This window comes from Centropristis striata, chromosome 21 (genome assembly GCF_030273125.1).
Source record: "Centropristis striata isolate RG_2023a ecotype Rhode Island chromosome 21, C.striata_1.0, whole genome shotgun sequence".
NCBI lineage: Eukaryota > Metazoa > Chordata > Actinopteri > Perciformes > Serranidae > Centropristis > Centropristis striata.
The window spans coordinates 17,968,820-18,112,998 of NC_081537.1; the positions used below are offsets into that span (position 1 = coordinate 17,968,820).

Genomic DNA, 144,179 nt, shown 5'->3' on the forward strand with positions numbered 1-144,179 from the left:
CCCATGCACATTAAGCATCCCTTCATGCCACTTAATCCCCTAAAAGATGTATTTTTAGAATTACTTTTTTTTACTGACATTATTGTCTGTGGAGCTGGCATTTAATTATGAAAAGAATAATTAAAGTGACGCCTACATAAAGCTTCTCTTGTGCCGGAGATCAACTGGTCGCTCTGTGCTGATAAGGCCTCTGAACTGACAGGAGAGAGCTGCACAAGCAGTTGCATGACAGCACTCAAAGTGTGCCTTTCTCCGAAGGCTGATTGCACCATCACATGTGCAAATATAATGCTGGAATTGCATCCATCATAGCCAAAGGCTTACTCTGGGCCAAGATGGAGCTGCATTTCAGCTTAATAACACCCCACAGCTGGAGGGGCTGTCTGTGTTAACCCTGTAGCTGCTTCCTCTCCCCCTGGTCTTTACCTGCAAAATGTCATTCAAAGAGAAATGAATGTCCACAAATATAGGCAAAAAGACTAGAATGAAACTAAAATCAACTACAAAGAGACACAAAATGATCAAAAGAAAACCAAAACCAAAAATCTCACAAGAAGAAACAAAATGACCAAAATGACTTAAATAAGACATATAAAGACTACAAAGACACAACACATCCACACACAAAAACCCAACCAAAAAGGGACACAAAACAATTATGAAAACAACCAAAAAAACAAAAAAGAGACATAAAATCACAAAAAACACACAAAATTACAATAGATTGACCCAAAAACGACCAAATGGACATAAAATTACTACAAAGAGACACAAAATGACTGGGAAAAAAACACCTAAAAAAAGACACAAAATTGCTTTGCAAAGTAACAAAATTAGCAAAAAGTCAAAAAATGACATCGACTGACATCAAAGACACAAAACATCCAAAAACAACCAAAAAAAGACACAAAATGACTACAAATTAACACAAAGTGTCCAAAAAGACTACAAATACATCTAAAATGTCCTAAAAAACAACAACCACATTGACATAAAATGATTAGAAAAGACACAAATTGACTACATGAAGAAACAATTTAAATTACAAAAACATATGCCTACAAAGAGACACAAAACAAAACAAAAAACAATCAACAAATACACAAAGCGACTAAAAAGAAGTCATCAAAAGACACAAAATGACTACAAAGACAAAAAAACATGAAATGATGCATAAAGAGAAACAAAACAACAAGAAAAATGAGGCATTATAAACTCTATTCTTGCTCCTGTGTAGGAGGGATGCTGGGGCCCGTACCAAGGGGCCCCATTGTCTCATTATCTGCCCATGTTTGCATGAGGAGCAAACATCAGGCGTTATACTCCACATTTTAATGAGCCTCCCTTTCAAGGAAAACCTCTGCTGTTCACCTTTTACCCTGCAGAGACTGAAGGGAACACCGCGGCCTGAAAACTATCACATCTCCACGGTGAAACACAATGTGCATGCGTGTTGCAGTAACAATAAGTCTTTCCGCCCACACACCCTCACTCTGACAGCACCCTTCCCCTTTGTGCAACCACAACCAGCACCACCTCACCACCTCACCCTGCTCCTGCTCCAGCGCCTTCAGTGGCTCACGTGCTGCAGCACACTCTGACGAGTCCCACGCTTCAGAGGAAACATTCTCCACACTCCACAAGTCCAGAGGGGCAGCAGAGTGCGGGGGCGTCATCCGGCTTCCAGGGGAACCGAGGATGTTGCTCATTATCAATTTGATGGAGCAGACCTAATTAGTAAAGATATTTGAGTCAATCATTGCTGGAATGCAACAAAAACATCAGTTATCAGTTAGTTTGATTTCAAAATAAGGTCATGTGAAAAATATCCACTTGAGAACTACTTTTGCACAAAACCTTTTTTTTTATTATGATTTTTTTTATTTTTTTAAGCAAATGTCTTTCTTACTATAATATTGTGTGACAGTTTTATCTGAATATGTTGCCTGCAATTGTATCTCCTGTCAGCACTGGTGCCTTTCAGGCTTCCTTTCAAAATAAAACTAAAGAAGACCTTGATAAAAAAGGGAAAATGCATCAGACAGTGGCATCATTTAATCTTTATGAAATGTATTTCAAAGCAAAAAGGATTAAACACAAATCAGATTTTTCATTTTCTGTTAAATCAGTTTTGTTGTTTTTTCCCCTGCAAGTTTGGATTATGTGACTGGAAGGAAAGTCTCTGGGGAATCACTGCAATTATTTTTTTCTAGTAGGAATCTCCCACTTATTCACGTTCTTTGTGTTTGACTGCACCTCAGAGGAGATGGGGGAGAGATCAAGTAGCCCACACACTATGGGTGGTATGGGTGATGCCTCGAGATCGCATCACAGCCAGGACGACAAAACCCCACTGCAAGACGCAGTGCCAGAATAGAGCAGCTTTGGCACGGGAGCTGCTTTACTGTAGTAGGTTGGAGATCCTTTTTACGAATCCCAAAACATACTTTCTTATCATGCCGGGATAATGCTGATCATCTTTACTGGCTCGACGTAGTGGAGAGAGGAGGGAAAGGGGAACTCCACCGGTGGAGAGATCTGGGGATGCATGGACACGGCTATGGGTGATTAGCTGCAAAACAAGCCTGGATATGCGCACAAAAAGTGTGGATAAGTGAGTTTCCACAGGATGGACACTGCGGAGGTGATTCTCTCTGTGTTGGTGGTTGTGATTATCATAGTGTCGTTGCTGTCCAACGTCCTGGTGCTGATCTGCTTTCTGTACAACCCGGAGATCCGCAAGCAGGTCCCCGGTCTGTTCAACCTCAACCTCACCTTCTGCAACTTGTTGCTGACGGTGTCCAACATGCCGCTTACTTTGGTGGGACTTGTCAGCAAGGCTCAGCCGGGAGGAGACAGCTTCTGCCAGATCGTGGGCTTCCTGGAGACCTTCCTGTCCACCAACTCGATGCTGAGCATGGCAGCTCTGAGCATCGACAGGTGGATCGCGGTGGTGTTCCCCCTGAGGTACCACTCCAAAATGCGCCATAAAGACGCGGCTTTAGTGCTCGGGTACACGTGGGCGCACTCCATGTCCTTCTCCACGGTGGCCACATGCCTCTCCTGGGTGGGATACCACCGGCTTTACGCGTCCTGCACCCTGTCCAACCCGAGGGCGAGCAGCCGGACCCAGTTTGTTATCTTCACCGTGTTTTTCCACTCCTTCACCTTTCTCCTGTCTTTTATAGTGCTGTGTGTCACATACCTTAAAGTGCTTAAAGTGGCAAGGTTTCACTGTAAGAGGATCGACGTTATTACAATGCAAACTTTGGTACTGCTGGTGGACATTCACCCCAGGTGAGCTCCTTTAACTTATTATTCCTGTCTGTATATGCTGCTCTCTAAATCAGCCACCTCTTACTGCCATATTTGCACTGTACAGTCATACTGTTAAAGCAAATGAGGACATTTCAAGATGAGAAAAAAAAGAACAAACTGTACAAATCAGACCCTGTCTCTGGGAGCAGTTAGTGCAGCTGGAGCCATAATTCTTTTTCATATTGATTTTAAAACCTCAAATATGCAGTTAGTGGTGCTTTACCATCACTGCTCTGACTGTCCTTAGTATTCAGATGGGATGCAAAATCTTATTCTATTGAAATGCCATCCAGAGTGATTGCTTTACCCTTTAAATATATATATATATATATATATATATATATATATATATATATATATATATATATATATATATATATATATATATATATATATATATTTATATATGTATGTATGTGTGTGTGTGTGTGTGTGTTTGTGTCTCTGTCTGTGTGTGAGATCCATCTCTCTAAGTTAGATTATACATCACAGCTACAGCCTATAAGGAGCATGCGTGTCTTCTCACTCCCACCTGTCTACACTCAAACTGATGTCCTCCATTTCATTAAATATGACTTGAAGCAGTGTGTCACCATGACATCACAGACCTGGTGCACCCAGGTTCACACACAAAGTGTTAAAATTGTAATTTTTGAAAGTGGAGATCCTCACATATGTCTTTTGGTCAAATACATTATTTTACATCAGCTCAGGTTCCTATATTTAAGCTCTGTGCATCAGATATAAAACAGAAGTGCACCCACGCCTAGCTGTCTTTTGGGAGATTCTTTAGAGTCACTTTGTGGTCTTCCCTCACTGATATAAACTCTTTTTGTTCCAGTGTTCGGCAGCGTTGCCTGGAGGAGCAGAAGAGGAGACGACAGAGAGCGACGAGGAAGATCAGCACCTTCATCGGCACCTTCATGCTCTGCTTCGCTCCTTATGTGATCACAAGGTGAGAGAGACCTGTGCAGCAGACGGGAGAGGGAAACCATGCTCGGTACACTGCGGCGTACGCAGCCGCTTTTGTTCTGCTGGTATCCCCCCAAAACCTCCCTCCTCTGCTGTCAACTCCCCCTACCACCACCACCACCACCACCTCCTCCTCCTCCTCCTCTCTGCTTACTCTCCACACCGGCCAGAGTTGGAAGATGAGATTGGCTGACCTTGTGATAAGTAATATGCCTCTGCTGTGGTGTTGCTGCTGCATTAGCACTTTTTTCTTCTCGAGTTCGTCGGGTGCATCAGTTAGTTAGGTGGAATCCACTCGCCATCAATCACTGGACAAAGAGAGGACGTATCACGACATGTGAGAAGAAATTCAAAAGAAGCAACTTAAAAATCACATATAATGTGCAGAGAGAGGAAAAAACCTAAATAATATGTATTCATACCCTGTCTATAAACTATTCAAAATATCCAAGAAACGTGTAGATTACATATAGAAGTTAAAAAAAAAAAAAAAAAAAAAAAATATATATATATATATATAGAAAAGACTCCAGATGTTCATGGATGACTTTATTCCAAAATAAATCAGGTTGTATAGAAGTCTACTTCTTCTACTTCTGGTTTTGGCTTTCTTCTTCTCAGCTCTACCTTCTCATACAAATATGGTCACTTCTGGTTCCAAAAAAACAAGATGGTGGCGACCAAAATGGCAAAATCAGACTTCAAAACTGTAACCCACAAACCAAAGGGTGATGTTATAGTGACTAAATCCACTTCTTTTATATTTTTGTGTCTACTAACTCCAAAATATCGAATACTAATTATCATAGTATACTGCTTTAGCAGTTAGTATTCAAAATATTCAAAAACTTAACTGCTTTATAGTATAGGAAATGAGCCAATAGGTGCAAATTCAGACATCAAACTTAAACTTTCAGAGATCACTGCAAGTTAAACATCCTCAATTAATTTGAATTATTTTACAGCTGTGATAAGCTTTAGGTGTTACATCGTGGGAGAATAGTAATCATCAACAGGAAACTGTTTTTTCTGTATACTGAATTGAATATTCTTCATTTTTCCAGCAAGTACACACTATATACAAACAATCTGTTTTTCAAATTAGTGTGTAGTATGGATTTTTTCTTTGGTCATTTGGGTAATTCCAAATCCAAAAAAATGTATTTATCCCCGGGGGGAAATTGCTTTTGTTACAGTTGCTGCTGTGTAAGAAATAGAAAGTAAAAAAGTAATTAAATAAAAGAAGATAAAAAAGCATACAACTCTAAATATTCAACAATAATATAAAATATAAATGCAACAAGTCTAAAGTAAAAAGAAAAAAATATGAAGAAATATGATAAACTGACCCTTTAATATATTATTTTAATGAGAAAAGGGTACCATAATTAGTCATAAGTTGCATTAATTATTACCCCTATATCTTACATTAAATGAACCGCTGCTAATAAGATGTTGTGGTGATGAAGATGGAGATTAGATGACTGTAGTAAAATCTAAAATGAACCAGTAGCTCTCTGAGATGTATCTGGTAAGTATTGCTCAATTTATATATTTAATTAAAGTCTTAAATTGGAAGAAGTTGGATGATTTTTCAAAATGAAACCATATTATTTTCATAAATAAAGTACATAAAGAGTTTTGTCATTGTTATCAGTAAAATGTCAGTAATGAATGACCACAGAAGCATTGTGCTTATACTCTCATTCTGCAAATGGCAGTTTACTAATTATAATCTGAATATATTACACTAAAAGCTCCTCCACTGCCTGTGTGATGCTCATTTGTTGTCAGGGTCACCGTGTGTAGAGTAAAAGCCCCTCTGTGGCAGCTGACTTAACCTCCTGTTCGCTCTGGTGCTGTGGAGTGTGTGGGCAAATGCCAGTGATGGCTACTGGCCCGTGTGATGCCCGTGTTAATGTGCTGACAGAGCTTGATTGTGGACAGAGTAATCATACAGAGTGCAAGCAGAGAGGATCAGCGTTATTTTTTATGCCTTTTATGGCACCACGTACACTAAAATGTTTTCATACTTGATAAAAAATTAGTGTGAAAGCACCAATTTTATGGGTTTATGAGCATAGCTGAGATCACTTTGAGATGCAGACAACAAGAAAAGCTCATTATGTGCCCCTTTAAATCAAATATACGGTGATTGAAGAACAGAAGAGTGTTTTTCTACTGACTACTGGGAGACCTTGCTGTCCTTTGTCCTTTCTGCTTAGCCCTCAGTCTGATACAGTATTAAATAACAATCAGAGTTAATTGGCTTGTTTCCAGACGCTCATTACTGCTTATACAGGTCTGTTGTATTCTTCCGGTGGCTCTGTGTTTCCCTTTTCTGACATTTACGCAGCTTGCTGCAAAGGAGAAATGAGATGAAAAGTAGCCTCAAGCTGGAAATCTTCATGCATGAGAGAAAAAGAGGGAAACTCTACATCTAGTCTCACTTGACAGCTGCCTACATTTGTACTTTAACCATAACTAACCATCAAAAAACAGTGTTTTTATTTATGCACTTGTCAAATCTGGGGGATTTTGGGCTGTTTTGCTTTCATAACATATTCTTCTTTCAGACTAGTGGACTAAGAAAACATCCACATTTACATGTTTATTTTTACTTTTGCATTCGATAATGCCTCATTACATATTTTTACAGAACATTTCAGGAGAACTTATAATACAAAAAAATAATGATCTTAATGTAAGTGATCAACTGGGGAATCTTCATGGTGATATCTCTCAAGCTATTTTTTACCCTATTCCTAATGTATGGAAGTTTTACATATTTTTTCAGACTGTTTTCTGAAAATGAAGTTTTTCCTTGTTCTCTGAGCCAGATATCTCATAGACTCTCATAGTCTTCTTTCTATTCTGAAGATGTTTACGGTGAGGGTGGATGTTCATACGTCATTCATAACCTGATTTGTATGTTTTGTTCTCTAAAACATGGTTAGATAGATTTTTTTAATGGTTGTTGACAGTATTTTCAGATTTTTGGAATGAGAAATCCAAATCAGATTTATTGGCCAAGTCTTGTAGACAAACATGGAATTTGACTCACTTCAATGTACAGTGGTGTGATATAGTGCAAATTGTGGAGATATAAAGTAAATTATATAAAGTGTGCATAATTTATAACAAGTTTGTACAATGAAAAACAGGAGATTCCCTCTGTAAAGGCCTTCAACCTTCTCTAACATGTCAACAAAATGAAACATGAATATTGAACCTGGCTTTATTTAGTGTTCTGATTTCTGTTCTAGAAATGTATGCACATTAGCACATTTTTTATCATTGCATATTTAAACATGGAATTTCAGAAAACCTGCAAAATAAAAAATTGTGTCTATGTAAGTAATCAACTGGGGAAGTTTGATGGTGATATCTGCATTTTTACCATTTTACATGTGGCGTCTCCCCCTAAGACAGAATAAAATTGCTCTTTATAGAAATAAACACTAGTTCTTTACATAAGTGCAGTTGTGTAGAAGCACCCTGCTTCCAGTGATTTGAAAAAAAAAATGTGATGTGCATCAGTGTCTTGCAAATGTAGTTCTATTTCTGCATAATAAGCTTAGGGCATGCATGCCTTTTCCAGCATGTTGAGCTGCGTCTCCCCTGCTCTCCCTCTCTCACCACTCTCTTTATGCTTGCCTGCAGGATCGTGGAGTTATTTCCAGCGGTGCCTATCAACCCCCACTGGGGAATTGTCTCCAAGTGCTTAGCTTACAGCAAGGCAGCCTGCGACCCCTTCGTGTACTCCCTGCTCCGGCACCAGTACAAGAAGACGTGCACTGACATCATCAACAGGCTGCTGAAGCGTAGCTCCTTGAACGCATCCGGGCGCGTGCACGACCACCAAGTCAACAGCATACCTACTGCAGAGTGACAGGAAGCGGACTGACACGGTCAGGAGGAGGCTTGACCCGACACCCGTCAGGGAAATATGAGGCTGATTTATTGTCGATGAAGAGAAAGAACTAATATTGGTTGTTCCTGTCCACGTCTGCTCGAATTTGGTCTGACAAGCCAAAAAAGAAGGGACTACAGACAAGGGCAAATTCCTGCACAGGAATACCACTGTGCTTGCATACTGAGTCCCCAGAGCGGCAGATCTGTGCAGTGAACTTGCGAGGACAATAAGCAACGGCTGATTTCACATCCACCTGGAGAGACAGATGTGCTCACCCAAGAAGAACGGACAGTTCATAGACTCATTATTCTAACTAGGGTAGCTCTCAGTCTGATATAAGATATATTGTTGTTTTACATGACTGTAGTATATATTTATATTATCTTTAAAAAAAACAGAATAGGCAATGGCTGTTTTAGTCAAAGTGTTTGCAAGTTGATACACAGTATGTAGCACTGAAATTTAGCCAAACCAAAACTTGACAGTCCCAAAATTACAGATGACAACACACAGCAGACAGTTCTCACTCCCAACCCGTCAGATAATGAAGCATTGTCATTGTGGCCCTGCGCTTTAAAATCATAAGACTGTATAAAATATAGACGGTTTCTGAAAACCAAAAATGAAGCTCAATGTGGGTGGATGCGGTCGTCGCCATTTTGGCAATCCCGGACTCCTCCAAATCCAAAAAGAGGTGGAGAGTGGGTAGATGAGGCGGGCTGAAAGAAGTCTGATTGCTGAAACATGCCACCTGTGATGGCACATTCCTGTCACTCAAAACAGCCAGGGTCTCAATTATGCATAATTGAGCTTTAATATAATATAGATTGGTGATTTATATAAATGAGCTATAGAGATCAATACATGTGTTTGTACCAGGCTTTAAGCATATTTATTTCAGAGCATGTTTAACATGGGGATCTATGGGGATTAACTCCCTTCTGAGCCAGCATCATGTGGCCATTTGAGGAACTGCACTTTTTGGCTTTGTTTTTCAGCACAGGGGGTTGTCGCTTGTACAAAATATGTCCAGCTAGGTATCCCTCTAGCATCAGATTTTGGACGTGAGGTTAAAAAAAAACCTTAGGTTTCGGCATCAAAACTACTTTCTTAATGTTAGAAAAAGAGTGCTTCTCTATGAAGACGTAGAATGTGAAGTTACTTCACAGATTAATTTAAAATGAGAACTTTTGGTTTCACATGGTACACAAACACCAGCCTCCTGGGTCAAAGGTCTGTCTTTGTTTGACTCATTCAACACCGCTCCCACCCACCTAAAGTGAAGAGTATTCGGTTTGTTGCTCTAACCGTCTCATATTGATGGGGATGGGTTGCCACTAGATTTATTTGAAAGTCTTTTGCACCTCATGCACACACTAAAGGTGTCTCTACGCATCCGTATCCGATGCCAGGGGGCACTGACCAGTTTTTGGAGAGTTGAGAGTGAGAACAGGTTGGCTGCATAGCTTGGCTCAGGTTCTTTTGAGACTGGATGGGGTAAAACACTCCCAATTGAACAAATTTAAGGTACTTTTATTTTTGTAGGCTATTGTCTTGTTGTGTGAGGGCCATTGAAAGAAAAACGCAAGATTATGTGTTTTTCTGTGTTTCATGTGCGTAAACACATTGTGCTTTCAGCACCCATTTTGAAGGACTTACTGACCCGGCCAAGCAGATTTAACGAGAAAAATAGGCCTTCAAACTGGCTGCCTTTGCTGTCATGACTGACATGTGCCCCTCAGGTTGTTTAGTCAAGTGGAGCGTGATTGACTGTACTTGGCTGGGTTTATACTCACAGAGAGGAGTAACCTCCAGAGACTGCTTCATGCTTTCTCACACATTTGGGCAAGATGGACAGGAAAGGAAAATGTACATGATGTCTTTCTTTTCCTTCACTTAGCAGAGTAATCAGATGTAAACTAATGACATCATGTGATATTTCACAGCAATGACAGCTGTCCATGAAAAGTAAAAGAGATTCCCGTTTCATTAGGGTTGTGATTTTGGTTCAGTTGTTTGTTTGTCAGCGGGAAAAAACTACTGGCTCGATTATCATAAAGCTTGGTAGAAAGGTTTTTAAACAAATATACTTCGGAGCCAGTAATCCCTACACGTTTTTAGGTATAAGAATGGCAATATCATATTTTTACTCTTAAATTAATTAAATAAATATTCTGTATATTTATTTGTTCCCATTTATTGTGCTATATAGTCGTTTCCCGGCCTTTCTTAAAGCCCAAGAGCCCTCTTTACTGACAGTGTTATCTGACTCACTACATGTCGTACCTATTATATCTTTTTGTTCTGTATCAGAAGACAGGCAGCTCTGTATCAGAGGGCTTTCGACTGGGCTCCACTTGTTATAGAGTTGACATACTGTAGATAGAAGTGCTGTAATGCCTTATAGTTCAGAAAACAGAATACAGAACAAATGTTTTTGGTGGATTTAGATACACAATGTGTTACCGTATGTATCACACAGTGCCAAAATGATCAGTGAGACCCAGTGAGCCAATTGTTAGTAGCTGCAAAAAACATTTATGTAATTACTAATTGATAGACTTGTATTTTGTGTTCATGAGTTTAAGGATTTATGGAAGAGAAATGGTTGTCTCGGATATATGATGCATTGCAAAATACTGTATGACAATCCAAGACAACCCATGCCTTAAATTCTGTAATATAAGATGTTTTTTTTCCATTCATGATGGCATAAAAATATCTTGAACAATATAAATAGAGTCAATCATTGCCTTATTCACTTCTGTTCATTGGCACATAATCATCTAGAATCTGTATTTCTGCTTTACATGGTAATTTCTCGCTGATGTTTTGCACTGATGTTAGATTAGTTATTTTTCTCATACACGACGGTGGAAAACAAGCTAGACATGAGACAATATAATATGTCGAAAGATTTAGATAAATGACAACGTGAAAAGTATTTTTGTGTATTTTTTGATATTATGTAATTTATGACGACACTGTATTTGTTTGAGTGTTACAGAATGTGCTGCTTCACATGCAAATTCACTTTGAACTGTTGTTGATAGGTGACAATGAATTGAGTGTAATATACCTCATATATTGTGGCAACCGACTTGACTGCCTGAAGCGTTTTGTTATGTACTTCCTAATTTATTAAACCATTGGCTTGATGCTGCTGCTGCTGCTACAGATGGCTAAGCTGAAAAACAGTTGATGATGGCGGTGATGTGACGATGTATGAGTGGCCGTATAGACCATTATTCATATCTTCCCTCTCACATACACAAAAAATACCTCTTTTTTTGTGAATTTGAGAGGTAAAATTGTGTATGTGAGAGGTAAAATTGTGTGAGAGGTAAAATAGAGTATGTGAGGTAAAACTGTATGTAAGAGGTAAAATTGTGAATGTGAGAGGGAAGATATGAAATATGGCCTATACAGCCCCTCATAACAATGACTGCTGTTTCCATACGTCAATGATGAGGAAATCTGGTTTTTGATGATTGCTGTTGTAATTTTTGTGAAAATGAGGAGGATGACTGTTTCAGATGTTGACCATGATGATTAAAGTAAACTTTACCGAAGTGGTCTGCTAAGCAGGTTTAATTTTTTTGTTTTTCTTCTTAGGAGGCAAAGTAACTCCAAAACAACCACAAAGACACTTTTTCCCTTGGCATCTATTATTCAATTTTTCAGCTTATTTACAGCAACTATGTGAACAACATCACTATTATTTCTATGACCACCACTACCCCGTCTTGTAAAGATCTTGATCTGGCTAATGCGTGGATGAGTTTTGAAAGCGAGTGGAAGAAAGATGCAACTCCAACGTCCATAAAGGCTCAACACGGTAAATGCGAAAAAGAGATTCAGCAGTTTTTTGTTTAGGTGTTCAATGTAGGCAAGGGTCTTGATTTGAGAAGTGACTTGGGTGCCAAATTTTAAGATTTAAAATTACTTGGTAGACCTCTAAAATGAGTATCCAGAACTTACAACCCATTAAAAAATATTAAATAACAATTATTTTGTCCATATTAAGCAACTTCTTCTCCAATGAGGCTTTGAAAGTTTACCATTGGTGAAAAAAAACATGTTGTTGAATACTCACAAAATAATGGTTTTACTTTTGTTAAAATGATTCAGCACCCAAGTTTTATGATTAAAGTTACAATGAAAGCTGCCAGTTTCTTTTTTTTTTCTCCTCTCCATTTTCTGGTGTTTTACAATAAGGTTATCTGGGTATCAGTGGTGGAAATGTATTCAGATCCCTTACTTAAGTAAAATCACTAATGGCACACTGTGAAATTACTTAAAAGTACTGAAAGTATCAAAAGTAAAAGTTCTCGTAATGCAGATATATTAATATATATCTATATATTAATAGAATATATATATTAATATATATTATATATATATATATATATATATATATATTCTAAAGATATTATTGAATTATTATTATTGATGCATTTATGTTAATTTTCTCAAGATACTGCTCATGTAGTGGAGTAAAAAGTACAATGTTTGCCTCAAAATGTGGTGCAGAACTATAAAGGTACCACAAAATTGTACTCAAGTACAGCACTTGAGTAAATAGACTCAGTTACATTCCACCACTGCTGGTTATGTTCACTGTAATGATAGGATGTGTTACCCAAATACAACCTTGTGGCCTTTTGTTTTAAGTGTTTTTAATATATTTTGAGCAGTGGAGCTCGAAGGCATGACACATAACCTACTATGTATGAGTCTGTGGCTATGCAGCACTTTGTAGTGGGATATATTTATAATGCTGGTCGTTCAGGAGATTTAGAGATGAAAGAAAAATAAAATACACGACTGTAAAAGATTCTGCTCGCCTGCACTGCAACCACAGTCCAGTGATGAATCAGTGCCATAATCATGTCTTTAAGAAACAACGGGAGGGTTTGAGGAGCGATATGACTTCCAGCTTTTGAATCAAACGGGACTGTTTCCACCGGCAATCAGTCCGAGCCAGAGGGAAGCGATTTTTCTGTTCGCACCACGGCACAGGTGGTAATGAAACAACATCAGTGGCTGGATGAGTTGGCCTCGTCTGAGATTCTGTCCACTGATTCACACTCCAGGAGTCAGTGATTATCTTCAGGTGGGTGGCGATGACCGTAACACACGGCTTAATCATGGTTGGCCTCAACCCACTCGGTCAACTGACTCCCCCTGAGTGAGAAATAAACCACAACTCAAAGTGAAAAGTGGACACCTCACTCTGTAAAACAACAAAATGTTTCTTGTTTTTTTTCCCCTTTAACTTTGGATCCACAAATCAAAAGAGTTTAACTTCAAAGCTCGAGAAGTCTGAATCTTTAATCCATGATATGTCTTTGTCTGAAATATATACTCATGCTTTGAAGCAATTTAATACAGTGGTGCAGTGCAGATTCATTTTTAAATGTGTGAATGTAAAATGACACATTCATCCACTCACTGGTGGGAAAAAAAGCGTAGAATAACATCTCTTTTGACAGGTACTTGGAAAAGCACAAAAGGGAAAAAAAAATATGAAAAGGCCAGTGATAGCAACGCATAAATGTTATGTTTGTTGGATTGTTTTCTCTGTTACAAAACCGCAAAAATATTTTCTAAAAAGACTGTAACAACGACTATGAATGCTGCTTTGTTTCCTGAAAACCCCCAAAACCTTAACCTGGATTTGCCTCCACGTCTGAATGACATGTAGATGGATTTGTGAGAATTGTGTTAGGACCCAGCATGACTGTGTGCTTCATTTATCAATAAACAAAAAGCATGTGGTACTCGTTATCCCACTTGTTCTCTGGTTTCTGTCTCACATGCTTTTTGTTTGACTGTGTACAGGAATGACATATGTGTGTGTAACCTGGACGTGTGTCCCTCTCTTTTATAGAAGAGATCTATGCTGCTGATCTAAGTATAATATCTACAATATCTAAATCTAGGGTCTGTATCAAAAATCTTAGACCTAGGCCCATACAGCTCAGAATTATCACAGGTTTACTCAGATTCACGCTCAATGATCTTATAGGTTTGGGAAAGGAGATTGGTAGTAGCAGGCTCTGTAAGGGAGTAAATAAGACCTCCAACCCACACAACACACCGGACCACAGTTTTATGAAACAGAAAACTATCTTTATGTAGATATCCTGATCAGTTTCATTTACATTCTGTTAAAAGTAGAAATATCTTCATGTAAAAATAAATTACTCAAATATACCACAAACAATAATTTAAACAACCAAAATGGATGTAAAAAAAAAAATATTTCAATACCTCAAAAAAAAAATAGGAAAAGAATAAAAGAAAAAGGTGCACTTTGTTTTAGGAAAAAAATAAAATAAATATGGTACCACTTCACTGTTTCTCAGTTATACTCTTTTAAATTCAGTTAAAGTTGTTTGTCTTTCCAGTTTAATCCATTTTACTTTGAAAGTTTCTCTGTTGTCAACCTTCAATTATGATGTCAGTTTTATTCAGTTATCAGTTTATCTTGGTTGTCAACTGTCATTTATTGGTTAGTATTGGGCCCCAAGATCAAAAAACAACCTGAGTTCCAGGCGGAATAAAGTAGCAAAAAAAATGGATAAAGAGCTTCTCAAGTGGGTTTCCTTTTTGTTTTGGTTCCTACCGCCCTCCTGGTACGGCAAGCATCCTTGTGTCGATGTCATCCACGAACAGCAATGAAGTCCTGGACCACGGTGAAGCAGTTCCTCACATGGCACAGACAGCATCGTCCCTAAAAAAAAAAAAAAAAAGTCTGCACACAAGTATGCAGAACCGTTAGACTTTCACACTTTTTAAAATGTCTTTTTCCCTTAATGTCCTTGGTTTTAAAATAAAAATAACTTGCATTTTAACTAGTTAAACCATACATATGATTTAAATATTCCCCTTTTTTAAACACATGAAATAAATTGTTATCTATGCAGCTTGAATCATGACAAATATACCGTACTTTGTAACACACTGAATGTAAACACCATATTTCCCTGCATCACTCGCAGTTGGGTTTATAACAGCTGCGGAACTTGAGCTGCGCATAGCCTCATTAAATGGGTGATGGTTTTATAATCAATATAAAACCATCACATAGTCACAATATTATGAAAAACACACCTCCATTATGATTAAACATTTACCGACTATTCCGACTATTTTTTTTTTCAATGCATTGAACCGCAATGATGGCGCTAATTGAGCTAAGCTAACTCACCAGAATAGTTCTAAAAGTTGAGGAAAACACTGTGACTGAGCTTCTCCTACGACCAACTTCGGCGTCTTCGAGGTAGGTACTCGTTTGTGGTTCACTGCTAACAGCAGCTTTCACCAATGTTCATAGAAAACTCTTAATCGTGTGCTAACTGGAGAACAGCGTATTTCATAGCAGCATGGAGTTTTTCTGCCTTCTCAGTTTTTCTCCTGTTTTTCTGTCACGCCCTCACACACACCGAGAGCTGCAGGTGATGCGTTCAGGGCGCGCTCCGGAAATCTGACTACCGGCCAAAACTACCGAAAAACCACGGTGCATTTAAGGAACCCGGTATTTTCTAGTGCTCTAAATCAGGGTTACATGTGGCTGCTGCTCCAAAGTGTCATTACTGTATTTCCACCACAGTTCTCCTAAATATTACATTCCCATACAATTAAATATTATAATACATGGTTAATGTTGTGATCAGCAACAAAACCACATTATAAAGAGTGGTTAATGTTGTTAAAACAGTCGCAATTTGGCTAGAGATCATTTTTGGGGGGTTAAAATGAGTAAGTTTGCTATGTAAATAACTCACCTTTGACTTTGGTTTTACATGGTCACAAACTGTCTCCATATATTCTCAGGATTTGTACGATATCATACAAATCGCGTATGATATGTGACACCTGATGAGCAATGTTTTTTACACGTGACTGCAACACCTGACAACTCCAGGGCTACAGTGCAATCATTCTTTTAAACATCTGGTTTAGGCAATAAAAGTTGAGGCTAATACATACTCTGCAAGAACAGAGAAATTTGTTCGTTTTCTTGAGGTGGCAAGTACAAGAACAAAGTTCTTTCTGGCCAGGACATTTCATATAACGAGAAAACTCAAGTACAGAACTCTTGGGGAGTCATCATATGGCCCTCCCGCTGTAGCACACTTCACATTCCCACTTCAAATTTCTGACCAATCACACAATAGTTGTCGGACACCACATGAGAAAAAAGTTCTATCCCAGGACAAAATGACATAATTCTGTTCTTGCAGCCATGGAAGAGAGAATACATTTCTCTGTTCTTGCGGAGTATGTATAAAGCCTTGTGAACAACAAAAGTGAAAGCTAATACTCCAATCACTCATTAGTTGTCGGACACCACACGAGAAAAAAGTTCTGCCCAGAGAACAAGCGGACAGAACTCTAAAACTAGGGCTGTGAGAAAAAAATGATGTCATTCTTTTCACAAGGCCCTGGGAGTATGTATTAGCCTTTGAGCCCTTTACATACTCCACAAGAACAGAGAAATTTGTTCTTGTTTTCAATGTGGCAAGAACAAGAAAAAAGTTATTTCTGGCCAAGACATTTCATACTTAATGAGAAACTCCACTGCAGAACTCCTGGGAAGTTCTCACTGGCCCCTCCCACTGCAGCACACGTCTCATTTAAATTCAAATTTCTGAAAATCAAACAATAGATCTCAGACACCACACAAGAACAAAGTTCTGCCCAGATGATGTGTCAAGAACAGAGAAATGTGTTCTCTCTCCTGGGGCTGCAAGAACAAAATTACATCATTCTGTTCTTGCAGCTTTGGGATCGAGAACAAATTTCTCTGTTCTTGCGGAGTATGTATTAGCCTTTATACATACTCCAGAGAGAACAGAGAAATTAGTTTTTTTTTCTCAAGGTGGCAAGAACAAGAACAGAGTTAGTTCTGGCCAGGACATTTTTATACTTCAAGAGAAACTCAAGTGCAGAACCCCTGGGAAGTCCTCATAGGGCAAATCACATAATAGTTGTTGGACACCACATGAGAAAAAAGTTCTGCCCAGAGAACAAGCTGCGAGAACTCCCAAACCATGGCTGGAAGGAAAAAAATGACATCATTCTTTTCTCAAAGCCCTGGGAGTTTGTATTAGCCTTTAAGCTTAAAAAAACAGACATAACTTCCATCAAGGGGACAGGAATGTAGAAAGTCCAGGGTTTGGCCCATCTGCCATATGAAAGCCGATATAAATTACTTTTAACATTACATTGATGCTCGCTGAACAAAATTTCGTGGCATACCTACGAATTTCAATGTGTTATTTTTGTACCAAATCAGACGAACCATTAACATATAAGTTGACCCATTCATGCACAGCAGGCTCTTCTGTGCATGGACATTCACAGACTTTAATCTGAATTTTTTTTGTCAAAAACAGAGACAGTCTGAGGAGAAAATATGTTTCCCTAAAAACGTAATCGACAACGTTGTTTTACATTTACATTTAGTCATTTAGCAGACGCTTTTATCCAAAGCGACTTACAGAAAAGGGAAACAATCAAGATGTAGTGCAAAAAGAGGCGTTAGTGCAACAATAAGTGCAAGTGACGATTCTTTAAGGAGTGGAATTGTCAAAGAAGAGTAGAATTTATAAAATGGGAACATAATTTTTTAGTTACTAGTTAATCCACAAGGACACTTTTTTTGTTTGGTGTTGTTTTAGTTTTTCTGCTATGACATTTAAATCAACAACATATTTTAATGAAAGCATGGGTTTGTTTATGGTGCACATTAGGGTCCAGCAGTTTTTAGCGGGACTGGATGGTGGATTAATGAATTCACTGCACAGTGCACTGCATATTAAATAGAGCATGAATTTGGACATAGCTCTAGACTCCATGGCAGACATGTCACAGCAGCAGAGAAACACCTGGACTTAAATTCCTAAATGAAGGCTACTTTTCAGTAAGATGTGGCAGTTCCAGGATCCTCATACATACTTCAGTGATACGGCCTACTGGAACATCTAAGGCCCCGTTTACACGAAGGGAAAACGTAGATATTTCCATGCGGTTTGGCCTCTCATTTACACGAAAACCCAGTTTTTATCACAGGAAACGATTATTTCTAAAAACTCCAGGCAAAGTGTAGAATTTGGAATACTCCGGTTATGTGTTCATGTCAACTGGGAGAAACGGGGTTTTAGGTTCTCACGCTCATTCTATGCGCCAGAAAATGCTTCACGTCATGTGAGCGTTGTATGTTTACAGTTTGTTTGGCTTTCATGGATGCTGTTAAGGTGGTACTCATTTTTACGTTTGTGCAAACGCTTTTGGTCTGTTTGAAATTGAAAATACAACTGCTATACTATATCGAGGAGCAGAGGCGAAGGAGTGCACGGAGGTCAGCATTTTCACTGCATATTAGTTGTTTTGAAAGGAACAGGAAGTCGCTCGTGTTATTCGTTGTTGTTGATTCTGAAGATTCTGATTGGCTTGCATGGCTTTATCATTCTCCCTACACTGCCGTAAATGACACATTTTTTGAAAACGATGTTGTGTGCACAATGTTATTTTAGAAAACGGAGGGGGTGAAATATTTGTTTCTCTAAATACCCTGCTATGTATAAACGTGGCCTAAATGGATTATTAGTTGATAATCATTAAATTAATAGTTACACATGTGTCTTTTTTGTTGGTTTATTGACTGGCCATGCAGTGAAAAGGGTCAATGGGAACCAAAGTTGCTCCGTCCCTCTGAGCAGAAGTCTAATTAGAGTACCTCAAACACCTGTGTGAGCTAATGAGGAGCTACAAGGCAAAGAGCAAACACCTGTGCAAGTGTGCAAGGCCTTTAATATATTAAACATGTAAATACATTTGTTTAATGTCCTTTTTGTTTGCCACAACTTATCAAATATCATCTGTGTGGGATCCTATACAATTTGATGGTATTTTACCTGAAGTGTTGCATTTGTCGCTGCACATTAGACAGGGCTCCTCACTGTCTTTATGTGTATACATGTATTCTATTTTGTGCGGGCAAAGCATTTTATTTCTTTTATTTTATTCTATTTTTAATTTATCTTGTTGTATTTTATTATTTTATTGTCTACTTATCTTTTTTATTGTGCTTTTATTGTGTTATCTATGTATTGTGTTTATGTTTTTGTGCAGCCCTTTGGAAACCTTGTGTTTGCTACAGACATGCTCTATAAATAATAAAATAAATAAATAAATAAATAAAGTGGATTGGATTGCATTGGATTGTGGAGAATTATTTGTTATGAAAATGATAATTTTTCTCCCACTTAATATTACCTAATACCTAAAAAAAGCTCTTATGCAGCAGCATTATCACATTTAATTAATTCCAAAGCTGGAGCAGCTGTGTGATGACTCTGCTGCTGGTGGGCGGAGCTGGTTCGATCGTTACCTAAACCTGTAACACCTATGCTACAGTTTAAAAGGAGTCAGTGTGCAGTCACCTCTTCTTACTCATACATGTCTCTACTCTTCTTCCGTTTTATTTTTTGGCCCTGCAGTAGTAGCAGATAATCATGTTTTTTGTCATAGTTAAAGGTTGAGTCTGTGGTTCTAATCCAGCACAAGTTGTATCAGATTCAATGAATATCTACAATGGTTTGTTTCTGTTCTGTGTGCTGAGAGAAGTCTGGTGTTCATACACCGGCCTGGCTCTGTACATGGGAAACAAACAAAGAAAGCTCAGACCGACCCACACAACACTATTTTGGTTGTCTTTGTGTACAGGACAGGGGAAAGGCCAGAACAGCAGTGGGAGCGAGCGAGAGGGACGGTTATCTGGCACATTTTGAAGGATCATGATGATTGTATTTGTTTTGATGTTGAGTTCAAATTCACAAGTTATGTTTTCATCAACAAATATCTGTATGCATTTCAAAAAATGTTTTTACAATCGATTTGAGGTGATTTTTGTCTTTTTTGAATAATAGTTAATGCACTAAACGGGAGATGGAAATGCTTTTTCTGAATAAGTTCTGACATAGCGAACATTTACCTCACATGGCTGATCAGCAGTTTCCACTCTGGCATGAAAGAACAATTATAAGTTGTCCAATTGAATCCAGTTCCTGAAGACTTCGCTCCATTTTCTCTCGTGGGTGGACATTTTTTTTTCTCCTGCTACTGTTTACTGACAAATTAGCCTACAGCAACACATTACACTGCCATCTTCTGACCAAAGGTCGTTTATGCAGCTTTTTTTATTCACTCTAAACCAGTTGATGGAAATGTCCTTAATTTGCATTTTCTTTAATATGACATTTCAAAATTTCGCTTTGACTTTAATGGAAACAGACTCCACCTTTAATGAGGATTTGTGGTTGAGTTTTGCCAAACACTTGACGAATTCACAGATCAAGCAGATATTGATCTTACAACATTCAGCCTTAACAATATAATCAGCTGGTTAGAGAAACAAATGTCTTACTTACTGATCATCTCCTTCACTTAATTCACTCATAATAAAGGATTATTCTGGGTCTTAGCGTGAGCCACTAGCAGCTTGGCCCTTGGATGGCATTCTCTGTTGGTCTGCTGGTTGGATGGTCCACCAACTTGGTCCAGACAAGTAACTAAAAAATGATTAGATGTATCGCCATGAAATTATGTTCAGTTTCTCATGATCCCTGGAGGATAGAGTGAAGTGAATTTAATCACCCTACGACTTTGCCTATAGCGACACCATAGGGTCAACGTTTGTTGTGTTGAGTGAAATATTCCAACAACTACTGGGTGTAACGAAATGGTCGTACTTTGTGTTTGGTGCTACTAGCATTTAACACAGTAAGATGTGTCTAAGCTTGGTGAATGTATATAAAGAAAACAAAACTTTTCAATCTACGCTGATGTGGTTGTCGTCTTTGATGTCCATCGAGCCAGCGGAGAGTCTAATCTGTCTCAGAGGCTCCGGAGCAACGGAAGGGGGGAGAGGTTAAGAGCTGGTTTACCGACGCTGCATGGCGACTCGCTCCTGTGATATCCAGGCCCGGCACTCTAAACACTTCAAAGGCTGGACCGACTTCTGAAGAAGCGTTGGCCTTTCAACTGCTGGCAAGGTCAGCTGGTGCCTGTGTCTTCCCACACATCTGCGCAGTATCACAGCTGCAGGCCACAGCGACTACACTGCACGCCCTGCACACTGTGCAACCCCCTCCACCCATCACAACACCATCCACACCCACCTCATCCCACTGGGATCTTCTGCAGTCCATTTGGGACAAGTTTGGACCTCAATTTGTCTTACAAGGTCTTATTGCATAATGAAAGTGATCACTGATTAATGGGAAAAACCAGTAAATTATGGCTGGTTTTAGACATTAAAGATTAGTCATTAAAAGGTAAATCTCCTATTTTTATGTGGGTTTTAGAAATTACTGTCAAAAACTTTCTGAAATATTATAAAAAAACAATTACAGGGAGGTGACAGTAGAAGTTAAAACATACAGTTTTCAAGGTACAAAAGTGTTTTACAATCAAAAGTGCGGGAACTGTAACAAACAACAATTTAAAATGTAAAAACACAAGCACTGGTCAATGGTCTCACGCTGTCTCTTCCTCAGGATATAATGGAAGGCTCCAAGTGGGAGAAATTCAGACAGTTTCAGTTCAGTCTGTAAGGTATTCCATGTCGAGGGGCCAGCAAAGCTAAAAGCTCTTTTTCCATATTCAGTCCTTCCATGAGGAACAGATAAAAAAAGTAGTGCAGGAACATAAGGCATAGCAACTGTTTATTCTCTGCAATAAGGAGCACAGATAGGGAGGAATCCAGCCTTATAAATTAGAGCCAGCCAATGTGTGCATTGCACAAGCAACTTGTAAAAATTCAAAAGCCTGAATAAGTGAGGTTGGGTACCAATAAATAATGGTGTTGTCTGCATAAAAATGATACATTGCATTTGACAAGTTGTTACAGAGATTTTAATGTAGATTGAAAATAAAATGGGTCCTATGCGTGCATGATGCTGATGTCACCAGGTCCAATATTAAAATGATTTTAGTGGGAACTTACAGGTGTGCAGCTCATAAATGCAAGGTTTCGCCTCTTTTAGCCCTACAGCTTTCTAAACAAGGCTGACCTGGCTCTGTTTTTGTTATGAATGGTCAGTTCTCCCAGTCCCCCCTGGAAGTCAAGTCAACATTGGTGCAGCATTTGAAAGTCAGAGGCTCTGCAGCAAACACACAGAGACACTAGCTGCGTTTCCGTTAAAGTCGAAGCAAATTTGAGTGAAATTTTGAAATGTTGCGAGATCGTGAGATGTTTCCACCAGCTGGTTTAGAGCGAATAAACAAAGCTGTGTATACATCCTTTCATCAGAAGATGGCAGTGTAATGTATTGCTGTAATCTAATCCATCAGTAAACAGGAGAAGAAGTAAAGACTGGCAACTGCAGAAGAGGATTGGGGCCAGGTGGAAGAAAAAAACTGTGAGAGGATGATTTTATTTCATCATATAGTTCAAGAAAAAAGTAAAAATGACGAGAATTAAGTCAACTTTTTGTGTTCGGTAAAGTTGGTAAGATATTCACAGATTTGTTGTTCCCATGTCAATAAGTCATCAGAGGAACATTATTTTCTATCTGAACAGTCAGGTAGACAGCAAGCTACAACCTGATTTTCGTCAATGTCGGGTGTAGTAGTACTAAAATCCCCCTACACATAAATGAGCCAGTCTTGGTAGTAGGTAACTATGACTATTGTTTTGGGAAGATCTGCTTTTATATAATTTATACATTTTTTAGACATATATTAGACGTATTGAGGAAAATCAGGTTGTAGCTTGTTTACTTTACCGAACTCAAAAAGTTGACTTTATTCTCAACTTTACGACTTTTTTCCTCAACACTGTATTGCAACTTTTTTGACATCATTTCAACTTTTTCTCGTATTTTTTTCTCAGTCTTTTTTTTCCCTCCTTATTATTTTTTTCTCCTACCTGGCCCTAACCCTAAAGAAAATGGAGCAAAGAGTGAAAACAGATGAGAACTTATGTTGAAAAAGCGTTTTCATCTCTATTCTTCTAAAAACACAAAAATCACCTCAAACACTTTTATGCACATTTTTGAAAGTTTTATCAAATTTTGGTGTCTCCACTGAACTTTTTTCATACAAATCTTCAAAATAGATATAAATGAACTGATGAAAATGTGACTACTGATCCGTCATGCCCTAATTCCTAAGCCTGTTGTTAAGGTCAGGATAGAAAACTACTATCCCAAGATTTGGAAAAAACAACATGGTTAGGCTTAAAAACACTACTTTCAGGCAACAAAACCACTATCTGGACATACTGCAATGACTTAGCATTCTTATGGATCAAGACCTTTTCATATAACACTCCATCGATATTAATTTCCTCTGTTTCACATTCAAAGTGACTGATTGTGGTATAGAGCTGCAAAAAGCAGAGTAATATTAACAAGCTCTGCTGGGCCCTATACTCTCCAGTGCTCTGAGATGATGACAGGTGTGTGAGCCTCTGTTCAATAACCTTTAGAGGAGGAGATAAGAGGTTGAGGTCCTCCTATAATTGCATGTTGGCCAGAGAGGAGGAAGGCTGGTGTTGTTGTCAGAATAAGCCAGTGATCCGTAAAAGCCCCAGCAGAGCTCTGATAATTAGAGCCTTTCCACCTCGACACTCTCAAGATACGATCTCACTACTGCACAAATCAAATGAGGGGGTGCTCAGAATGAACCACAGTGATTACAACTAAGTTATGGGAATTAAATGAAGTTTATTTTCCATTAGGGATGTTCAATCAAGCAGGATTTCATTTTAATACTAATCATACAATATCCCAGTAAATCATGCTACTGTAAATAATTGTACTTATTAACAATGTATAACCTTTCTTCGATTCCTGGTCCTAGAACATGTAAATGATAGAACAGGAAAAAAATTTATGAAAGTATTTTATTTTTGGCTCCATATCTTCTGTAGATGTTCCTGCAATCCTTTTATTTTTTTAGAATTAATTTACAATTAAATCTCTTGGTGTGGTGGTGTGGTGTGGAAATAACACAACCACAAAATAGATTTCTATAACGAAATTAGGAATAAATTAAAATGTCATATCTTGTCATATCATATCTTTTGTGAAAAAGTGTAAAAATGAAATACTGCAATCTCTGCAATTAATATTAGATAAATAATAAGTAATATAATGAATTACTAATTATTAATGTTGTTTCCTGAAAACCTTTTAGAAATTATTAAAAAATGACACAACCACAAAATAAATTCCTATAATAAAATTAGGAAAAAAATTGAAAATGCACACTCATAAAACAAATCAACAATTTCAGTTTGTGCAAACATAGTCTTTATTTAATAATTTGCCAAAAGCAAAGTGTTTAAAAAACTAAATCAATGACACACAAAAGGTCACCGAGTCCACAAGTCACCGAGTCCACAAGTTTTTTGTAAAGTACTGAAAATTGTACAAGTGCAGATAATAAAGCTTTTGTAATGGTTTACATAACTGTGTTACATAAGTTAATAAGTATGTACATAATGACAGTCATGGCCATTCATCACAGTGGTTAAAATTAGACGCTAAGGCAGATTTCCTCATCTGTTACTTATATTTATTTTATTTAAAAAAATAATGTGATTGTATTCTGTCAGTTGATGTCACAAGGAATGATGGAAGGTGTCTTAATAATAATATAATATACATTGAAAAAGTGGGGGTCATAAACATAAACTTTGACGGAATGAAATAGTGTGAGATGATAACAGTGAACACAGAGAGAGCTTATGCCTGGGGAGGAAACAAAACCAAAAAGAGAAAAAACACACACAAATAAAACATCCCGTTTAAATTAATCCACATTTTCAATCTTCAAACATTAATTCCTCTGACAGCACTCTGCAAGAATCTGACTCAGGTCCAAACCTGGACATGGATCTGACCCCAGTCCGATCAGAGCAGATATTTGTTTTTAATTCTTCCTCGTATAGTCATTATGTTCCCAGGCGTCTCGCTCTGGACCTTCGAGCTTGGAGCTGCCTGACGGGCAATCTGATCGGCTGCTTGTTGAATTTTTCCATTATCTCTTTGATTCGTGACAGGTTGGTGCGACCGATGATGAAGTTGCAGGTGGTGGCGCCCATCTCGTAGCCGACCTCGCACTTCTTGCTGCTGAGGCTGTAGCCGTCGGCCCGGGCCGTTACTCTGTACTCCCCGGGGTTCAACAAGCGCCAGTAATCCCCATCAGCAGCTGAAAACACACAGAAAACAATTATTTGGGGTCCTTAAAAGTTAAATCACGAGCTACAGTAACAGTTACAGTGACACTTTATTTGTGCAGCAGCAGCAAAATGCAAATCTTGTCCTAGAAAGTTGAATTGCAAAAGCCTGCTAAGCAGTGCCAAGAAGTAAGGCTTCACATAAACCCCTAAAATAAAAGCTGGAGAGTTCTTTGTGTGCTAGTTTTGAGAAGGGAGGTGTTCCATATTTCTATTTAGATTTTTAAAAATAGCCTTGCTTTGTCATGTTGGATTTTGTTGCTCTCTCTCTGCTGCCTTTATGTGACCTGGGAACACCACTCAAAAAACAGTGTCACTTCCTTCCAGTCATCCAAACACCCACCTGACACGTCTCAACGGCCACCGAGACAAATAAAATATGACAGCAGGTTTGTCTCCGGCTGATCCAGAATGTTACACGTGGACATCTGCGCTCACATAACTCACATTCAGCTGGCAGAATCTAATTGTTTCCTGGAATGCTTCAATAAAAAATGCTAATGAGCTAATGAATACTCAGACATTCAGATATCTGTCTGCTTTATCGGCAAATACAGTTCGTCCAGATGGGAGAACAACTGCTTTGCAAATGTTTTTTGAGGGTTCATGCAGTTCCAAACTCGAAGCAGCTGAAAAGGTACAAAATATCTTCTGACTGCAACTGAGAATAGCCAGGTTTCTGAGAGGAAACAGTGGCTTATTCTTAGTTCCAGGAATAATAACGGTTAATGTCCTCTTGGACATTCGATTTCACGCTCTAAGTACAAAACTACTTTGGCTTTGAAGGCTGCATTTTTTAGGCATCAGCGGAGATTGCCTTGAGGACGCACAATCGATAGTCAAATTCAGAGCAGGAGGCCTGGACGACACTGGCTATGACTGCAAATTAAGTCAGACCCCGACCTGCGCCGGCTGCTTCTGATTATGCTGTTTATTCCATGTTGTGCTGGAATACCAACTTACTGTAAGAGTGACTCACTCCCGAGGAATAATGTGGAGACACTTGAGTCAGCGCCCTGAGGAAGCTTCTGCAGCTTTCATTGCAAAATCTAAGCTTACTCACATAAACTTGCAGAGATGAAGAGGAAAAAATATCCACATGCTGCACGACAAACAATCATTTTGAGCCATTAATAGCTTAAATCCTGCATAAATGTGATGTTGTACCTGTGCGGATGTCATGGCCGATGCCCTCCACGGAGATGACGGCGTTAGCTATTCCGCGACCCTGCAGGTCCCTCACCACACCTTTGATCCCACGATGCACCTGCACATGAAAAGTATGACTCACGATGCAACCATGTGTGAACGCGGCCTCAAGTTCACCCCCATCAAACTTCATAATTTAACACAATGTATATTACAGGATGGGATGGTGTGATGTATAATGTATGATCTTCAGTGCAACAGAAAAGTTAAACATGTTTTAGAAGCTTCCCTCCTCATCCAGCTTCAATATTTAAATGAAAGCTGTGTCCCAACATGTAGTCCTCATCACTAGAGAGAATAAAACGTAACAAGCTGACAAGTCTCCTCAAAGTACGGCTAAAATGAAGCCTTTTTTTGCCCAAATTTGGAGAACAAGGCATTTAGTATCCCTGTCTTTTTCATGCAAATGTAAAAAAGGAATTGAATCACCCATTTATCTCAGTGGATGGCAGTTAAAATCAGCATGTTTAAAATATCAGCTGGTACATAATTGATAAAGAACTTTTTAATAATTACTTAAAGGGGAACAAGTTGATAGTTTTCTTACAATCGTGATTCAAGAAAGTTGGAACGCCGTGTAAAACGTCAATAAAAACAGAATTCAGAGTGAATATTTACAGCAAAAGTGCATTCGTTTTATAATAAAATATACTATCTTTGTATATTTTTAATTGAATATATCTCACTTTTTTGGAATCTGGGTTGTAAAATAGTGATTCTCAAAAAGAGGTTTGGGGAATCCCACTGGTCCGTGCCAAAGGGTCGATAAAAGTTTTCAGATAAATTGCATTAAAAATTATATATTAATTACTTTTATTAATCGTTACTTATTCACACAAACTATCTGACAGATCTATCATATTCAAACCCCAGGCTAGGCCTATTATTAATCTCTTTTGTGTGTTTTTAGATGTTTAATTGGATATGTTTAATTTTTTTTATTGTATGTTGTACAACAATTCTTTGGCCTATGTATGCACTAAGAGTGTTCCACTCTCCTGATATACACTGTGAAATAGGCTATATCCAGTTATTCCACAGGGACATTCTCGAGGGGATCCCTATCTTGTAAGGGCTCATTGGCTGAAAAAAGATTGAGAACCTCTCACTCCAGAATAATAAAAAGCATGTGTTTATGTTTGTGCTTGTGTGCACACAGATTCTGTTGTGTGTATGTGTGAGTTGCGGGGGCAGCTTTGCCTCTGTACCTGCTCCATGAAGACAAGAAGAGACTCGCGATTGTTCTCCCACTCCTCAGGCAGCTCGCTCTCATGAGGGAATTTGTCACAACCCACATACATCGACAATTCGAAGCAGTTGGTGTGCAAATAGCTGAAATCATTCATACCTGCCAAGAGAGAGAAACATATATCTGTAGGGTAGCATCATAGGTCAGGATTTCAGGTATTGGATGGTGTGAGTCAAATGGGTTTATATCACTTTTGTCTTTCTTGTTTGTCTGCATTTTAATTCTTACATGATGCTTTAAGCTAAAACCTAGAAGGTTTAAACAGCCAGAGGGCTTCAGTACTAAATATGCAGATGTGGTCATGTGTGCTGCAGCTCAAAGGATCAGAGCCGAGCAGAGAAATCCTGCAAACACATTGTAAGGATCAGTGAGAAAAAAACCCCAGCAGCTATGGACACTAACTGCCAGCCGCGGTATGCCAGGATGCTCCGTTGATGGTGCCGTCCTCTTTGGCGAAATCTTCTGTGTGGCAGACCCTCCGGTTGGCGGCTGTCATCAGGCGGTGGGTGGAGGCGTAGGAGAAGGCCAGCCAGCGGAAGACGTGGTCATCCGGGGTCGGGGTCTGCTCCCTGGCCACCCCTTGGGACCGAGTTTTGTCATAAGGGAAGGTCACCACCAGCTCCCCTCCCTGGATGTTACCGCCCAGCACAAAGGGCATCTTCTCCATCCATGCTATGAGAGCCCGCGTCTCCACAGCAACCTACAGCGGGGACACAGGAGAGGGGAGGATAATGTAATTCGTGCAATCATCTCAGTGCCGTGATTGGTAAATTAACTCCCTCATGGTGAAAACAATTTCTCTGCGGCGAACCCTCTAGAGGGAGCGATAAAGCTATCAAAAATGCTGTTCACACTCCCATGCTCGAAACTAATTTCACTAATATTTATTCTGGAAAGTGAACATCAAGAAGCAGCAGGCCAGCTTGCATCTAACAATAAGGATATTGATTTATAAAGAAAATGCTGCTACTGTTTGGACTCATAATTAAACCAGCCTCCTATCTCTAAGAACTGGTGGGGCCGGTCAGTGAGGCAAGCAAGGTTAGTTTTCACAGCTTCCCGAGCACAGATGGGGATCCCAGCTCTGCAGCTGCAGCAGCTATTCTGGAGGCTCTGTGTGACTCACTCGTGGCTCTCGCTAACGTCAAAACACTCGTGAGGATGAGCTTTTAATAGAACACTGGGTGTATTTTAGCTCACAGTGTCTTCATCACAAATAGCAAATGTATCCGCTTCTCCCAAAATAGCTGTACTGGTGTGCCCATGAGGCTGTTTTACCCTTTTCATAAGGCAGATGGTCTTTACTGTGGAATTGTTTATTAAACTGCAGGGACAAGGACACCGAGACGTGTTTTGTCACCTGTAGGTGAAGTCATTGGAAACTGAACATTATTAAAGATGCTGCACATGGAAGATAAAAATACTGTGCATGCATTTGTAATTCAAATGACAAAATACCCAACTTAACCGTCTATTTTACTCCAAATGAGACCATAATTTAAAAAAAATAAACAACATGCTGTGTTTAAGAAGGCTTGAAACTAGCAATTGAGACCATAAACTCATAAGGAAAATGTTTACTGAGTTAATCATTTAAATGAGGGGAAGGGTCATTTTCTCCTCGATTTCTATACAATCAGACTTCTTTTTGCAGCCAGTGGAGCCGCCCCCTGCTGGCCATTAGGAAGAATGCATGTTTAAGGCACTTTGCATTGGCTTCACCTTCCAGCCCTGAAATTGCCGCTTGGTAGAACAATCAGACGCTGCAAACATTCATCCAGCATAACCATAAAATAACAATTTATTACAATTAAAAAATGGAATTATGGTCAAATTAATGTCGACACGACAGGCTGTTTGATTTCCATCTTTTTGCTTTTGCACCATGGGAAAAAGAATTCAAGTCTGTGCAAGTTTTAAACTCAGCGCTCAGCCAGAAGCATATTCCAGTGTTTGATGGCCCTAAATGAAAAAGCAGATTGTGCAAATGCAGAGCGCCGCAATGGGATTTTTAAATCTGAGTTTAGAGCAGATTGAGAGGTTCTGCTCACTTGCTCAGAGTCTTCAGTGGAGGAGAAGCAGCATTGTAAATTATCCTATTTCCTGTTGTAAACAATGAAAGCTGTGAGGATGACTTTGAAGTGACCCCTGTCATAAAATATTTAAATGCTTGTGCTTAAATCTCTAACAAGTTTTGGGGCATTTCTGTAAATTTGAAAATTGCATGCTTTTAGCTGTAGGGTCACTGCACATTGAATACGTTTACGAGTCTATCACACTCACTGAGGCGTTTTTGGACAGGTACCACTCTGGGACAGGCACATGGTGGTTGAACATTTTGCGAGGGATCCACTTCTTGGCCTCTGCCTCCCACAGGATGGAGTTGAGATCGGGGAAGTTATGATGAATGTCTATTCCATCGTTGCTCCATCGACCCAGAGACCAGCCGCTGAGCTCTGAACCCTGGGTGAATGAACGAGAAATAGGGAAAATGTGAGGGAAGTTCAGAAAAAAATGATAGTTATTAGCGGTAGCAGCAGCTCTATGATTGCATATGGGGCCCTGTAACAGGCTTCAGATGACTGTACGACGTGTGTGGTTTGTTTTTCATCAAACTTTGCCTCCCTGTCATCACAGCAAAAAAAAAAAATGCTCCTGCAGAATGTAGAGATGCAGAGGCTTTTATTCTAAAAGTGGGTGCAGCACAACTAGTGAGCCTTTTTCATTTACCCTCTGAACCCCACTATTGAAACTTTAAAAGAGCAACAAAAATACATTGTCTATCGTAGAAAGAAACTGCAAAAACATGCATTATGATTGAAAATTTGAACTTTCCAACAGTCCTTGAATGAATCATAGGTTCCAAAAACTTCTGTAGAAAAAGTAGTAAAGTAGAAAAACAAAGCTTAAAATTGTGATATTTCTGTCAAAATAACTTTATTCTACATGTCTAATTTAAAACTTCGCCAAAATAACATGGTTTGGACTAACTACATCCTGTCAAAAACTTTAAATTCTGCTCTTCTCAGCGACACTGTGAAGCCATGATTGATTCTGCTAAGACGAATGGTCACATGACAAAAAATTCACTGAAAACAGCAGGCTATTTACACAGAGCAGAGAGGAGAGGACAGAAGAGGCTGCAAGTAGAGGTTGTAAAAATGCAAATAGTTCATTCATCATGTACAGCATGTGAAGATCCAATTTGTTTTTTCCAATATGCATGACACTTGTGGGCACTTATATATAAATTCAATTTATTACATTTAAAAAATATATGCATTTATTATTCATTATGATTTCTGTCACTTCAAAGTCATTATTGTGCTATTTCCACTTATATACCACAGTGAGCAAAAACACCCTGAAATGGCTTGGGGTTCAGAGGGTTAAACAAATCACTTGATTCAATGTAAATTTTGACAATATAGCTTATTAGAGCCAATTAAACCAATATTCTGGCATGCATCACATGTTCTCTCATCAGGAAAATATTTTTTTCACCAGCATATGACATGAGGTCACTAATGGCAATCTTGCAGACCTACCACTTCAAAGGCTTTCTCGTACCCATCGGGGTTGACAGATGGCAGTAGATGGATCCTGGTCTCCTCCACCAGGTGACGTATCCGCTGGTTGCCGGACAGATACTCCAGACACATGAACTGCATCAGCAGGAGGAGCAGCTCTCGTCCCAGCACCTCGTTGCCATGGGAACCTGCTGTGTACCGAAACTCTGGTTCACCTGGTCAACAGGTTTATATGAGGGGTGAGGTGGAGAGAAAAGGAGGGGGGATTAAATATGCAATGAAAAACACTCCGAGGAACACAGTGTGATGTCTCTGGTGGTGTTATTATTGCACATTAAATCACGTCCTGTTGCATTAAAGCACACTCACCAACTTCGTGCTCTCCTGGGTTGTCAGAGATCTCTATGGCATACAGCTTAAGGCCACTGTGGCTCTTTCCTATGTTATAGATCCGGGTGATGTTGGGGCACATTTCATTAACCACCTTCATGAGCTGTGGAAGGAAAATAATAAAACATGTGATAAATAATAGAAAATTGGAGATTTTGTATTTAACTGTTGGACATCTAATAAGGAATATTTAAAGTTATACTATGCAAAATTTTCTAAATGTTTTACACGCATACAAACAGTGGTGGAAGAAGTACTAAGTACTACTACCATATTGAGAAATTACTCCACTACAAGTAAAAGTCCTGCATCGAAATGTATCAGCATTAAAAAATGTACTTAAAGTATCAAAAGTAAATACTCATTATGCAGAATGGCCCCACTCAGGTTGTTATATATATTCCAGGTAAATAATTTGAATATTATTATAATTGATGCATTTATTTAAGCATCATTTTAATGTTGGCAAGGCCTGGGTAATTTTAATTATCACATATACTATTATGTGCTAATCATTTTAAAGTTTTTCATCTTAAATCTTGTCCTGAAAGCTGGCAGTTAAATGTAGTGGAGTAAAAAGTACACAAATAAGTTACATACATTGAAATACAAGTACCACTAAATTGTAAGTACAGTACTTGATTAAATGTACTTAGTTACATTCCACCACTGCACACAAAGAGATTCTTCTTATCATTTATAACCCAAAAGCTATTTTTAAGCCTTCAAGAAAAAATGCTGCTCAAATATTTTTACTTACATAATTACATAAGTAATAACGTTTAACGTAATAATGTTTTTTCCTATGATGTATATTGGATATGGGCTTTTTGCATTTTTGCTTTACAATAAAAAAAGATGTGAAAATATCACTTTTTCATAATATGGGACCCTTAAAAAGATGGAGCCAACTTTTCAAGTAATTTTAACATTTTAGCATTGCTGCTCTAAGCACTGGACACTTGCACCCTCAAAATAGTGCAAAAATAATCTCCATGTTATTGGAAATTTCAAAAACAATATCACCAGTGCTGTGTCACAGCCCTTATTTAATAACACTCGAGCCAGCGAATGGGGAGCTGTGTGCAAAAGCAGTCAAGGTAATTAGGAAGACAGGCTTGTGGAGGAACTAATTAAAATCGCAACAACTATCATTTACCCATGTGGCAACGAGTGGAGACGCTAAGAGGAACTGCAGCAGGAAAAAGACTAACAAGCTGTTAAGAAATCAGTGTTCAGTCGCTCGTCCAGCTGCTGCACAAGTCATTAACCAGTCAGGAGTGTTGGGGCTTTAATTAAGTCTGGGTTCAATCTTGACTTTTCTAACAAAGTAAGTCATTAAACACACATCTGGCTTCATCCAGTGGGCAATGACATTCTTGCTCCCAATTTAATAAAGCCCACAATCCCCTTGATAAATATACCTGCATGGTATTTATGAGCATCAATGTTGAACATCCTGTCTTTACCTGCCACTTCATCACCACTTAGGAGTGTTTATTCTCATAGAAACATACTAAAACTGAATGATAGTGACATTAAATTAAAGACATAATATGCAGGTTTTCCTATAAAGCCGATATATGGTCTGAAATAAAAAATATTCTGTCTAAATCATCACTTATGACCAGCTAAAAGTGTGTCTGTATCTGCCCTCTCCCTGCATTTTATATTTTCTTTTTATATTGCTCTGTTTGGGACGTCCTCGGTCATCTGCAAAGAGACACACACACACACTCAGCACAACCCTGAAGCTCTGAAAAAACAACAAATTCCGGCAATACAGCACCTTTGAACATCCTTGTGTGGAGGTGTGGGTGTTTATTTGTGCTTTAGGACATAACAGCCGTGAAGCAATCTGAAAAATAACATTTTATTCTTCTGATTCACAGCTTTGGTCTCGCTATGGCTGCTCCCTCTCTTCATTCACTGTCTAGCTCGCTCGATCAATGCTGTCTTCTTTCTTTCTCTCTCTCTCTGGTTCATGGACAGTGTTACCAACTCTTTTCTAATGAAAGAAGCTGTAAACACTGCTTACTTTGTACTCAGGATACATTGCAGCACCGTCACTTTCTGTCTTATTTATATCACATTCTATTCTTGTGTGTAATGTAGTATTTTCTCACTCGTATTTTATAGCATTTTTACTTTGTACATAGTATTTCTAAATATTTTTTCATACACTTTATTGTAATATTTCTATTGCATCTATAAGTGAGCTCCCGTGGCATTTCATTGTTCATGTACGTTGACAATAAAGACATCTTATCTCATCTTATTATCTTGAATATTGCTTAAATTTAGCAGATTACGTCTCACACACACATTTGCATATTAACTAAGTGTGGGGAAAAAAATGTCTGCCTTTTCCTTGATTGTCTGACTAAGTTGCAAAATTAGTTGCTAGTCGCTTTTTAGAAATAAAGTCGCAAAGAGAGTCTGAAAAAATGATAAATTGAGCGAGAAACCTGACACTTTCTGCATATTATACCTTTAAACTAATATTATTGCTAAAGATGAGATTCTGGCATAAGTACTGGCAAGTTAATATACCGTCTTTCCCTTTGAAAAATGTGAAAAAAGTTCTTTCTTTCCACCTTTTTATTATGTCTTTCAACTCTCCTTGCTCTGACGATATCAGTATTCCCAAGGCTACATTACAATCTCAGTAAAGGACAGTCCTTAAGCAAGAGAGGAGATATCTTTTCACTTCTCTCATGGGGTATGTACTTTATTTGAGGAGCCACAATGGGCTATGTCCACTTTGAGGTTCTGGCTCAGAACTATTTAAACTGCCGGGGGATTAGGGGGGAGATACGGTACCAGGCACCCACATCGAGAAAAGAAATGTCAAGTGTGAAAAGGCTTTAAAAATAGTCCTTCCTTTCTTTGTGAAGGTCTATTGAGGCTGGACGCCCTGTGTGACACACTTTAGCCTCAAAGGCACAGAAAGATAGAAAAGAGAAATGTGTTTTAGGCTGTCACACCAAAAATAAAAGCCATACGTTCAGAGCATTAATTGGAGTATGTCTCATTCTGCGTCCTCACAGCTGTTTAGGACACCTGTAGTCGACCGTTTTGGCACATGGGAGTTGCTACATGACAGACGATTGCGGTTCGCAGCACTTGTACCTTCACAACCACTCAGTCGCAGTGACAAATACAGCTGTCCTCCTTCTCTGTACAAACAGGCTACTTTTCATGACAACTATATGAATAAGTGATGACTCAACCCAGGAGATGCTTAATGCATTTTCATGTGGCTGGCAGCGTTCGCTTCATTCCTTACTGTTGCACACTTTGTTCTTGCAGAGGACACACCTTGTCTGGCATTGGCTCGCAGTTACACAAGATGTTTTATTGCTCCTTGCTCTGGTTGTCTTTGAATAAGCAGACAGGAGGCTGATATCTGTTGTTTTCTGTTCGCTGTGACTCACCTGCCTCATTTCTTTGTAGCTGTGGTGTCTGAAGTCCAAGTCGTCTGTTGTTATGACTTCATTGCGTCTGTGGTAATAATTATTTGGATCTGCGGGGAGTCAGAAAACACATACAGGAAGTGGATGAGTTATTTTTATCTGCAATGATATTAAAGGAGAAGAAATGATCAGTCATGTTAGGTGTGACGAGACAATCGATGCTGAGCGCCGCCTTTCTTTCCTGCAGTTTAAAGCCAAATCACAAATGCACAAATGTTCCCTTACCTCCAGTCATATACAACAATGCTGAAGTTTTGGTATATTGTGCCAGTGTTTCAACATATCTGCCACCACCCCAATACAAAAAAAAGTGAAATTCTATTTAATTTTGTTGTGCTCCCACTTGACAATTAGCAGAAACTTTGCAGAAACAGCGTCCTAGTTGCTTTGGATAATCTCCACAGACCTTGCTGTGCAAAGTTTTTATTGGGGCTATTGTTTCAGTAGAAAATGTTCCTGTGAGAATCGTCTCAAAACCTCAGCACATAAAACTAAAACCATCTGCATGGCAAGATAACAATAGAAGTAAATGGGGCATGTTTGTGTTTAGGAGTGAACTGTCCCTTTAACCAAAGTTCAAATAGCTAAGTGGGTGTTCATGTTTAAAACAAAATATCAGACTTTACTGGCTTTTATTTTTTGGCACTCTTTTCCTAACCTCCCCTACCCTTATACAAGTGGTAAGTTAAACCTTAACCATGACCTTTCTCTAACCCTAACCAAGTGCTGTTTGTCATTATTCTAACCATTTTTTAAATACAGACCCTGTTTTAAAAAAAACCCACCAAGATGCATTGTGATCTGAAACCACTTGCTGCGGTGTTCTGGGACAATTTGATCACGGTACAGGAAATGATGTCATGGATGCAGGACTCGGTTGTTTTTGTGACAGCATGCAAACTTTCTTTAACCCTCTGGGCCCACTTTAATTTACTACCCTTTCAGGCCCTTAGGGCTGAAAATGTCCACTTCCAAAAAAACGCGATAAAAACTTTACAAATTAGTATTTTTTCTGCATAAACCTCTTAAACAACTTCCGCCCTGCTCAAAATTACCAAATATTCAAATATTTTGAGGATTTTAACCCTTTAAATGCCAGTTTGATTACATGATGTCACTGTTTTCCAAAGAAAAACATACAAAAGGGGTTTTGACACTACACAAAAACTAAAAATGCATCAAAATCAATTTTGTTGTGGTAAAAACAAGGCTGTGATAAAAACAAATGCCCCGGCCCAAAAATGTATATTATGTGGAAAATAACTCATTTTTTGTGTGTTTTTCCTTGAAAAATAGTGACATCATGTAATTAAACTAGTATTTAAAGTTGTTTAAGTTATTTTTTTTGGAAGTGGACATTTTCAGCCTTAAGGGCCTGAAAGGTTAGTAAATTTGTACAGTGTATTACAAACCCATTAGAAAAATATTTAAATTTCAAAATATATCAAGGAAAAGAAAACCTTCCAAAAATCATGCCATTTGCAATATCACAGCCAAAATTATAGCCAAAATAAGTCAAGTCCCAAGTCCCAAATCCTGCATCATTCTTATATTTCTACCCTCCAGTGGCAGGAAATATTCTCGTGTCTGCTTTGTCTATACAAACCCGTCACCTGGCATAGGACAGCCAAGGATCTCCACTCTCATGCAGATGTTGCCGCTGGGAAACCAAGAGCGAGGGTTGACCCGGATGTATCTGCCGACCACAGGCGTCGGGAAGATATTCCGGACCGGGATTTCCTTTTCTCTGTTGCCAAAGAAGATCTACTGAGGCAAACACATTAATTCAAACAGTGAATAAATAACAGGATCATTTTCACTTCATGCCTTTTGTTCAGCAGCTGTAAATGTGCTGAATGTCATCCATTGTTCCTGACGAGATGCTAAAATGCACCCTAAAAAATGACAGATACACCATGTACTTTTGTACTGTTTAAATTAAATAAGAACATGTATAAGGCAATAAAAAGGAGAGGAAAAATTGTTTCCATGCTTTGGTAACACATCTTCTAGAACATGAATAATCCTTGACACCACTGTGAGTTTATTGTAAATTTTAACACCCACAATTATAGGTCTTATCTTCACCTTTTGGCATTTTGCAAGACAAGCAGAGCAGGTTGGCATTTGGCATAAAAAGGTGGGTGAGTGGGAAGCTTGTGGACTAAATTACTGTAGGGGCATTATCTCCCACATCTATGACATCATCAGCGAAGGGAGTGTACGGTTACATCAAAATTTCATTAGCTGGGACGTGAACTGCAGTGGGGAGCTGTGAGGATATGATTTTCCTCCAAAAACAAAAATAATCTGATCTGCAAGTTCACTGATAACAGGATTATTAATACGATTTTGCAGGCGGAATGCATCAGTGATCAGCTTTAGTTTGTTGTCGGTAAACTCCTTTATTTATTTGGTTTTTGTGTATTCAATTACATCAAGTGGCGAGATGTAACTGTGACGCTGAGCCAGGATGAGGTTCCCATCTGCTTGAGGATCATCAGTATTTACTGCTGCCTCCCAGCTCATTAAGCTTGGAAACAAGCAGAGATCTAAATCTTCCGCTGTAATTGCTCTTAGGCAAGAATTCATTTTCCTATCATGTTCCAGTCAACAAGGGACACATAAAACACGACTCTTTATAGAGCTGGAGAAAGAGTAATAATGCTTGAGCTCAAGAACTTCACAGTGTGATAATAATTGCCAGCTTTGTAGATTTATGTCAAGAGATACTAGTTTTAAATGTCATGATTGTTACTCACCAAGTCTTTGGAGCCGTTCTTCAGTGTTATCCAGGTGTGACTGTCATTGCTCACCATGACCTTATACGAGGTCACCCAGTCGCTCCTGGAGAAAAAGAAATGTCCCGGATTCAATGCAAATGAGGCGACAGTGAGGAAGTCGCTCAGCACACATCCAGACACGTTTAATTCTCACAGGGTGGATGTCTGTTTAAAAATAGGACAATGTGGAGAGGAGGTCACAGGATTCATATTAGAAGTGTCACTCGCTGCCTGTTATTGCTTAAAGTTTTGGAATATGAGCAAAAGTGGATTTTGTCATACAGATGAGTTTCATTTAAGCCGTGTCGACTCCTGGCTCTGGAATCCAGAAAACCTTGGCCCTAGAAACAGAGTCTTTTGCCATTCTGTTTCGCTTCATCCATTCATTTGAATCACTGAACAAATGCTGACTGTGTGGTTTAATTTAATGGTCTAGACTACAACAATGCACTGTATTATTAATATGAGTGATACTGTGAATTCCAACTAGCATTAATGCATTTAAAAATGACACTAAATGTTTAACGAATAGCTTAAAAAATTCTGAGAAACGCACTCTTTTGCTCTCTTTCCAAGGATTAGATGAGAAAATGAATATCACTCTCGTATCTGTAAGGTAAATGTGAAACTACAAAGCAGTCGGTTAGTTTAGCTGAGTATAAAGAGTTTTCTTTATCCAAAATTCCAAACTACACCTCCAAGCATCTCTGTTATGATGCATTCTTTGTAATTCTGCACAGTATGTATTCATAAACTCAACGTAAACTTATACTTTTAAGAGAGAGTCTCCACTAATCACTTCACTAAGATGTTTCAGCTATGACAGGCTGGCCATAAGCTGACCACACACGACCACATATATTACATATATATTACTTGCACTTCTGCCTACATATTTGTGTTTAAACATGTGTACAACCTCAGCCAATATGGCCTAGAGTCCAAGAGTCAGAACTGAACTGGGCACCAAGGCTTTTAAATGTTCTGCCCCGTCTACCTGGAACAATGTGCAGAAGGACTTGAAATTGACAAATCATGTAACTCATTCAAGTCAATTTTAAAAGACAGAGAAATAAGCTCAATTGGATCTTGTGATTGCACTGTGTAACCATGTAATCCAAGTCTTGTTTTTCTTGTAGTGTGCAACTGTATTTTATTTGTGTCTTGTGTGTTTGGCGTAACCATTTTGCTTTTGTGCGGTTTTAAATCTCAATGAGGTTTTTTTTAACCTATTATACATATTGATCGATAGAAAGATTGATCGGTTGATTGATTGATTACATCTGTTGACAACTTTACCATGTAAGCACAATATTAAGCAACCTTCAATGTATCAAAATAACTGGCATTGTACCACAACAAGTATATAAGAAATTCCAGTCTCCTTTTCATTAATTCTGAAGCATGCCAGAACTGAATCCGACGTTTTGTGGATTAAACGGCATTGAACGACTACCTCTCCACTTGTTCTCATGATTCATCAAACCACAACAAAAATGCATAATAGAGACCATTTTGCCAAATCTGTGTAGTGAAATGAGTTTGGTGGAACAGGTAAACTGTGCCAGATTTATTCCATAGTCCTCATAGCCTCACTGGGTCAATTTTTTTTCCTGTTGCCATTACTGATATGTCTTCCGCCACTTAAAGAGACCTGTAAACAAGGTACTCAAAACTGTTTCTGTGTTAGTTCCCGCAAAAGTAAGTGACTCCAGAAGCACATTTTAGTGGAATTACCAGACACAGAGACCCACAACGTGAAAACAATACCAGCCACATTATCTCATTTTTTCAATATGTGTACAACATGTAGTTGCATTTTGGCACAGTGGCTTTTTGCTGTGTCTGCTTGTTGTCCAGAAACCTCACAGTGATGACAAGAGTCCAATCTCATCCAACTTTTGTAGAGAAAGTGGGATTATTGCTAAAAATATGTAACTATTCCTAACTTGCATCTTCAAATTTGGTTATCAATAATATGGTTAAAGTATATTAGACAAATTCAGATTGACTTCCTTACTAAACAGATAAAGAACCATGTTTTACCCCATTTACTACAAATAATATAGAGATGACCATTCTGTGCACCATATTGGTGTTTTAATCTGTTTTCCTGACCTTTTTGGCATCCAGTGGCTTCCATCAATTACCACAGTACAAAAAATCTCTTGGTAGACTCTTAAGTTGTGTGATCCATTACAGTGAACTTCAAATCTATATAATAATAATCATTATTGGAATGAGGTAACACAGTGCCAACTTTTATAATCAATCTTATACTTAGATTGTATCCTCAGTATCTTTCTGAATATTTAAGGGGTTGTTTCCACTTGGGGGGAGTTAATTTTACAATTGAAATCTAGCATGGTGAGTGTTTTATAGACTGATTTTCTTATAATTTGCAGAAAATGTATTTGATATTCAGCTGAATAAACCAAATACAAATACCCGGTGTAGCTAGGACAAATATAAATATATAGGTATTTGTCCAGAACAGATAAAACAAAAAAGAGTTTTTTTAAAGAGTTGTATATGAGGAGCTAAAACTTTAAAAGTGTCTTCGATCGAAACATCAAAATAATGCAATTATGCCTTTCTGCAAAACACTTCACTAATTTCATGTCCCATTTTGCCCAGCGTGAGCAGTATGTGGTCTGACAGTGACTCCCATGTTTCAGTATAAAGACATCAGTGCTGAGCTGGTCCAGCCTGGTAAGAATTCCCACTTCTGCTAATTAAAACGCTGCTATAGACAGAAGCCCCTGAGCTGGCACCGCAGACAGTTACATGCCCTGCAGAGATAATTGTGGGAGAAATTCTGTCTCAGGCATTGGTGTCTTCTTTGCCCTCAGATGGTGCTGGCCTTGAAAGAAAATTACACACACAGCCTGATAAACTATTTCCCCATGCTCTCTTCTATAACTACACAGCAGCTTCCTGAAGTCTCTTCCCACCCTCTCCAATTAAGAAGTGCAAAGAGCAAAAGTTGTCAAATATTATTACAAAGAAGAGTCAGAGTAGGTAGATGGGAGAGGGAAATGTGAATGGAAGCAGTTGTTGGTTTTCTTGATCAATATAGGACCCTGATTAAATGCAAAAGCAACTTTGTTTATCACTTTATTATTGTAAAAATCCTTTTATTTAAATGCAAATGCAATAAGGTGCAGGACCACTTTATAAAATGCATTTTTTAAATAATTTTCTATAGATCTCTTTTAGGGTTAGGGATAGAGGTTGGTCCCAAAAACCCCCAATTTCTGAGCCATGTGTGAACTAATGTAGTATTCGGTTGCCATAAAGAAACATTTTTGGAAACTAAATTATGTTACCTCTTAATTGAAGCCTTTTTTAACATCCACAAACAAACAAAAAATGTATTTGTTTATGTTCATACCCAAATGGAGAAGGTTAAAACAGTAAATTTGAGAGGCAAATGCATGTATGAGGCTTTATTTGAAAGGTAACATCTACTTTCTCAAAATGTGCTTATTTAGCATAGCTAGAACAATCTTTACTATATCAGTTTAAACACAGTCTAACCCTAACCTGCTGGCATGCATGTGGGTTTGTTAAGAGCTTAACAAAATACAATTTTGGTCACAAGCCTATTCAGAGGGGGACTAGTTATCTGTATTATTCCCTGCACAATGAGAGCTTAAAGGCAGGAATAGCATAATGGAGAATCCAGGCTTGTTGAAAAGTGTGGGTTGAATAATTCAAGGTGAATCAATATGACTACAGGTACTTTTCTCCGTATTGAAACACGCACATACACATAATCCTCCGTGAGCTCCGGGAGGATTTCTCAAGAGCTCACGGAATTAAGTATGTACTCAGAATGCGAGAATACAGGAATACAGTGACACCAAAAAAAATCACAGGGTCAAAATTGATCCAATTTCAATATAACATAGATGCAAAACTTCGTAACTTTACCCACTGCATGATGGGTAGAAAATCATTATATCACCAGTCAAATGCAAAACAATGACTTGTTAGTATTGGTGTTGATGTTATTAATTCAAAAGAGAAAAACATGCAAGAATGGGAAAAGTTATAAGGTCAATACTGCCCTACAAAGCCTAACTGCAGTAACTAAGCAAAGGGTAAAACTGAGAAAAGCTTTAAAGTTTTTTAACGTTTTTTAACTGACCAGCCAAATAGGTTATAGGTAGGTAAGTGATATGACACTTATTTCTACATGTAACCTTACCTTTTAATCTTACCTTACCCTACCTTTTAATCTTATATTTTCTACAGCCAATCAGACAGATTTTGTCAGTCACTGTAGGTAATAATACATTTGTTAAAACTTGATCTTGTTTTATCTAAAACAAGTATATTTTGGTTTGGGAAAATAACTAACTAACTGATTTAAACCCAGTTGGAGACCCAGTGGTTTCCCACACATACTGGGTAACACATAATGTTGTGTGGCAGGGTTAAAAGAAATAATAATGAAAAAATGGGTAAAGTGTGACCCAGTGAAAGTCTTTCAGAAAATAATGCTTATAAAAATGAGCCAGAAAGGTCAAATCTGGCACAATTACACAACTAGTAAAGTGCTCATGTTAATGATTGAGCAACATTAAAGGAGCTAGTCTTCAGTTAATACATAATCGTATGTGTTTTAACGTTACCTTAAAAACTGCCAAACATAACACAACATACACTCAGTAATTGAAGCGATGAGGATGCATTCAAAATTTAGAGTAATTTTTTTTTAAAACTGCTTGCATACTAAAAAAAAACTCTTATGTTGTGATGATGGGAGGCAGAGGAAGGTGAGCTTATACCATCCCTTTGTATTTGGAATTTAAATACATAGTACAAGTTGCCATAGAGACCCGATGGTATTATAACTCATATCTTAACGAGCTCCGCAGATACCAGGCAGACTCATCCCATGTTGCAGCCAGTAATAATAATAACAACTTAGATTTATATAGCGCCTTTCAAAAAACCAAAGGACGTAAACACTTACATTAAATATAGTTAAAGTGTTCAAATTTGAACAGTTTAAAATATAATCACTTCTTGTTACATTCCTTTTTCCCTCCGTCATCTGAGTGATGAACAAGCTTACAGTACAGAAACATATTTTTCCCCCCTGTGTTATTTTTATAATGTAGTGACCTTTTAAGAGAGATGAAAGTATGAGGCTGTACCGTACTCCAATCAATCAAACTCATAAATCCTTAATCCCACAGTGAAGGGATCAGAAAAGACTTGTGAAAAGGGCAGACACCGGTGGAGGTTCAGCGTCATGTGGACGAGATTGAAAAGCTTGTTTTGTTTGTATTTATGAAGTCAAATGTTCCAGTTGGGCTTTTTTTTTTAGGAAAATCCATGAGCGTTTAGAGTTCTGGAACAATTATTTCTGTCTGTCTACTTCCAGTATTCATTTCCCGTAGCTATTTTCAAACTCATGCCATAAGTAATTAGAACTTTGGCCGTTTACTTTGTTTGGATTTTTATTAGCCATGCTAGCAGCACAGCTCTATGGGTAAACCACTTTGGTCTACACTCACTTTCCCAACGACTGTTAGATGAATTACCATGAAATTTTATAGAGATATTCATGTTCCCCAGAGGATGAACCATGCTGACTTTGATGATCCCTTGATGTTTCTTTTGGCGTCACCGTGAGGTTGACATCTGTGGTTTTGAGTGAAATGTCTCAACAACCTTTGGATGGATTTCCATGACATTTGGTGAACACATTTATGTCCCATCAGTGTCAACTGTACTGTTTGGTGCCAATTATGATTAGTAAGCATGCAAACATGCTACACTTAGATGATCAATATGGTAAGCATCATACATGCTAAATATTGGCATGTTGGCATCATCATTGTGAGCATTTTAGCACACTGGCATTTACCTCCAAGTACCACAGTGCCTTCAGTAACTGCAGCCTCACAGAGCTGAAAAGTGAAGCCAACGAGCCTTAATCTTGCATTCTTTCTAAAGGCCAACAGGGGGCGACTCTGATGGTTGCAAAAGAAGTTTGATTGTATTTAAGTCTATGAGAAAATTAACCTTCTTACTTAATTTATGAGGCTTCTAGTCTTTAGCCCACAAATAAAAGTTCAATTGTGCAAAAAATCAGTTTGTCATAGCCGTGTTTTATTTGCTTGTGCACCTAAGATGATTTGATGATGATTTTAGGTCAGAAGTTGGAAATTCCAACCTCTAACTTTGACTGGAATGCAGCATAAGTAGATTACTAATAAAAAGAGTGATAGAGCAATGCAGGTTATTGAAGCAAAAAGCTTTTTCATGCATGCATGATATAAAAAAATTTTACCCTTATTTTCTCATATTGTTTCTTTTCTTCTTTTCATATATCAACTCAGTGAAAACATATTAAATGGGCTGTATAATCAAGCTATTTGAAAATGTGTCCTCTAATGGTTTAAAACAACCTTCAAACAGACATCACCACATATCACCATGATGTAATTTAACTTAAGAGAACTGGCACAAAACCCATCCCTGACATTATCTTTTAAAGTTATCTTGGAGGAAAATCTTCATCCTCGACCATCTGCAACTCTCCATGCATGTCTGCATGGTGCCTACTCACGACCAGAGGGAGCTTCTGCCTTGTGTGACGACCCCCGTGAACTTTGTCAGCCTCCTGGCGTCCACCTCGAACCACTGCAGCGGGTCGTCCCTCCCAGCACACCAGGCCCCGTCGTAGAGGTCATCTTCATAAAGGCCGGCCTGCAGGCCAGAAACAGCCGTGTGGAGCAGAATTTTATTCCAGATGTCCAAGTGAAAACACAACAGAGACACACTGACTGGTAATGCTGACCTCCTTTTCTTTGCTTGGTTTTGATACATATTTATTCAAGTTAACTGTATTGACACTGGAGAGGGTGAAGCATGCAAAAGTCAACAGGGCCGAGAAGTTGAGATTTAATCCTCTGAATCTAAAATATGCTGTCAGGACAAGAAACCAGCTAAGCTACATTAGATAAATGTGTCTTCTAGGACAGCATATGAACTGTAAATGTTATAAATGGGTACAGACTTCATCACTCAAACCAGACTAAATCATACATAAATGGAATGAACATGGATAAAACAAAGCCAGTGAGTTACTGGAATGAATGCAGGACACATCTGCGAGACAGGATTAAGTGATGAAAACACTGTCTGAACCCCCATTTCCCAGCATTCAACAGTTTCAGCGTACGTGATACTGATGGAACGTGAGGACACTTGCACACTTCAACAGCTGGAAATGTTAAACTAATTATAATGCATAAAACGCTGCTCTCTCCGTGAAGCCTGTGCTGTTGCAGTTGACACTGTTGGCTCATGTGTGAACAGTCACACACATGGTGTACGCTGACAGGGCACATTGTTCATCCTTTTAATCCAAATGTTAACATTATGATGACACACTGCTCTGTACATGCTGAGGGCACACTATCACTGTCTTTTTATCCTGACTGTCGGGTGTCTTTGAAGTACAGCACTCTTATTTCACATGGAGCAGCTAAATATTTAAGGATCTGAACATGGAAGAATTAAAAAACATTTACATTTTCCCACCTCAAAGATAATTTAAAGATGGGATATGAATTTTGGAATAGGCAAAAAAAGAAGAAGCCATAATTAGAAAATACAACCCCTCTACTGCAGCATTATGATATTATATTCCCAAAACTTCCCAAATCTTAACATGTCAAATGGCTCTGTGATCAGAATAAGGGCACTTTCCTTTTTTTGTTAGTCGGAATCAGAGTAAAATTGATACTTTTGGTTGATTTTATATTTAGTTTGCGTTCACAGTGCAGAAATATAAGCGGATCAAATAAAATAAAGATTTGCAGAGGGGCGTGTACGAAGGCGGAGGGCTGCAAAAATACTCAGTATTATTACTTATTGGTTGAAAGTTGGTGGTGGAAAATGTAAACATGGAAATAAATATAGCAACATTGAGCCAAACGGTTTTTTTTCTCGACTTGGCACTGATCCATCGTGTACATGAATCCCTTCTCTAGTTGAGCTCGAATGATTTTATAAACGTCATTGTTTTTGTGCACTTTATTCAGCTTCTCCTGGATGTGTTCTTTGGCCCAGACGCCAAGCCAACATTGGGCTTCAGCAGAAGTCCAAGTCAGTCCTCTCCCAGTCATGCTGTATCTGTCGCTCTGTGTACATCTCACAAAGTGCCAGTGCAGGTTGCCTACAATCGGTTGCGTTTCGGTTTCCTGTAATTGGGTCGGATTACCTCCAAAGTGCAATCGAACTGCACTAGCATTTGTTCGGAAACGGACCAAGACCCAATCTTGCAAGTGGTCTCGGACCGGTTGTTTTGGCCCGCACCAAAGTACGATTGGATTGTTCACAAGCGACCACACAAACCATAACAAGGATTTAAACGCACCAGAGTTAGATTGAAACAGACTAAACTTTTGGTTGTGAAAGCACCCTTAACTGATTTATTGATGTGATGCAGGTTCAAAAAGACTAAATAAGGCCTACATAGAAAACTAAACAATGTAAACAATATCTGTACTTTAAATTATGTGGCGCTATAGGAGAACCACGTTCCAGCCATAAGAAATCAGAGTTCTGCTGCCTTGAACTAAATTCCCCAAGCATGTATAGGTTTACCGTTGAATGATTTGTGAGATTTGTAAATAAATACTTCTTCCAAGAAGGGTCTGCTTTATGTCCCATATGTCTGTCAGTGTGCAGAACATGTCAAAACTTTATTAACAGATTCAATAAAATATGGAAGGTGATTACTTTTTGGTGCCAATCCAGATCCAGATGCAGACCCAGGATCGTTCATTACTTATCTGAAAAAATCTGGCACATGTATTGAATAATTGTCTTTAACTATATGCATTTTGCTGCAGGATGCTACTTTTTTTCCCCTACTTCCTACACATTTTAATTACAAATTTAAGGCTGTACTTTCTAGAATTTAATTTGTTCATGTTTCACTGCCAATATGCATCCAGTATAAAGAAAGTTAAATTCATCACAGAACTGTTGGTGTCTGGAAACTAAACAAACTGTCGCAGCTACAAAAGTGGAAATAAACCAAACTCACTGGCCACAGGCCCGATTCAACAGGCAACATCTGCTTTCTATGTTGTTCCTTCTGATTTACAGATAATTGTTCTCTAGATTGGACACTATCTCTGCCCCTCTATGATCCCTAACACACCATCACATACATAGAGCTGCACACAAACCAAACACTGATCCTTTGTTTTGTTGATTTCCTGAAACATAATGCCTTGTGTGGATTAAGAGCATGTGTGCGTGTTTCATTAATTGTGTGGATTCAGAGCAGTGCGGCCTGCAGGAGATGAGGCATGCTGCGGACCGTACACATGCTAATACCCTCAAAGCAAAACTTGCACTAACAGGAAATACCTCTTCTCCCAGATGCCAATCTTTTTTGTTAGGTTTGGGGACGTGCCTCTAGTTTCATGGCAACACTTTTACATTCTGTCGAGCTGAGTATTAAAATACGCTGCAAGCTGAAACAGAACTATACTGTCACCAACATCTAAATGAGAAAAAGCCAGTTATTGCAGCCGACATCTTTCCATGGGGCTTGAATATGAACTTAAAGTGATCCTGAAATTAAAAGATGCTATCTCTGGATCATATATTGCTGCTTTGTTGGAAAAAATGACGCTTCGATGGAGGCTTCCAAGAAGGGGCGAGATTGCCCAGGGTATAATGCAAGCCTCAACATTTCTGTTTAGCATGCCCAAGCTACCAACACTTTAAATGCCTGATGATACGTACCTGAATGTTAAGTCGACCTCTGTGTGCACCAAGGCCGTAGCGTTTCGTAGTTGAAGCATGAAGCTGGAAATCATCAATCTTCAATGTCTCCAGTCCCATGGGAGGGCAATCTGGGTGACGAGAATGAAAAATTGGCCTGTAATTGTAATGTTATGTATCAAGTGTGGCGTTGCCGCTTTCGGCGCAGTACAGCTCCTTCACTCAACAGTAACGAGCAGTTTAGACTTTGCAGAGTGAGCTCAAATGTGTGAAGCAAACAAGACAGCAGCTGCACCAAGGATAATAATAGGTCCTCTATACAGAAAACTTAATGTATTCAAGCCGGAGTGAACAATGAACTGTTTCATTTTAATAAGAGAGAAGTGAGAGTGAGAAGCCCAAATTAAAGCAGAATGTGATTATTATTATGATAGCGGCCATTATCAGTGTTGATGTTTCTTCATTCTGCCTCTGAACCAAACATAATAATAACTCACCTGTAGGAGAAAGATAAAGACAAGCTCATGTGCATTAACAACTAATTTTCTAAAAAACAGGAAAATAAAACTACAAAAAGGTGAGCCAATGTGAATGAGATGGATTTTAAAAGCGAGACGGAGACTTTGATGTCTTAACTGCTCTGAATTTTCAAAATGTGTCAATTTTTATGGATGATTAATGACCAGACACTCTCCGTGTTTCCTTTTTGTAATTCTGCAGTGCACGCCTATCACAGCCATCTCACTGCACCTGGAATGCATAATTAAATTGTTGAAATGACTAAAGCAATATCATGAAAGGGAAGAAAATGGGAAAGTGCAAACCTGTCAGGCATGTTGAAAGGTTTTGGTAAAGAGATATATAATTTAATCAAAGGAAGATATTTCACCGTCAGAAAGGTTTTGAATTGCTAAAAGGTCTATTTCCACATTGTTGATAACATACATTTACTTCAAGGTGCCACACACAAAGTTCAGAACATTAATATAGTAATTACTGTTCCCTTTGAACAGTTAGATAATCACCTCAGTGTCTTATACAACCATTAGCGATGTTAGCTAGTCACTCAGTATTAGGGTTGCCCTAATACCGAAACACCGAAAAATAAATAAGGGACACCTCATTGGCAGGGCCAGCCGACCCAATTGCCTTCACCCATCCTGGCATGGTGAAATTTTTAAGCCCCTTTTTTGTGAGTGAAAAGATTTTTTGACAATTTGACTCGAACATGAATTGAATTAGATGCATTGTGTGACATGAATACTTGGAAAACAAATTATTATCCAGCAATTCACTTGAATACAAAATAACAATTAGGCCCTGTTCTTCAAAGGTGTAGTGGAGTTTGCTGATAACAATTTGATTTATGTGTGCAGCATGCATGCAATTGAATGGCCATTTTGGAAGATTATGGCATTCAATAATTCTAAATTGGTTCAGTAAAAAGGCATGAAATTCATGTCATGAACACATGGGGACCTGGTCTTCAAGAATGCACTGGAGTTTGCTGATAACAATTTGATGTACTTATTTTATTGGAGCAGCATGAATACATGGCTGTTTTGGAGTCATGCAGCTGACAAACAGGTTACAGTAAAGAACAATCTAATCGCGCACTAAAATTTAAAGTGCAGATGGCGTGACCGCAGTACTGGAAGCATGTTGTTTCATATCAGTCAGTCCACATGGGCTACGGAAAAAGAGCGCCGGCATTTTTGCATCCTTTTCTGTTTTTTTCTTGGAGGAGTACTAGTGGCATTGCTGCTCGAAGGTGTATCGCCCCGTAAAGCAGTGTCGGGGTCTGTGTCAGTTGTAACCTACGTATGCTGCTTTGTTGTCTTCTGCTATGTTCTCCTCGACCAATGGGATGAGCGTATTCTGTATCGTCAGACTCGTGTGTGAATATGCTGTCAGCTCATTGGTCACAGAGCAGGACGGATCCTGGGAACAAGTTTACCGTAAGTTTACATATAAAGCACCCTGTTATTCATTTTTCATTGGCATTTACTGACTATTTTTTGACTGTCACAATAATACGGGATAAAGTGCGTCCCTTTTCACCTCAATACGGGACGGAGGCTTTTGTTTTTTAAATACGGGACGATTCCATTTTTCAAGGGACGGTTGGCAACCCTACTCAGTATAGCACCAACATTAGCCTGATTTTAGCTAGCTGGAGAGGAGTGGAAGCTCACAGGGGAGAAAACAGCTAAACTACGCAGAGTTAAACATACACTACTCATAAACCCATAAGTGCTTTTCTTGGTTTTAGTAGCCAGCTAGTCAGAGAGGTTTTAAGACAAAGAGGTGACTATAAAAAATGCTAAAACGCATTATATTACACAAAAAGTAAATGCTTTATTTGAAAAGCTAACTGTGAAAAGCAAAGTAGCTAATTTAAGGATAAAAAGCACTGTAATGTGATCACTGGAGGCTAAGATAACGTTACTGTATACCGGACAGGAAGTAAAGTGACGTGCAGTTCGTAAAACTGATATACGTCACAATACATAGTGCAATTGGTCCATGGGAGCACTATTGCCATAGATAGCTTGCAACTAGCAGAGCAACTGCCACCATGACGGCTCAGTCACCTCCATGTTTGCTTGTGTGCAGCTATTCCTGGTCCAGACTCTGGATGTCAATCAAACTTCATTGAAAGCTCTGCAGAGGCAATCTCAGCCCAGAATTTTTCTCTCAATATCGTAGGTTCAGCATCTTTAATGCATGCCCCCTTATATGCTGAAACACGAGTATGCATTCTAGACTGAGAGAGTTTTTGGTGCCAGTTCTATTAGCAGATATTGGATAAGCTGACAAATGGGTCAAAATCATAAAAAAGTTGTGTGATCCTTCAAGACCTTTTGCACAACGCAGTTTGTTTTTTATACTGCTCTTCCATAAAGTTGTAGGACGGATAGATTAAAAAAAGAAATCAAAGCAGCAAAGTTTGACGTATCCTGACTCTGGGTTCACTGTGGGTCAACTTCCGCAAACACTGGATGCTAATTGCCTACAAAGCAACCCTTATAATGTCTTTTTGTTTTACCCTCACTGCATGATAAACAACAAGCTCTGGTTTAATGCAGGCATCCTGTTTTTTGATCTCTCCGAGCCAAAGCTGAATAACCCTGATAACATCTATGACCTCATCAGGGTTATTTTGGTTCTTTTCTCAGACCTGACCCTCAGACAAGTTCACAATGACATGCACATTAGTGTAGCTGATCGTACTACTGATAATATGCAGGTATCCTGCCATCTACGATGCAAAGTCCCATAGTTCATATCTTTACTGGCAATGCAGAGGACGGCAATTAGCAGTCATCGATATGACTAATCATCTTGTAATTAACTCCTTGAGTTGCAATTATCCAGAAACACCCCCTCATGCCACAGCAACAGTTTGGCAGGCATGCAGCTGTCTTCAAGGCACTTTATTTCAGAAAAACACAGTCTTTAAAAGAGAAAGCTGCACATCACTTAAGAATGTTTTCATTTGCTGCTGGAGGGAGTTTGCAGTTCATTTGAACAAATGCCTGTCTTTAAGTGATTGCAGAAACCGACTTGGTTTTCACTAAATGGAGCTCTTTGTGTGAGATTGGCTCATCCTTTACACGACAATGAATATCAATCAGTTGGTGCCAAGTGGGCAAATCAAGGTTGAAAACCCTGCTGCCCAGCAACTCTGTGGGTCAGATCATGCTGTTTGCAGACGTCGATTGAATTTCAGAGCAAGAATTTCCAACTGGGCACCGGTCTGTTTGTACATATAGCATGTGCCGCACATGTTGCTGTCATACAGCCAGGACTGCCTTCACAAATGAACACCCAGTAGTGAAGCAGCTAAAAAAGACATTTTCTTTAAAAGTACTGCAGATCTGTTCTTTTGTTTTTACGGGATATGTGCGTGTGAACGTCGACCTATTCTTCATAAGCTGGCTTTGCAATGTATAACTGCTCCAGTAGCATGTCGGAGATATTAAAGGCCGTCAATCAAATGAACCACGATTTTGTAGAGAAGCCAGAGACAAAGATGATCAGCATCCAAAATCCACACATGCATGAGACAATTTATGTTTGGGGCATAAAGCAAACATGGCTTGAGAGCAAATTAATTCCTGCTGTAAAACTGAAACGTAAAAGTTTATTAACAAGTCAGAGGCGAAGCAGTATGTGTAGCATTCACAGTAACTCTATATAGCAATAAAACACACACGTTGATCTACTTGTGACCCTCAATTCCTAGACTTAAATCTTCTAGGAATCAGACACAAACTGAATACAGTGAACATATTAGGAGTTCTTAAAGCAGCCCAAAGGATCAAAGCAAGCAAGATAAAAAAAATAAATGGGTTCCTGCCATGTTGCAAAGCCGTAAATCATTATCGCCATCTGAATGCAATCCTTTACCAGAGGACCCACACAGGAACACAGCATCTGGAACTTAACAATAATGCCTAATAGAAAAGACAGTCAAGGTCTTGTAATTTTCTATCTAGGCTATTAGCCATGTTGCTGAGGCCCAAAACCAATTCTGGGATTGAAGTTCAGTCAGGCTTTGTATGTCACAAGTTCTCATCTCACATCTGGTGGGACAGTATTGAAACACTTAAGGTTCATTCATATCATCCTGTTTATGTACTGTTAAAAATTGCTTTTAAACAAAGTTCCTACCAACTAGAGTAAACATTAAATCAAGACCAGACAACTTTTGCTAAATAGTGGCCACAAATAGCAATTGCAGGATAGCAGCACATTGAATTTCCATGTCGATCAAATTAATGGTCTGAAGTCTGACAACTTTTTTTGGCATATGCACCAAACGAACATTGATTTTGAAATTTTAACTTAGTCCCAAAAAATGGACTGCTTAATTTCTTCTTCTTTTTTAATGCTTCAACATGATGTGTTGCTTCAAATTCGTTGCCAATGTGGCTGACGATCAGACTTGTTTTTTCAGACCCGGAAAGAAGTGGGGTTTTTTCTGATTCGGTTATGAAAAACCCTTAACCCCCTATTCTGGCTTTGGTAATAACAGAACAGGTGTTTCCCTGTCCAAATGTCCACAGAGGCTAGGTTAGGTTTCGACAGGGGAACAGATTTTGACACAACACCAGCGTACCATAAATGGATTTAAAGCATGCCATAAATCACAAAACACAGCACTCACATTAACATTCATTAGTTGCAAACTGACACATTCAGTTCATTGTTCACCAAGAACATGAGCATGCTCAGTGAAAACTCACTTTGAATTGCATTCATGCACAAACAGTGATGATAGCTTACTGCTTATACCACACCAAGAAAATGTATTTAACTAAGCATCAGTATGATTTTATTGTGTGCTCAGTTTCTTATTTGTAAGAAGAACATTGTGTTATTTCTTGCTTTAAAAGTAAATTCCTTTGACAACTCTTTGTGACAGACTTTTGAATCAGACCGTGAATCATCATTGCACATCAGCCCATGATACAATTTCTACTGTTCAACATCCCAAACTCTGCAGCTTGACTGTGCACATGTGGCAAAAACTGTGATTTCTGAGCGGAAACATCTTGTTTCAACACATTTCTGCTACGTCCAAAGGGAATAATGAATGAGCCATTTAAACATCCGCTGAATCAAACTTTGAAAATGAACTGAACTGGTCTGAGAGTCCCTTTTTAATGAATTCCCTATTGTTTAGGTATGTGTGGATGTGGCAGACACTTATGAGGTTCTACACCTCCAAATATGGCTGAATAATTAACCTTTAGAGGATGAAGTATTTCTAAAGCTGAGTAATACCGCTGTTTATGTATAGAAAGGGTATGATTTTTACATTTTACATAAATCAGCTGCTACCAGGAGACACTGAAACACATTTGAAAAACAGATTGAGTCACAGTTTTTAGCATGAAAACATGATTTTGGGACCCAGAGCCTTCCAGAACTTAGCTGTGTTGGCTTCTTTGTGCCAGGCATGTCGGCACGGAGTTCCCATTTTCCAACATGGGAGGATATCCAACTTTCTGCTCCTATTCCCAAGAGCCAAATTAAAAATGGCTGCCTGTCTGTCTGTCTCGGTAGGTTCCTTACAATAGCTTCAACATAAACACATAAATTCACAGTTGGCCTCAACAGCCTGTCCTAACCTCCCAGAATTATTAAATACAGCTTCCCGTTATGCTGTCTGACACTGTGTAAATAAGTCTAATAAGGGCAATATTACCACTTTCAGAGCTGTGGAAAGTCTGAGGTCAAAGCACATGTGCTTTGCCCTAAATCACGCTCTCAGTCGAGCGAGTTAAATCTGTCATCTGACATGACAAGAATGCTACTGGGGCATCCTGGCTTCAGTTTAGCAAATATATATCGTGATCCATGGAAACCAAACACAATGCTTCATAGGCAAAGAAGACATCAGTGCCTCTGTGGCTTGACTCCACTTCTGAGAGCATCATCTTATACTGCCAGACTTTTCCTCTCAGGGAAAATATTCTGTCTGAAAGCCTCTCCCCCCTTTCCAAAATATTTGTCATCTCTGAGAGAGATTGTTTCTTTTTTCCCACCCTAACGGCTCCTGTGAAAGCAGAGAAATGATCCATCCACGTCGGAGGGAAGATGAATTTTTATGAGATCATGAAAAAGTGTCACCAGTTGTTCACTCACCCTCTATTAACGAGTTGTATTGTCCTTCTCCCTCTGAGATGCTGTTTGGAGTTTTCAAGGCGCTCTTCTTGCTCTTCTCTGCCTTTTTGTTGGCTGCTTTCACTAAGGAAGGGAATAACATTAATGCAGGGACAAATATAAAACTTTTTCCATTTTTTAACTGGGGCTTGGGCAGGTCCAATCACCTGAAAAACTGCTGATTCGTTGTTGTTAATATAGAGAGGGAGTGTTGACATGGGAAAAAAAACTTTGGCTGGATTCAGTCCGACACATATGGATAGATTCAGGATTGGGGTCTGAACCAAGAGACAATCACTGAAAACTTTTAACTCTTGTGCTCCTTATATTCAATTCCAGTCTTGCTCACAGTAGCATAGCTGATGCCCATTTAAAGGTATAATATGTGACATTTCTGCACTGAAATGTCTAAAAATTACCAATTTTGTTTGAGTTGTGTACCAACAATGTTCAAATATGGAGAAATGTGTCATTTTATTCAAGGTAATGGTGCATTTCATTGGGTCACCCATCATTGGTGTCATATAATTTATAATCCCTCAAGCTGCTCTGGCAGGGAAACACAGAAAACACCAGATGATACATCAGAGAGTAATTGTAAATCATGCAATGTCCCACACAATGAAACTAAGTTAGTGGATTTTTAGGGGGAGATAGCAGGTCAGTGATTGATGTCACATAGAAGTAGTTTACATAATCTGAAAGTTGGGGATTTTAGGAGTAATTTGTGATGCAGCTCAGTACTGTGTCAAGTTGTTCTGGTCATAAATCTCTGATAAAATGACTTAATCAATCTATTAATCATTTAAGTAAACCTATTAAGGTATATAAGGGTAAGAACATTGATGTTTAGCTTTCTGAAGTCCATTTTCATGCTCAACTATGTCCCATAAGTTGTTGAAGAAATGTTTGGGACGATACCTTTTGTTACACACATTTGGTGCTGAATTAGGCAACTTTTCTAAATTCAGAATGGATAAGAATGGTCAAAAATGGTCACATCAATCCACCAAGACCTTTGGAACAACATAGAAAAATCCATGCTTGACAAGTTTCATATGATGTCAGTTTCTTCTCTATAGCTTTAAAATTGAGACTGCTACAGCCTCAGAAAAAAATAAAACAGCAAAACATTCTGCCGGCAGGTCAGTGGAGTGCCAAGGGTTAGCTGCTGCCAAAGTGTGGGAAACACTGCGGCTAATTAATTAGAATGAAATGACAGAATATGAATAAAACTTGAATATATCAACTCATCCGTGAACATTATTTCTTCCCGAGTCATGTCACAACTAATGGTGGATGTTTAAAAAAATGAAGAGAAAAACTTATGACCATTGTTTTGATTGAGAGGCAAAACTTACATACTGTGCCTTTAAGTTCTTCAATACAATAAGTGTATATCCTGTTTTTGAGATAACTGCCTCAAGGTTTGAATCTGTCATGGTAGCAGCTCCCTGTACAAGCTGCAGGATGTGAGCATGGAGTTATGGAAGTGAGGCGTGTGCTTTGTATTTGACTGAGTGTCAGGTCAGGATAGGCCCCACGTGATAACAATCCTTCTCACATCTGAAAGTCTTTATCCCTGTCTCATTCTGGGGACAGGTTCAATCCTCTACAGTGCTCCGAGCTGCACATGTGGATGAGCATATTGGATGTAGAAGGCTCTGATCATTTATGTTGGTAAGGTAAACTCTAATCGAATAGAGGCAGTGGCTTCTTTATATTATCATATTCCTGCTTTCATCCCACCTGCAGCAGGTATCCCTGCTGAGACACGTGAAGCCAGATGCCTGAAACATTAAGTCACTGTCGACACAGCTGCTCTAAATTATCTGCCACCAACCAACTGAAAGCCTCATGCCTGGTACTGTCCTCCAATCATCTGGCTGGATCTCAAACATACCTACAAACCTGCTACTGCATGTGCTCAGAGAGCTTTGAGCTTACTATCACAGGACGGCACTCCTGTGTCTTGGAAAAACGTGGATCTCACATGTGTTCTGGCGCCTTCATGCAATGCAGTCCTGACCTCTGCTGTGGGTGAAGCTGTTAATCCTGCTGTTGTGCAGCAGCCACACAGAAACATGGCTCTGATCTATGTTAACAGAGGGGGGGTGAAGAAGAAGACAACCTGAGGTGGTCACTGTTATTGTTTTTTTTCTCTCTGCTCATCCATCACCATGTGAATTGAATTCAGCTGCTCTGAGTCTGGTGCAGGTTAGCTCACTTTAAGAACTTTTTAAATTCAAACCTGAAAATTCCAACATTGATCTTTCAGCTTTGTCGTACTACAAATTTCACAATAAAAGCATCAGCTGTTGCAAAAACAAAAAGCCACAGAAAAAGGTGTTATTTTTTAATATAAAGCATGTTCTACTGTTTATTTGGTAGATAAAGTGCATTTATATGACGCTCTTCTTGTCTAACAATCACTCAACAGGCTTTACAACACATGCCAACATTCACATACACATTCACACACTGCTGGCTGGCAGAAGCTGCCATGCAAAGTGCCAAATTAAGGCTTCAGCGTCTTGCTCAAGGCATTTTAACGCAACAAACCTAAACCTTTCATTTACTAGGCAACTGCTCTATCTCCTGAGCTATATTGTTATACAAATAATTCTGTGATGATATAAAAATATTGAAAAATGAACCAAAAGTTGCTGGTAAAAGCTCAAATGATTAGCCATACACTGTCATCTAGTGGCAACACACACACATAAAGTTAAAAAAAGAGTTTCAGCAGAACTTCTAACTGTTAAAAAAAAATCATTACTGCTGATGGGTTGCTCATGGCACTTAAATGATGCATTTGTGAAGGACTTCTAGAAAAAGAATAGAGTTTTCCTACTTAATGCACAAGGGAGATTTTCTCAAGTTGTCCCTCTAAAAAGATGCCATGTGTTTTACCTGATTTTGCATCAGCTGTGGTTTTATCCGTCTGCCTGCTGCTGACTGTCTTTCCCTTGGGTGCTTTCTTGCCAAGGGTTTGGCTCTGGTGTTCATGCCTTTCAGGTATTGAGGCCACAGGCTTCTCCAGCACTTGGACCTGGTTGTACTGCTCTCTCGTCAGCAGCTCCTGCATGTAGTAATCCTCATCCTCACCGGTAGAGCCATGGCTGAGGTCTGCAAGCCCCACGAGGAGTCCCAGCAGAGCCAGGGGGGTTAGGAGGCTGAGGCGCTGTCTTGTCATGACCCGGGGGATTATCTCCAGCTGCGAGTCCTGATGCCGTCTCCAGAGGAGCCTGCTGCTGCTGCCGGACTGCGTCCCATCAACTGCTCCCCTTTCCTCTCCCTTCCCACTCCAACACGCAGAGTTCACAAAGTTCTCAGAGCGCTCCAAGTCACTGACGAAAGCAGCGGAGCCAGAGGGTCCATGGACGCCTTAGACTGGGAAAAATGCAGTGAGGGAGGGAGAAACACAGAGAGCAGGAGATGAGGGAGAGGAGAGGGAAGAGGCAGGGAGACAGTTCTCTCTTTAGATGCTGGCAGGTGACTGAAAAAGAAACCTTTTTTCTTTCTCTCTTATAGATTCAAACCAGTCCAGGCTGCTGACACAGTGCAGAGTCATTTTTATTGGTGTGAAACAGGGATAGAAATCTCTGGGAGACATACATTGACACATTCAGGATCTGTTTTCATCTCCATCTCCTCCCACTCAGTCTGGGGCAGGCTTTAACCAGAGGAAAGTTTCTTCTTTCCTGTGGGGGAATCAGCTTTTAATCAGTTTGTAACTCTGTGTGTCCAAAGCAGAAGCAGAGGCGAGTTTCCTGATCCACGCAAGGGTGTGTTTGAAGTCCAAACTGTCACAAAATATACACTCCCAAAGAAACAGTAGCAGTCATTTGCCCTGGACAGTAACTCACACTGGTTGTGCAGCTGTTAGAGTTTAGTAAAAACACACTTATTGAATGTCTTCTAACACCACATGATATCCCTTTACTGGGAAAAGCTAATTAACTTGTTGCTCTTCTTCAGGCTGCCTCATTTGCTGCGGCTGTTCTAGTTCCAGCCAAGTCTTTTTTGGACTCTGTGGTAATTTACACGTTGGTCTCTGTGCTCGCTCTCTGCGGAGCGGCCGGGCACGTTGTAACACAGGGATGGAGCGATGCCCCGTGTGTCACACCTCATCACATCAGTACTGTCTGTTCCTCGTAAAGCTCTTGCTCTCCTTTTCTCTCTCTATCTCTCTCTCACACACACACACACACACACACACAAACTACAGCCGATGGAGCCACTTTCGCAAGCAGACAATAACAAAACCCAAAGCCAACACACTCCTGATTAAAACCATATTTTGCCAGCCTAAAAGACGATGAATCTCAAAGTCAGATAAAGGTTTTAAATCACACAAAACCGTGTTATATGTGGCATTTAAGCAGCAAGATGAGAGTTATTTCGAAGCAAGATGTCTAGCCTTGGGCTTAAAATATTTAGTCATAAGGAGAAGTTGGATTCCACGGAGCATTTGCACAACTAATAAGTACAGCTTTTGACATTTCATCAACCTGAGGCAAGATAGCAAAGATAATAATCCCCTAACAAGCCCAGTGCCCCGCCTGGACGCTGCCCAATTTAAATGCACTGGTTCATTACACAAAACTGACGTGGATAGACATTGCATAGAGGAAAGTTTGAATAGGTTGTATGGAAATTAGTCTTTACACCTGAGACTGAGATAGCTTCTGGATGGTGGCTGAAGGAGGCAGCGGCTGCAGGCTCATCACAGGATCTGGAGTGGGTGGACAGCCCGAGGCTGGGAGCCTTCATGCACGGCTGGCACAGTTGTTTCTGCAGCAGGCAGGCAGACATTGGCTTTTGTTCGCCCACTCCTCATCGAGACTACACCCATCCTAAACTGTCTGGGTGGAAGAATGAGGGAGGAAACGGAAGCAGCAAGACAGCCAAGAGAGCTGTGGTATTTTATCAAAGGGTTTAGGACAAGGAAAATCCTCCCTCCCTGCACACCTTAAACTACTCTCAGAGTGTCAGGTTTCTCCAAATGCATGACCACACAGCTGGGATGCCTCTGGAGGCAGGTCTACATTACATTGCGAGCTATTACTTTATAGCATGGTGAAGGATTTGTCTGTTCACAACCTCTGAAAGCTGGTAGCTGGACACATTTCTCTGGTTCTGTTGTGGCTTTAACTCACATTCTTGCACTAGTTTTGCAGCCCAATTATGTTTTTACACCATTTTCCAAAATCCAGCCAACATACAGCTATAACTTTCTTTAATGAATCTAAAAGAAAAGTCTTAAAAAGTTTAATTACTTCCTTTTCAGACTACTGTAACTTCTGTGTTTATTCTGCCAAACATTTTTTCTCCTTCAGTTTAAAATGCCGCAGCAACCAGAACTAAATTCGCATCTTCACACTGCTGCCAGAGTGAATTTTTAATAACCATTAATTAACAAGTAGTAAGGCCCTTGTAAGTCCTTACAAGATGCTTATTAACATTATTGTGTGTTTATAAGCTTATATAAGTGTTAATAATGGCATTACAAACACCCATGACCCACCCATTATGTCTTTGCCATGCCTTTATTCATCTTATTTTGTTTGCTTATTGATATTAAAATATACTTTATTGCTCATCTATTATAAGTTAACTATAAGTTAGCTATACTTTTTGCAACTACCGGATCTAAAGCGAGAACAATGCCTTATTACTTGTTAATTAATGGTTATTAAGGACCTTATCATAAAGCGTTACCAAAACTTCTCTTAGATCCTTGGGCAGGGTTCTTCTGGCAGTTCCAACAAGTAGTTTTGGTTGTTTTTCATTGGTTAAAATGGCCCAAATGACCATTTAAAACATGATTCATATGAGTGTTGTCTGACACCACCAAGGCTTAATTTAAGGGAAGTAAATATTTGGTTAATGTTAAGGAAAGGTCATGGTTAACAGCAGCATAATCCATTAACTCAAGAAAAATAGAAATATTTTCCCTGTTTTTCTGAATAAATGAGATCATTATCTAACAATTTTGGGGAAAGGTTTGCATGCATTTTTTTTTTTTTTTCTGAATTAATGAGAGAATTAGTTCAGAAAAACAGAGCAGATTTTTTTCGTCTGAGATAGTTATCTAAGAGCAGAATTTCCCATATTCAGAGATTTAAAAAATAGAGCTTTTTTTCTCAAGTGAATGCATTGCAATATTTTTAATTCTTACGGACTTTCTTTTACCTAAGAAATCTTCCTTTTATTTTGTATTTTAATCTTGTTTTCTTTGTCATAAGCAATTGATTTATTTAATGAGTATGCATTGAAATAATTTCAAAGAGAAATTTCATATCTGCACTATATTTCTCTTCGAGTGACTGCTATATCTCTGCCATTACACACACATGACATTTACAGAACATACTGTATGCACTGTAGTTTATAAGTGACTTAGACACGGTTAACATTTATTCAAGCATGAAACATTTTCCTAAACCAGATGTCTGAAATAACCAGAATGTGTGCATTAAAATACTAGACTGAAATAAGCAGATCAAACAGCAGCTTATCAGGCTGTGGAGCAGAGCAGCTGGAGGCAGGGATGTTGTGACAATAGCTGTCTTTCTCAGTGAAGAACACCCAAGGTGGGAGAGTGATGGCTCCTGCCTCCTCCATAATCTCTTATAGGGAAAAAGAAAATCCCAGGCTGACTTCTCATTAATTGGACGTCAGAGCCCAGAGTGACAGGTTAGAGGCTCAGTGGCAAATACCTCCCTGCTGCTGCTTTGGCACTTTGGAATTGATGAAAAAAGGGGGACAGACAATCTGAGAGTGGAAAGAATAATGCAGAATGGTAATGTACTGTTAAGCATGACACTAAAGGAAGAATTTTTTCCTGACAAACAATGTGCATTTAGTGATAACTGGGATTTAAAATGATGTATCTGTCACTGACTGAACTATAAGAGTTTTTTCTTTTTTGCATGAGTATAATCATAATGTGTGTAATCTCACAAATTCTACACACACACTTACAGACAAAACTGTATGCATGCAAACACATTTTGTGATCATCCATCAAGCACAACCTTGAGTGTGTCAATGTGGCATGTAGCCAATATTTCTAATAAATTCTGACGAGCAGGTACACCCCCAGTTGACAGGGACAAACCCTCCTTGTCTTATTTATTTATTTGCATGTCGTCCGTAATGTAATGTAACACATTTATGGATCCAAAAAGTGTCATATTACAACCTTGGACTTAGTACTTTAAATTATGTGCATTTCATTATGGATGAATCTCAACTCTCATATTATTGATATGCAGACAGGGAGGGAAACTAAGTATGCAAGCTAAATGTTAGCATTTCCTAAACTGAAAGACAAACTTACTAAATTTCCCCACAAGGATGACTTTGGGGCTGTCAGTGTTTGAATTTTAATGACAAGGAATAAGTGCATTAAAGACCAGCTGCACTTCTTCCTTGTATTTTATTTTGAAATGCATTAAAATAGAAATCTATTCCTGCAGAGTTTTATGCATTTCCAAACTTGGCTCAATAGTATCTGTGAACGTTTCTCTTCAGAAGAAGGTCGGCCAGTGTTGGATCTTTGCAATACTTCTCCTGTGTCCATGGAAACTGTGTGAAACGTGGCAATGGTCAATTTGCGAGACCGGCACACACGCAGAGAAGTATGCTTTGAGTCTTCAAGTCTGTGTCAGCTTATGTTTTCTTTCTTGGAACTCAGAAAAATCCACAATCTGCTTTGCCCGCCAAGTCAAAGACATAAGCCGTTTTTTATTGGTTTGATTATAGTCAATAAATCCAATGTTGTTGCCTAAAATCACAGGGATCACACACACACACAGCAGTCAGGTAGCAATATTTCTTTTGTGACGTCTAGAGATCTTCAGGTGTTTTTTTAGACTTTTTTATTTTATTTTAAATCTGATCTTAATTAGTTCACCAAAGTGAGATGTTTTTCTTTCTTTTGGTTTTGTACAGAATGAAAGCAAATCTGATATTTTGTGAAATTACAGTTGTGAAACCGTTTCTACTAACGAGACAAAAACCTCAAAAGTACAGCCAGTTATGAAAGACGTGTGTATGATATTGAGAGGGAAGATTCTGAGTCATATGAAGTGGAACTTGTGAGTGCATGGATGGTCCAAGAGCCCACCAGCCTCTGGCTACTATTTCCAAGCTTTGGCTTGTGGAAAAAGGTGCATAGTAGCGTAAGAAAGATTTGGTTATCCTTATGGGACTGGAACTTTCCTCTTATTCCCAAATCTTCTACATATTAAAGCTGCTATAGTGGTGGTGGAAGTATTCAGATCCTTTACTTAAGTAAAATTTCTAATACCAGACTGCAGAATGACTCCACTACAAGTAAAAGTTCTGCATTCAAAACTTACTGAAGTAAAAGTACAAAAGTATCAGCATCAAAATGTACTTAAAGTATCAAAAGTAAAAGTACTCATTATGCAGAATGGTCCCACTCAGATTGTCCAAATATATTATTTTATTATTATTTTAATGCATTCATGTAAGCTTTATTTTACGGGCTAATTTTAACTACTTGATATACTTATGTGTATATATGTGGTTTAATTAATAAAAATGCGTAATCATTTTAAATGTATAATGTTTTTATATTAAATCTTTACTTGAAAAGTATACAAAACTAACTAAAGCTGTTGGCTAAATTTGGTGGAGTAAGTACAAATACAATATCTGCCTCAAAATGTAGTGAAGCAGAAATATAAAGTTACATAAAATGGAAATACTCAAATAAAGAAGTATCTCAAAATTGTACTTAAGTACAATACTCGAGTAAATGTACATATATATATATATATATATACATATAGACACAAAATCATCAAAAACATACACATATAGACTAGATAATACTTAAAAAACGATAGAGAGAGACAAAATGAGCAAAAACAAACTACGAAAAGGTGCAAATCAATAAACAAAAGGGTGCCAAACAATATTAAACATGCAAAATGAATACTAGGAGGTGCAAAATAACTACAAAATAACAACAGGGAGGTGCAAGGTGACTAAAAATAGACGTTGAACAACCACAAAGAGGCACAAAACGATCACATAGAAAGTGTAACGACTACAAGGAGATGCAAAATGTCCACAATGAGATAAAAAATTACTGTAAGGAGATGCAAAACAACCACAGAAATGCTAAATGACTTAAGGTACTCTTTGAGGCTGTGTAGACAGGGTGGGAGACCTCTTACATGTCTGGCACTTTGTCTCATAGCCGTCCATGGCTGGATGCATAAATAAGCTGCATTTTACATTAAAGTCTGCATGTCAACTTTAAAAGATGATAATACAGTATGTCAGTGTTGTGTTTTACAGCTTGTTTCTGCTGCCACTTATAGGCCAAAGTAAAGACTGCTGGATCAAAGCCAATCATCTGAAAAAGTTGCTTTCACAAAATTTCAAAAGCAAATGTTGTCACTGCTATGTGAATAATAACTTGTCAGTGTCCACAGTAAGCTGTTTATTCAAGCCAATGGAGACAAAAAGTACTTTGGACATCTGTCTTTTATACAACCTGCAGCCTACTTCCATGGTTTTCTACTTTCTGCAATGGTTCTGTCTAGTGATAGCAATATTTTATTATTCCTGCAGAAGCTATTACATTTGTCATTGTCCTGCAATTTCGGATAATTTATTGTTGATTGCGGTTTGGGGAGGTTGTAGGAATGTCTCCCCTTTGGAGACCTTTAGAGTGATGAAAAAGCTCTTTATCTATTCATTAGATGTCAAGCTGCTCGGTAACAATGTGAGTTTTACTACTTGGTGGCCTGAATCCCGGTGCGTTTCAACGCGGCCGCCCTCAGTTTCTTCCATGAAAACCCTCCCTTCCTGAACACCTGTGTTTCTAATTCTTTGTACACATTCAGTGCGGCTGGGACACGTTCCAGCTGGATGTGACCGAAACAGGCCAGATGTTCCCATCTAATAACAGTGACAGCTTTTAATTTCAATGGCAAGAGAATCCCGATAGAAGCATGAATTTGCATATGAGCACAATCAAATGCAATAAAAGTTGATTTAGCTGTTGTTCCACATTGTTTCTTTTTATTATCTCAGGAAAAGTAGAAATATTTTGTTAACACGCTGATGACAGTATGAAAAGATTACTATTAATCTTCACAGCATTTCAATGCATCATGAAGGATTTGATAATACAGCTGTGCTCAGCGTACTGACAGTAAAGGAGCGGTGCAGGTTCTGCAGGCACCCTGAAGGACATCTGGTGGTTTAGCTGCTGCAAGGAGACAGTCCGCTCAGGCACAGATGTAACCACATTAGAATTCTGCACTGTCCTTGTTGTGAAATGCTTGGCTGGACTCTGAGCTGGGTGTTAATGCAGAGCAACGACCCTGGATCCATTAAACCTTGTTGAACAACGACAAAACTGTGGGGTTGCAAAGGGCCTGGGAGGACAGAAAAAAATTAAGAAGAACATCTGGTTTAGCTCATCCTCTATTGTTAAGGGTTCGGGCTGATAAAAAAAAATAGGTGAATCGATTAAATTCAACCATATGGAGACTTGGCCACAGCTTAACACAACCATTAGGACAAATAATTAGCATGCACACATGCAGGAGAAGTAGTTCTTGAGGTTTAAGACTTCTCTAAAGATTTTGGCCGCCCTTGGATTTGGAGGTACAAAAACAAGTTTTAAAAGATCCTGGGCAACAATCTTTACAAGTAAACAGCCCCAAAAACATAAAAATAACTGCAAGCTGTTTGACAATGCCATCACAATGGCTTAGCTCAATCGACTGTGTGAAGAAAGAAGCAGGGCAATCAGCGATCACTAGCTGCGCCAGGGACCATTTCCATTTCTACAATATGTGTCCAAAAGAGATAAAAAACTGCATAGCACTGTATATCGCAAACAGATGTTTTGGGCTGAACCTTTAATATTTCACAAATGTTCGGAAGGAGAAGCGAACAGGACTCTTTCGGTTTACTATCCCCTGCTTACTGTGCATAATATGAAAGGAGAATATAGCTATAATACTCATTTTCTTCAACAAATCTCACAAAGATCTGTTTGTTTCCTGCATTCCTCGCTTGCTCCATCATCAGTGGGCATGACTGGGCCTCACACAGACTCCTCAAAAATAACTGGCAGGCTATCAGAGCACTCAATCAGCATGATGGATAGCAAATGTTTGTTGCACAAACTTGTTTAGCCAAATATTTTTTTCTTTCTTTCTTGTTATCTCCAGACACTCTCCATAACTCATTGACAAAAATGAGAGACAGAGCTTGTGATTCGAAAGATGACTTTAAAAAAAATGTTTTACTTTATGGGAGAGCAGGAGATGTGGTGGTGATTGTTGTTGTTTTAAAACTATTTTTATTGGTGAGAAGCATGAATACACAAGCACGGCGCTTGATATACAGTTCATCGGTTTTTGTTTTTTTTCCACATTTTTTGTACCCCCCTGCCCCCACCCCAAGAACTAATCCTGAAAATAACCAAAAAATAACAAACACAAAAAACAGTACATTGATAGGCAAAAAAAAGTAATAGATAAAATTAAGAGATAAAAAAAAAATTAATAATAAACTAATAAATACATAAATAATTTTAAAAAAGGAAAAAGGGAAGGAGAAAAAAAAAGATCACTCAGGAGGAAGAGCAGTTAAATCATTAAAGTATGAGACAAAAGGTTGTCATTTAACACAAGAAAAAACGCCCACTATTGTTGGTGGTATCTGACAGCGTTTTCTACCCTGGCTGTCAAGGTTAAAGTTCCGAAATTTAGAAAATAATCTAGTGACAAACATCCCTCAGATTTAGTCCAACACCACAATGGATTCTCTATATTTTTTATTTCTCTGGAGAGAGAGAGAGAGAGAGAGAGAGAGAGAGAGAGAGGCCACTCTGCCTTAAAGCTTATCCAAACTGACAAGGGAGAAATGGACGTGGGGACAAAGTTTCTCCCAGCCACATCCAACATCCTGTCATGAATCCCATAAATGTGACCTGAATGTGACGGCCCATACCAACATATTACTGGCTCCGTCGTCATGCTGTCGGCATTTACATGTCTTCTTTCAAGCAAGCGTGATCCATTCAGGAACAAGAACAGAACTCACTCAAGGGGAAAAAGGTTGCAGCAGTTTTTTAAATCTCTATCCAAACTGAAGTCCTGAGACCACCTACAGACTCTTTATGGACTCATGGTGGTGGCTGAACCACTATTTGGGAACCCATTGGTCTTGAAAGTAGCAGACTCTGCTTTTCTGTCCCTTAAATGATAGGGCTGGTGTCATTACATGCAACTTTTTGTTAACAAATCCCATAACAAGACTAAAACCAACCGTTTTCTTGTGTCTTTTTTGCCCTTCAAAACTTCCAAATGTGCTATTTTACCATTTAAATCTTTAAAAAGAGGTCACAAATATTTAGCTTTGAAAACACACACACACACACACACACACACACACACACACACACACACACACACACACACACACACACACAGAGAGAGCGAGAGAGAGAGCTAAGAAATTAAAACAGAATTAAACCAGATGGACACTGTAATTTTAAATAATTGCCAGACAGAAGTAAACAGTGATTTCTTTGCTCATTTATGCATTTTAAATATTGGTGGGGTTTTTACAAAAACAAGATGCTAGTAGGCTATGTTGGTATAATCTGGATTTTATCTTTCCATGGGATTTTTTTTTAAATAATGGGAAAATATAGAATTTAACCCTAAATTATATCCTTTAAAAATACTTGTCTGTCCAGATAAGCCTACAATACAGCCAGTTATTTTAAATTATCCATAGAGAACACTTTTCATTGCAAAGAGAAATTAGCGATATTAAGCTTTGGTTGCAGGAAAAAGTTGGTAGGATCAAATAAGTGTTGGTTTATGATAGTCAGAATTATCCTTTCACACTAAGGTAAGTGCCTTTAAACCATAGACTGCGTAGCTTTTAACCCAATAATCGCTAAATTGTAAAAAAAAAAAAATACTCTAAACAAATAGGCTACAGTAGCCTGTAAGAATCAAACCTCTTCCATTCATATTTTATATCTCACTGAGTGTTACAGAACTTAATTCATAAAAGATCAGTAACTTATTTGGGCAGGTAACTGCTGCTGCTTCACTCACACGTGACGAACTCCACTTCTTGTAGCATAAATCAAACGCACCTTTGCGGTAGTCAGCCGCGAGGCGGTCAATTTAAAGTGACACTGCTCTCGAGCTTTTGTTTTTATAGTAACTGGCTGCTGCATGATAAACATCTTTTTATGGGCAATGTAGCCTGTAAATAGTCTAAACGCAGTATATATTGCGTCAGGGCGGACTTGAGGAGGAAATAAAGCTGCTGCTGTTGCCACAGTTGGGAATATACCTTGTCAGGTGTTGGTCTCTGCGCCAAACTTCACATTAACCTGGACTCGGATTTCTTTTACACGCCTCAACATGGTAACTCTATTCCCAAAGGATTCTGTTACAAGAATGAAGACACAAGAGTGCTGGTGTACTTGTAAACAACCACTGGGTGGCAGTGCATCCTGTAACGGATTTATTGATGGTGCAACATAACACCAGGACTCACTTCTTTACTTCGGCAGGGTAAGTTTTAGCTGCTAATTAATTTACTAGCATTGCTGGATGTATTAGCTGTGTTCAGTTGGGTGTTTTTGTGCTTTGTTTAGCCATATTTGTTAGTGAGGCTTCTAGCAATGCACTGATCTGACTTTTTTCAGTCCCGGTATCAGCTGATGAGCACCAATCCTATACCAGTATTTTAATAATAAGCTGTTGGCCTCAGTGTGTGTAAGTGACTGGGATCGTTATATGTGTAAGTAAGTCTCACTCACCGGATGTTGTTTGCCATTGGTTGCATCTTGCAGCATTGTAATCTCCTTCAGCATCTTTTGATATCTATTTTGCAAGCTCCATAGATGGATAAGATCTGGATACATACTCGTGCTTACAGCTATTTTTCCCCAGTGGCCACTCGCAAAAAAAATCTTAATGGCCCAAAAAGCATTTCCCCCAAATAAACCATTGTAAAAGAGATATCTGTTGACAGGACACCTAAGACTGCAAACAAAGTCACTTATGACTCTTTCATATAAAAGTCTTTTGGGAAATTGAGATTCCACAGTTTGACCACCAAGTGAAATTGACTTTTGGCATGGTCACTGCGGCCTTGGATTAGTGCTACTTATTGTTTCTGGTTTAAATTTGCTGGAGAAAATTGGTCAAAAGGAACAGAAAATGTATAAAGTATAGACTTGAATTGAACAGATTAACCCCATTATCCCAGATACCCAAACCTGCTATCTGAGTCAGAATTGGCCCAATATCTGAAACCAGTTTTGTATCAGTGCATCCTAACTAAAAACATCTTCTTGTTTGTTGTCGCCTGGCTGGCAGTTCCAGGTTTACTTTACTTTACATTACAGCCATATTTATGCAAAATATTTTCATTGCTTGGTTATTAGCTATGAATTATTCAGCTTCCTTGTAATGGCGGAACTTGTTTTCTTTTTGTTGATTTTTGGACCATGCTTTGTGAATTTTTCATGCTGTGGATTCATGATGATGAATACTAATGTTTGTGTAGTATTGTTTTTTCTGCGCTGAACTGGTTTTGCTGCATATTTCCCAATTTATTGTTGCATTGTTTTCCACTCTAATTGAGGCTCATGTTGTGTATTATTTATAGGGATGTAAACATGGCTGCAGAGTCCATTTATGTAATTATTTTATTTTGATATTAACTTCTTGGGAAACCATGCATGGTTTCTCATCAAGGTCACATGTTTAAGCACATTACTGCAAAAGTGGAAGTCACCAATTAACAGGGTCACTAATTAATCCATAACACCAGCTCTTTTTGCAACTCTCCTGGACACTGTGCACACATACTGCTATTGCTGCAGCTTGTATGTCTCATATAGTATTTCATAAGCTCCGCCTCCTCTCCAGCATCCACCTGTGCTGTAAGTTGAAGTTCCAACCCACTCCTGGGCTCAAGTTTATTATCATCACTCCCCAGTCTGCTGTGCTGAGCCTGGTGTATCCTTGTGGGATGTGATGGGATCAATTATTCCTTCGTCTGACGAACACAGCCAAAATCTTTTTCCATGACGACAGGTTGTATTTTTGGGATACTGAGACCAAAATTCAGCGCAGAGGAATGTGAAACGGTGATATTTTAGGCTTAAATGCATGTGTCAGAAGATCTCTGGAGTTTCCTAAGTGGCAGTAGTTGTCCAGTTTCCTGTCAGTCACTGTATTCTGATACAGCACAGACCGAGATGAAAGACATTTTGAAAATGTTTGTGAATTCCGAGGAAATTGAAGTTGGTTGGAGAGGCTTTCATCGAAGCGGAACCTTTTCAGCCAGCCAGATGGACCGTCCAACTCCAAACAAAACATGCAAATGATTTGCAGTCAGTTTTTTCTTCCCCAGTCAGATTGTCTTGATTTTAGGGAGAAGAAGGAAATAGTCAAAGCTGCTGGCATTAAGAGATTGTACAGTAAAAAAGCTGCATTCCCTTAAAGGAAGAATTCTCATCTTGTTCAATAAATCTATGTGATTTCTTTGGTTTCCTCTTATATATGAAAGGAGATTTTCCAGTGGTATGTGGGTCAGTTTGTTTTGAAGTGAAGGTTGGGGAGGAAGGCTGAGCGGCTGCCAGAACTGACAAGTGTTTTTCTTTCTCATTTTTCTTGCACCTTTTTGTTCTAAGTCATCAGGATGCTGTTAATGCCAGAGACATGTTTTTATTTTACTGCCATAACTTACTAAATGCTCAAAACCAAAGTTGCAACTATATATTTGTAAGTATTGTCTGCCCTCTGGTGGACAGAAAGTGTAAGTTCCAACTTTAGTAGTTCAGTATGTCTTAAGTGTTATACTTCTTTAATTCAAATTGCTCAGCAGGGCCTGACAGTGTTTTGCTCTCTTTGATTTGTTCCCAACGGTTATTTTTTTTTTACCCTTGCATGGCTGTGATTCAGTCTAACATGTTCAAAAGTCTTTATTTTAATTGGGAAAATAATTTGCCAGACTTAATAGCTTCAAATCCAATCACAAACATGTTACTAATTTCCAATCACTCAGTGTTTGTGTCACCCATTCAACAGAAGCAGAGAAAATTCTTATGAAGGCTTTATTGGAGAAATGACATGGCTTCAGTCAGAACACAATATTTATATTTACTTTTAAACTTGTTAAATATCCAAATATGGTACATCACTGTCTGAAGTTTGCATTTGAGGATGATATTTATTCTTATTATTATTGGTCTGGTATTATTGGCATCAACTGAGGTGTTTTTGAAGTTGCAATTACATGTGATCGCCACTAGAGGGTGGTGTTGTTTCACTTAACTCCTCCTTTGATTACAGACTCTTAATTCAGCTTGTTGTCACTAAATACTATAGTACTTAGGAGACTCTGAGTTACGATCAAGGCTCAATGTAAGTCTTTTATCTGCTCCGATAAATTCCAGCTATGTTGCACAAAAAAATGATAATTTTCTCAGTTCTGTGAGGCTGACTATCTTTTAATTAATCAAATCCAAACTTTAAAAAAAACAAACAAACAAAAAAACAAACGACACAGTGCTCTTTTAATATCTTTGAATTCACTATTTAATTTTGTACATCTGGTCACAAAAAACAAACAAAGAACAATCAAGACCTGCCAACATCTTTCTCTCTTGTATTCACTTTCTCTCGCTCTCACACACACACGCACAAAAATTCACCACGCTCTCTTGTGCTATTTTCTATCTTTGATTCATCTCTGCTTTTTATAACTTAGAAAATAATTTAAATAAAAAAGAACATTGATTTTCATGGGCACTTGAGAGAGATGAAGCTCAAATGAAGGGGCTGGCTGACACATCAGTGGTTTTTTTCTGTTTTTACTGAAGCAAAAGGAGGGAGGAGGGTTGTTCAGAGTTTAGAGTTGTTCTCCCACAGGAAGGAGTCATTCCGTAGCACTTTGGCCAGTTTCTCGTTGAACGGCGTGTAGAAATCCCGCAGGATTTCTTTAGTGATGTGCAGCATGGGTCCCAGGTTTTTGTCAGCGGGCCTCCTGGTGTTTGACGCTGGACTCCTCGTGATCTCTGACTCCTTTTCTTTTGTGAGCGGCCCTGTAAAACACAAAAAAACACTTTCTTCACGTCCCATCTTTCCGGCCCACTTCACATTTTGCTGCAGCACTAAACAAATGGAACAAAAACATAGTCTGAAGTGTCGCTGTGTATCAGCAGGGCTCTGAGCGCAAGATTTGATGCTCTCTGGGAGGTAATCGTATCTTGGCTGGTGCTGGCAGCTCTTTGAAGAGTTAAATCTGAGCTTTGGGGCAATTAAACTGTGGGATGAACCAGCTAGACAAGAGGGCTCCCAGACTACAGGCCAAAACTGTATTAGACTGTCACACATTTACACTTGCCTCAGTTACTAACAGTAATCTACTGTATACCCCAAGGAAAAGGTTGGCGTCTCCGATAATGGAAGTATGGAAGGTGTTTCGATCTGTGTCTGAGGGAAATTTATTTTCTAAGCTAGCAAGCTCTACACAACGTCAGCACTTCAAAATGAACAGAAATGTCTAATACAGTAAATACTCTGCGGTTTGTTAACATGGTAGAGAGTAGCAGGAAGCCTAATTACCTCCCTGGAGTACTTTTAACTCGATGTGCAGACATTAATGGCTCAAACGTGTGTATTTAACATTAAACATCCCTAGTTGTCTTTAGTGATCTGTTTTGGATTGTATTCATTACAGTAACCAGAGGGAATGTTTACAGACCCGGGGCCTCATTACACAAACCTAAACCTCAGTCTGATAACCTGTTTTTATCTTGTTTAGGATGACATCTGGAATTCCTGGTATTACACAAACATGTTTTCTAACTATAGTTAGTGAGAAGCTCCTAACTTATCCTAATTTACCTATTAAAGAATCGTTCTAACTTACAGATTTCCCAAGTGGGGAGTCCTAAGTTTGGTTAGCACAGACCCTGGCCTAAATTTAAAAAAAAAAACCTGCTAAAATGGCAGCAGCACTGTATGGCAATGACGAGGAACATGGTGAACAAAATGAACACAGAACTATAATAATTGAAACCTTATGATGGCGCTGTGACTATCCCAAAACCATTCATCAATGTTTAATTTGACTGTCAAAGCAATTCATTTTGAATTTGATAGGCTTTTTGAACAAAGTAGCTTCACTTGTGATAGTGAACCACTTTTTCTTGTCAAATGTGTCCACAGTCTTCAAAATCCCTCACTCCAATAAGATGACATCTTGCTTCTTTGTCTTGGGGCGATAATTTGGGAGAAACCTCTGAGTAGGTGGCGTTTCCTCTCCTCAAAACGACACAAGTAGTGTCTCTGACTTCTTTTCTTGTAGAGCCCGACAGATATATTTGTTGACTGATATTATCTGCCGATATTGGCCCATCATGATATTTGCTGTTATGGAATCTTCTTTTACACAATATTTAATGCAGAAAAATGTTGCTTGCCATGATTTAGAAATGGTGCTTGCTATTAATTTTTTTCTTCTCTTTTTTGCATAGTAATTGAACAGTAATGACGCTTATTTAGCTATTTAATTTATGTATCTAGTGTATTCTCTTTTTTCTCAGTTATCACTTATAGAATTGGCTGATTGTATAATGAATAATTAATAAAGTGTTATGTTTGAGAAAGTAGCTTTCTGGGTGCATTTACAGAGTGGTAAAAAGTATTTTCATTTAATTCCAGCTTAAAAAATGTACTATATCGGCCTCCATATTGGTTATCGATGAGTTTCCTCCTCTAAAATCAGTATCGGGATAAGTTTTAAAAATCCCATATCTGTCAGGCTCTACTGTTTCAACCATGATAGCAAGCTAGATAGCCAGTGATATTATAACTTGTCCATCCTGAGGAGCCTATCTGTATGTTATAGTCAAAGATAAAGGCTTTCTCAACAGCCAAATCAGCAGTTATAGTTACGTTTTCTAAAGATAGGATAGGAGTTTGAGATAGCTACCTTTGAGGCACTAGGTCACATGTTGTTGCTTACTCACCCAGGCTCAGGAAATCGAAGACTTTGTGCATCGTGTATTTCCTATTCGAGGCATGGTCTTCCAACCTCAGGACCAGAATCTGTTCCCTGTTGAAGACGCTCAGCCAGTCCATTAAGTACACGATGTACAGGCCGACTTGCAGCCTGACCTGAGGGCACAAAGCAGGAGAATCGACGTGAGATAACGGAGATGTCTACAAGAAACTTCCTCCTTAGTGCAAGGACACGTAGGCGTGTGCACGTTACTTCTGCAGTGAGATGAACAGGAGGAGGGAGTTCCACCAGCTCCCTCTTTCATCTTCCCCTTGTGTCCAGCTGGGTAATACTAGGCACTGTGTGGGCATGTGAACGTGCTGGTATGTGGTGATAAACAATCAGGATGAGGGATTTGAGAAAGATGGAGTTTCCTCTAGAATCAGAAACCTGCATCACCACCCGCAGGGGACCAGATATTCAGTTTATCCTATTATTTTGATCCATTAATTGCAATCTTTTAACCAAAAAAAAAACAAGTTTTGTTGGTTGTACTCTCAAATATGAGGACATATCTTCCTTTTAAAGTGAATATGTTTGGTTTTGGGCTGCTGGTCTGACAAAACAAGCAATTTCAATACGTAACCTTGGGCTCTGGGAGCTTGTGATGGGTGTTTTTCACCACTTTTGACATTTTATAGATTAAACAATCACAAAATAAATTTAGAAAAATCCCCAAAAAGAAATAAATTGGCTGCTGATCTTTTGTGAGATTTCACCAGAGCGTTCGCAGGTATCCTAATTGTTGTTCAAATGGATTTTTAGATCTTCAGTGACAGTTGGTTGCAGAACAGTAGGCGTAAACAGAATACCTTGTTACTGGGAAAGGAATTGTCTTTGTGTCCTTTTTGCCTCTTTAGCAAAACTGAAAGGCCATTCAGAATAAATGATTGCAAGCCAGGCCAGCAGCTCTTCCTTTGTTAAATCAATTTGGTACAAGAGTGAAGGCCAATCGTGTTCTCATGCTGCTGGTGTTTATTCGTCTTTTCTCCCCAGACTCTAATCTGAGCGCTAAAACTTTTATCGAGGAGCCACAGGCATGAGAGACCGCTGTAAGGACAGCTGTAATGCTTTTCACATGGTCTAATAACTCTGAGGAGATATTAGTAGATGGACAATTAGGCCAGCGGCAAAGAGTGAGCATGCTCCCAAAGCGCCATAAAGCTTGTCAGTTGGAGAGGAGGACCTCTGAGTACAAGGCGGCCTGGAGTGGGAGCCAAAAGAGGATGGTCCCTTCCTCCCCCCTCTCAGCCAGGCTGCCCCAGGGCGGTGTGGGAAAAGCTGGCAAAGGGCCCAACACTGGGGCCCTGCACTGCCTGATACTAAGACATTTTTTTGTGAGAAAGTAGGAAGTTCACACCACTGGTAAACTTGGTTTTGCAGCACAAAGAGCAGCTCGGTAGTTCAACAGTGTTGCCAACCCCTTTCATAAAGTCCGCCCTGCAAGCTTTAGCATGTGCTAATGAAGTGTGGATTTCACTCCATCTGTCTTTTTCACTCCCTTTTTCTATTTCTTTCTTCCCACCAGCCAATACGCTGGTCGCTAAATTGTGGTTTTCTGCAGGGCTGCAAGACAAAAGTGGTAGGGAGGGAGGGCGGACACTCACTGGCATGGCGTTGTTGACAGTAGTGTTGTACACACAGGAGCGCATTGTGTACTCCGTAAGGCACCCCTCGAATAGCTGCAGCGACTCTGACACCTTCTCGTGGAAATCTTCTGCAGACTTATTGGCAATACCGAAGTAAAGGTAGTCCGAGTACAGCCTGCAAGACAACAGAGAAGCTCTGTAAACAGATTTGAACTTTTGTAAAAGAGCATGTGAGACTCATTGTTTGCAAAGATTTTGATGCAAGACAAAACATGTGAAAAGAGGTTTAAACCAGGCGGCAATCTCCGTGTCTGAGCATGGAGGCAAACCAGGGAAGTGGCTTAAGCTGCATTCTAACGACAATTCCAGCAGGGGGCGCTAAATTTGGCTGCAAAAAATATCTGTCCATTCATTTCAGTGCAAAATGAGAAAACTCTCACTCGATTTATTACCTCAGACATTTTTTTTAGGACAACACTATGGTCTCAATTGCTAGTAAATAAATACTTCTTCAAGACAATGTGATGTTAATAGTTCTAATAATGGCCCCATTTAGAAGAAAATAAAAGATAAAGAATTATTTGATTTGGGGCGTGACCACCTTTGATTGACAGGTCACTGACAAGGCGAGCCGTCACCAGGAGAGAAGCAGAACAATGCGTATCCACGGCACTGTGTCAATAAAGTTATATAAAACGTTATATAGATATAAAAAAAGGTTGTCAGCGATTTGGTCTCATAACTTTCACACTGTATTTTCACTTAATGACAGTGTATTTGAATGTTTTGTTCAGTAAAAATGTCTTGTTCAGTGTTTGGTTGGACTAACAGACACTCCAAGGAGTCGTTGCTCAGTTTCCTGCGGTAAGTAACGTACATTTTGTTTTTGTTAGCCAAAACTAACATCCCAGTTAATGTTCCAGTTAATGCTAACATGAACTAGCAGCGGCTTCTCTCAGTCAGGTTGAGGTGTAGAGAGGCGTGTAGTCAGTGTCTACAGATCCCTCTTACTCCTCCACAGTCCAATTATGGTCTGCTCCCCGTATCGGAAACAAGATAGCACAAGATGCACACAAGTGTAACGATGAACCCGATGCTTCCAACAGGCAGTCCACAAACCAATGGGTGACGTCACAGTGACAACGTCCATTATTTATATACAATCTATGGTTTAATCCAGCTTAATATAAAATCTGTTTACTGCACAAATCAACAAGGAACAATTGCAACCTTAAGATCTTGGAAAATGTTTCCAGCTGTACAAAGTGAAGAAATTACATGAATATTGTCTGAGTAATTATCCTTTGATTATACTGGATAGCTATTGCAATCATATGAATTTTTTGTTTGTTTGGTAAGCGATTGTTGGATTATTAGATCCATTTCCATAGAACAGAATAAACATTATTCGAATAAGTGGTCATTAAAAGCTGCTTAAGAAAGTTGAGATCAATGGCCTGCAACTAAAAGGAATAACGTGATATGAAAGAGAACTTTTGAGCATAAAAATTGCATGATACTGAGAAATATATTGATCCTGAGAGAATATATTTTATGGAAATAAGTACAATCATTGAGAAAACTACACCGAAGACCAGTATAATAGAATGGTGATGAATATAGATGGAGTAATATCAATAATGCATTCCAATATTAAGACAGAAAAGATTATAGAGAGCATGTTCAGACATTCTATAAAGTAGAAATCAATGTTAAAGTGATCCCAGTTTAAACAGAGTGCCTCGTAACTTCTCCACGCCTCTGATAAAGGCATCATAAAGTGTGACAGCCAGGCTGAGTAAAAGGCAACGCATCCTCTGTGACAGTAGCTCTTTTGTTTGCTATAAACAGGAAAAGTATCTGTCTGTATCTGCAGTGTAAACAGTTAAGAAGAGACAGGAAGGTGGCGCCGTGTGTGTCACAACTGCATCAGCTTCATTACTGGCTTTTCAGTGCAGATATGCAGCAGGAGGAAGTGAAACTGAGAGTGCTTTCACCTTTCCACCGGGTCCCTGAGCATGATGATGAAGCGTGCATCAGGCTGCAGGGCGTGGACAAAGTCCTGGATGAGGAAGGGAGGCTCTCCTTCTGTGGTGTTGTCATAGAAATACACCCAGGCGTTGTTATCCCACATGGTTGAGGCGCTGGCTTCTCCTGCAACATACACCCACAGTGGTATAAATAAAAACATGCACACATATTATGTGCAGACACATTTTTTGTAGATTTTTCTCATTCTTTGACTTAGACTTTATTGTCATTCAGTTATACATAAAAAATATGCACATTGAAAATTCTGTTGCATTGGCTAACAGTGTTTGTTCTCTGAAATGTCAAAGTATAAATATAGAATATAAAACTGTGAGAAATAGAATATTTATATTGCACAGAAGTGTAGCAGCAAAAAGTGTTTTTGTACATCTACAACAGTCATAAAAATTATAAAAATATATTGCATCTAATGTGTGGAGGTAAATATGCAAGGCTCATTGTGTCCTTTTTTAAAATATTTTTTTATTATTTAATTGATATTTAATCTGCAACTATTTTGTATTTTGTAAATCTATATATTTTTAAGGTACTTTTTTCAGGAAAAAATGGGGGGAAATGCCCTAATTTGTATTGTATTATTGTGAATTTAATAATATAAAAATAATATATTTATAACATATATTTGGACAGTTAATCAGACAAATCAAATGGTCTGAAGGCATCATTTTGTTCTCTTGTTGGACATTTTATTAACTACTAAATTACTTAATAATGGATAATTGATCAGCAACTATGTTGTATTTTAAAAATCTATCATTTTTATAGGTACTTTTTCTAAGAAAAAAAAGAAGAAAAAAATCCCCTCATTTGCATTATATTATTGTGAATTTAATAATATAATATTAAAATAAAAATAATATAATAATATATTTTGGACTGTTATTCAGACAAATCAAACGGTCTGAAGGCTTCATTTTGTTCTCTTGATAGACATTTTATAAACTAATTTATAGTTCATTTAAGAAAGTAATTGGCAAATTTCAACAATGAAGATATTTGCTGGCTGCAACTCCAGTTTAAACCAATTTCCATATGCATTTCATGTCCTCATGAAATGAAAAGTTATGTTTCCTGCTTCAAAAGACACAATTGTAGTTCACAGTTAACAACAAAATGTAGAGTAATGTGGGCAGAAAAAACAAATGAGTATTTGTACAGCTTTTTTGTATGTATAAGATCCAATATTCACCTAGTTTTGTATTATGTTTTACTGATTTGTTTGTAAGTAATCAGTATAAACAGATCTATTTGCCAGATGGTTTCTATAGAACAACATATATAATCCATAAATGTATGGATGTTTGTTTCTACTTCTCCTGCATGTAATTGCCTTTGAATCGAGGCTGGCACTAACAGACGCAGCATGCTCCCAGCAGCACACATGCAACAAGTCAATAAACCGAAAGATTCTAAAGCAAGAGCGAAAACCCCCAAAAAAGCAAGAGCAATTACCTCTCCAGCTGCGAGTAAAATTGTGGAAAGAAAGTGACAGCGCCGGTGCTCATAACGTCGTTTCTCAAACAATTTGAGAGCTGAAACTTTATCAGGCTGTGCTGAGAAATGATATCCAGGATTCATTAGGCTGTCTGTGCCTTCATTATCCTGTTATCTGTGAAGTGAAGCTGTGATGTATTTGGAGGGAACACAACACAGGCCTTATCTGCCTCCCTTCCTCAGAGAAAGGGATGATAGCTTGGACCTATTTTCTGTGATGACAACGGTGAGAGTGAAACAGGATCGCTGCTAATGCTGTTATGCTTGAAATGATTCGCTCTGCGATCAAGTCTATTTAAAGGTCTCGGTGTCCATTAAAAGGGCTTATTTTGCTCCACGGGGAGAGGCCGTAATAGGGCAAACAAATGGTGGAGCCAGAGCGGCGTGCCTCTGGTGTTGGCCGGCGGTTGAAGAGAGTCAGAAGCCCAAGATCCTGGCCACAGGCCTGCACCTTGCTGGGCTCTCCCAGGGCATGGTGTGAATACTGAGCGGGACTTTGGCACGCTCCCCCCTTTTACAAGGATTATTTATTTAAAGTGGGAAACAAAACAGGGCGGCATGCTAAGCTGTGCTCAATGCAGCAACTCAGTTCAGCCTGAAAAGACTATTGTTTAAATCAGTTTTTCTCTGCAGCTGAGCAGTCCTTTAAGATCGGCTTCGGATGTCGGGAGAAGACAGAGACGGATGGAAGCAGAGGAGCTGGGAGCAGGATATGTAGATAGAGGACGGAGGTTTGAAAGACTTCTCCACCCCGCTGCGGATATTATTGCTGTCCTGACACAAAAAACAATGACTCCTTTTACACGGCACTTCAGTGAAGTGGCTAAGTGAAGCAGAAGGAAGTCCAGTATTATTAAGCTGTTAGAAGCTCTCTTTAGGGCTGAGTCACCGGCTCTCTTAAAAATCACCGTTACTCGCTGGAGCGAAAGTGGCTGCTACGGAGTGGCTCCGTGCTTCAGCCTCGCTACCTGCTGCTTTTATAGCAGCTCTGTAATATTGCAGGCAATATTACAAGTGAAGTTCCTGGCAAGTGTCAGGTCTCCCCGAGCACGAGCCTATTGGCTGCAGCCTGAGTACTGTCAGTCCGCGCTCCTCGCTCAGATCACAGCACTGATACATGACCTGAGTAACTAATATGATACAGCAGAGGCTAAAGGCGTCCTTTCACACGCTGTGACGCTCTTACACAACAGGAAGGCAGAGATAACACTGAACAGGAAATGTTTGTGCAACTATAACTGCGTGGAGATGTGATGAGAGAGATGGTAGGCTGTGTTTAACGCGCTATCAATTGTATCTCGCTCACTCAGCTTCCCACTAATGTGCACAGTAATTCTTTAGATAATCATTCTGAAATAGATCAGAGGTGGTTTACTGGAATATATCTGAGCAACTTCCTGTCATGGTGTACCACTCAAAAGATTGCTGAGTTTTGATTTGTGGTAAAAAGCTGTTTGATGCTCTGGTTGTTTAGGGTTACACTTCATCTGAAGACTGTCTGCTACCGGTATCTATCTTTTCATGCATTCCTGACATTTTTACCAGGTAATAATATGCAAAGGTATTTGTGTTTTTTGTTTTTTACTAGTCCTTTAACATTGTCCCTGACACTAGCACTAGCAGTCGCCATCTGCATGTGCACTACACTACATCACTTCAATTAAGTAATTAATTATCCTTAACTGCTTATCCAAACTGGGGTCACAGAGGGCTGGAGCCGATCCCAGCTGACATTGGACAAGAGGCGGGGTACACCCTGGACTATCACAGAGCTGACACATAGAGACAGACAACCATTCATGCTTTCATTCACTCCTAAGCTGCATGTCTTTGGACTGTGGGAGGAAGCCGGAGGACCTGGAGAGAACCCACACTGACATGGGGAGAACATGAAAACTCCAAACAGACGATCCGCAGGCCAGACCTGCAACCCTCTTTCTATGAACACCCCTAAATCCGTGAAAGAAGCATATATATTAACATATATTTACCATGGGGATTAATCAGTATTGGTATTAAAATACCTTGATACTGTCCAAGCCTGGACTCAGGCTTAGATTGGTGTTAGACAAAGGTCAGTGTCAGTCAGCGGTTGGTTTGTAAAAGAAATAACAAGTGGCTGGTGGAGTCTCAGCTTTGTCTTTTCATTCCAAATCCCACTGGCACTGGATTAGGAGTTTCCCAATATATTTTTTTGGGCCACAATCCAGACCTGAGTGCTTTTTATACTGGGTATCTACCTACTAAATCTGACACACCTTACTTTTCACAAGCTTCTTATTCCAAATACTGAAGGCCCTGGTCCAAAACAATGAAGTTTATGAACCCAAATTATTGGTATGAAGTTTATCTGGAGAAAGCTTCTCTGCTGGGAGAAAAGAATACTGGAACTTTATTCCTCAGAGATTGGAGAACCTTTTAATAAATCCCTATAATGGCACACTTCAAAGTTGGATTTAAATTATGTAAACTGCTGCCCTTGATACAAATGGAATGGAAAGTATAAAAGTGGATAGCTTGGTTATTTTTTAGGGGGGTTACCAGAGTCTATAAAGACACCACAACCCTTTTTTGCCACCAGATACAGCCGTCACTGCAGCTCATTATCTTTAACGGTCAATCCAAATAAAGTTTGAAGAAAATATTTTCTACATTATAGATCCTGTGGCTTTGACCCTTGCACGCCTTGTTTTTCGAAAGTCAGTGGTTTTATTTTTAGCCAGTCCTCTGGTTACCATATGGAAAGAAATGTGCACGCAAAAACTTTACGATGCACAATTTAAACTGAATGCAACTTAATTTGTTATCTAATTTAACCATGCAGTATTAACTACCAATGTCATTTCACTTACCTATGATGATGTTAGGTTGGCTCGGGCTCCCACTGGCATTTGCTGTGAGGTTGCCTTGGATTTGGTAAGCAGCCTGATCGAACAGGTCCAGGTAGTCCTCCACTGGGTATCTGTCATGAAAGCCCTCGCTCAGACGGATGATACCTGGTGGAGGAAGAAGACGGAAATGGTATATAAACATGCAGTTTTCACTTTTGTTGGCAAGTTACCAGATCTTGACACAGACTGATTATTTCCCTTTTTACAAGCATAAAAAGCTTAATGCACTGTGTTTTTGTTCCGGCCTGCCCTTTCCTCTCCATATGTTTCTGTGATCACACTAAAGGAGGTCATCAGTAGGGCTCCTGTGTTGTTTTGACTGCGGGGTGACCTAATAAAATCCAAGTTCATATCCAATCCAAATTCAGCGGGGAATACCGTTCCTCCTGGTTTTTTTCTCTCTCCGTCTCCCAATTAAGAGCCAATGTCAAGTTAATGCTTTAAACGCAGAACTTGCAAATGTGTTTTCCATCTGAGCTGTTGTGGTGTGCAGTGTAATTACAATTTACTAGGCAACTGTGGAGATTTAGTCGAGGACTGAGCGGTATCCATGCAGCATGAGGATAATGAGGTAGCTCAGGCATCTGTTGCTCTCAGTGATGCTTTGATGGTGTCACGGTAAAACACCGTTCTCTAGTTAGCAGCAAAACATGATTAGAAAACTCTAGTAAACTCTCCAGCCGGCATCATTATTAATCCGGAATGGTTACACTTGTATGATGTGTGATGGCGCTTGTGTGTCTTGCTTCGGGGCTTTTTCTTTGTTGTTATCCCTTTTTTGCTTTTTGATATGAATAAAGCGTCACACAATTTTCAAATAGTCTAGTGTTTCTTGATGGGGCGCTGTATACGGCAGGCGGGCTCATCTGCTTAAGATTCAAACTGCTCCTTGCAGAAAGTTATGTGACGCGGATCGCATCAAATCACCTTTTCACTGCATCGGATGAGTGGAGCCTTGAGGGGGGAATGAAATAAATAAATACAAAACAAGACCATTTGAATTCAGAGTGTTCTCAAAGGATGTCTTAAGAGAAAAGTGCTGATTACCAGCACATAGCTGTAAGTGCAACACTAGAAGGGAGAGAAAGGAAATGGTAGCAAAGATGAAAGGATGGGAACAAGGGGGGGGGGGGGGCAATAACTGAGAGGGACCTATGTCCTTGGGATACAGCTGTATTTGCTGCTACGCAACATCACTGGCTGCAGCAAACACAAGCACGAGGAAGACAAATTAAGGCAAACAACTCATCCACATCCCGCAGCTTTATGAGGGTTCAAGTAATTATCAACTCAAACTGAACACAACACATTAAAATAAGTATTGCATGCAGACTGATCAATCCACCAGTTAGGTTTTGTGAGTCTCATAGGGATTAAGGGCATAGTCAGCAACTGGATGAACTTCAAAAGGAGGGTTTTGGCTGCGACAGTTAAGCCTCCTTTGATATTTGCGGTGAGAATTTGGATGAAATTTTCACAAAATGTGGCCAATACTGTATGTATGTAGCGCCCTATGCCAAAAAAAAAGCCCAGGGGTGATATTATTAAAATCATTAAGTCATTTTTAGACAGATGGCTGCAGGCGAAACAAAATGTATGTATCAGACAGCTGAGATGGAGAATCAGCCCTCACAGCGAGAAATTACCATTAAAAAATTGAGTCCTCATGCTGCACTGATGTGATAATGCAGCTGCTGTTCTTAAAGGGGAATTATGAGATTATCTACACACTGTATGTGCGTGTCTTTCAACTCTGTATAAAGTCATTATCTAATCTGCTTCCGATTTCATGATCAGAGCTGACTTTGAACAGATCGGTGCCCTACAGTTTCACTGCTGCTCTTCACATGTTTTTTCCTTCTTCTAGTATTTCTTCACACACACACACACACACACACACACACACACACACACACACACACACACACGCACACACACACACACACTTGATGCCTGCCTCTTGAGCTGCTGAAGATTCTCCATTATTCATGAGTCTTAATGGCTGTTTCAGTTATAAAAGAAAACAAAAAGCATGGTAGGTATTGAGAATAATGATTTGCCTCCTTTTGGGAGCAAAAAAAGACAAATTTAGAATGTGTTAGTGCCAACCAGGGCACTAATTATCATCTGTATTCGATCTATAAAAAAAAAAACTTTCACATCTAAGGAGAGAACAGCCTGTTTTTCTATAGTGTCATTACAAAAATGTCCCCAAATCAAACCGAAGGAGCAACAAAGCATCTGCAAGTTAAATGAGGGGTTGGATAATACAGAGGGTTTTCAGACTCGCTCCGAGATCTCGCATGGCTTTTAATCCCATCTGTGGTGGTGGTATGGCGGTTCTTTTAACATCACAGATGCACATTATGAAACAAACACATGATGGCTCCCACACATTCAGACGACAGACCCGCCACACGACCAGATGTCTACCGCGAGGCAGCTCTTACCTCTCCACGCACAGTTTGAGGGTTTATCTCTTTGTTTGGGAAAATGACATATTACCACCTGTTCAAACTTCATGAAAACCAACTCTGTAAGCCAGGATTGTGGCAGTAGGTTGTGTGTGTGTGTGTGTGTGTGTGTGTGTGTGTGTGTGTGTGTGTGTGTGTGTGTGTGTGTGTGTGTGTGTGTGTGTGTGTGTGTGTGTGTGTGTGTGTGTGTGTGTGTGTGTGTGTGTGTGTGTGTGTGTGTGTGTGTGTGTTTGTGTTAAAAACGCTGAACTTAAACGAGCCAGTGATTATGTGATAATGCACAAGTCTCCACCAGCTCAATTTGCAAATATTCCGAAAACACACACATCCTGAAGTATTCCTCAAAGACTGTAAAATGTGCAACAGCTCCCTCATAAAATTAAATGATTTGCTGTCTAATTAAATAAATGTATGATTGCTCTGTTACTCTTTTAAACGAGAGTATAAAATCCACAGCGTGCAGAGAGGAAGCAGCCAGAAAGGTATAAAACATAGCAAGAAGTAAAAGCTAAAGGAAGTTCATGGTGAGCAACAAATAGTTGCTGAACTGGTTCAGGAAACCCACACATGTGGGTTCAAAGTGTGCAAGGAGGCGTCATATGCTATACTTTGCACACATTTATTTCAAGTCCTTTCCACCACAGAGAGAAATCCGTGTCACAGATTTTGCAGAAGTACAGTTAATCTAGATTCTTCTGCATATAGTCTTAGTTGAGTCTTTAATGAGCTCAACCATCTATGCGTTAAGATGGTGAAGCTATGGCGGGAAAAGTACCCAGGAGGGGGAAAACAGAATAAGAGCATTAGCATTTAAAATGTTGAATGCAGGAGGCAATAAAGAACTTAAATACACCATTAGAGTTGTAAATCTGGGGCTAACAACTCTCAGGTAGAAAATAAACAGTTTAACATTATTCTCATGCACGGCACAAAGTGGGTCTTGAATATTCATTTCTCGGTTAATTGCATTGGGAGATTGAACTGTGTGCATCCGAGACTTAATTCATGTCACATTCAGGGCTCACTTCCAGATAGGGTTCACATTATTGAAAGGAAAATAATAATTGCAGTTGCAGGTTTCAGTATATTGATTTAGAGACATTTTTGGTTTGACAGAGTGTGAAATTGTCAGTCAATATCCAAACAACTTTCCACCAATTAATAGTGGAATGTATATAAATTAGGGGACTTACAATCGCTTATCTTGACAATATGATGACAGAAGGTATACAGGAGGTAAATGTAATTATGCTCATGTAACAGACAGGCCCGTCTTTAAGGCTGAGACCCCTTCAAACGTCTGTGCTGTTCTGAAGCCCTCTGAGGTATGGCTCTGCCAAAATGATATACTGCAGAGAGTCAGCTTTCACACTTTAAATGCTCTTGGGCTCTCATTATTGTGTACCAGCCTGAAGGCCTCAACCGCAGCAAATTATAGTTTTCTTTACTCACCAAACCTCTTGCGGGTCCACCAGTGCGGCTCTTTGAAAGTGGTGAACTTGACGTCCGGGTGCAGCCTCAGTCTGTCGTACAAGTCTGTCGTGCCACACTTTGGTTGGCCGATGATATAGAAATAAGGAAGGCACCGCATGCGGTAGAGTTTCCCATCGCGGTGAAACAAGTGTTCTCGGAAAGTGTTCCTCAAGTGCTGAAACACCGTCCGGAAGCGCCTCGAATAACGTGCGTACAAGTTTGTCCTGTATGGGTCCGAGGTGATATTCCCACTGTATTCCTCATACCAGCATGGGTTCTTGACACCAGGCAGGAATTTGCGGGGGATGGCGGAAAACATCTGAAAGGCAAAGAAAGCAGAGTGCATTAAGCTTGAGTCACCGTACTTCCCAAATATATTAAAACACTTCACACAAAGCCTTCTATAAACCCTTGAAATTATCTTTGCTAAGGCTGCACGATGGAAGATAAATACCTTCCAGCCATTTCACAGACACATTAAAGGAAGAGGCTTGTTTCAACAATTTAAAAACTTTTGTGTACAGGCCACTGTTTTGGCAGGTGTGGGCAAACACCATCTGTGTGGGATCCGACTGCGTGTTCGTGACAAGTTTGTGCAGGAGGATAAAATCTCTAGAGGGGCAGTTAATTGGCTTTAGATGCATCGACGCATTGACATAAGTGGGTGTATTTGCAGTCAGTTTTTAGAAAATGACCTTTTTTGTTTTGTTGGCTTCAGAGTAAAGTTCTGACTTTATATTTGAATTTGCTCATATCAACAGTGTGGGAGTTGGAGCCATTTTTATACACAGTCCTCCAGGAGACAGTACGTGAGATGAGACAACTTAATAATTTTTCATATTGGGATTTTAACCGTTATATTCAATCTTGTGAACACAATATTTCGGGAACGTCTGGAGGCTAAAGGCTCCACTTGGACTCAAAAATGAACTGATTCGATTTTGTAGGTCAAAGATCAAGGTAACTGTCACCTTACAGTGTATGTTTTTTGGTCATAACTCATGAAGAATACACTAATTATGATGGGATAAAATGAAGTGAAAACTTCAATTAATGAGGGTATTGTGACCATATTTGGCCTGATACTGAATTGGTGATATCATTCTTTTTACGTTGTCCTCTTTGGAAATTGCGGTGACAGTACAGATCTTCTGTGTGTCATGTCACGTAAACAGTACAGGATGTAAACTGCGTGTTGACAGGTTTGCGGGGCGGACTGTGTAGTTCCTTTTTACTGCTTCCTTTCCACCGTCTGGTCCTGAGCAGTTGAAACACATGATCGGTTGGATTGAGGTCAGGCCACACACTTGGCCAGTCAAGAACATTCCATTGTTCAGCCAAAAGAAACTCAAAGTTGTATCATTTTGCTGCTCTCCTCCCAAAAAGTCCTTAACTGTTTACCCAGTATGGATGTGGACATGCTCCATACTTAAACATTATAGTTTCAGAGTTCGTACAGCTTTTAAAGAATAAAATTCGAGCACCAAAAAGCCTCTCTGAGCCTTTATCACAATATCTTAATTGTTGCTATAAATATAATTGCAAATAATAAGCAGATTATTGCCCTCAGGACATTGCAGAGTGGAACAGAAAACACCCCTTTTAATTTTAATTTCAGCACCAATGTTAGTTAATCTGGCTCCGGCTGGTCCGGTCCACATATCTTTTTAATTTTCTTTTTTCTTTTATTGTCATTCACCAAATTACACAACGGTGCACTTGAGGACAAAATTATGTTGCAGTAGCTCATGATTAAGTAGTTCTCTGTGTGTAAAGTGCTGGATATATATATATATATATATATTTGTGTGTGTTTTCCATCACTTTCTTGATAATAACCAAAATCATTATCAAGAAAACCATGGAAAATGACTCTGGCTATTTTTGTTGTTATCATTATATTTTTCCAAACAAATGTACCTTTAGTTGTACCAGGCATTGAAATGAACAAGAAATTGAAGAAAACAAAGGTGGTCTCATAATTTTTTCCATGACTGTATGTTTGTATATATATATATATATATGAAAGCTAGGATTGTTTTATTTCAAATAATGGAGATTTTCTGTTTACATGAGTGATTGTGTAGGTTATACACTGAAGCATGAAGCAAAAATGAAGCATTTTTCGAGGAGCATATTGAAGCCTTAAACAAAAATGTTTAAGCGTCTTGCAGACATTCAAAACTTGAAACTTGTAGTTTCATTGTTTAATTTTAAATCCAATGTTCTGGAATCAAGCAAAAAAAAGCAAAAAAATAAAATAAAATCTGTCATAGGACTTTCTGTCAGCAGTGCTTATGAACAAACATGCAGCCGAGTAAAACATATTTATCTTTAACTGTAGAAACGAGGCAGCACATTTCCGACAATCTCTTATGTTCAAAGTGTTCTCTGGTGATCAAACACAACAAAGGCCCGTGTTCCTACGACTTGCTCACCGCCTGTGAGATGCCGCTACTTTAAGGACAATTAATGTCGGATCCATCCACAGACGCGGTATTGATTGCCCCGCGGCCACACTCTCCTATTCATTAGCTGGTTCAATAAGAAATTAGTTATGTTGCAAATAGCCCTAGCACCAGCCATTATCATTAGGATTAACAATTAATTGAACCGAGCTTTGAGGTGAGACGGACAGTGCGAGAAAAGCACGGGGGCCAATGTGTTGGAAGACTGTGGGATGACTTTGAGCTTTAAATCCTTTCTGCAAAAAAAATTGGTAGAGACGTATGCAATTATCCAGTGTGTCATGAAGTGTTATACAAGGCTTTCGGAGCAGTTTTATCTCTTTATAAATTAAATTAGAAACTGCAACCAGTGGGGAATTGCAACAGTGTATCTGTATTGAACCCGGTGTAGACAGCATGTAGGCACGAATACTGATTTGATTCACCTTTTCACTTAGCATTTAATTACGCTTCCAGACACATCTGTGATTGTCAATTAAAAGAGAGATCAATATCACACTGGGCCATGTTTGTATTATGATTAAAATGAAGAGATAACACTTACACTATAAAACACTGAGGTATTCATTACGGCAATCAATCTGATAGCAAAATAAATTTTTTGATAGCGCATGCATCCTAAAGATCTCTTTAATGTACTCTGACAGATGTATGTTTTGGCTTTACTCACATGTGGCTCGCTGTTAACTAGTGCTTTAAGCTCCGGGAGCTGTCGACTGCTGCGAAACTCCACCTTGGAAGTGATGGACTTGACCACCAGTTTGATATGTGCGTAGTCCTTGACAGAGGAGAGGTTGAAGGCAAAAGGTCCCGGGCTGACCAGGCTGCTGAAGTGGTAAGGGGAAGGGGTCAGGAGGAGACCCTTCTTGTCTCCTGTCAGAATGTACGAAGCCATGATGAGAAACATGACGGCGAGGCCGAACAAGAAGCTGTAGATCCGGATCTTGCGGAAGCAGCCCAGGGTGCTCCAGCGCCTCGGCAGCTCCCGTTTCACCTCCAGGACCGCGAACAGGTTCATGGGCGTGTCGTCCACCTGCAGGAGCAACGGCCTCTTGCGGTAGTCGTCAACCGTGGAGCCCAGCAGGCTGTATTTGTAGTCCATCTGCGTCATGGTGTGAAAAGCCTGCGAGTCCCAGGTGTCACAGCTCAGACACGGGGGTGCGTTGTGCAGCAGGAGCCAGCAGGACAGGAGGTTTTGGGATGAGGGACTGGCTGAGAGTTGCTGTCCATGATGGCTTGTGGAGAACAGCCCACCTCATCCACTGACGCCTGCCTAGAAAAGAGGAAAAAAAACCCACAGTCAACCACATTGACTCACTGTTTTATGCCTGGGCTGATGTAGCAACTTCCAAAACCTCAGAAATAGTTGTGATAACCCTTTGTTTCCACCTACACTTGCCTGTGTTACATTTGAAATAAAAGAGGCTTCACTGAGGCAATACTGTGACAAAGGAACAACTCATATCCTGTTCAAATGCTGACTTGCATTTTGTATTCGCCTTATTTGGGAACCAAGTCGCCACAAAGGCCAGGGAGAGAAATTTGTAATAAACAGGCGTTTCATACCCAGAGTCATTACATCCCTCAGTCTCACAAAACCCCAATGACAAAATAATGCCGCCTTGTGAAGGCAGTCAAATGATTAGATAGCTGTAGGGAATTTCACTTAAACCTCAGTGCTGCTGCAGTTCTCGCAATATAACCTCAGGCTGAACAAAAAGGAAAAATAAATTGACAGTGAAAGAAATCTGTCTGCTCTGAATATTGACGAAACCCCCGAGTTACGGAAAAATGTCACGGAAAGTGTGACACAATTTTGATTGTGACTAATAATTGCACAACAGTCACGTTTTCCGGGGGTGAAACACATTTTTACTGATTTCCTTCAAGACTTCCTGTATTAATCAGACTGCACGGCAACACCCTTCGCCAACCTCACAGTCCATCCTCCCTCCCCGCGCATCAGAGTCACAATATGGAGCGAGTGATAAGGACGAGGGATGCATTCAGCCTAGAAACTACGAGGCCGCGTGTCAGACTCTCCTGGGGAGAGACACGACTATAAGAGATACCCGGTCTGGACCGGAGAAGGGATTATATTATCAGAAAATGGTATTCCTCACTGTGAAGCCACATGGATCAACAGTCGCCCACAGATAAAAGGAGGGCCAATGTCTAAAGGGTGAAAGAATTGGGGATCTTTAATGATAATGCTCCTGCGGCAGCAACGTGTAGTTTTATCCTTGAGGCTTTTCTTTGTGCCTGGAGCTGAGCCAACATGATGGCAGTGAATACAATACAGCTTAATGATAGAAAGCCAACAGAGCAGAGGGTCTAGGACACTTTTCAAAAGGATGAGTGGAATGTTGCAGAATAGGGCTGAAGCCTTGAAAAACCGCACAGTAACAGCCACGAGGTTGACGTATGTAATACCTGCATCCTGCTCGCATACATCATAAGATAAGGGCGCTATGTAAGTGAGTCATCGCTCCCCCGCGCGTCTGCTGATATTGTCTGCCCCCCCACTGCCGCCCATCGCCCACACCCTTCGCACAACTCTGTATTCATGGAGCTGGCGGCAGAGCTGATAAGAGGACGGCTGGAGAGCGCCTGCCTACCTGCTCAAGCAATGTCATTTACCCCCAGCTGGGCCCTCGGCGCCACCCCACAGCAACAGTCTCTCTGGGAGACAGGTGGAGAAATAACGAGCCGCCACACTGAAAAGACTGATTTCCAGCCCTCAAGAAGTGCAACTTCAGTCAGGGAAAAGGGGAGAACAAAGGGTTCAATGCAAAAAGCTGAAACCACAGTCAGATATTAATGTTGGGGTTTTTTCCGCTTTTACCCGGGAAATGAACCTATCTTTTGGAGCAGGATTATATTGAGCACAAAAATATGTACAGTACTGTGCAAAAGTTTTAGGCTGGTGTGAAAAAATGCTGTAAGAATTCTTTCAAAAATAGAAACACTAATAGTTTATTTTTTATCAATTAAAAGGGTGTGAACACCCTTCAAACCAGCCTGTTCTTCCCTCAAAAACGTCACTATAGGTCGTGTGTACAGGCAGCGATAAAATGAGCTATATTTGCATATTTCACTGTTTGCTGTAATGCGTCCGCCACCATCTTACTGACGTTGTAGTGATTGACAGCCAAGAGAAGTTTAAAAGGGCGGATTCACGCATTGTTGGAGGATGGGGTGGCGGATGGGAGGATGGGTCGAACAAAAGGCCGGCTTTAACCCAGGAGAGCGGGGTTCGAGTCCTGTGTGAAAACAAAAGTAAACCATTTTTTATTTTAAGTAACGTGAATCACGTTTTTGAACTTAACTTACGTTTTTTATGTAACTTGCGGTAGTAACGTGACCCTTTTAACTACTTCACTTCCGGCATTTACGTACATCTAATAACTGTCTTTTATAACACCTAATCATGAAATTTTTTGCCCTGAACCTAAGTCAGTGGTTTTATAACATAAATCCACAGAAACTGCAGCCTTTTTTACAATTGCGAGTGTGCAATGTGTGTGCTATTTTCAGAACGTGTCGATTTTTCCCACGTACCAGTGAAACACGAGCCGTGATACGTACATTAGTGTCATAATTTATGGTACTGTCACAAGACCTCTTCTAACGTTTAGGCTGGAGAATTTGCTGTTCAAAGCAGCATCAATACTTTGCATTTTTCACACTTGCCTAAATTTTTGCACAGTATTGTCAATATGAGACAGTATGGCATATATGGCAAGTGAGAGTGATTGGTTTTGAATTACTTCAATTAAGTTTGCCCACATGTCGCAGATGGTGCATCAGTGCTTGTCTTGCATAAAAGTTTATCAGAAGTATACTCTACTTTAAATAGTGTTCAATGGTGTGTGTTTTTTTAACCAAATTTTCATTTTTTTAAGTGAGATCAAAGCTTTCAAAAGAGGTTTGCTTTTAACAGAAATGCAATTACTGCAGGTCAGATGTCCTGTTCCATCCCAGAGATGGACACTACACTGTGTAATCAAAGCGCTAAAAGTAGGGTGACATTTTCAGGATTGCACTTCAGTAACAAGCCCACTGTTTGCTATTGACGAGCATACGCGCTCATCTGTAGTCGTCATGCCATTAGCACTTATTGACTGTCTGTGTCCTTCATCAAGGCTGAAGTCAATGAGGTGCTCATGCTGAAGGCTATTTAAAATAGAGGAAAGGAAGAAGAGGGCATGAGGGTTAAAGATGAAGAGAGAGGAAGAATAGATGGAGGGGAAAAAGAGAGGAAAAAGGGGCCGTGTCATTGACGAGAGAATGTCACTCAACGAAACTCGCATCTAAATCAATCAGTCAGCTAACTGTAGGAGTGGGCGACTGGCAGCTTGACAGATCTGCTCTATTCATAAAGCAAATACGTTGCTCCTGTCCATCAAACATGATGAAACAGCTTAACTAGAACAGAAATATGGCTGGAGGGCAGTGGACAAAGAGGACAGAAGGTTGCATCATCTACCTTTTCTGCTGCCAAAACCTTCAAATGAAAGTAAAGTATGGATTTGAACATTTTCCTTATTGAAGATGGAAATTTACCACATTTATTCCTGTACCTTCAACATGACTAAGTGCCTCTTACTCGTGGTTTGTAAGAGAAATGAGTACATATCTCTAGAAAAAGAGTTTATTGAAACCTTTAAGTTATAGCTTTAGTGATGGGTAAGAAATCATTAATTAATGTTACCTCTTTATAGAGAATAAGGGGTGGAGGACCAGGGGATGTTTAGGGGGAGATATCAGGTCAACAGTAAATATGACATAGAAGTGTAAACCATCCGAGAGCCATAAATCTAAAGATTCATTCGAAAGGCAGCTCAGAACTGTCTGAAAAGTTGTTCTAGCGATACATTTTTAATTTAAAAAAGCAATTAATTAATCATTTGACTTAAATTATTAAAGTGTGTAAGGGCTAAGAACATAATAATGGGAGTATAAGTCCATTCTCATGCTTATTTATATATAATAACTTGTTGCATCAATTTTTGGGTGCATATCAGCAATGCTGTGGGGACTAACATCATGACACATGAATACAACTGAGCTCATTGAATCCACGATGTTTAGGGACCCCAGTATGCAAAAATATTCAAATCCCCATTTATACTGCATGAGAATCACTGCATGGTGTTAGAATAAAGTGGTCATGCCTGTAAAGGGGAGAGTCCTGGGAACCCATAGAAACCATTTGCATTCCTGAGGTCAGAGGTCAAGGGAGCTCTTTGAAAATTGCCATGTCTGTTTTTCCCCCAACAGTTGGAGCGTTTCTTTTCCCTGTTCTAGTTCGATATTCTACTAATATCATCTCTGTAGCCTTAAGACTGAGTCTGCTACACGCCCTGATAAAAAATTGGAAAAATCCCTTTTCATTGGTTTATATTGTCCTTTAGCATAATGAGCTTTGACTCCTTATTATAAGCAGTAGATTCTGAATTATTATTATTATTGTTATTGTTATTATAAGATTGATGCCGGCTGATATATTTGTCAATAAAAGTTTGTGATGGGGAAACTTTAAATTTAGTGTCAAATTAGTTAGATAATACATAATAACCAAAATAATTATAAAGAAAACCATGGAAAATGGCTTTTAAATTCAACTCTTATGAACTATTTTTGTTGTTATCCTTATAATTGTCCAAACAGATGTACCTTTAGTTGTACCAGGCATTAAAATGAACAAGAAGCTGAAGAAAGCAAGGTGGTCTAATTATTTTTCCATGACTGTTCATTCCCTTCCACTACCCTGCCAATAAGAAAAGAAACTTGTAAATGTTTGAACATCAGTATTCTAAAAATACATAATTAAATAAAGAGATAGTTAGCAAAACACAGGCTTGGGTAGATTACACACCAGCATCTACTATTTTTTTTCATAGTCTAGATGTTAAAAGGCTGTTCTTATTGCTGAACTGTGAAGCCTTAAAAATGAATTACTGGCAATAAATAACATTATTAAGTCCAACTCTGAAGTATGCTTTACTATAAACTGCTACCAAGAAAGGAAATAACGCTCATTTACGGAGTCTGCAAGTCGGAAAGTATGAGTGTCATCTGACTGCAGAGATCAAACACATTAACCACACAGATAACTCAAATTCATAATGATTGTAATTAACTTCAAAGACACTAGCATCAGTGGTAATGGCCTGCATGCTGTGCTGATAGTTCCCTCCCTGTGTGGTGCAAATGGAATTGCCACGGCCTTAATAACTCATCAGAGGGAGACCTCTCCATACTGTCTACCCTGTCATTCAGAGACGGATCAGTGAAACAGGCAATCAGGCAGATTTGTTTAAAGTCTGCCATCTCCTCCGCTCCGAGCTGTCCATCTCCGCTCTGCAAAACCCAACCAATCTCACACGCTGGCAGCTAATTGCCGCTCTCTTGTGTACCTTTTTCTCTTTCACCGAACAATTCCTTTCTTTGTGTTATTATCCCTGCCTATACGGTACGATTGATTGTGTGGAAAGATGCATTGTAGATGGACAGATTATCCTTTTATTGTAGAAGCACAAATACATAGTTATTAACCACTTTTAAGCCACCTGCTGTAGCAAATCAATTTTTAAACAAGTTCTTATATGGCTTTTATCATGCTGTGGACATCAAAATGTATTTTTTCGTGTTCACAATCGATGCCAAAGTGGTGACACAAACACACTTGACAACACTATACTTGAAGAGATGGAATATTGTTCTATTTTTCCCATATACCGTCCATGACTTGTGGTCGTATTCAGTGGTGGAAAAAGCATTTAGATCCCTCACTTTAGTAAAAGTAAACCACTAATGCTAATACCACACTGTGAAATTACTCCACTACAAGTAAAAGTCCTGCATTCAAAACTTACTTAAGTAAAAGTACAAAAATATCAGCATCAAAGTGTACTTAAAGTATCAAAAGTAAACATACTCATTATGCAGAATGTCCCCACTCTGATTGTTTTTTATAATCGAAATATATTGTTACATTATTTGTATTGATGCATTTATATTAGAAGTGTTTTACTTTATTTTGTAAAGAGAGGGATCATTTTAACTACCTAATATACTGATATGAGGTATCATTTAAAAACAAATTTCTTCTTATTCTTGACCCAATAAGTAACTTAAGCTGTCAGCTAAATGTAGTGGGATAAAAAGTACAATATTTACTTCAAAATGTAGTGGAGTAGAAGTATGAAGTTACATAAAATGGAAATACCCAAGAAAAGTGCAAGTACCTCAAAATTGTACACTGTAAAAAAAAATCTGTTGAATTTACAGTAAAATACCGGCAGCTGTGGTTGCAAGAACAAAAAATGCACTGAGTGAGTTTTCTACTGTAAATTTCAATGTAAATATCAGCAAAAACTAATTTAGACTGAATAATCCTGTTATTTTTAGGGTGTTTGTGTTTGTGACATTATGGTATTTCTCCATCAATTTTACTCACATTTTTAAAATGTTTTTACAGTTTAAGTTTTGTTCTATTCCTTGATTTACTGTAATTAAGTGTCTACTATGGTGATATAAAATTTTTTATTTCACGCTCTGTTTCTGATGCAATTTGACAGTGTTTTACTGTCATTTCTAACATTTTTTTACAGTGTACTTAAGTACAGTGCTTGAGTAAATGTACTTAGTTACATTCCACCACTGGTCGTATTCCATAGTGCTGTCAATGCTCTCACACAATAGGAATGACAAAAACACTCTGCAGCCCTTTAATCATTCATTCCTCCAACCACAGTGGTGAATGATCATTATACCTGGCTGGAGAAGCAGTCTGCGCAGAGGAGACCACACTGTCCTACTTCTTCGGCTCTCTGGTATTTTCAAATGGAGGGAATTAATTGCATGGCCTGCTGATGGGCCCCTGAAATGCCCTTTTTGTTTTGATTCAAAGCAAAGCGCCGGCTCACAGAGAACTCCCTGCTCCATATCACAGAATATTGTTAAAATATCTCCCGCTGTCCCAGCAGACCTCCCTGTGTTGTTGTCTTCATCTTCGACTGCTGGAGAAGATTAAAAGACCTTTTTTTTCTATTGGGCATAACACTAACCCATTTAGAGTGGAACTCAGATGCTTCCTGCTCGTTCTCTCTTTGAAAAATGGTGCAGGAAACTGTTGAAGACACTCTGTAAGACAGTTTGCCTCGGTATATGTGTCTGTCCTCGGAGGACCAGAAGAGGGAGGTCTACTTATATGTCTGAGTATATTTTATTATTCAGCGCCGCTCACATAGCATGACAGCTTAAACTTTACTTATCTGCAGGAGCAACAGGCAGATTAGAGGTTGTGTTTGAAACTGGGACACAGTGGAATGCTTTATGAGGGTTTCAACCAAGTGAGTCGATAAGTTCAGGCAAGCCTGATCCATATTAAGAGTCGATGAAAAATGTTTAAATCCTTAAAGACAAATTAATCACCGGATACCCAAGAGCTAAGAGATACATGGGTGGAGGAAATAAACATGCTGTTGGAAAAAGAGTGAACTCTCTAGATGCACATTATGCATTACAAGAATACAGATAGCACGAGGTGCAGAGCAGGTTATGCAATACTTTCTGATAAACGAGAACACAATGTAAACAAGTGATTATCTTGATTCATTGTGCAGGTGTGTGAAGCACTACTCGCATATTGAGTTTTGCCTTGTTGTTTGCTCCTTATACAGACAGAAACATGGACTTTTCTAATACACTGTAAAACTTTTGCATGTAAAGTTAGAGTCAATAACTTTCAGCAGCTATTACTAGAAATACATTTGCAGTATATTACTGTATTCTTGTACATTTATATCACAATACTGTTCACAGTTTTGCCAGTAAATTACTGAATATTTACAGCACACTGTCAAATTATTCAGTGTAGATTTACAGTAAATTCCTGTAAATAATGGAATTCTCTAAAAGTGCTGCAATCACATATTTTCTCCCAGACTGCACAGCAATATTCAGCATGACATCAATACTGTTCAGATTTTAATTTACACCTAAGGTTGGCAGTATAGATTTTGTATCTGTGACAGTAGTAAAAACAGATTAAGACACTCACCTGCAACTTTATTATGTACACCTGTTCAACTGCTTGTTAACGCAATTATATAATCAGCAAGTCAATGCAATAGACATGGTGAAGACAAGCTGCTGAAGTTCAAAGCGAGCATCAGAATGGGGAAGAAAGGTGATTTTTTTACTTTGAACGTGGTGTGGTTGTTGGTGCCTGACGGGCTGGTCTGAGTATTTCAGAAACTGCTGATCTAACAACCATCTCTAGGATTTACAGAGAATGGTCCGAAAAAGAAAATATCCAGTGAGGCAAACTGCCTTGTTGATGCCAGAGGTGAGAGGAAAATGGCCCAACTGGTTTGAGATGACAATCAAATAATCACTCGTTACAACCAATGTGTGCAGGAGACCATCTCTGAACACACAACACATCCAACCTACAGCAGCAGAAGACCTCCACTTTATTAGGTACAACCTGCTAGCTGATAAAGTGCCTGGTGAGTGTACAAGTGAAATTTGCACAAACATAAACAGCAATCTTCTGATGGCTTGCCTGCACAACCCAAGAGCTAAAGAAAAGAGACAAAGAGTCTTTTTGCTGCATTCAAGGTGTGGAGGAACATGAGCATAAAGTAACAGGAGGGGACTGAAAACCTGCGATGAAGAGACTTGGGAGACCTTGAGAATAGAATAGCACATTCTGTCCACAGAGTCCTTGTGTGCAGCTGCCCAGGAGTACTCTCGACCTACTCTCACAGACTGATTTCAACCATCCACTGTCATACTGAAGCAGCAGTCTGTCATTCAGGAACAAGCACATCCACATAGCTATGACCCCTTCAGGACCGCTTTCAGATCCTCCAAAGCAAATAAGCAAAAAGATGAGAGTAACAAGCTAATGACTTTCGACTGTAAGCAGAATATCAGTACTGCCTGCAGACTTGGACCGTTTCCCATTTCTGGCTTTTTCTACGCAAACGGCTGATGAGCTGACTGTAAAAGCCAATACTAGCTGAAGGGCTGTAAACATGCATTAAATGCATGCTCTCTCTTCTGAGAAACAATCTGCTCATCCTCGCTGCCGTGACCTCTTTAACATTTCCAAGAGACGGGAAGTGGATTTTGGTTGACGTCCACCAAAAACACAGGAAGCACTGTCGGGCATGAGCGTGATAGAAGCAGTCGGGAGGAAGAATAAAGACGGTGTCATCGCTGTGTCAGCTGCAGAAAGATGTTTTTCCACCAGGCCACTCAGAATAATTAAAGTTCAGCATGAGGCCGCTGCAAGGGTGGTACAGCCATGAGACTGAACCTGCCATGTGACAGAGGAGCAACCTCGTTATTGGTTAAAGTGGGCTGGTGATAAATAGGTGCTGATGACACTGACACGGCCTCCTCCTGTGTGTCAAGGCCATTTTAATTTGCCAGGGGAATCTTAAAGGGACAGGAGCTCTCATCCTAAACTATAAATAGGTGTCATATGTATATATGTCAACATATCAGATTAACTCTCCTGCTATGTTGCGGGTCAAATGAACCCATTTCAAAGCTTTAAAAATTAAAAAATTAAAAAAAAACTTTTTTTTTTTTCAGAAAAATCAAAAATGTAAAATCAAAAAATCAAAAATTAAAAATCAATGTCATGTAAAACCATTGTATTTTATATGTAATATTTCCAATGTACATAAAAAAAAGTTTTAACATGCATTTCTTATGAAAAACAAGTGAATTGAACCATGATCAGTGAGAGGTAAAGAACACCATTGCACTAAATATTGATTAAGATGGTTAGTAATGGAGTTAATAATGAAATATGAACAATGTTTAGTGGGATTTTTTAGTTTCTGACACTTTTGGATAATTAAACATGCCCTGGGTAAAATTGACCCACGAACATTATGGCTTTTCCTGAGAAATTAGGGTAAAGGAGGGTTAAAGCACTCTAATCTAAAAAGTTATTAAAGATTGCATCCTAAAGACTTAAGTCCAGTTCAGTTTAAACGGACAAATTATGTCATTTTCTGCTGCTATAGGTCTCTTAATGAAATGGGATCATAGGAGCTGTTGTCATTGTAGTCAACTTCTCCCACTTGTGAATTTGTGAGAAAAAAATAATGAATGTTTCAGGTAAAAAGAGGCCATTGAATTCAGTTTGTTTGATATTTAATAACCAGCAAGTGGAAGAAAAGTTTCACTACCCAGCTTTAAATGGAAATGGGTGGCAAGTGATAACATCAGATTTAGAGAAGGATATTAACAGACTAGTTTGTGTATGTTAGTAGTGTTTTTATGCTTAAAATATTGCTTCTTGAACTATAAAAGGGCTCTTACTGAACTGTACAATTTTGAAAAAAGGAATACATTTTCTAATTTCTCCTTTTTCCATAAAGTTCTTAGGTTTTTACTGAGCAAACGACCAAAGTAAAAGAAATAAGGCAGCATTTCCTGAGAAGCATAGAATTGGCAGAATCCATCTTTACCAATTAAGTAACTGTCATATAGAGATGTAAATTGTATCAGAAATGGGCTTTTATTTTATTAAAATCTTAAAAACAGTCATTTTTACTAGATTTTATGTCCTCCTCCACACCTATATGTTTTTCTTTCTGCTGCAAAAATAAATCAATAACTGTAGTTTACAGTAAATAAAGTCCTTTTGTGATGACGGCATTGAAAAAATACTTCACAAGAAAGAAAGTTTGGTGAGAAAAAATGGTGAGAAATTGCAAATGGGGCAACTGAATATGCAGCCAGAGTGCACAAGAAAAGATTTAACTCGTGTGTTAACTTGTGTGTTTGATTTTCAAGCATTTTTTAAATTGATTTGTTTTTCAAATCCAATTTTAATCTTCAAAATAAGTACTCATAATAAATACACGGCACAAATGAAAAGCCTTAACTATGAAGTATCTATTTAAATAAATGAAATCAATTGGAAAAGGCATCATTGGTGGGAGCAAATGAAGCGAGAACCAAAGCGAGCTACCGAAGCATGAAATTACTCCTTACAATAGCTTGAGAGTACAAGAGAAACATCTGGAAATAGGATTGCATTGCTATGTCTCTACAATGAACCTGAGAGCCCGCTGATATTGAGCGAGCAGGATCCCCTCTGACCTGTCAAATATGCCACTTCCTTCTCCGGCGCCCCCAGGGGCCTGCAGCCCCATCTAATCATGTAAATCACGGCGATGTAACACAAGCAAGACAGAGAAGATCAGTATTCACTCTGGCGCGGTGTGGATTCATTCGTCATATTACCCAGGGAGAAGTCATCCATCACATTCCCTCAGATCACACACACTGTTGACCGAAGATCAGAATCTAATCTCCAGGAAGTGAGGCAGCGGGTCGCCCCGGGAGACCAAGAGGACCTGAACGTGACCCCAGCGAGGAGCCGCGGGGTCAAATTATCAACACCGCCTTCGGACACTTTCACTGCTGAGCAGGGTGGCAAGAAATGTGGCCTCTGCCCTGGATTCATAACTGCTGCTCAGCTGGGATCTCGGGCGCGTGGAGTCCCAGTTCAGCACTTTCTTCCCGTCTAATCTTTTATTCATTATTTTAATTTCACTGGCAGCCTCCCACAGCCTGGGTTCCTTCTGAGGTGCATAAGTGCTTATGATGGTGCCATTAAAAAGGCACAGAAAAACAATGGCTGCTATTTAAATTATTGATTGCGGTAATGGATATGTTATGAAGAGCATGGGGCGCTCTGGTCTCCACGCAGCACACGTACAATGAGGCTAAATTGGGACGGAAAATGATAACGTAGAGATAAGAGAGAAGATTGAAGGTCACGTGTCTTATCTGCGATGGAAGCCTAGTTATCATCATATTATGAATAAACGATGGCAATTTTATTTGAAGAGATGCATCTCTTAACACAATAAACAATCAAGGATTTCTTATGTGAATGAAAAGGAGCTTCAAGTTTGAGGGGCATATGCAAAACAGTGCTGTGTTCGCACAGCAGCGTCCAATGAATAATGTATCAGGATGAACTTAGATGTGATGTGTCTGTATTTTATTATCTAACTTTAGAAAATTTAAACCCCGATGAATTCAAATAATTTCGGATACATCCTTGTGTGTATTTCCACATTTTTTCTTGCTACTGTTGAGAGATTTTTTTGTTTTTGTTTATAAGATCCTTCAAAGAGTGATCTTCCAGTCACTTTAATTCAGTTTCTACATTGTTTAGTTTGTGTGTCAGCGGTCAGATGTTTTGATTCCCTTGATCACGATCTGTGTTTGTGAAATATTAATCTGACAGATTTTAAGATGAAGGTTGAAATAAAAGACAAAAAAAAGTGCAGAGTGAAGCTATGCTGACTGATAGAGGAAACTTAAAGTAAGTTGTAGGTGAAGAAAAAAAGGAAAAGCCAACAAGAAGTCGTGAAATATCACTTTGGTTCGTGCACGCTCCGTGCTGCGTGGGAGGACTGGATGTTTTTGGGATTTGTGAAATATGTGCCAATCGTTTTCTCATCCCCTTGAGGTCCATCTCTCGTGTTTTAAATCGCCAATAATGTGGGTGGCAACTGCAGCCTGAAACATTTATATCGAGCACTATTAGAAACTCAGTCTCAGAACTGTTTTCCTGAAGGTGGAACAAAAAAACTGAGGCTTCCCACAGACTGTGATTACATGAATACTTCTATTGTGGTTTCAGTGTTTCCTCTAGGATTTTTTTCAGCAGCAGGGGTAAAGGGTTATTTGTCCCTTTTTAGATGGTGTTCTTGTGTAAATATCAATCAGCAATTTGGAAAGTAAAAAAATGACACTCAACTGCAAAACAAGCTTGAGAATCAGTGTTTCTCACAGGAGTTTCTGAGACTATGATGGGGGACCCGAACAACGTAAGGACAATATTTTTGCTCTAAAAGCCTAGATTTGGTGGCCTCACACACTCTAATGCCACTATTTCATTTTAATCATTGCATAATCATAGTCAATTAATCATGAATTGTTGTACAGGAGAATAAGGGTTCTTTTATCTTTTATTTAAGCTTTGACAGTCTTCTTGTAATTTATGTGGTGGACTCTGTTAACACATCTATGCGCTCTTATTTCGAAAGCTACATTTGTTTGCTTTTATTTTGAAGGCGGGTCTGACACATTCTTACCGTAATGCTTAGTAAATACAAGCACCGGGAAACAAGTGGAGGCTGACTGACCGCAGTGTGCTTTGTTCTCTTCCAGTATCGTTAGCTAGCCATTCGCTCTAACTGGCCGGGCTAATGGGCTGCCACTACTAAATGAATTTGGCGGGAACCCTGGTGGTTTGAAAAAAAGAGAGGGATACACAAGAAGAACTAGAACTAGAACAGTGAAACAACTGATGCTAGAGTTTGACCCTTTACCTAATCTTCCTTCAGACGATCGCCTCTTCGTTTGTTCAACACTCCACCAACACCTGCTCCTGCTCACCTCCTCACTGTCTTTATGAGACGTGACAGGCAGTCTGTCTACATGTGGACCAAAGTTCAATCTACTGTTAATCTTCCTTTTTTGACGAGAAGCAGACAGAGCTTTGGGGGAAAGCAGTTGGTAATTAATCCAATGGGAATGTTTACTGTTTCCAGTGGAATGCCTCTGAACCCACAGTGCAGCATAAATGGGTCTGATCCAAATCGGCTTACAGAAAATTTAGGGGGAAAAACGTTGTATAAAGAGAAGGAAAAAATGCTGTGGTGAGGACTTTCAAGACTATATTTACAATTAAAACATGTTGTTGCCTATTGACACTCCAGACATTTGTAGGACACATCTGTAAACACTATTCCATGCTCTGGGATCACACTGCACTTGAAGTTGGTAAACCGCTACTAAAATGTGCCTTTATGGCACATCTGTGCAACATATAAATAAAGTATGTATTTTGGTAAACTCAATGGGACCATCATGAGAGCCAATAAAGTTGAGAAATTGGAAACATAGATCCAAGTGTTCAGAATGTGTGCTCCCAGCAGAAGCTGTGAACATAAGAAGTGAGAATCAAACATGTGTTACTGGTACTGGGGAAAAAAATAACTACCTCCGCCAAAGAGGTTATATTATGAGCTCGGTCTGTCTGTTTGTCTTTTTGTAAGAGTACAAAAAAATTACTGGCCTGTTTTTCACTTTGTAGAATGTTGTAGCCAAGGAAGAACCTATTGCAGTTTGAAGCAGAACTGACCAAATCACGATCAACGACGATGATGCATCAATTATTTGTCGCTGACTTTTTGGGGCATTTGTGCTGCATTCATGTGCTCTCGGAAGAATCCAAAAAATGAGTCCCAGACTAGAAAAAATCCTGCGAATGTCCCCTCAAGGTGGAATGTTAGCATTGGTAGATTAAGCATGTCTTGGCGGAGGTCTCCAGTCTCCGAGTGCACTTCTGGTTTTCCTCAGATTTTGTTCAGCATATTTACTTCCACCAAGGAGGTAATGTTTTTGGTTCATTTTGTCTGTCTGCTTGTAGGGTTACGGGAAAAACTACTGGCATGATTTTTGTGAAACTTAGTGGAAAGGTGTAGTTTGAGCCAAGGAAAACCCCCATTTAGTTTTGGAGCAGATTTAAATCACCAGATGGACAAAGAAATTATTTTACACTTTGGTTAACATTGCAATATAAGGCATTTGTGTCTGAATAATTGGAAAATGTAGTTCCAGATTAGGAAATTTCACTTGAATGCTCACTTGAGTCTGAATGTTAACATTGTGAGATACTTTAGTGAGGGTCTGCTCCTCTCCAGTGCCTTTCCCAGTTGTTTCTTGTGAACATTTTGGGATCCTTAAGATGTATCTGGCAGCCTATTGGGGGTCCTGAACCTCAGGTTGGAAACCGCTGTTTTCAGCAACAAGTAACTACTAAAAAACATTTATTTGTTGTGATGAAAAACTAAAAGCTTGGACTTTTTCAGATTGTTTTTGCAACATTTTTCATGCAAACATTTTCCAGACACAAAGAGGAAAATATGTTCCACCAACTGAAATGAAAATCATCAAAAGCAGAGATGGGAGGCTTTTTACCTGACAGCGTTGGCCTTATTCTCAGTGGTGACTTATTATTCATTGGCTCCAGCGTTGGGGACTTCAATTAAATCATAAATTAATGGTTTTAAATCTATCACACTTAAACCTAATTAGCAAACACTTTACAGCTTGTTAGCGGTCGACGGTGTGATTATAAGAAATTCCCAAAGTACATGTCACTACACGTAATACTTGAGGTAACACGACGGTTGTGCGATGAATTTGTAATGTGTCGAGGTGTTGTTAGTCTTTCTCTTATCATTGACTAATCCTCCTTTCATTAATCAGGATGAAAGAGACACTTGGGATGCTTCGTTGGCTTGATTCATTGTTCTCAGTTGACACATATTTGTTAAACAGTTGCCCAGCACACAGAAGATGATGATGATGATGATGTTACCCTTGACTCACATTAGCTGAACCTACTGACGCCTTGATGGCCAAGTAAGCAAATAAAGAGGAGCTCATTTTTTAAATCAAATGAGGCTTAAGAGAAACTTTCCTTCCAGTTGAGCCGTTCCTCTTCTTTTTCTCAACTTCCATCAAATAAACTTGTTTACTCTCGACTAAAGCTGGAGGAAAATCTTGATCATCACCCAAAAAAGTGAACCACGATCTTTGTCAAATCCTGCAGTTACAGCATGAGGCTTCCAGGAGTAACTTGGCCCAATCAGAGAAATTCTCCGCAGATACAAGACGGATGGCTGTTGACACCCAGCAATTTAGTACTAAAGACTACATTTCCAGCTGTGACGACGAGTGATGATGAGAAGTCCCACAGGCTGTGATGTTTTCGGGGCAGTTTCCTGTTTCGTCTCTTAATTCCCTGCTTTCTTAAGGTTATCCAGGAGACGTATAGTAATCCTGTGCAGTAGCGTTTCACACCTAGTTAACAGTTGAGAGTTTCATCTTTAACTGCGCTGAGCCACCTGCCAGATAGGGATATGTGCAGCGGATTGAGTGTTAGCCTATGACTGCCAAGAAAATGTGTGAATTAACAAAACGTAGGCTATTACTGAGTCTGCTGGCTTACTGCTACGCCACTCGGGAGCGGGCCTGATGCAAACAGTTTTAGGGAGGCTACTCGAGGGCATCCCAGCGGATCCATAATATTAACTTGGCCTGTGGATTTTCAACTTATAAGATGCTGTGTATTATCTTCTCCCTGCTACATTATACATGTGACTCCACAATAATGAAGGCTTGGACAAATTCTACCGGCTTAACGGACAGGCAGGCAGGTTAATTCTCCAAATTGAGGGTGAGCATAAAGAGGTCTCCTTTTTAATACAGGGGATTAATTGCACGGTATCTTCATTTTTTAGGGGTTGCAAATATGTTCCACCTCTCTCGCAGAAGGATCACTTACACAGTAATTTGAGGGTGAGGTTTAGCATAAATCACAATAATACATCTGTCCTGTTCAGTATGCTCTGGAAGTAGATTGCAGCAGGAAAAAAACAGTTTAATCACAACTCTACCTGCTTGGCCACGTCCTGATAAATGGAGGAAGGGGGGAGAGATGTTCTAACTACAACAACACATCCATCTTCAAAAGTGTACACATTTCTCCGTTTTGTCAAAGGTTCATACTGGCAGTGGTTGCCTGCACAGATATAAAACTCCAGCTCAAAATTAACTTGGCAGGGATAATCCCACAAAATGATAGCTGCAGCGATGAAAATAACATTTGTACAAATTCCTTGTGACCCGAGCCAGGTCGGAGAGCGCCCAGCTGCCAAAAAAAAGTCTCAAAAATGCAAACAGCCCTGCAGGTGCGTCTGACGCTTCTGCTGGACATTTCGAGGCTGTCTGGTAAACGGAACTAGATGTTGACCTCTGAACTCAGACAGACAGTGCAGCTAAGTGGCAAGTGCATGCAAGGTTTTTTTTTGTTTACCAGTCTGAGGTAGTTAAGACGCCGCTTGTTGCCGTGGTTAAATGAGCACCCAGGGTTGCTGCTGCTTGCACTTACCATCACCACCTAAACCGCACGTTCAGTTGCATTACTTTGGAAGATGCAGCAGAAATTAAACTCGTCTGTGGTTCAGTGATGAGATGAAATTATCAGGAACAATCTCAACGGTTTGTAGGTCATTAAGAAAAAAAACCCTGTGGCTGTGGTACTGAAAGGTTCCACAGCCGCTCATTTAGAAGGAGTCGCCGGAGGTAATTGGAAAATGAACACATCTCTCCTCGGTGCTGTATATCGTAGAGGTCCCCACAGGTCTGTGTTGAGGCCCATTAGAGTGACATCTGGAAGACAGATACTGTCTATAAACACACACACAAACAAACGCTAATAGCGGTTCTTTGTGCTCACCTAAGGGATTCCATGGCAACACATGAAAGCATCAATGATGCACAGACCACGTGAATATAGATATTTAAAGTCATGTGTGTAAAGCAGAATAAGTGTTGTTTTTTTTCAATTCTGTTTCTCTCTGGAAGTATAACTATTTATTAAGAATGTTAAAAAAAAAAGAATGGATTCAAAACCCCTCTCTGAAATGTAATTATTTCTTTTGATTAAAACTCGAGAGGAGTCCGCTGCATATTGACAGCTAATTAGCCTTTTACTAGATTTCTCTGGTAAGAAAGAAACATTTTTGTGCCATAAAAGTTGCTAATTTCCAACATATTTAATACCAAAACTAAAAAATAGGTCTTTTTTCCAGCATCTTCCTGAAGGATCAATACAAATCTGATTCATGTGAGTGTTTTTCTGACCTGCAACCAGCTAAAACTTTTGGTTAAGGCTAGGGAAAGATGCAAACTACACTTTATAAGCCCAGCTGTCTTTTCAAACCTCTCTCCTGCCTGTGAGTCTTCTTGCAGCAGGAAATACCTCTGAGGTTTGAGGGAACACCTGATCCAGGTGTAAATCAGCTTTAACGGTGCTTTCTGACACCTTTGTTTGTGAAGATTTGAGTTACGACTCTGAGAGGGAGTTTGAATTTTGACGCAAATTGCTGCAATTGGGCGTTTGGAGTTTCTAATTGCCTTAATTTTCACTTCCAGCAGCATCTTTAAAGCACATCTCTCTCTCTGAGCCCTCCGACTTCAACTGTCCCACACCCTCTGTGGAAGGTGCACCTCAAAGTTTGAAAAGCTCCAATCAGCCTGAAACGCTCAGTACGTGATTTTCTGCCACTAGGGGTCTCTTAGTCAAAACAATACAAAAGAGTTTCAAAATCTCCAGCTGCATCCTGTCGCACCTGCAGGTCGCTTCTCCTCGTCAGGATTCCTTCAGTGTTCATTGTTCTGAATGTTTTTTTTACCAGGAGCTGAATTATCCGCAGTGGAAGATTCTCCTCCAAAACAAACGGACTGCTGATTAAAATGGTTTCACATTTAAAATCTGTTTCTTTAACACTGTTTTGCCCAGAAAGGACGTCCCGGAGGGGATGCGAGCCGAGCGGCCGTTAACGTCCGCTCAGCCTATTTCTCTTCTCTTAAGATCCAGATGTTTAGGAGGTTTTTTACCGGGTGCCGAGTAATCTACAGAGGCCTTAAAAACATACGTAACAGCTGATTAAATGGGTAATAATAGTTTTGCAAAATTTGTTTGGCAAAATGCTACAACCAAGATTTGCAAAGCTTGTTTTCTACTAATTTCAGTCCGATGTCTAAATGAATCAATACAAATAATCTAATAATATATTTGGAATATTTAAAAGAATCTGAGTTGGTCCATTCTGCCTAACGAGTACTTCTACTTTTGATACTTTAAGTACATTTTGATGCTGATATTTTTTTACTTTTACTTAGGTAAGTTTTGAATGCAGGACTTTTACTTGTAGTGGAGTAATTTTAGTAATTTTACTTAAGTAAGGGATCTCAATATTTTTCCACCACAGATTATAACTTAACTTAACTTAACTTTTTTTCAACAATTTTAAGGAAAATAATGAAGCGATATGAGTAATGATGTATTAAGCAAACAGGGATTTTCACATAATTGTAAACACACAATTTCCTCTACATAAGTAATATTTCCCTCACACCACACAGTCCCATTAATCAAACTCCTCGCTGCAAATGGGGGCTGTTCTCATTTGCAAGACTCCATCTATACAGCACAACTGGGTACAGATGGTGAGGGAAATAAAAGCCAGTTTAGTTTCCCATGCGTCATTAATACAAGCAATGACCCCCAACTTGGCAGCGGCACACAGCAACTGTGGGATGCCAGATTTACCTTCTTACTCAGCACCTCAGAGTCCCAGTTCGGTGTCCACAATTGTCTCGGTGTTATTGCGGAAAACTATCCTACAGATATGTGAATAACCAGCCTGGTCTCTCTTCTTTATTACATTCCCATACAACAAAACTATTGTCAATTACGTTTTGAGACAAACTCATTTTCTCACATTTATTGTTGACGTATCACAAATATATTTTCTAATCAAGGCTTGCAAGTCTGCATAATAAACACAGGACTTTCACCCAGGAGACCATAGTCCTGGTTGAAGGCAACGTTGACTTATTTTGCATAACAAACTGATTTATTTTAACCAAACCGCGATCTTGGAACTTAATCACTAGAGGTGGGAATCACCAGAGGCCCCACAATATGATTTTGTCCCAATACTTGAGTTACAATACAATATGATTCAACTGCATTTTGTGTCCAAAAAATTGTTTTGTCAAATAAGAGAACATTCTCAGTGTATTCATCTCACTTGAGTCTTTTTATTTCTCCACAATGAGAGTCAAACCCACAGACTGACCAACAAAGTATTCAGTCAAACTGAACTGAACTGATATCAAACATATATGGACGACAACAACTGCAGCATTTAACCTCAACTTTAAGCTTTACTGTTCTGTATAGCTTCGATACGGCTGTGTCCATGAAATATGGATATACCCACATACCTGGGTTCCAGTGTCTTTAGCATGTGGCTAAAACCCTCGTTTTCCACAACGATGTGCGGCCTCAAGTCTATTCAAATGAAGAAAGTAATGGATTGTGTTATTTTCTTTACACGTTCTGAATTGGGAGGCAGCCTTGATTGTAAAGAGGAGACTTGTGGGAACCCATGGAGCCTATTTTCATTGAGATAGCATGACATCAGAGGTCACATGACTGCTTTGAAAATCACCGTGAAACATAAAAAATAGCCTACGTTTGCAGCGTTTTAGTGTATTCCTAAAAGTGAGCTCCCTAGGGGCTCCGGAAAAAAAACGAAACAAAAAAAATAATGGCAAAATATATCTCTATACTATACTGTATTGATTTTCCCCCACCTTTATTAATCAAGTAGTTTTGACCATAATCGTGTGTTTAGAACTGCAATCGTATTCAAGAAGTCCCCCCATGTGTGATTATTTTACCTTTGTAAATTCTGAAAATGTCTGTATGGAGAGACAGAAATGCAGCATTTGCATCTGAAATCGAACATGTCCAGAAAGCATATGTGGTTTACATTTACCGTCAGATGTTTGTGTGATGCTTTTTAAAGGGACATATCAGACTTATGTCTCAATTACTGCATATAACGACCACAAGCCCATTAAAATGACTCCTAAAGAGTTTAGACATTACAAACTATGACAAGATTGACCACCAGCGGAAAGAGAATGAAGCATGGAAGATGCTTCCTCCTTGTTTACTAGAGGCAATAACAGCGGAGAAAAAAAACAACTTGTGTGCAAGTCTTTCACAAGATAAAGCAGATTAATGTCTGTCAGCATGTTAGCTTAATCACTGGAAGCTCATCAATCACAATGACAAATAGCCTCGGACCGCTGCTTCAATCAGACGGCATCTTCTGGAGTGGTTGCTCCTCCACGGCCACATAAATCCTGCCCGCTGATCCACTACTCTCATCAGGAATACATAACATAACTTCATTGGAGGATCCATTCATCACCGGGCTCCCGCAAGCACCATTATTTTCAAAGTCCAACTTCTGCACTCGAGCGCGGTCGGAAAGCAGTCGGATACCGTCTCCGGTACAGATCATTCAGCCTAAAACCAGAACCCTGCTGTCACTTCCATGCAAGCTCACAAAAACAGCAGTCTGTCTATGAAACATTAATGCAACAAAGGGTTACTGGTGACAGCAGCGGAGCTAAAGATGGCATCTTTAAGAGCTGATATGTTTTGAAAGGCTGCTAAACCGTCTAAGACTTAACTTTAAATAGACACACAGTGAACAAAACAGCATCTGACAGTGTGTTTGTTTATGTTGATGCAAAAACTCAATCTGCATACTGATGAGCTGAGATGTATGTATCCACTGTAGTAGTTTCTGCATGTGAAGTGTTCACTTTGTTAACCATCAATAGTAAATCTGTAATAATAGGGGAGCATACAACTAATATCTTGTTACTGCTAAGTCTGTCAGTTGTTTTCTTTCTGATGAATTGTTTAGTCTGGAGAATGTCAAAAAATAATGAAAAATGTGCGTCACAATTTTCCCAAAGCCCAAGGTGACTTCTTCAAATTACTGTGCAACCAACTGTCAAAACCCCCCAAATACTGTATTCAATTTACAATGATTCATAACTGAGAAAAGCAGCAAATCCTCACTCTGGAGAAGCTGGAACAATTAATGTTTGGTTGGTAATTGACTTATAATGCTAATTTGGTTATTAAGATTGTTGTCAATTAAGCACTGAAGAATGCATGGTATTTCTTAGCTGTTTAACCCTTAACTGACAATATGAATTTTCACCAATTAATACTATTAGATAAACTGTTAACTATTATTTAAAAAATGGTATGTACAGCTCAGGTGGCAACATGTGCAACCATGCATGCCTTTTATTGGAGTAGCTTTTTGGAGAGTTTAATATTAGGGCTGTCAAATAAATGAATGATAGGGAGTAAATGGAAATGGGCTTTAATCCCTGTAAAAAAAAAAAATGCATTAATGGAAGTTGTATCATGACAACTCCTTGCCCAAAGTCAGATGGAAAATGGCAAGTAACTTATAAAGAAAAGGGTATTTTGAATGGAAAGCTGTCTATTGACAGGGCCGTGTGAATTGATATACAGCTGGGTTACAACTAGTCTTAAATAACCTTTGCTCTCCAAGCACACGGCTAATGCAGACAGTTGCATTAGCTCCTAAACAACAGACAATGGTTCCACTCAATGGAGCGAACTTAAGAAAACACAATCCATCTCTCTCCATTGGCTTTGTATTGAAAGAAAGCTCCTCCTTGACAATTCTGTTAGAAAAAAAACCAGGAAAAATGGTGAAATGTGAAGAACCCCTAACTAAGTTTTTAAAATCTGATAAACTGAAAAACTGAACTTTTAAGAGGACAAACAGTGGATACAGATGTGAGACATCAGCAATTACAACGGGGAAAACTGATAATTCAGAAAGCTATGCAGTATTAAGTTCCTTAGCCTGCTAACATATAGCTAACATTAGTTTGCTCACAGCCTATTTGTCCTTTCTGGTAGACATAGAGTGCTCAAATAATCATGTCTTATGCTTAAATCAAGTTTTATGTAGAAACAGACATTTTGTACGTGTTTCAGCCCATGCTTGTGTATTGTGTGTGGCCGTGGTTCTCAGAGTGGTGCTCTGTCGAAGTGGAGACTGTTCAAGGTCAAGGTCAAGGTCACATTTATTTATAGAGCACTTTATATACAACCAAGGTTGACCAAAGTGCTTTACATAACTGAATCACAACAAAAAATCCAATCCAATACAAGATACATAATTGAATAACAATAAACTCACAAAATAAAAATAAAAGACAATTTAATCTAATAATATATGAGATGTACAATACAGCACACAGAAACTACTTTCTTCTCACGCAGGTTCAAAAGCCTGGGAGAAAAAATGAGTTTTAAGAGAAGATTTAAAATTGTCCAATGTCTTTGACGACCGGATATGCAGCGGTAAACTGTTCCACAGCTTCGGGGCAGCCACTGCAAAAGAGCGATCGCCTTTTGTTTTTAGCCTGCATTTAGGCACATCCAGGTAGGACTCATTTGCAGACCTCAGAGCTCTAGTCGGTCTGTGAACCTGTATCAGTTCGGTCAAATATGCTGGAGCCAATCCGTTTAAAATTTTAAAAACAAACATCAGGATTTTAAAATCTATTCTGAAACGGACAGGAAGCCAGTGTAGAGAGGCCAGAACTGGGGTTGCACTTTACTATGTAATTGCAGTTATCTCACATTATTTTGACCAGCGATGGGAAATGGTAGTAGCTTTTATCTTCTGACTAGATCCTTGCTTGTGTTGTACGAACCGTCAGATGTATTTCGCTTTGGATAAAAGCTTGTACTTAATGTAAATGTAATTGTAACAATCTCGCTGCTAAACTGGTGGTGGAGATTTGGGGATGTGGCTTCATGTGTCTGCAACAATGCACGCAACATTGTGCAGCCTTAACTCTCCAAGACGAATGAACTGGGACTCCGTTGCCTGCTTGTATGTTCATGCTTAATGATCGGTTAACAAGGGTCGAAAAAAAATCTATAGCATCCTTGCACTGAAGGACTACAGAGATCTGATCCAGTGAGGTCAATTTTCAAAACATGCCCAAACACTAAGAGGAAGGCTACACGACAGAATAAAGTTCAATTTGTGCGGTTGTAAGAGAAAAGCATTGGAAAAAGATTCTTACAGACACAACAGCACATTCTATTTGAAGGACAGCCAGCTCACCCGTGTTGCCTGCGTACAGGCGGGTTGAGGGTCCATATGGACAGTCTGTGTGCCCTGTGCCCCAGAGGAGCCTTATTCAGCTGCATGCCGCCGCCCCGATGCACACTTGACACCAAGCTTCCTGCAGCAGTGACTGAAATAAAAGACCCTTAAAAGAGAGGTCAAATGCTTCATTTGAGAAACACAGAGTTCTGCTTCAGGCTCTCAGGCTGAAAAAAGAAGACGTATCCAACAGAAGGAGAAAAAAAAGTAGGTGTCAGAGTTATCAGAGCAGGGCCAGAATGTGTGAGTCACTGGGAAAACAAGGGGAACGCAGGGTATCTAAAGGCCTGGTGGTCAGAGGTTTGTGGGATGAGACATTGAGGCTCTGGGACAGTCTGTTGCCCCGTCCCAAAATGTTCCAGACGAGCCTGCGTTCTCACAAAAGACAAAGTGGAGCAAAAGGAAGTTGGCAGCAAGTCAGGCAGCACAGTGTTTATCATTGCCTCTGATTTCTAGTTAATTTTTATGAATCATAACGCAGCCAGGGCTCCGTATGAACCTATTTCCGTATATGCACATTTCCTCAGATTTATGGGGGGCGATAAAGACGGCACTCTCCTTCTCGAAAATAAAAAACTGTGCAAATAAACAGGAGCACCAGCGTGTTAAATGTGTGCAATGTTAAATGCAGGATGGCAGAACAATTCACATCAAAGTCTTCATTTAGACCCCAAATGTCGCGCTTAATAAAAGCTGCTCTGCTGCACACAAAAAAATTGCCGTGCATGTTTTTGCAAATTACACAAAGACACAACACTGTAACAACATCAGAACAAGACGGTCAAATGATGCCAGCCAATTCCCACAAGCTCACCCCCCCAAAAAAACACTTCAAAAGCTGTATATATAGTTTTTTCATCTTCTGGACTCAAAGTAATCCAGTCTGTGGTTCTATTTGTCCAAACATGAGGATATGTTTTATCACTGTCAGAGTCTAATGACCTCCCTGAAACTGAAAAGGGCAACAGCTCTGTGCGCTTTCACTGCCACATTCTCCCCAGTTTGCATGATGAAGTGGCCTTAAAGAAGGGCCATTTAAATTGAATTTCCAGAGATTCCCTCAGCCGTTTCAATTGAATTTCCTTCCCCTTTTTTTGAAATCTCCAACAAAGATTTCAATAACAAAAGCCCTCCCTCTTTGTCTATAGTGCAATAATTAAAAGTCTACAGCTGGTCTATTACTGAAAGAAGCGTCACTGGAATCTCTAATGAAAACCCATGATTGAAAATTCATCCTAAAAGCTGCGTTTCCTGCTGCGATTATCACATTTACATGTAATCAAAGTCCGGCTGAAAGGCTTTAACATTTCGCTTTTTCATAATTGATAGAAGAGTTATGACAGATATTGTTATTCTGTCTCTTTTTGCATGCTCTTTATTATGTTGCACAAAGCTCCTGCTTCATATATTGATGTGACGTTTTGTGGCAGTGTGATTCATTGTTTATTTACTTCTGCTAAATGAATACTTCATCAGCCCACTACAAAGACCCAAGTTAACGCTGCATCTAAATCAAGAACGATCAGCTGGAAATATTACAGCTCAACTTATCTCGGACAGAGTCATTCATCAAAATGCTTCAGTCACTCTACGGAAATCTGCGGTGGGAGAGATGAGATGAGCTAAAACAAAACAGAGTGCCTGCTGCAGGCCACGCACACTACACCCAGCCGTGGCATTTAAATCATTCTAATCATCCATCCCACTCACTGTATAATAATATATTGCAGTGAGAAAAAGAGTCCCCCGCCACATTTACGACGCCTACGTCTTGGCTTCCCACACAGGCTCTGTGTCAACTTGTAAGCAAACTGTTACACACTCTGACATGGCACACACACCGAGTGTGTATGTCTAGCCATGCCATGGCAACAGTATATGTTCATTATATGTGTGTTGTTATGAAATATGTGCTTTAATACTAGAAGGGAGGCACCAATCTGACTTTTTTAATCTTGATACCTGGGCTTTAGGTATTGACTGATACCAAGTACTGATCCGATACCAGTGTTTTATTAATAATCTGTATGCCTCAATGTGTGGAAGTGACTGGGATAACTTTGTAAAAAAATAAATAATAAATTAATAAATAATATAAACAATAATGAATTATATAAATAGCAAATAAATAAATAATAGAAATAATAAAATGCATAATAGATATACATTTGCTAAATGTATTATTTGTATTTATTATTATTATTATTATTATTATTATTTAAATAATAAATTGTGCACTAGCAACTTGATTTAAAAAAAAAAGATAATTAATAGAAATTACATTTAAAGTGTAAACCTTTCAGTGCTTCATCAAGCTGATCAAATCTTAAACAAGAATTAAAATTCCACTATATAATGTGTGTATAGTATAAAAATTTTGAATTTAATTGAATAGATCGTTCCCATTGTCACCAATACCCAACCTGTTTATTTGAGTCGGTATCGGTCCAATATCAAAAATCAGTATCGGTATCGATGCATACCCACTGTTTAGTATGCTAAGTAATTATTATTTTTATGATCAGTTATTTTAAATTAATATTAGATTATCAGTCTACAAAAATGTCAAAAAGAGGAAAATGTCCATCTGAAGCTCAAGATGATCTTTAAACAACGTGCTTGTCCAATTACTCGACAACTATTGTGCTTACAATACGATACATATCATAGAAAAGCAGCAAATGCTCACATATGAAAAGCTGTAGCCAGAGAATGGTTGGCACGTGTTTTTTTAAATGACTCACACATTTAAATTGTAAATCTTCTCTCTGTCGAGTAATCGATTAACTGCAGCTCTACAGAACTCTTGACAACTCCTTTATGCTCATCCCATCTGCCTGCCTTTTCTCCGCTTTACTTTGCTTTCTGTATGCAACCCTTATGGCTAATGTGCTGGCAAGCAGCTTCCATGTGTGTAATTGAAAGCTCAAGTACAGTAATTAAAAACCCTTGTGTTACTCTGCACATTAACTTATTCAACTTGAACGTAATGAGGGGAAGAGGGAGGATGTTGACGTGATGTGATGCACCCTGAGGCCATGTCTCAAACATTAACCAAAACTTATCAGCCCTCACATGAAATCCATAGTCCACACGCTGTGTATTGTTTATGTCTTGAGATGCATTTAAAGGGAGTCTGGTGAGAGATCCCTGATCTGTTAACTATTATTAATTTAGGAGTCAATTAAGGATGTTGTGGTGCGAACTGTGGGGAGCTTAATTAGCAGGTGCTTTGATGGCTTCTCACACTATTCTTCATCACATCTAATGATCTGAATAGGAACCAGCCAGCTTTAATTTAGACCATTTCTCTCTTTTACGCGCACGGTGATCCATCTGGCCACCATTCCCAGTCAGTCCCACATTTGCCTCGCGGCGGTCTGTGGTCTATTTGGTGTCTCAGGTAGGACAAAGAGAAGAGAGAGGACCACTCCGTCCCTCATGAGGCTTCCCCTGCTCTCATTGGTCAGCGGGAAATCCTTTTGTTTTGGCTCTCACGGTAGAAAAGCTCCAACAACGCATCTCATGAATGGAAGCCAGAATATTCCACAGAAAACGTGACAAAATATGTGATTATTTTGAATAAAAGGCAGCCAATCATTATCAGACTGATTGCTTCTGTGATTAGATATTGATTATATTAGCCGATGTTACTGCACGACACACGAGTCTTCAACTCAACAAGCAGCAGCTCTTTCTTCCACTTTAAACTGAGTCAACTTGGAGTTAGATTAGAATACATAGTGACCCATTCATTCTCTACGGGCAGCGGGCGCCTCTCCGCTGAAAGGAGCCCGTTATATTGGCGATGTCTCCGGTTGTATACAGGGCACACACACACAGTCAAATCACCCAAAAAAACTTTTCCATTTCTGCACGCACTGGGGTTTTTTAACGCACACCGAGGGCACGAACTTCACCCACTAGACAATAACTGCTTTGACAGAGATCAAAAAAGCCTAAATATCGTGGAGAAATAACAGTGTGTGAAATACAATTTTAAAAAACCTACCATGAGTTTCTTTCTTGCAGCGCTCACGCGGCCACCCAGATCAAACAACTTCTCCTTGCCGGCTCGTATATTCCCATTCCGGTCACCGGTCACGGGATTAATGGCATTTGTAAATCCGTGTAATTATTATTTTTTTCTCTCTCGCTGGCGGTTACATGTGAACAAGTTGTAGTCTCTCTGCTCTGTGACAGCCTCTCTTTCTCCTCTGCTTCTCTCGATATGAACGGTGGGAGTCAGCCTCTCTCTCTCTCTCTCTCTCTCTCTCTCTCTCTCTCTCTCTGTCTGTCTGTGTCTCTGTAATGGTGGGGTGGTTAGGGTGAGGGGTGAAGGGCAGCCGAAAGGGGGAGGGAGCAGGGGTCTAATCTCTATATGAACAGGAAAAGTACCGCTCCTATAAATTAATTTATAAATTTAAAGGGTCACTTCACATGAATTTCAAACAGCATATTTTTCATGCACATCAGGTTTTTACATACATCCACCCGAATACATTTTAGGGTGAATGCAATGCTCATACAATGCTAATTTGCTATGCTCACAGTAGGCTATTTAAAATAAATTCAAATGAAGTCCCAGTGGCCTACTTGGTTGAGGCGCATGTCAAATAGCCGCAGCCGCCATTCCCGTTCCCAGTTGAATTCCTGCCAGGAAGCTTTGTCGCAACAAAACCATAAACCGTGCCTCTCATAATTCACTTCTTCATTTTCATTAGTAGAAAGTGCTTGATCAAATCTTAATTGTTTTTACAACATGCTTTAAACATACACACTTTATGGGTGCCACAAGATGATGTAGTATCGCTGCCTGCCAACCAAGCTGCTGCAACCTCTGGATTGAAGAAGTTAAGTGTCTTAACCTTCATTCTTTCTAATGGCCACCAGGGGGCAACTCCACTGGCTTCAGAAAGTCTGATTGCATAGAAGTCTGTGAGAAAATGATCCTACTTCTCACTTGATTAATTACCCCACTTAATATTTTCATAATTAGTTTATGTTCATTTTGTAACTTGGGGCAGGTTATGCTTAAGGGCGTGGCCATCTTGTGATTGGCATGTCGCTACCACAGCGCCTTGTCTTAGACTTTTGACAATGTGTTTTCAGTTCATGAAAGTTAACTGGAACATTTTAGTCACCTAAACATGTCTGTTCAGTATTCAGTTGTACCAAAAGCCACTCTAATGACTGGTAATAATGGTTTTTCTTTAATTGTGGATGCACCTCGCAAGCCAAGCTAGCTAGCTGGAGCTAGCATTAACTGGTAACATGACGTCCCCCCGGCTACGCATGAGCTGGTTAAAAAAAAACAAGATCGAGACGCCAAAATGTCGAACCTGAGCCTTCAGACCACTAGTCCACAAACGTCATGGTGGTTAAGTCTACTTTTTTTTTTTTTTTACAATCCATGCTACCAACCCACATAACCTCACAAGTAAGAGATTACAGAGAAAGGTAGAAATTACATAATATATACATAAATAAGTAATTTTTAAGACAGCTCTAATCACACTGAAAGTGTTCACCATGGCTTATTTACATTATTCAGTGATTCTGAAAAGAAATAATATGTTAACTTATTACTATGATTTTCCTATTGCCAACAAATCCAAAGCTAAGTGTGTTAATCCAGCTCTCAATACTTGCCTCGCCTGTTTGTGGTCTATTGGTTCCCACTGAGGATGTAAATCTTTAAAACAACTCCTTAAATACTGTCTACAATTTCTTTTTTAAATATGAAGGCTAAATATTTCCTAAAGCAGTTGGACATGACACAATGGTGGTCTGTGTTTGAGAGGAATAAGCTATATCAAGCTGTGGCTACACAGGCAAAACTGTTATTATAATATTTCCTTGTTGGTTTTGGTCTTTTTATGGGATTTGTTGACAATAACACCATCATGGTAGTGAGAGTAGAGTAATGCCAGCTTTATCCTTTAATGTTATTCGTCAAAGCACTTCTATTGTTTTATTCACATCCATTGTACTTCAGTTGAGGCAGAAATCTCAGCGGTAGATACCTCAAAACAAAAACCAAAAAACATGCCTTTTCTAATCTTTGTGAACTGGCCCTTTAAGCTTAACTGATCTGTGCTAAATGCACACTTCAGATCTCTGTAGTAAATAAACTAAATAAATACAAACACCATAAACCTGTTATTGCCCAAGTCTCTACTGGACCATCATTGTATTATTGTGGTGCTCTTTCCTCAGAGAGTGTACAGAGCGGTGGGTTAAAGGGGGGGAGACTCAGTGGGGGAGGGGACAGCGACCACCAAGACAGCTGCTGCTCACTCGCTGGTTATTTTAGACCATTAAGGTGAGGAGGATTTATAGGAGGCCACATTATGTCTGAATGTTTATTAGGTTTCCTTTGCTCTGCTTTTGCCTCGCGGTGAGTTATTGGTGTCTACAGTATAACTGCTACCGCTCAATATTAGAGAATTTCGACAATAACAAGGTGTTTGCCTCCAAGCCAAAGGAATATAAGAGAATGCGCTGCAATTACCTGGGAAAACAAAAGCCAATCACTTCGCATTCATTTGAGATTTGTTTATCTGCTGGAACAGTCAGACCCCCAACTCCTGCACGATGAAGCCCAACAGGGAGACGGATGCATGTGGGAAATGATTCATCATGACGCATCCGGACGGGTTCAGCAGTTTGACCGCGGTGCAGCCACATGTGGCCGCAATTCTCTCTGCAAGAGGCGAATTCACTAAGAGCATGCTCAGCTGGGAAATATGTTGTCTCATATCATGTTCCAGTGATGTCGCCACGGGTCTGTTAGTGCTGTCGCCGAGTCAATCACCATCATCATCACAAGTATCATCATGGCCACCATTAAGTTTCAAAACAGTATTGCACTATATTTCCTTTCCTTTTATTGCAATAAACAACTAGCCCCAAGGGAGGTTATAGATTTTCAAGAATTTCATCTCACAAAATGGATTTTTGTGACCTTGCTTGCTGTATATCTCAGTTGAAGATGATCTCAATCTAATCTAACTCCAAAGACTCTTTGCAAGTGTTTATCCTCAAAGCTTCTGATGGCTGCTGCTGCTGATGGTGGTGGTGATGAAGAGATGTGTGCAAGCAAGTCATCCAAAGCATATGAGTCACTGTGCCTGCAGTGTGCCCTATGTCTGCAGCCAGACATGCCTCTCAGCAACAGCCTGTCTCAGCCTCTGTCTCTATTAAAGCCCGGTGGAAATTACTGAAAAAGGAAACACATGCAAGAGAAAGAAAAAAAAATGCTGCTCTTGTTTGTTTTATCTCTGTTTGTTCCAAGCTTAGAAAATTGCATACCCGCGTTTGTTTCATCACACACATAAGTAAGTAAGTAAGGCGGCAGGAAGCAGATATGAGTGCTTGTTCCTGAGGCCCTTGTGTCAGTTTTTTCACCTTTTGAGCCAATTTCACAGAAATGAACAACCAGATAGTTGTACCAGAAGCTCAGGTGACTCAGTTTGACATTCAGTTGCTTGTTTCATCACACATATTCTAGTAATACTTTCTTAAAAATGGCACACTAAAGATCAAAGTGCTAATATTTGGCAGGGCATGACATTTTTACTCCCCTCATGTTTTTTTCGTGTAACTATCATCACTGCGCAATATTGGTGGCCGACAAATCCAACTCATAGTATGGCAGTTTTTCACTGCACTAATGGATTTTTTACGCCTCCAAATTTGATCAAAGAACCACAAAATAGTCTATGAAGTTTGTTTTTTGTCAGGTTTCATATGTCCTCATAATAGACGCCAAAAGAAATCAAATATAAAAGCTTTTATTTTGTAGTTAAATCTCTGTAGTGTCAGGCTGATTCCCCTTTAATAAACTCTCGTTTGTGTCTGCGAGAATAACTTCCATAACATCCGAGATGTGTGATGTTTTTGTTTCTATCTCACCTGGATTGAGAGGAGGAAACGGCATCCATCTCGATTTACATCACGAGAAAGAAACTCAAGCTGAGAGTTTCTCAGCAGAGCAAGACTCCCCACGGCTCCTCTGTTAAGGAGTATTTTTATGAACAGCACACCACTGTCAGCTCTAACATGGTTTCTTTGACTTTTTTATGTTCTCTACAATGGAAAGAGTTTAAAATTTTGTGAAAATACCCAGCAGAGGAGTCAAATGATATTAGAAAGAATACCTAGTGTAAGGGGGGTGGAAACATGTCTGATAAAATTATATTGGGGATTTAAATGCTGACCTAATGTCGAAATGATTCACTGTTTCCATCGAATTCAACATGTTTCCCAATACTTTTGGTCATGAAAAGGGGGGATGAGATGTCTTTATTTTGTCTTTCATGTAAATGTTTTTGTTGCTAAGTCTGGTTTTGACTCCTAGGAGCTCATGCAGCTGCTGCCACGCGGTTCTTTCCAGCCCGAGTATTACTCATCTCTTTCATTCCATGTCGTGTATGTCAAGGCTGAACGGTGATTACAGCCTGACCCTAATGATATTTGTAGAAGCTATTCAGTGCCAGCATAAGGGCTGAACAATGATCATAGATGCAATTTCGGATACAAAAATGCCTTTATCCCTCTTTGAATTATAATATTCTGCCTATAAATCAATACTAATAAGAGTTCTCATTAAAATAAAGATACAAATTACAACAAAAAGTCCACAATACACAAAATTATATGAAATCCTGCTGTGGCAAGAAACAATAGTTTCAGAAATAGCAGATGGTCCCTACACAACACTAAACACATCACACCGCTAAATAAATCTAAACATATCTGAAAAGCCATACCTTAAAAGTGCTTTTCATATCTTAATGATTAATGTAATTAGCATTTAAAGGATAAGGCTGACATAATTTTTATATTTCTCAGATCCAAATCCATCAATCTGTAAGTCTTTTTCTCAAGACTCATTTCATTTCCATTTAATTCCTACTGAAGGTAATAATCATCAAAAATAAGGCCACAAATGTATTTGCATGAACTGAATAGTTTTCCTAACAATTCAGCACAATATCTGCTGCCTAAACATGTTTAATGCTTTCTATAGTTTTGTCTCGGCAGTTACACTTGATTGAGGTTGGTGAAAGAGCGCGATCTCATTGAGTTATTTAAAATATTAAAGTGGCACGATTGACACGGGATAAACTGCCTCAGGTGATGTCGCTTGAGGCGTTGTTAGGTGTGGCTGAAGCCTACGAGTTTGAAAAGGGAAAAACAAATGCAGGTTAGAAATAGGTGAGTTAACCAGACCTCTCTAACCCACTCCTTACCTGCGCTTCAGGCTACCTTTGCTGTGTGAAATACCTGACACTCCAACCACACTCTTGGCAGTCAAGTTTCATTGTGTGTAATGGAGGCACCAAGTTTGTCAAGGAAGAAGACTACATGGATATCTCTGGTTTGTGTTATCATGGATCCCACTGCAGATCAGAGCAAGTCATGACCTGTGACGCTAGGATTGGTCGGAGCGGTTCTTTACATCCTGCATCCAGAAAAACACAACCGTAGCATGCAAAGTTGTTGTTGTATTAACTGAATATTTCACTTAACACTGCGTTTAAACCTGCATGAGACCTTGCATAATTATAAGTGAACTGTAATCCATACCCTAAAGTTACACTACTCGTTAGTTTTGATAACTAACCAATCGATCAACAGTTTTTTCCCCTAGTTTCCAATCAATCCACACTAAATTGAGCAAAACGTACACTAGCGCTCAAAAGTTTGGGGCCACCAAGAAAAAATTGGTTTTTATTCATGATTGAGTTACAAAATGAATCGTAAATATAGTAAAGACAATGACAAGGGTAGAAATAATAATTTTAACCTGTACAAAACTTTACCTCCAGATACTCAACTAGCCTGAGGAAGGATCATTTTATTGCTTCTCAAATTGGCACAAAACAGTTCTCAGCTGTGCTAACATAATGCTCAGGTGTTTTAATGATCAATGAGCCTTTCAACACTAAAAACGTGGATTAACACAATGTGCCACTGGAGCACAGGAGTGATGGTTGCTGACAATATATAATAGATATTTCATCAGAAAATCCACTGTTTCCAGCTTTAATAGTCATTTACCACATTAACAATGTCAATTTTTTAAAAATGTGCTTTTCTGTCAAAAATAAGGAAATTTATAAGTGACCCCAAACTTTTGAGCGGTAGTGTACATTGGAACCTGCGGCCCCGTGTTTGACGGCCACATGACTCCCAACCTGACCGAACCAGCCAGTTGTAAAAGCATCTCTCTATACATTTTTTATAGTCAACATTAAACCACAAGGCTGTAAGGCACGGCCCTGGCCAATCATAGCGTCACAGGGTGGGTCTTGTTGTGAACTGCAGTGAGATCCATAATAACGCTTCTGGTTCTGGTTCTGCTGCATTGTTTTGTTGACGACTCTTTTGAAGCATTCATTTTGGCATTTTGTCCATTGCCATCTTGTTTTTTATGGAGCCAAAAGTGAAACTCAAAATATAGGCTATGTAGCAAAACAAACAATCAGTATTTATGTGTAGTTTCTTAGAGAAAACACTTCTTTATTCAATCAAATTATATAGAGTTATTCAAGTTTCTCTTTGACATTAACTTGACACAAAAATCCCCAAAGCCAGAGTGTGGAAGTTTTTACCCAGATGAGAACTTAATTCTAGTGGAAGAGACATGATGTTACAGAGAGCTTAAATGAACTCATCATTTTTTTAAGTCTGGTTTGATATGGACTAACATCATGTGAATAAATAATGCAGAATCCCCCTATGGCTTGACACAGAGCAGGCTAAATTTACCACCATGAGTGAATGTTTTTCTCAGGCTTCAGGGATGGCTCCGAGTTCAGATGACTAAAGCTGATCTGTGTCTTTAGCCCAGATCAGAAAGGAAAAACATTATGATATGTGTTAATCTGCTATAATCTCTCTGAGATATTTGGCTCGACAATCAGAGGGAGACATCAGCACCTGACTCCACCGAGAACAGTGCTGCCTCAGCACCTCAGCAAACAGGAGCTTTCGATCGAAGCTGCCACACTCCATCGTCTTCGTCATACCTCTCTTTGCTTTGGAGGCTGCTCTTTTCACATCAGTGGATGAGTGGAAAAATTGAAAATTTCTCTCGCAATACTCAATAGAATGAATAAACCTCGTCACGCGTCGACTAAGCCGAGCTCAAAGAGTCGTTGGAGGGGAAACAGAAGAGTTTTTCTTCCTTGAAATACACATTTGATTTATGAGGGTCTGCTTGTGTTTGTAGCTGCTTCTTGTGGGAAAAAGGGTTTTGTTGAGGTCCCGTCTCTGGAGAAAGCCAATAGAGCCCAATCCTGCAGTGCTGGACAGGATGCCATACATCAGCTTACTAGGCAGGGTCACCACCCCTTTTCCCATCACAGTACACATACAGTACACACAGTACACAGTTTCCATACATATCTATCTATCTATCTATCTATCTATCTATCTATCTATCTATCTATCTATCTATCTATCTATATATATATATATATATATATATATATATATACACTCCTTAAGGGTATGCAGCACAATATAATGTAACAGCATGGAATATATGTATAATGCATACAGTACATGCAAGAAAAAAAAAAACATTTAGTCGAATATTCAGTTATTTACTTATTTATTTATTTGTACATTGATAGATTTTTTTCAAGGTGATGGTTATTTGTTCTTTCACACAGAACAGCAGAATTACTCAGAGAAAAACATCTTTTTTTCAAAATAAAGTTGATTTTTAGGAGCTTTTCTCCTCTAATAAAGACACCAACCAACAAAAGGTGGAACAGAAATATTCAAAGGGTATACAACACAATATCATGTAACAACATGGAATATATGTACTATATTGCATACATTTATTCGTACATCGATATATTTATTTCACCATGATTTTTTTGTACTTTCACACAGAACAGAAGTATTACACAGAGGAAAAACAAAAAAAATTTCAAAATAAGTTGATTTTTCTGAGCTTTTGCTCCTTGAATAAAAGCACCAACCAAACAAAGGCGGAACGGACAAATTTAATTTGTACACTGTTGTGTATGAGGCCTCTTAGTCTGAACCAAGATGGAAATCCTTATTACTTATTTCAACCTTGACAAAGGCAGCTGATCCACTCCTTTCACAATAAAAGCCCTAGACATATTAAACATTCTTTGACTGTTGGTTGGATAAAACAAGCAAATGCCGACATCACCATGGGCTCATAAATTTTGAGCTGCATTTTTTTCATTACATTTTTAAACATCTTCTAATGACTCAAGGAAATATTTGGCAGAATATTTTAAACTGAAAATAATCTTTTGTTGCAGCACTAATTTACAAAATATTAAGCAACAACTATTTTGAAAATCCATTACTTGTTAAAGACATAAATAAAACATTTTATTTTAAAAAGCTTCTAGAAACTCAAAAGTGTGATTTTTTTCCATTGTAAAATTGGATGTCTTAGGGTTAGGTAAAAAAAAGAATATGGGCTCTGGGAAATATGATGGGCATTGCTATTGTAAGACATTTCACAAACCAAACGATAACTCAAAACAAAGCGATAATTGTGAGATGAATAGCAATGGAAAGTAAGCATTAGTTTCAGCCCAAGGCATAGTATCCTTTATTCAACATCTCATACACCCACACAACTTTAGCTTTTCAAAACCAAACATTGTGCCAAAAACATCATCGCCCTGAAAGTGTTTCTGTGCTTTAAAATGACGTGACGAAGAGGCTTTGTGTTGTTCTCATATTGCAAAAACTGAAGGCCTTTTCATTCATCTGTCCATACAGACTGGTGTATTAGACTGGCTTCAGAAGTGCAGGGAATATAAAAATGGTCTAATTGTCAGCGATTTAACCTTGAAGATCACTCTTTTAAAGATTGTGTTTTGTGAAAGCATTGAAAGAAGTACAGATAGTACAGACTGTAGCTCGAGGGACAGGCGATCTTGACCGAATGTATAACTTAGTAATCATCGTCTTATTTTCTACTTGCATATTATTTGAGAGGCTCGACTTGCATTTATAATGCTCTTTGGCTGTTTCCGTGGTTACGAATACATTTACTTTCTGCAGAACATTGCATGGTTCCACATATATATCATATCCTACAATAATTGGCAACAGGGCTTTGCTAATGGACTGATAATGTCATTGGCAATGTCAGAATATATTAAAGAAGTATGTTTTCACAGGGAATGTTCACATTTCCACATACTAAATGCTATATAATGGGAAACTAAAATATATTTTTGAGGACAAGAAATTCTTCCTTTATACTGTGTGTCTTCCTGAGGAAAATTTTAAACATGCCAAATGCCAGGAAACAACCCTCATTGGTTTGGGACTGAAGGTTTTAATGAGCCGACAAAGGAATTCAAATAGCAACCCGAGACACAAACATGAACCGAAGGATTCCTGGAGGTAAACAGAAGTACATATCATTTGTTCTCATTTGCATTTTGTGGTGATTTAATGAGGTTTTTAAATGGCACGGTCATGTAAATATACGGTGGACTCTAAGAGGTTATAATGAAGTAATTATTAGAGAGTAATGGAAACCTGTCAGTCAAATCTGCATTATTTTCAGCCACTGGTTCAGTATTCCTCTGCTTGTTTGACAGGGAGCAGCAGCCCCGTGGTGTTGGTTCAGTCGCCACAGACGCAGCTTGAGGAGTATATTTTCGTGATGTTTATGTTTGAAGTGAGGGAGACCACATAGAGGCTTTTGAAGTGATGCCGAGCTGTGAATTCTGCACTATGTTGCTGTGTGCCAGAGCGTGGATGCACGTTATTTTTCATTCAGCTCACTTCAAATCTTGAGCTCGGTGTTTCAGGGTGTGCACCACGGGGGATCGCATTTCCTCCGCTTCATATGAAATAGTTTGATGGCGTATCCGGTTTTGATATCCTCACCTTTTGCATACTCCCTTTCCTACTGGTGGAACTCATGCTCAGAACATGTGTGCACTTTGTTGTACAGTTTTAGCATCAAAGTCGTGTTTTCATTTTATGATTGTTGTCTTCCCTGGGAGGGCAGAATAAGGAGTAAATGAGGAATGTTTTTCCAGTGGCAAAGCTATGTGGCTATTTCCGCCAATCAATATCCATTTCCATGCAAATAAGTGTGATTAAAGCTGATTTCACAGGCACGAGACCTCTTCGGTGTTCCGGTCACAGATCAAACAAAGATAATTGGTTTAGCTCAAAAAGATATGCGCATTGCATTGTAGGATTTACAGCAGCATGATGACTGCTTGGCCTCCGCATTTGGAGAAATTATCATGGTTCTGATGGGTTAACATACTGTGAGCTGCCTCTCTGAACAGAGATATCCCAGCAGAGTGCTAACAGCAACGATTTCATCAAAACTCACGGCATACGTGAGGAACCTAGATTGGATTTTTTAGCTCTGTGATCACGGGAGATTTTTCAAAGAGCATAAAGGTCATAAAGACCATGAATTTCTTAAGGAAAATGTAATATGCAGATTGAGCATGAATATAACTTCCATTACAGAGAACTGTGTGTACTTATGGGGCACGGTGAGCTATTATATCTCTAAATGACAAGTAAAGTGAGAGCAGGTGCTGAGTCTATTGTGCACAGCAGTGCATAAAATTGGACAAGCTTAGCTTGTTCATAAAGGGACACTAGCGCTTAACGGGGAGTGGAAAACTTTTACCTATTGTCTTCTATTGAACAAAACTAAATATATTGGAAATTTAGCATCATAAAAATGCTGATGCAAGAGCTGATTTTGAAAAGTTAGCGTTGTAATTCAAACTTATTTTCATGATTTTTTTTTAAAAAGCCAATTTGATTGAGTTGACTTTAGTTTGTGTGTTTTGTCCTTCTAACAGTCCAAACCCAAATATATTCAATTTACAATAATGTAAAACAAAGAAAAGCCAGAAAACTATGCTTGGTATTACGTGGTAATTACGTGGTAAAAGTTTTAAAGAGACAGTTTTATTACCTGTAGCTCTAGATCATTCTGGTTTGAGTTGCCAAGTGTATCAGCCATGGAGATGTCTGTTTGAATATTCATCACATATCCAGATGAGGGAAAGTTGACAAATAATTGTAGATGTCTGGCCACTACAGGTCTCTAATATTAGCCATGCTTCCATCAACAAATTTCGATGAGCATTTTGAGATTTGCATGAGAAAAGCTTGATGGAAACACCAAAAGGTGTTTTTTTTTTTAATCTTTTTTCAAAACATAGTTAATACGCTAAACAGGATATGGAGAAAAAAAATTGAGAATTAGTTCTGATATAGCAAACATTTTACTCACATGACTGATCAGCTGTTTCCGCTCTACAGGTCAAGACGAGCCGACATGAAAGAACAATTATAAGTGGAGCAATTGAATCCAATTCCTGAAGACTTTTTCTCTTTTCCATTTTCTCTTGTGGGTGGCCAAAGTTGTCTGATTATCAACCTACTTTTATTATATTTTCACTCTTGTTCAATCTCTTCTTCTCCTACTTGTTTCCTGACGGATTAGTCTACAGCAACACATGACACAGCCATCTTCTGACAAAATACGTTTCTGCAGCATAGTTTATTCAATGTAAACCAGTTGATGGAAACGTCCCTGGCTGTTTCAATACCTATACTAGGTAAAATAAGAGTAACTGTCAGTCAGTACCTTCCCAGCCTACCGGAGAGACAGTAACAGTAATATTTAATCTATCAAATGTTGCAATATAATGCCAATGTACATGGAATTAAAGTGTGTTGTGAACTCTGACTGCTTGAAATCGATGCTGGTGGCTCTTAGCTTTCTTGCCAAGAAGTTGTTATCAACAAATCCAGTTTAAGCTCTATACTAGAAAGAAACTTGTTCCTACATCAAACTGCTCGCAAAAAGGTCTGTGGACCTTGTTATCTTAACAGCATCGTAACAGGGTCATGATTTTAGAAAGATATGTTGCTGTTGAGTTTTTCAAAAGAACATTTTTTTGGTGCTTTGCACCACAAGCCAAATGCAATCTACTTCCATTATATTCCAGAGCAGGCAGACATCTGTACAGCAGGTACCTACAACATCCACACCAAAACAATCTAGGCTTTTAAATAACACTACAGGTAAGAAGAAAAATATGTATTTTTGATTTGGGTTTGAACTGTCCCTTTATAAACACATTTTTAAAGTGCTAATGGGTTTTCAATCAGCTAATTTATTTATTGTTTCAGCTCTCTGAAATTAAACTCAAACCTAAATACACTTCACTGTCTAACTGTTTAAGTCAAACAGGCCAAGAGAAATGAAAAGTGACTTGGGTCAGCAGGGTGACAGACAGTAATGCATTCATGGAGCCATGTACTGTAACTCAAGATTATAAGCAGACGCTGAATGAAAAAGTCTTGAGGTTAACGATTCAACAAAATGCAGCCATTCATATTCATACAAGAGCCAAAATCAACCTCTGTGCAACAGATTAGTTGATCAAATTACAGTAGAAATGCATTTTGCTGAACTTAAGTTATGAGTCCTGTCAAATGTTGATCTATTGAATTAGAGAGACCTACAGCTCTGTATATAGTTCAGCATTCCAGCTGAATTGTTGAACCATTTGCACCATGCTGCTCCTCGCTTGTAGAAATGAAAAAAGGGGGATATTGTCTAACCCGGCTCTTCACTCCACTGGTCTGGAGTGGGAACACAGGTGAGTAAATCTGCATCAGAGCAGTGGCTGAGTCAAAATGGCTTTGAGGCTGATGGTGGTGGAGATTAATTGAATGGCCGGTATCCAGGTTGCTGTCTCCCCGGCTGTGGGGCTGCTTGTCCGGGTTCCCAAGCTGCAATCTGTCAGTCACAGACAGCGAGACAGCTGCTCCGTCCAGGTGCCAACCTGTGTTCCTCTGCCAAGGGGGTGACTTCACATCCTCCATTAACACTGAGTCCCATTCATTCACAACTGGGAGAATATATCGAGCAGGAGGAATGGGAGGATCAGGCAAGAGTTAAAAAAAAAAAGAGGGGGAAGGAAATGGAAAGTGGACACAAAGTATTCATCACGAAAAAATTGGCAAAAATACGTATTGTGCTCATTTAAACCTGTCAAACGGAAAATACTGGTTCGGCAGGATATTACTGCACAAACTGAGGAGGTGCAAAAGGCTGCAAATAATGATTATTTCATTAATTATTAATCTGTTGGCAACTTTGCCACTAATCGATGAATTAATCAGTGTTTAAAATGTCAGAAAATAGTGAAAAATGGCCACCAAAAGTGCTTAAAGGCCAAGCAATGTCTTAAAATTACCTTTTTTTTATTCAAAAATGTTTAATTATCATCTTAAATGGTTCATTACTCAAAAAAGTATTTTCTCTTAAATGACAAATCGATTTATTGACCCCATCATTTCAGCTCTGAAGACACTGACAAGAAAATGCTGCATGCTCGTACATCATGTCCAATTAGTTTCCATCATTTTGGGTCAAAATGCAAAATCACTGTAGAATTTCAGTCAGAGACAATAACCTCTGACAGATGTGACTCCCCCGGGGATGATAATTAAAAACAGCTCAAATTAGAAACCGCCACAGGGGGGTTATTTGGGCCTGCCATCATCGCAAACAAGTTGTTTCACTCTGATGTTTCGGCTTAGTTCAAGCCAGAGCGTGTAATGCAGAGATAAGATTTTATAAATCTAGTACTCAGAACTGGCTGCAACCTTCAAATGAATGCTCCAATACTGTAGCAACACCCACACATCCACACACGCACGCATGCATGCACGCATGCACGCACACACCTCATCTGTACCGAGCATTCTTGTGATGGCTTGCTGTTTCACACTCATTCAGGTGTTGTAGCAGCAGCACTCACAGCAGCAGCACGCAGTCTGCTGACTGAAACAGACATGGGCACATGTCCAAGGTCATATTCCCCTCCAAGCTGCTGTTTCCAAAACACCGCTTCTTGCACACTTCCTGCTCTGATTACATTTTTTTTCTCTATTATCTCCCTTTCATTATTTTTGGGGTATTATAACACGGTTAATGGGTTGATACTATCGAGATATTTTTTCACAAGGTTGGAATAAAAACAGTTTCTTAATTTTCCGCCCCAAATCGTGCAAATCATTTTCACCAAAAAAGTTTCACTGTTCTTTTAGTTTTTATTGGTGATGTTTTGTGTAAAATAGAGTAGCAGAGCATTTCAAAATGCAATTCTTCATCTGTAAAAAAAACTAAACTGAAGCATAGAGCCTTGATGAAAAAGCCTTATATAAAAGATAAAGAGCAAATGTCAGATTTGAATCACCAAACACTAAACTTTTCCACAAACTGTGATATTTCTCGGGAAGGAAGAGGATATTCTAAGTCTGTCCCCTGGCAGCAGTTGAAACGGTTCAGATATGTTCAATTATTTATACAGTCTATGGTTCAAACATACATTTTTTAAGACAGATAACAAAACCAACTTTACAAAGGTAAATTTCACCGATTACAGATAATTGTAATGTTTTAGTGTTATACGTTCTGTCACTTATACCAATAGGACACAATATAAGTGTGACAGACCAATATCGGCCAGCAGAAATATCTGTCTTGTTCTGATTATTACCATTTTTGAACCATGAAATGATTTTGATTTAGTCAAGGAATTGTTCAACATTTAGAGGAAGTTTCTGCTTTGCTTCCTTGCCAAGAATTAAATAAATACCACTTTGTTGTCTGTATTTTAAGTATGAAACTGGAGACAGTTAGCCTAGCTTAGCAGAAAACTAGCCTAGCAGTGTAAGCTCACTTATTAACATGTCATAGCTTGTTCATTTTTAATCTGTACAAATTGCATTACATTGGTTTGACCTTGAGGTTATGTGCTGAAATAGCTATCGTTATCTAATTCTAAGTTATTGTTACTTGAGCTAAATCGACTAATGCTGCCCATACAGCTACTGTAGCTAACGTTATGTGGCTAATTCAACCATTGGTTAGCCTAGCACTGTTATCCAAACAATCATAATAAAACTAACTTTATGAGCGTGTTGAAAGTTGTTGTAACTTTATTATGCTATCATATGAAGCTTATGTGTAAGACTTTACAGATATGAAAGTGGTTTCAGTCTGACTCTTGAAAAGAAAGTAAATAAGCTTTTCCCCAAAAATGTGAAACAATTTTTTCAGTATTTTGATCCTTTTTTTCAGTTGCAAAAAGCAAACCAACACATTTTTGCATTGTGATATATTGTTCCACCCCTGTTATTATTCTTCCTCTTTAATTTCTCCGCCCTTGTTTCATCCCTTTGTCATTTCCCGAACTCCTGTATGTGTAGGCGAAGCCAATCGGATTCCGCCGCTCTTTTTCTTTTCATAGCTTTGAGCCGGCAGAGTCCTTTCAACCAATTAGCGCAGACAGCAACAGCCTCCAACATGAGCCGGGAGGAGGGCATGTAAAAAAGATTTACAGCTTTGAGAGCCAAATCCACCCTCACGTCTTATCTCATCCCCCGGGGCTTTGGCCACCATACAGCGTAGCCAAAGGCTTTATTGCCGGATAATGGCCGGTCCGAACTGCTTTCATGGGGGAACAGTGGGATGATGCCTGCTGTGTCTGACTGTGAGAAACTGGGGCATAAAGTTCAAAGTGGGCTCAGCTCTTCAGTCCCACAACACAAGCAGAGCGGCCTCAAGCTCCCCTCAACTGCCTCACATTTTCCATATGACTATTACATATACATACACTTTAAAACTGTTTGTCAGTACTTCAGTGGTTCTATGCGGGGTCGTTATTCTGCTACAGATATTACTTAAATTAAATCTGATTAATTCTGTTCTAAAACCGAATCCACATCTGTCTCTTCTCTGCATTCTTACCCTCTTTGTTTTCTGCTGTTTATCTCTAAACATGGGTTTCGATTTCATTTCCGCTGTGTGCTTAGCAGTCGATCTGTCTGGGATTCTTATCCTGACTTATATGGCTGCTGCTGCTCTGGGATAATTCATTTTTGTTTACTAGTAGACAGCAGACACTGTAAATTAACCTGCAAGCAAAACCGCAAGTCTTAAAAGACGAGCAGAGACACAGTCACATTTTACAGACAGTAAAGAGGCAGAATGTGCATCTCCAGAAACCCTGAAAAGTACAACCCAGATTCCAAACGAGGCCACATAGAGACACACAACCATTCACTCTCTCATTCACTCCTACAGGGAATTAGAGTCACCGATCAAACCTAAGCTGCTTGTTTACCACTACAGCACTATGTAGCCTGCATCAAATTCAGAATACATAAAAAATAGATACATATCTTGGGTTTGTAATGAAGAATAGAAAAGGATTTGCATATCATTGCATTCAGTTTTTTTACATTTTTGAATCTTCATTAAGCTGACTAAGCAGACCTTCTTACTCATTATAAAAAGGAAGTAGTTGCAAAAGTTATATAGAAGCCAACTGGTTAACTAGGTGCAATTTTTTCATTTTCTTTTTTATTTATTTACTGTGTATTGATGTGTTTAAATTGCCTTAAATTACTGCCATGGTTTGGCAAAGGACATGTCAGACTGTATCTTGAGCCACAAACAATTACATTCTGCATCTGTCATGATTTGCATGACATGCAAAGTTAAACAGCAGTAAATTTTGTAAGCATCATAGAGCACTTTGTTATAGGTTTTTACCAAACATATATATTTTCTTCACATTTGAAGCCACTGTTGAGGTTCTTGAGCTTCAACTATAATAGGAAGACCTTCAAATTATGAGAAAACAACTAAAAACAATTTAAAAGTAAGAGAAAATCATATTATTAAATATTTATGTCATAAAAGTCCAGTTATAGAGACTCGTAAACAGGACAGCAGATGCTTTAAGAGCTATTATTTTGCCCATTTACAGAATACAGATTTGATACCAAATGAACCATGGAAAGTATTGGTACAAAAAGTCTCTTTCTTGTTTGTAAAAGTATAAGCTGTTAGTGTAATTACACGCGGTATGATGGCTTTCTTTCCTTTGATGGAGAACATCAGAGTGTGGGATCGATGAGCATTTTCAGCTGTGCTGCAGTGGCCCGTTATGGTGTGTTAATGGAAATATCATCTCGACCGTACGGGACCGCACACAAACCTGTGAGGGTCTCTCCTGCCTGTCAGTACGATTTCTTCTATAAGAAGATGTGGATTAGAAAATTCTCCATGCTCATGTTTTTTTTAACGTGGAAAGTATGAAGGCCACATTCCAATGGAAAGTGCTTTCTGGTCAGCGTTGATGCCCTCTCAGGTCGCCAAGTTTCTTAGCAGTCGGTACAGACTGTCTCAGAACATCTACGCAGAGTTTCCTGCTCAAAAGGTCAGTGTTGTGTTCTGTAGCTGTAATGGCAACTTATGCAATTTTTCAAAACAAAGTTTGTTGGACGTGACAAAGAAAGCTGTTTGAGGAGGAGACAAATTGTTGGATGAACTCTGCTCGCTGATGGAAAACATCAGCAGTTTTGGAAATATGGCCACTTTTTTACCTCTCTTGCTCTGGGTGAAACTGTTGTGAAGGTTAAAGCTGTCACTTAAACAGGTTGCAAAATTAGATGGTGGCAGATATCTTTGCTTTCCTGCCAGTATGTGTCATTTCTCATTTCTCTGGGTGCTTAAAACAAGTGAATACTTCAGTGAGTCCACTAAGGATTGCCCATAGCAACTCTGTCTTCTAAAAATACATTACCATACAAGTGGTACCATACCATTACCATACTAATTCTCAGTTATGTTTTGAGGTAAACATACCATCTAGCGACAGTCACATAGCGTGAAAATGGTTTGGTGCAGTGAAACAATGGCATCATTTTATAGGCTACTATTATAAATGTAGTGTAATTTTACCTGATCAAACTGTGATGTGTATGTATTAAAATGACAAATTATGAATTAATAAGAATTTTCTTTTTCACTTCTCTTTTAATCTAATTCTGGAAAAAAAAATACTTCTTGTTTTCGACATTCAGTTGCACTTAGAAAACGTCATGTGCAACATTATTGTAAAATCTGAATTGTTTCCTTTTAGGGATGCAATGAATGTAATTAGCACCACTGCAAACCCACAACATGGTGTTGGTGGACGAGTAGAAGGGCTCATAAATTAAGCTGTTTTCAGCACATGATTGATGTTGTCAACTGAAACAAAACTAGGCCAACTTAGTTAGGGTTAGACTACAGAACTACTTGGTTATGTTTAGTAAAATATAATTTTGCTTATAAAAGGTTGAATTGACTGGCAATTAATGTGTTAATGTGTTTGTCTGGTGCATGCAACTTAGAGTTAAAATAAGTCAACAATGACTTTTAGCGACCCATCCATCCACCTCACCTCCTTGCTACACAGACTTTGATTAGAAATGTAATTGCTATACGTCAAAAACATTTCTTATCTGTTAGTCAAAAAGTGTCCCTCAAAACGTAATTGAGAGTGCAGATTTGTTGTATTCTAGCACTTAAAGTAGTTGGTGTACAACACTGCCCACTTAATTTATATAAAATAGTCGGCCAAAGGAATCTTTGTCAAAGTAAAAGTTTGAGGAAAGATAAATCGACTAAGGAGATACTACAGAGGATCAAAAGAGGCTTCCAAAAAGCCTCAGGTAGGTATCTGCATAAAGCTGATAAAGAACCAGATTCTGTTACACTTGCAACCTTCGATCATGAATATTCATAAGGATGCATCCCTAATTGTGGATAATCCCTTGTGTTTGCTTATTCCATTTATAGCTAAATATCACACGTGGGATTGCTGATCTCGGACCTTTAAAAAGCTATCATCTATCAGCCTTGCACTCCGAGCCTGAAATCTTTAATCAAACTAATTTCTTTGATTAATGATGCAGCTGGAATTAACTCACAGGGCTTCTTTTTAAAGCAGCACAGAGCCTGAGTCAATAGCTCAAGCCCTTATTTCACATTCTTCACATGTCGCAGCTCACCTTTAATGAACACTTGAAGATGCTCATCAACACTGCTTTTCATTTGATTGGTTTCAGCATTGAATCTCAAATGAGAACGCAATGAGAAATGCTGTATTACATTCTACTGCATTCATGCTCAAATCATCAAACTTTTCATCCGTATTCAGCAAAGGCCAAGCCACCACGCGTCCCTGTTCCAAAGGGCTGAAGGTACTGAGGACTGAAGGTACATTTCCCTTCACCTGTTTTAATGCACATTTTCAATTTGAGAGTAAAAGAGACCTTACAAAAACAAAACGATTTTTCGCTTGGCTGAGGTGAGAAAGTTGCCATATTGAAAAAGAGAAAATACAATAAAGGGGTTATAGAAACATTTTTCCAGTATACCTCGATGCCACGCCGCTTCCCTCTGCTTGTTCCTCTGTAAACAGAGCCTTCATGTCACGCTGCCGCTCACTATCCCAGCTCTATTCCAGGTCTCCACTCCAACAGAAAGCTAAAGAAAAAAATAAATAAAAACACAGAGGGTGTACAAAACCTCATCATAGACAGCTCAAGTCCAGACAAGCACCCTTGTTGCACATCACCTCCCTCTACATTATTATATCAGCTGATAAAAACACAAGCAGTGATGAAATGTGCCATATAGTTTTGTCTCAATGTTACTGGTGCCAAAATAATTATAATGTTGTCACATCTTGAATACTATCTTAAATCTGCAAAGGCTGATTTTTTTTTTTTGCCACTTGGGGGCAGCACAAACATGCAAACAAAAATTGACATATTATCGCCTTATGCGTCTGCAAAAATGAGTTTATAGTTAGCAAACTTTAGCATTATTCTTTAACACTGGTCTCCTGGTTTAAGTCCTGGTTGATTTGGTCCAATCCACCTCCCCTCACACCCACCTGACAGAAGAAATACACAGCTTTTTACATCATATTGCTTCGTCACCAAACAAAAAAATCGCAGAATAATGTGTCTTTAGTTTGCAGAAATGTACAATGTTGGCATTTTTTACTGGGCTGCTCAAACGTCATGGTAAACACTATTCGAACTACAAATGGACTTAAAAGGCTTCAAACACAACACTGGCATATTTTAACCTAATTATATGTCCAATCTGTTAGCAGTTGCCCATTAACACATCCAGCAGATATGGAGCGATAACGATAACAATCATTTGGAGTCGTGTCTCACTCTACTTTTAACTCGGTTTTGGTCTCCATCAACTCCTGATGGAAATACATATATATCTTTAGTAGCTGGCTGTTCTACTTTTTTCACTAGTTTGTTATAGGGGACAGCTTGTGGTTTCTTAGAGCTGTCGGGCTGAAAAAAGCTGCCTGCTATGCCAGAATGTGATATTGATGAGAGCCGTGAGAGTGAACTGAAACAGTCAAGTTATTAGTTAATGGAAACACTGATTCCCATTAAAGCATGTGAAGCATTTTAGTGCATATGTTTAGTGTTTTGTCTGTTATACATTCATCTTCTGTTTCATTATTGTTGCTGACAGGCTGACTGACAATGATCGATGTATGTATGTTTTTTCATAACTTCGGGCTGTTATGGCTCCTACCAAGCATGTGGCTCTATGAGAGCATTTCATGCCTTTTCTTGGCCCGGACTGGTGATGACAAAAAATGCTCACATGAATCCCCCAATATGGCCGCCGCTCACACGCCTCCAGCAGACAGAGGCAGGTGCTATTATTGAAGGCAGACGCTCGGAGAGACCTTCACCTCGCACATAATTGTTTTCTAGCCCGGGAGGTTAGATGCAGGCATTATGGGCTGGATCCCTCTGGGAAGCACAACTGAGCTTTACGACTGCTACCTCCTCCAGCGAACCTCAAAAATTAAATTGATATTTTTTCAAACAAGCCTAGAAGCAAATCATTGGCTTCATAACCCAAAGTAAAGTGGCACAATGGATCTGCTTCACCTACTTGAACACTTGAACTATTTGATTGAAATTGTGACCTGTGGAGACAATAACAAATCTATTTTCTAGATGAATCGCCCACAGAGATGTTATCAGATATCAACAGGATGACATCACTGCTTTGTGCCTGCTATAGAAAATCATTTTAAACATACAGCACGTGTTCTCTCTGTGTTGATTCAACCAAATGAAAATATAATTACCCTGGTAACCGCACAAATGTGTACCGTGAGTCAGCTTTAGCTTAGGGTATTAAAGGACTTAAACAGGGATAAATGTGTGACAAACTGGTTTCTATTCATCCAAATGTACACATCAGCATTCAACAGCAACTTGTAATCATGTATTCATTATATAAAGCTGCATAAAAGCGTTACATTTTCTGTTTTTCTGAAATGGATACTAAACGGTTTAATGCACAAAGTGGAATGGAGATATCCTGCAGCTTAGCATACAGCTGCAAAAAATTACAGCTTACCAACTCTGAATTTAAATGGTGCATTTTAACCTTCTTTTGCATGTTTCCTCTTTCTGTAATGGGGGAATGCGAGAAGCTGCATCAGCTCAGTGCCAATGAGGCTATTAACAGCACAGGGGATCTCAGAGGTCTGGGTGCTGCTAGAGAGGTGGGGTCATCTATTTATTGCAGTCATTCACATCAAACCATGAGCACTTTGTGAATGCTGAGTCAGGAGGTGTTATGTAGTGGGGTTGATGCTAATGTTTGGAGATTAAATTTGTACTTGAGGCAGGATTTTAACCCTGGGACGAAATGGAGGGGAGATGATTTGCTTCAGAAAATACAAAGGTAAAATTACAAATTGATTTATTAAATAAAGTTAAGTCGTCATGGATAGCACTTTTCAACCTGTGAAAACAGTTAATGTATTCTATTTTTGTTGGGGCGGCAAATTAAGTCCAAGCAGATGGCTTTGATGATGTCATCGGGGCAGTGGTGGAAAGTAACTAAGTACATTTACTCAAGTACTGTGGTTAAGTACAATTGTGATGCACTTGTATTTTACTTGAGTATTTCCACATATGTAACTTTATACTTCTACTCCACTACATTTTAGGGGCAAATGTTGTACTTTTTACTCCACTACACTTAGCTACCAGGTTTAGTTACTTTTCAGTTTCAACATGAAAGATTACCATCAATTTAAAAACGATTACACGTTTATGAATTAAATCACATAGAAGTATATTAAGTAGTTAAAATTAGCCCTATCTGGACAACAATAAAATGCTGCTTACATAAATGCATCAATACAAATACTGGTAATAGAATAATATATTCATAATATGTTAAACACTCTTAGTGGGTCCATTCTGTATCACAAGTTGTTGTTTTTTTGATACTTTAAGTACATTTTGATGCTGATACTTTTGTACTTTTACTGAAGTATGTTTTGAATGCAGGACTTTTACTTGTAATGGAGTAATTTCACAATGTGGTATTAGTACTTTTACTTAAGTAAGGGATCAAATACTTCTTCTACCTGTGCAGCAGAGTTACCTCAGACTTAGATTGAGACTTAAAATGCATAACACAAAGCATGAGTTACAAACTGGAGCAATGAGTTTTAAGACATGCATTTATTTATATATTGCAGAAGTTCTTCCCAATGTGCTGTACATGTGTACATAGCTAACCGCCAACACCAGACCCTTGATGGGCAATGGTAGCTGAAATAATCATTACAATTACATATTACAGTTTAAACATTTTAAAGTACATGAACAATCATGAATCACAGTACATGAAACAATCAAACATCTGAACAAACAGGCAGTCAAACAAAGCACAAACACTTACAGCATTAACTCAAGTACATAAATACTGAGTAGTTAGTGTCATGATTACACTTCTGTCCTTGTTTTAACAAGGACTTGGCTGTTGTAGAAAATATTTTTAAATCCTGAATCTGCTTTGAGCTGGCAGGTAGGAAATTTAAGAGGGCTGTGCCTTTAAATGAGAATGCAGTTTGTGCAAGGGAAGTCTTGTGCTGTCTTAATCTACAATTTCCTTTCTAATTTCCCAATCTAATTTCCTTTTAATGTGCTTCCAGTGATAGTGGCTATAGTATAGTGTATAGTGAGTTTAGTTAAAATAAATGGTGAAAATAGATTCATATATATGGTGGAGACATTCAAATGTAAGTGTGAGAATGAAATACTGCAAAGATTATATTGCCCTCTTTTTTTGTCCATGAGTTATTGGAAGACAGAAGATAGTATTGAGTTGAGTCATGGGAAATGAAGGATTCAGCATTTTTGTAGATTGCCCCACACTAGGACTTTAAAGTCAGGATATCAGTGCATTGGTTGCATTGATTTTCTTTTCTTATGACTCTCTCACAAGTCAAACTTTGCAACTTTTTTTGCAACGTTAAATCTATGGATTTCCCATTTCCCAAACCTTTGGTAGTTTCAGCTTCTCAATTGTGAGGATTTGCTCTATTTCTCTGTTTTTGTTATCATTATCTCCCCCAAAGGAGGTTATGTTTTCAGCTCGGTTTGTCTGTCTGTTAGCAGGATTATGGAAAAGCAACTGGCCTGATTGTCGTGAAACTTGGTGGGAGGGTGTAGCATGGGCTCAGTGGTGGAATGTTATGAAGTACATTTACTCAAGGACTGTACTTTTATAAAATGTTGTGGTACTTGTACTTGTACTGTTAATTTATACTTCTACTTCACTACATTTTGAAGTAAATATTGTACTTTTTACTCCACTACATTTTGTTGACAGCTTTAGTTACTTTTGGCACAAAAATCACTATAAATTATAAATGAAACCTCATAACAGTATAATAAGTAGTTAAAATGAGCCATATCTTGAGGAAATTAAAATTATGCTTACACAAATGCATCAGTACAAATAATCTAATAATATATTTATAATATATAAAACAATCTGAGTTTGTCCATTCTGCATAACGAGTACTTTTACTTTTGATTCTTTAAGTACATTTTGATGCTGATACTTTTGTATTTTTAAGTTTTAAGTAAAAAAAAAATTCCAGTACTGCTTGGGCCAAGGAAACCCCATTCAAGATCCAAAACACTGTGTAAACACTGTAAGATACGGTGTTTGTGCTGCACCAACTGGGAACATTCATGTTAATGTCCTTTCCAGTCTAAAAGTTACCAGAGAGAGAAAACATTTATTAGTTGCAGTCCTAAAAAGAATCTTTGGAATAATACATTTCCCCCTTTTTATTACCTTGACTGAATGAAGGTGGACAGTTGGCTTAAAATGATTTCACTGGTTTATTCTCTATATTCATATTGATGATATTTCCTTTGACAGTCATGACTCGTGCCCTTCATCTTTCCTTGCAATCCTTCAGAGAAAGTCACCTCTGCTGTCACAGCTGCTGCCTCTCCAGACATGTGCACTGCTGTGTACACCTGGGACACCAGCCGATGTGCTGCTCAACAATGTGCAAACATGAAAAGGCACATCAGGGTAATTGGTGCTCTCCCAGCGCGCGTTGCTCAGCATAATCAGCGTCTCAGTGCTTCACGGGAGCAGCTATTCAGGCCCAAAGAGGTGTAAGGAGAGATGGAGGGAGGGAGGGGGGGAGGGGGAGGCAATCAGAGCGCTGGCTTCACTGTCAGCAGCACCGTGAACAAGCCAAGAACACTCTGGGAACTTGTTCCAGCTGGCTAGATATTAGGCGCTGTCTGAAAAGTCCCCTCACACCATCACACCATCACACACAAGGGTCACAGAACCTGGACCACCGTGCCACTCGGAGCCCACGGCGCTCCCTAAAACTATTCCACCTCTCTGCTCTCAATATCTGTGCACGTCTGAATTTCCACCTCCTTATGGCTCCTGCAGGTGGAAAAACAATTTTCAGACTGGATTTCGATGTTTACTAGTTGTGGATTTTGCAGCTGGTTAAAGGTTAGTGCTGAGTGTATGAGGCAGGTGTTCTGCAGCCATACTGGGTCTACTCTGTGATTGTGGACGCCATGCTTAGACTGGGATAGACTTTCTATTTAGGCGCGGATCAGTGGACTGGAGTGGATTGTCAAGAAAATTGCCAGCACACGGACGGATTGATTACATTTTTCTGTCCACTCGTGGAAAATCTGGCCGCGAAATGTATCCATAATATCAACAAAGAGATGGCATAATCCAAACAGGCTCTACGGAATCCAGTCTAAATATAGTGTTGATACTCCTCTATGTTTACAATAGTGGGAATTTCTGTTATTGGCTCATACCTCCAGTTTATCTGCTGATGCCACATCATTATCTCAGCTTCCAGCAATTCTGATCCCATCCATGCTTAAACAGCAATTGCCTCTGCGGCATGATCTGGGTTTTAACGCTTGCAAGTCGCAGCATCTTTTTCATGGGTTTTCTGTTTGCACAGCACTCCAGGTAATGATTCATTAGATGGATCGCTTCAATACAGGCTATAAACATGCACTTAACCAGCGTTGGAGACAATGGCATATTATGTTCATGCATACCAAGTTTCAAAAGAAGCTCCAGAGAGTAATGTCTCAAAGAACTTGTAAATGTGAGAGTTAAAAATTCAACAGGAACGTATATTGTTAAAGGTGCAGCCCGTGCGTCTTTCATGATATTATAATTCCCTTTGAGCCTTTGATTGTGCATTCTCTTCAAAGTTTCATCTAAAATGTAGAAAGATGGTTGACATCTATCTGAGCTGTGTGGCTCTGTGTGTGTGTGTGTGTGTGTGTGTGTGTGTGTGTGTGTGTGTGTGTGTGTGTGTGCAGGCTGGAGACTCTGGAGTTTTGATGTTCCTCTGCTTGTGTCTCTGAACCTCTTGCATCATGACTAGGGGTTAAATCTTTGATGTCGAGGACTGTCAGTCATTGTTTCCTGTAGGTGAGTTGGCATGGAACCAGATTTTTTTGCTTTAGAGCTACAGGCTTCCCTCTGGACAAGGTTGGAGAGCTGAACCTGTTAGATAAGAAGAAGAGGGCAAAGGCTGCATTAAAAAATCCACAGCGTTTTGGCTCGAGTTGAGCCCATAGCCGGGGGCTAAAAAGCTCCTGTATGCACTTGCAAAGCTGGAAAAAAAATCCTATTTGACAACTTTTCGGGAAGTAAATGATTTAATGAGGTTTTAGAGACTTTTCAGTTTAGTTTTTCGACTTCTTTACAGCTGCATCCACACACAGACACACAGGTAAACAATCAGATCCATGTTCAGGTGCCAAGATTCACTCATAGCACAATAAGAGCTGTGTTTGCACAGTTACTGATGGACCCTTGTGGGGCAGCATTATAGAAGTGTCTCCCTCCTAACTATTTTAAGCGTTTTCCAACAGCCCATAAACACGGCTAAATATAGGCCTGTCTGTTACTATGGACCTGGCAGGAGCTCCAAACAGTCAGAGCACTGTGCAACAAGGCCGCAGGAATTTCTGATGTTGTAATATGAAAACTGGGGGCCCCTCATGGATGTAAACTCTGGGTAGGCCTGTCACCAAGGTGCAGGCGAGCTGAGTGGAAAAGCAAACTTCTCACAGATTTCACGGGGCAGGAGGGAAAATTGCAGATAGATTCGTGGCACCTTCACAGAGCTGGAGGAGAGAGGCTATGTGCTACGGTAACACTTTCCCATTTCATCATGTCAGCATGGTTGCAATCATCTGATGTTTGTTATGCCAGAGGACATTAAATCATACATCTGGTTGCACAAAAAATCAGATTCTTTCTCATTCTGGATGACCATGGTGGCTGGATGCCAAATAGTTAGGGAGTCATAATGACATACAGAGATAGTTGAAGAAGTATTTTAATGAAAGAAACACAGAACAGTTATTTTAATTTAGTTGTTGTTGTTTTTTTTGTTGAAATGCTGTTTTAATATTCTTTTTTTTCCTCACTTTTCACGCCTATTCTGTCTTCTTTCTCTTTGTTTTCGTGTCGGTACATCCAACATAATTGTACTCCCATTTTAGCCAATAATGGGGAAAAAAAGTATATTTCAGGAGACCGTACCAGTTCAAGAAAGGTCAGTGCCTGGTTGCATAAACTACTTTCAGTTTTTCTTATTTTCACTAAGCTAAGGGTTCATTTAGGTGTGTTGCATAAACCCTTTTAGGTTGTTCCCTTGCCTAAGTGTTTAGACTAAGTTACATTCATAATACTTCAGTTACCATGTTTACCCTTCACTCACATCGTCATCCTTTAATTTTACTTGACAGGATTATATTATTAGTGTTAGCTGACAAAATCAATATAGGAAATTTTGCTCTGAAAAAAATCAGTTTAGGTAATGACAAAATATGGAAATATTAATGTGACAGAAAGAAAGTACTATATTTCATAGGGCAACCGTGTGGATCACTGGTAGAGTGCATACCACTAAAACCAGACGGCAAGCTCCAGTTTGAGCAGGGAGGCAAAACAGGAAGTGCCTTAATTTTCATTCTACCGAATTCCAGCAGGGGGTGCTAAGTTTGACAGCAAAAACATTCT

At 39.1% G+C, this 144,179-nt stretch overlaps 3 protein-coding genes and 1 long non-coding RNA gene across 4 annotated transcripts; 1 reads left to right on the plus strand and 3 right to left on the minus strand.

The window, feature by feature from the left end:
* The first annotated feature begins 2,515 nt into the window (after nt 1–2,515).
* On the plus strand, nt 2,516–11,461 carry LOC131958908 (G-protein coupled receptor 26-like). The gene is made up of 3 exons (XM_059323976.1): nt 2,516–3,297; nt 4,160–4,273; nt 7,954–11,461. Exons 1-3 carry the CDS (start codon nt 2,630–2,632, stop codon nt 8,180–8,182), a joined length of 1,011 nt encoding a protein of 336 aa, XP_059179959.1. The 5' UTR covers nt 2,516–2,629; the 3' UTR covers nt 8,183–11,461.
* A 1,409-nt stretch (nt 11,462–12,870) lies between these two features.
* On the minus strand, nt 12,871–15,621 carry LOC131959823 (uncharacterized). Its single transcript, XR_009389538.1, has 3 exons — nt 15,423–15,621; nt 14,838–14,945; nt 12,871–13,393 (listed from the first exon to the last, which is right to left on the minus strand). It is a non-coding gene; the product is annotated as an uncharacterized LOC131959823 (long non-coding RNA).
* Nucleotides 15,622–24,525: 8,904 nt separating this feature from the next.
* cpxm2 (carboxypeptidase X (M14 family), member 2) lies at nt 24,526–57,742 on the minus strand. The gene is made up of 14 exons (XM_059324009.1): nt 57,460–57,742; nt 54,529–54,630; nt 47,893–48,002; nt 44,693–44,832; nt 38,083–38,167; nt 36,934–37,084; nt 35,282–35,370; nt 31,824–31,947; nt 31,473–31,669; nt 30,208–30,387; nt 28,327–28,624; nt 27,884–28,023; nt 26,634–26,733; nt 24,526–25,438 (listed from the first exon to the last, which is right to left on the minus strand). Exons 1-14 carry the CDS (start codon nt 57,740–57,742, stop codon nt 25,182–25,184), a joined length of 2,256 nt encoding a protein of 751 aa, XP_059179992.1. The 3' UTR covers nt 24,526–25,181.
* Nucleotides 57,743–70,910: 13,168 nt separating this feature from the next.
* Nucleotides 70,911–117,025, minus strand: LOC131958929 (carbohydrate sulfotransferase 15-like). The gene is made up of 8 exons (XM_059324002.1): nt 116,853–117,025; nt 88,774–89,376; nt 85,615–85,954; nt 81,650–81,793; nt 77,249–77,405; nt 75,270–75,426; nt 73,631–73,778; nt 70,911–71,698 (listed from the first exon to the last, which is right to left on the minus strand). Exons 2-8 carry the CDS (start codon nt 89,212–89,214, stop codon nt 71,499–71,501), a joined length of 1,587 nt encoding a protein of 528 aa, XP_059179985.1. The 5' UTR covers nt 89,215–89,376; nt 116,853–117,025; the 3' UTR covers nt 70,911–71,498.
* Nucleotides 117,026–144,179: the final 27,154 nt, after the last annotated feature.

Excerpts from the sequence above, each read along its gene's own strand:
- cpxm2 (XM_059324009.1), bottom strand. The coding sequence starts at position 57,742 with ATGACAAGACAGCGCCTCAGCCTCCTAACCCCCCTGGCTCTGCTGGGA. Across the intron at positions 37,085-38,082 it reads AGAACGGCTCCAAAGACTTG|ATCTTCTTTGGCAACAGAGA; the intron begins GTGAGTAACAAT and ends TTGCCTCAGTAG. Across the intron at positions 35,371-36,933 it reads CCTTGGCTGTCCTATGCCAG|ATCCAAATAATTATTACCAC; the intron begins GTGACGGGTTTG and ends GACTCCCCGCAG.
- LOC131958929 (XM_059324002.1), bottom strand. The coding sequence starts at position 89,214 with ATGACGCAGATGGACTACAAATACAGCCTGCTGGGCTCCACGGTTGAC. Across the intron at positions 85,955-88,773 it reads TAGTTAACAGCGAGCCACAT|ATGTTTTCCGCCATCCCCCG; the intron begins GTGAGTAAAGCC and ends TTTGCCTTTCAG. Across the intron at positions 75,427-77,248 it reads CTCAGGGACCCGGTGGAAAG|GCTGTACTCGGACTACCTTT; the intron begins GTGAAAGCACTC and ends GTTGTCTTGCAG.
- LOC131958908 (XM_059323976.1), top strand. The coding sequence starts at position 2,630 with ATGGACACTGCGGAGGTGATTCTCTCTGTGTTGGTGGTTGTGATTATC. Across the intron at positions 3,298-4,159 it reads CTGGTGGACATTCACCCCAG|TGTTCGGCAGCGTTGCCTGG; the intron begins GTGAGCTCCTTT and ends TTTTTGTTCCAG. Across the intron at positions 4,274-7,953 it reads GCTCCTTATGTGATCACAAG|GATCGTGGAGTTATTTCCAG; the intron begins GTGAGAGAGACC and ends GCTTGCCTGCAG.